At 37.3% G+C, this 144,179-nt stretch overlaps 5 protein-coding genes across 8 annotated transcripts; 2 read left to right on the forward strand and 3 right to left on the reverse strand.

Annotated features, from left to right (window-relative positions):
- Positions 1 to 419: 419 nt before the first annotated feature.
- On the reverse strand, positions 420 to 4,666 carry LOC306850500 (dnaJ homolog subfamily C member 27). The gene is made up of 7 exons (XM_079386159.1): positions 4,283 to 4,666; positions 3,867 to 3,949; positions 3,515 to 3,584; positions 3,018 to 3,182; positions 2,811 to 2,933; positions 2,557 to 2,717; positions 420 to 710 (listed from the first exon to the last, which is right to left on the reverse strand). The coding sequence occupies exons 1-7, from the start codon at positions 4,367 to 4,369 to the stop codon at positions 578 to 580; spliced, it is 822 nt and encodes a 273-aa protein (XP_079242285.1). The 5' UTR covers positions 4,370 to 4,666; the 3' UTR covers positions 420 to 577.
- A 201-nt stretch (positions 4,667 to 4,867) lies between these two features.
- On the forward strand, positions 4,868 to 27,280 carry LOC306850392 (protein EFR3 homolog B-like; the record flags this gene model as incomplete). 3 transcript variants are annotated; one of them, XM_079386011.1, is made up of 23 exons in its annotated part: positions 4,868 to 5,097; positions 5,736 to 5,810; positions 12,236 to 12,312; positions 12,826 to 12,953; positions 13,071 to 13,221; positions 15,541 to 15,662; positions 17,116 to 17,265; positions 17,738 to 17,863; positions 18,948 to 19,026; positions 19,300 to 19,435; positions 20,233 to 20,394; positions 20,653 to 20,764; positions 20,929 to 20,980; positions 21,138 to 21,310; positions 22,087 to 22,324; positions 22,568 to 22,696; positions 22,832 to 22,899; positions 23,240 to 23,367; positions 23,564 to 23,655; positions 24,061 to 24,109; positions 24,783 to 24,886; positions 24,996 to 25,045; positions 25,221 to 27,278. In XM_079386011.1, the coding sequence occupies 20 exons, from the start codon at positions 12,847 to 12,849 to the stop codon at positions 25,318 to 25,320; spliced, it is 2,328 nt and encodes a 775-aa protein (XP_079242137.1). In that variant the 3' UTR covers positions 25,321 to 27,278. The 3 variants fall into 3 exon arrangements, with proteins under 3 accessions (XP_079242137.1, XP_079242135.1, XP_079242136.1); XM_079386009.1 differs by lacking the exon at positions 4,868 to 5,097 and having other exon boundaries at positions 5,705 to 5,810; positions 24,780 to 24,886; XM_079386010.1 differs by lacking the exons at positions 4,868 to 5,097; positions 5,736 to 5,810 and adding an exon at positions 6,630 to 6,902 and having other exon boundaries at positions 25,221 to 27,280.
- A 373-nt stretch (positions 27,281 to 27,653) lies between these two features.
- LOC306850393 (pro-opiomelanocortin-1-like) lies at positions 27,654 to 29,888 on the reverse strand (the record flags this gene model as incomplete). Its single annotated transcript, XM_079386012.1, has 2 exons — positions 27,654 to 28,181; positions 29,751 to 29,888. The coding sequence occupies 2 exons, from the start codon at positions 29,886 to 29,888 to the stop codon at positions 27,654 to 27,656; spliced, it is 666 nt and encodes a 221-aa protein (XP_079242138.1).
- A 2,190-nt stretch (positions 29,889 to 32,078) lies between these two features.
- On the forward strand, positions 32,079 to 40,563 carry LOC306850396 (uncharacterized protein). Its single transcript, XM_079386017.1, has 7 exons — positions 32,079 to 32,210; positions 34,148 to 34,758; positions 37,249 to 37,497; positions 37,882 to 38,019; positions 38,114 to 38,330; positions 39,108 to 39,303; positions 39,399 to 40,563. The coding sequence occupies exons 2-3, from the start codon at positions 34,312 to 34,314 to the stop codon at positions 37,495 to 37,497; spliced, it is 696 nt and encodes a 231-aa protein (XP_079242143.1). The 5' UTR covers positions 32,079 to 32,210; positions 34,148 to 34,311; the 3' UTR covers positions 37,882 to 38,019; positions 38,114 to 38,330; positions 39,108 to 39,303; positions 39,399 to 40,563.
- Positions 37,717 to 72,778, reverse strand: LOC306850394 (sorting nexin-9-like). 2 transcript variants are annotated; one of them, XM_079386013.1, is made up of 19 exons: positions 72,423 to 72,778; positions 67,957 to 68,043; positions 67,322 to 67,396; positions 66,553 to 66,639; positions 55,064 to 55,163; positions 46,977 to 47,121; positions 46,803 to 46,890; positions 46,606 to 46,731; positions 46,382 to 46,499; positions 46,117 to 46,247; positions 45,769 to 45,872; positions 45,411 to 45,514; positions 45,203 to 45,280; positions 45,022 to 45,098; positions 44,704 to 44,793; positions 43,414 to 43,528; positions 43,195 to 43,286; positions 38,746 to 38,782; positions 37,717 to 38,288 (listed from the first exon to the last, which is right to left on the reverse strand). In XM_079386013.1, the coding sequence occupies exons 1-19, from the start codon at positions 72,432 to 72,434 to the stop codon at positions 38,080 to 38,082; spliced, it is 1,875 nt and encodes a 624-aa protein (XP_079242139.1). In that variant the 5' UTR covers positions 72,435 to 72,778; the 3' UTR covers positions 37,717 to 38,079. The 2 variants fall into 2 exon arrangements, with proteins under 2 accessions (XP_079242139.1, XP_079242140.1); XM_079386014.1 differs by lacking the exons at positions 37,717 to 38,288; positions 38,746 to 38,782 and adding an exon at positions 41,705 to 43,101 and having other exon boundaries at positions 72,423 to 72,771.
- Between the last annotated feature and the right edge of the window lie 71,401 nt (positions 72,779 to 144,179).

Here is a 144,179-nt window from a genome sequence, read left to right on the forward strand (position 1 = left end):
ATATTACATTATAAACAGGACAGCTGTGGTGACTGTGTCAAACACAGCTGTTACTAAGTCTTTGCTGGAGTCCAGAGGCTTCTCCATGTGTCTTAAGCGTAATCTTCACTGAGAAGGGAACTCTGCAAATGCGAGGTAATTCTCCAACTCCAACTAATGGCAATGTGAAGCTGATCAACTTAAAACAAGGGAACATGGTTAAGTTTCGGCCTTACAGAGTCATTTGTTGGTTTTTGATTAAATCTTGAGGTGAAAAAGAAAACACTTTTGCGGTGCTACAATGTTACTTCAAACATTCTGATAGCATATTTAAACTGCGCCCTGACAACTGTGTTTAATGCACATTTAAGAATCAAAATAATAAATAAATATATAATCAATACAAATTCAACAAACAAAACACCACAGCAAGCAATCGAAAACAAACAAAAAGAATGTTCATTTAAAATAAAAAGAAGACTAATATTCAGATGGCACAATGAAGATGAAAACAATCTGTTTTATGGCAAATCTCAGACATGATGTGGAGGGTGTGTTTGTAATGGAAACCATGCGAGATGCACTTGTGTGTGGGCTCCTACTTGATATTCTTGAGCAGGGATGTGCGAGCGTTAACCACTGCTTTAAAGGCATCTTCACTGCCTGGGGCCACACACTTGTCCGGGTGCAACAGGACAGCCAACTTCCTGTATGCCTTGTTGACTTCCTCTCTGCAAGCAGAAAATGAGAAAAACCTATTAGTCTCAGTTTACACACATCAAACAGGCCTTTAAAATGCTGATATGGCAAACCACTGTGGTCCCACTAAAGAGGGGTCACCGTGAAGAATCAGCTAATGAAGACAGGCTTGGCCCCGTACAGGGCTTGTGATTGGCTGGGAATGAGAAATGATACAATACAAGCTCATGATTGGTTTCTCAGGGTGTTGGGGAAATCTCAAAGAGGCTGATTAAGCTGGAAGGAGAGAATTTAGGGAGGTAATTGGATTGAAGGCATTCTCTAATGATCTGACCCACATGATTAAACCAGCCAAGCTAACACACCAATCAAAAATACTGACATTATATAATTCAATGAGAAAGAACGGTATCAAATGGAATCACCTATTTGTTGCTTGCTTTTAAGCATCTGGCATTCGACTAAATATTCCAGAGAACAGGGGAGTAAATACTAACTTTGGTTTTCTAAATGGTTATTGAAGCAACATAAAACAAATGATGTCACTGGTGGGCATTGTGTATGTGTTAAACAAAGATGGGAACACACTAACTTATTAACATCAATTGACTCTTATAACTTCAGAGAGGTTAAGTGGGGTTTAAGAAAACAGAGCCAATTCAACATCCTAATCCAAATACAACGCCAACAGGGCTTGCACTAGTGATATCTGATATTTTTAAATGATTGCCTGAAAACGTTTCTATATTTGGCTGATTAGTGCTGCAATCTTGATTTTTGACAGCATAAAGTCTGGAGTACACAGTTATTACAAACAACACAGCTGTTTGTGGCTGGTTAAAAAAACTATAAAGAACAAAGTCCAGTGGTCCATATAATATAGCAAATCTAATTTTTCACCATTAAATAAATTTAGAATTTTAAATTATTTTTATATTACAAAAAATAAAGATATTATACAATAAATCAGTTGTATAACATTTCCAAACCATTGGTGTCAGGCATTAACAAAAATGCATTTGATACACTGCATCAGGCAAATTCATATATACACTACATACACTACTGTTTAAAAGTTTGGGGTCAGTAAGATTAAAAAAATAAATAAATGAATACTTTTATTTAGCAAGGATGCGTTAAATCAAATGTGACAGCAGAGACATTTATAATGCTAGAAAAGATGTAAAATAAGTGCTGCTCTTCTAAACATAATATTCACCAAAGAATAAATAAGTTTCTACATAAGTATTAAGAAGCACAACTGTTTTCAACATCAAAAATAGTAAGAAATGTTTCTTGAGCTTCAAAAAAAAGCATATTGGAATAATTTCTAAAGGATTATAATGGCTGCTTTGCCAACACAGGAATTGATTACATTTTAAAACATTATACAAGAAAAAAAAGCTATATTAAATTGTAATAATATTTCTCAATATTAATGTTTTTGACTATTTTTGATTAAATAAATGCAGCCTTAAGCATAAGAAGCCTCTTTCAAAAACATTTGGTAACATTTTATTTTAAGGTGTCCTTGTTATACATTTTACATGTATTATGCAATAATGCAAATTATGCATAATTACATGCAAGTAACCCTAAACCAAACCCTAATCCTAACCCTAATCATATAGTAAGTGCATGTAGTTAATTCATATTACTCAGTATTTAAATGTATTATTACACTGTAACAAGGACACCTTAAAATAAAGTGTAACTGAACATTTTAAAACATTTTAGTTCGTTAACCTGATGCTGTGCACCAGAGCCCATTATACAGAGCAATAGGCAATATCTAAATAGCCATTCATCCAGAGTATGATATATCTCATATTAGATAGGCTCAGCAGCACTAGCAGAGATATTTAGCATACAATTTACCTTGTGGCCCCAGGTTTAACCCCCAGCATATCCCAGCTGTCTTTGCTGCTGCGGATGCGTCGGATGGTGTCAGCCTGCTCTTTAGTAAAACCTACATTGACCTCTGGAGTGGGTCTTTTCCCTCCATTTTCACACATGTCAGTTATGGATGAGAAAAAGGCCTGTGGAGGTGGACACATAATAAATAAAGAACAGTCATTCTTTAAAAAACAGAACAGCAGGGTAGATGAAAAGAGCTGTATGTGAGTACATACCTGAAACATTTCATTGATGCCTTCACCACTCTGAGCAGAAGTTTCAAAGTAATGAAATCCTCTGCTCTCGGCCCAAAGTCTCCCCTCACTCTCATCCACAACCCGCCTTTTTGTCAGGTCAACCTTTATGGGTCAGAGACCACACTTTATAACAGTCTCTCACATATAAATCGGATATCATAATAAATATTTAAACACTTGTGGTACCTTGTTGGCACACACAATGAAGATGATGTTCTCCATGTTGGCCTGTGAGCCCATTTCCTGTTTCATCTCTGTGAGCCAGCTGTCCAGAGCATCAAAACTCTCCCTCAGACCAACATCATAGACTAGAATCACCCCCTGAGAGTCCTTATAAAACTCATTGCGGACCTGTAAAACACACAGCATCAGTTCCCTCCAACAACAGATTCTCATAGCCACCACAAGCCTGTGATCAATTTCAATGGACAAATACATGACAACAAGAAAAATGTTAAATGCTGATGCCATCAGGTTCTTCAGGGAGGACATTACATGGACAGAAACTCAATACTACCACTCTGTGGTTAGATAGATGTATGCATAGAGCAATAACGAAAACAATTCTCCACTACAAATGTTGTAATAAAAAGAGACAGAAAAATGAGAGAAATAATTACACATTATTTTAATATTACTTTTAAACACACACTTAATCAAGTGCATGATAAATCAAGCAATACCTCATAAAAGAAAGGGTGTCCAGCCATATCAAAAATGTTTACTTTGATCTCCCTGTCTCGAACTTGGACCCTGGAGATGGGGGGAAAAAACTATTTCATTTACAGTTCACAGTAATTGTGCTTTAATGGGCATAAGTGCATCAAAGAGCATGCACAAGTGCAACAATAACTAACCACTAATATTTACTATTTAGCATCATTGCAAAATGGTACACATTGTATTGATGAATAAATAACAATACAACTAAATGATCATTTTTAAGCCAGTAGAACAAGACAGGATACAAATAGCTGTTTATTATTTAAGAAAACAATGACAGAAACAATTTATTTGTCAACCCACACCACTTACTTGGTTACACCATAATCTATCCCAATAGTAGCAAGATACTTGGGCACAAACCGCTTCTCACAGTATCGTTTAATAATACAGCTCTGAAACAAACAGAAATATTATGAAATACTACACATGTACTACATATGTAACCTAGTATGCTACTATACCTATGCAGGATAACGAAAACAAAATCATACTGAATGAACAGAGCTCCTAAATGAAACAAAAACAGATTACTAGCAACGAATATATCATATTAACTACATAAAAATACATGTAATTATAAGGGAAAAGCAGTTACTTCCCAGAGACAAAATTGAGTAAACATCAAACTACTTATATGTTCAAACATATACGTTTAATTAACACATTATAAGAACCACCTGATCTCTTGTTTGATGGTTGTACGTTTCAAAACAGTCCATTCTTACCTTCCCCACCTCTGCATTTCCCAGACTAATGACCTTAACCCGCAACGACTTCTTGTTTTCTCGCCTCTTCTGAACATTCGTGTCCATATTGCACTTATTCCCAAACCACGTCCAAAGGAGGAGATGAGATATATCTAGATTTCACGTACGACTATGTCCGAGTCGGTCCGTGAACACAGAGAGTAGCAGCTGGCTATGTGGCTAACAGAGAGCCAGTGTGTCACGGAATATTATGGACAACATTTTTCCATAAACCGAAAGTACATTTCACGCATGTTTTTCCGCCCACAAAAACCGCATAACTGTTATAATTTAGAAGGTAGAATTATTTAAACTCGACATGCTAACGGGCTAGCTGCCCTAGCAACGACTATTTGCTTCCACGATTAAAAACGACAGATTCAACAAAGCTTTGTGCCACACATATAAAAATATAAACACGTGGTTTTAAAACAGCATTTTAAATGACATATTTCATTAAAAAAGTTAACGGCAATTATGAGAAATAAGCATAATCTGTATAATCAAAATATCAGGGTAAATTACAGCAAACGGATGAAGGTTTCTATGGCGACCGCAACCCTCATACACAGATTCGCCAGAGGGGAATCGTGAATGAATCATTACTTTGAATAGAATGAATCAGTTGAACCGGTTCACAAAACCTGATAGAACCATTCGGTCGTAAATAGGAGTGAATGCTTCTCGACTGAATCAAAAATTCTTCTTAACATAATGTGTCGAGAAAAGATGAGTAAACTGATTACGAGAAATTGAAGAAAAATGAACCGAAAATGTGACATATGGAGCGAAAAGTAAGTTAGGCTACTTTTAAAGCTGAATTTGTGTGTTTACGAATTGATGGTATGGTCGTTTGATCAATAGGCTACGAGTTGTTTTTAATATCGCGTTTTATTAAATGGTTCAAAACATGTTAGTGTTTAATATATGTGCAAACTGGGACACATTAAACACACTTAATAAAACAAGCATTAACAAGAATATGTGGTTATATATTGTTTTAAAGTGATTCAGTGTTCTTTAAAACGATTTGTTCAGAAGAACCGATGCGCGAGTCAATTCATACTACAGTTTAAAAATATCTGTAAAATTGACAGTTGAATTAATGTCCTAAAATAAGATCTAAAGGCAACAAGAGGGACATAAAAAGCTGCTGGAACTCTATAAAAAGTTCCTGAGCCAAGTGAGTGAATAAAGGATGGAGAGAGAGAGAGAGAGCAACAAACCAATAGGCATGGAGGGAGGTAGGGAGGCAGTCATTAACATAACCTATAGTGAATGAAAGTTAACAAGTCTAAAACTAGTAGTCCGGGACTCCCATGCGTTCCAAAAAGGATTCAGATATAGAATAGGTTCGATTATTTGGAGTATATATTTTTCTCTTTTATAGTTAGCGAGAAGATGCCACTTCCAAGTTTTCCAAAATTTTCAGGTCTCCCAGATTTGCCAAGTCCAAGACGGCTACTCTTGGATTGCAGTACTCTGCTGGACCATCAGGTTGGAGGTGGTAAGCACAATCTTTTCACTTTATATTTCTGTTTTTGTTGTTTTTCCATGCTGTTGTTTTCATTTATAGCACATGAGCACTTTATTTACATTTGATGTTTTGAAATAGCCTGATTCTGAATTTGAATCATGAATTTTTGATCTAAGAAAGAATGCTCGAATAACATTTAGCAACTGCAAAAAATAGTAAATAGTTTTTGGTAATATGCTGCTATAATTCAACCACCTTTATGTTTTCATGAATAATTCACAGTTTTGTGTCTAAAGCTGGAACACAGTCAGATTAACACTGAGCCATTTCACATGCCATGGATCAGACGCTAGAGCTTCTCCCATCAGCCCAGGGTAGAAAACACACAGTATACTACATTGTAGACATAGATGTTTTTTTTAAATAAGGATTTATTAATATAATTTAATTTTGTTAAAAATAGTATAACAAAAAAGTCCAAAATTAGATGCATTAGAATTTCATTAATAGACAAAGTGGAATTTTTTTCTTGTGATGTACACAACTTTCCTTTTTCCCTTTTAAATCAAATGTAATATTAAAGTCTCTAAACAAAATTAATCTTTTATTAGACTCATAGATATCATGCATGTTTTATTCATTATAAAAACAGTGAAAAAAAGCAACAAAAAATAACAGGCGACAATCAAATACCCCTAGAGAGAGTGGATAAGGGGAGGCGGGGTTCTTGTTGATTGACGCATGGCTGCACCAATTGATTCCTTCCCTCTCTCATCCTGTGTCTGCACCCTCTCCATCGCTCTAACCCCCCCTCATTGTTGAATGGTCAGGAGGTGTGTGAATGTGTTCATCTGTGCAGGAGTGTGTGTGAGTGTGTATTCGTGTGCGTGCACCTGTGTTTTAAAGCAGCATTGTTCCTGATAGAGGGAAAGCTGTACCGCGCTGTTTGGAAAATCCAAGGTCATTGGAGCCCAGTCACATGCACCGTAGGAGAGCCTGCATGTGTGATTGAGCGTCTGCGAGAGCGCGTGTGTGTGTGTGTCTCTCTCTCTGGCTATGTGACAGAGAAAGAGGCTTCAGGCAAAGAACAGAGAATTTCATCAGGTTTTCCATCAATGTACGGTAAGGGCGATTGTGTGAGTGCATGATTATGTTTAGATATGGTAATTCCCTGCTTGTGTTTAGGAAGGAAAGATTTAAGTGCATCTCAGGAGATTATGGGCAATAACAGCAGAATGATGCTGAAGCAACAGATTGCATGCAGTATTGCAGCTTTGCTGTATTTATTGTCCATATTTCATCATCTTTCATCTTTCATTTCAGGCATCACCGATTTAGCTTCATCCACACTACTTTGCACCAAACACACACACCACTAAAACCCACAGATCTACTGCAGCATTCAGTTATTTACTCTAACTGTACATTTGCATGTGCACATATTATATTTCCTGCTGTATTCATATTATTTTCTCTGGCCAGCATGCATGGTTGAGGATGTTTCAAGCAAGCTGCAGGCAGTCAGGCTGCGACTTTGATTTCTCACAGCGTGGATAATTTCAAGATGTGCGACTGGTTTTAGTGCTTCAAAACCAGATCGATTACATTTTAACAGCCTGAGTTTTTTTCAGACAGATTTCTCCATTCATGCCAAGAAAAACAGCTTTTTGAGAGAATATAGAATTAAGTCAGTTACGTATGCTGATTGATTATGCTACGCATTTTATACTTAAAGAGGTCAAAAGATTAGTTAAGCAGCAATGACATCATGTAAATATTTTTATGGTTGACTAGAATAACAAAACCTGTTAATTTGGCTTTTTATATAATTTTTATTATATATTTTTAGATTTTTTTTATTAAAATATATTATCTGATATTTGATAAATGAACTCTTTTTTTCTGTGATTCGTGCTGCAATGGAATCCTTAAAAAAATACCTATCATGGTTTCCACAACAACTGCTTTCAACATTGCTAATAATAGGAAATGTTTCCTAAGAACCAAATCAGCATATTAGAATGATTTTTAAGGGATCATGTGACACTGAAGACTGGAGTAATGATGCTGAAAATTCAACTTTGCCATCACAGAAACAAATTACATTTTAAAATATATTAAAATGGACAACAGTTATTTAAAATTGTAATAATATTTCAGAGTATTATCTTTTTACTGTATTTGTGAGCAAATAAATGCAGCCTTAAGGTCATTGCACACAGAGTCCAAAATTTTCGCACATTAAAAAATAAATATGACCTCATGTTGTGTCAATCACATTTACACACTGCCTCTGAAACTTTCGTCCGTCATAAAAACAATTTAGATCAGGTTTGATTTTCTGCGTTTTCGCATCCGTAGCAAGCATTTTGATAGGATGACGAATAAGGGAAAAACGCATGGGAAAATCTCAGACTCAGTGTGCAAGGACCAAAAGAGATTTTAGAAACATTTAAAAAAAATCTTACCAACCCCTTAACTTTAGATGACTAGTATATACAATGTTCTGTGTATCCAAGTTTAAATTATATTTTGAATCCCAGATTTTCAATATATTTTCAGACATTTGGACCTCACTGTGTGTTATTTAGATTAACATTTTGACCACAACTGCCAACTATTTTGAGGCATAATATGTAATGTTTTAATAGCAACACTAAAACACTTTAACTATGCCTTAAAGCTCCTTCTAAAAGGCACAACATTATTCTCATACGGAGTCCTATGCAAATAATAGTTTTAGATTAACTAGATGCTGATGGAAGTAGAGCTGTGGGTGACAAGGTTAAAGAAGTAAATGAATAGATTGCATTGTTCGGCCTAGCCTGAAGTTCCCTCTCTGTATTTCTGCTTTTTCCCCTGTGACACTTCCATATGAGAGTGAGTGTCTTTGATATTGTGTCCTGTTTTGGGCAATCTGAAGGGATATGGCATCTGTGATGGCTGATGTGCTAAATATAGCTGTCATTTCAAGAAGCTCCAACAATTCAGGGGAACCGTATTTAGAATGACTGCGTCATGACGAGAGAGACAGTGTCCGGAGTCTGCGTTTTGTGTTTCGGAAAGATTGATTTTCCATACTGTAGCCGCCACAACATGGAGTTTGATTCATTCACATGCATAGGGAGTTGTGTGTTATGTAATATCTTTAGTAGCCCTTAACATAGCCCTATTAAAGCTGGATGTCTTCAGATTGGAGAATATCGTGTCAGCCATAGTAGCACATCCGAGCAAGACTAGTTCTTCATTATGATATGATCTTGTTTGTCACTGTGCCAGCTTTATCCTTTGTTTTGCAGTGCATGCAGATTTCAGATGTGCGTGTAGAGTTGTTCCTGGCAACAAAGTATGTACTTCTCTAGTGATGATGCTACACTCCTGACTTAAATGATTTAGTTGTTTGTGCTTTTTTGAACGGAACATTTTACATTTATTTATTAACATTCTCATTAAGTGTACAACATTCAGATAGTTAAAATACTAAAAGGCTAAACGCAGATATTTTGGCCCCTGGGCTCAGTCAGTGTCAGTAGATTGTGCCAGGTGAATGATAGAGGCGAGTACACAACCATCAGAGAATTATGAGGGTTGTAAACCAGAGGGAACTGTGCAGGTTATATTTACCACCCTGTCCGAGAAACAGAATGCCAAAGCGCTTGCGTGTTATAAATGTAGCTAATACAGTACTAGTAAAGCAGTTCCTGTAGCTTTTGTATGGAACTCGGATTTATGAACTTAATATTTACCTCTTGCTTTACTTCTGATTATGTTGAAGGGACTGTCAGGGTTTTTTTCTTTGGCTTCTGCTTCGGTTGCTTTAGGCATAGAGGTGCCACGCTGAGGTGTCAAAACACTAGCAGGTGGGCCAATGTGTGACTCACACTCCAGCTCTTCCCCCGTCCATCCAATCACATGTAATTGCCAATGATGAGTCAATAAACCTACGTTGACCTTGTGTTGCATCTGAGCTTTGTAGACTAATCTCACTGATAGGTAGTTTAATATCTATCCTTCTGTACACACTATTTTGCTCATGTTGGTCATATTGAGTGTGATAGATCCTTAATATTTGTTGAATAGAATGAAAAGCCTGTGTCGCTTTTGTGTGGGTGGTTGAGCGCTGCTGTCTGATCGCTCCACCTGCTCTGGTTTGTTTACTTTCCTCCATGACGAAGCTCTTTGGTTGAAGCTCACTATGGTAATGGTGTAAACAGCCTGGTCCTTCCCAGGGGTCCTGCCAAGGTGCTGCTTCTGACTCATCCACCCAGAAGGGGGTTTGTGTGCATCTGAAAAACCATGTTTGTGGAATTTTAATTAGGTAGTTGACAAGCAACATGGATATGCACCGTTTTTATTCAGCATCAGTATTTCAGGTTAAGAAAAGTGCATATTTTAGATTCAGTGACTGTTCAGTTTCAACTATTTTAAATCACACTTTATCAGGGAGCAAGGAACGAGGAGTACTTTAAAACACAGTCTTTAATAGTCCACGCACGTAGGAGACACAGGAACACATGAAAAGACGTTCAGAACTGACAAACACTAACTGAATGGACAAGACCTAAATACACAGGACAATCAGGGAGGAACGAGACACACCTGGAGTCAAATTAACACAATCAACATGAGGGAAAAACTGGGTCACAGGGAACACATGGGGAGCAAACGCACACCAAACAGTCCACAATCCTGACACCTGCAGGTTGCTTAAATAAAAAAAAAAGTAAATTTTTAAAAGAACATATATTACATATTCTTATAATAACATATATACATATGTAGCCTTGTTCAGTAAATATGAACTCATTAAAAACACGTATAGTTAAAAAAAAAAGTTATTTAAAATGGATAGAGTATATTGGAGTATATTACACTGCTATAGTTAAGGTTATCTCAGTGTTGCTGTTATTAAAACAGATAAAACTATTGAAAATCATATTCAGTCATTGAAATTAAGCTGAAATAAAATTTAAATATTAGATGAAAAACTTAAAAATGTTGCCTTGGTAATTAAATAAAATAAATAAAAATAAATTAATACTAAACATAAATAATAATAAATCAAAATGAAAAAAAAAAACATAAAATGACTAAAACTTCAATTTAAATTGAATTGTAAACTGAAAATGTAAAAAATAGAAGCTCATTCAAAATATTGTATATAGGATATATTGTATAATATTATAATAGTATAAAATAATACTAAAATAACAATGATTAAACTATATTATACTACGGGGCCGTTGAATGCTTGAATCTGATTGGCTGACGAACGTTCTGAGGTGTGCAATTATTTTCAGGGAAACGCACGGCGAACGTAGTTCCAGGCAGCTTTCTTGACTGCATTACAGTTCCATATCACTTCGCATCGTTGTCAGCGCTGCCCTGACGATTTTATCAGTTAGCCTAGTGTAGCAACTTAAAGGCTACACATGACATTTCTCACTAGCGAGGTAATAACAGCGCTGCATCTTAAAGCAGACTTACAGTTTAGAGACGGTGCTTCAGAACACTGTTGAGGGACACACAGAGGTAGCCTAATTCATACAAGCTCTCTCTCTCTCTCTCTCTCTCTGTTTCGCTTTCTCTGTGTCTCTGTCTCTCTCGCTCTCTTTCTAATAACTTCATTATTAACTGCATTAGTCTGCTATCAACGGCTCAAGCCTCCATTGCCAGCTTTAAAATTACGTTTTGGAACTAGCAAAAGAGTCGTTGGATGAGATGCGGAAGAAATAATCCTACTCACAATAGCGATTTAAGTAGAAAAACCGGACGAAAAAATAAAAAATAGAAAAAATTATTTTTCTAATAATTCAACGGCCCGTCGTCAATTATTCCTTACTTAATCAGTGCTGAAAAAACTGTTGTTCATTGATGGTTCATATTACCTAATGCAGTAATGCATATTACCAATCTTATTTTAAAATTAAAATATTATTAGTCTGAAGAAATCATCAAATTATTGACAATTGAAAAATGATCCTTTTTACCTATTTTCCCCAATGAGATTTACAATGTGTCCCTTTATATGGCTGTATAAGCCTTTTATGGGCTTTCAAGTGCTGGTTTAAAACCAAAACAATTCTAAATGCTTTCAACAGATTCTTTTCAAATCCATTTAACTGGCACACCAAGCTGCAAACGTTTGCTAAATACAGATTAATGCCTTTCCCCTGAATCGACTGTCTTCACTTACTAGATTACAGCACACAGGTCTAATTCATTTAATGTGTCGATGCAATAAATAAACCTCACGTTGAGTATAATTACAAAGACTCTTAATCAATACTGCCCTACATCCCGGAGATGAGGTAAACAAAGGAGTCTGGAGAGATAACCTTCCAAAATTCCTTTTACCTCACGTGTATTATTTCTGTCCTTGTGAGCTCAGTTATTATGTTAGAGTCTTCTTTTATATTACTGCCGCTCTATTTCACTTTCTCCTATTGTTTCAGGTGTTTGTGGATGCTGTGGGGCCCTGAGACCCCGCTATAAGAGGCTGGTGGATAACATCTTTCCTGAGGACCCTGAGGTAAGGTCAGATGAAATAAAAATTGAGCCAGAGAAAGGGATGCTTCACTATGTTTCTAGTGGTTATCAGTCATCAGTGATCGATGCAGTGATGTAGACATAGGCTTTCAATGGTGACATTCATTAGTTTTAGAGCCTGATTTAACAGAAATGTTGTCTGTTTCAGGGATTTTCATACTGGGGTTTGGAAAATATGAGAAAATAAAAATAATTTACAATAGGTTTTTTAAAATTAAGAAATATGTTTTGTTTTTTGTTTTTTTGGTTAATTTTAACGTACATATTTTCCATCTTTAGAAATTACTTCTTTATTTACGTTTAATCTTTACTTTAACTACTTGAACATATGAATTTAACTTTGAAATATATAAATATATTTATATTCTTTCTGGGTAGAGAAAAGTTTAAAATGTTTTTATGGTTCATTTTTCTTCTTATGTTCTTCTCTAATAGGCCTCTTTTTAATGTTCTCTTGCTCTCTGTCTGTCTGCCCGTCTTGTCTTTTTGTGTAAAGGATGGTTTGGTGAAAGCTAACATGGAGAAGCTTACTTTTTATGCCTTGTCTGCTCCGGAGAAACTAGACCGTATCGGTGCCTACCTGTCAGAGAGACTATCCAGAGATGTCGCCCGGCATAGATATGGGTATAAACAAAAACTGGAAGAAAATGAAGTGATTGTTTCTGTCTGGCTCTGTGATTTATACCTGCTATAATAATCTGTGATCATCACTGGGCAGTATCATGTTTGTGTGTCTCACAGGTATGTTTGTATTGCTATGGAGGCATTGGACCAGCTGCTGATGGCCTGTCACTGTCAGAGTATAAACCTTTTTGTGGAAAGTTTCCTTACTATGGTGCGCAAGCTGCTGGAGGCAGACAAACCCAATTTACAGATCCTGGGCACTAACTCTGTGAGTGAAATTTACTGCCTTTACTCTCTAGTGAAATTCACTTACAGCCCCTATTGATGTAGTTACAGATTTAGAATGCCATGTGGAAATAAATCGAGCCTGAGTTGGGCGTCTCTGCAGTACAGAGGGAGATGTAGCTGCTGCATCAACACCATGGGTTCAGGTGTCAGTCTTGCAGTGATCTTGGAGGATTAGACCAGAATTAAGAAATTTCAAAAGCTCAATCCACTTGATTATACAGAGTGCAAAGCTGTAACATTTTGGCTTCACCTCAATCAAGCACATCCAAACTATATTAAATATAAAGCCCTCCTTGCCAATCAAATGCCAATCAGAAAAAAAATAAAATAAATAAATATATATATATATATATATATATATATATATATTAATTTAAGTGTATTTTATGTATTAAATGTGTATGTAAATATATTTTATTCCTGTGATGACAAAGCTGAATTTTCAGTTTTCTCTAGTCTTAAAATAAAATGTATCGTCAGCAAGGATGCATTAAATAGAACAAAAGTGATGTTTCAAAAGATTTCTATTTAAATTAAATACTGTTATTTTGAACTTTCTATATATATTTTGATTATACATTAAACCACCAAAGTAAGCTTATATCTAATCTGACCATCGGGTAATCATTAAATTAGAAAACTATTTAAAACTGTAATTTAAAAAATATATTTATATAACATTTATATTAAAATTTGTTTAAAAATCCCTTATAAAGATTAGCCTACAGCTACACAGGCAGCACTTTTTTATCTTATCAATAATACAATAGTACTTAATACTAGAATTACGATATTTTGCATGTTTTATTAACATTTATTGTATATTTAAAATCTATCATAAACATTTTTATGTGTTTTGCTTTTTTATTAGTTCTGTATTTAAATGTTGCATGTCAGATCTTCCCATTTACCTGAATTATACAGGCCCTCTTCATTCAGTATAGACCCATTCCAGCTAATGTTATTTCATTTTACATGACAACCTTTCAAAACAAAGATGAATTTATCCTCTATAGTAATGTGAAACCTCAGCATGGTCCCTGAAAGCTTTCCACTGACTAGCCCAACTCACATGCTTATGGGAATATAGAGAGTTTTCAACTTCAAAACCGCTCACATCTGATGCTTCTGAAATATAAGAGCTTAAAGATTAAAAAGAGATTACTTTCACAGATAGAGGCCAGATGGGGCAGGGCTTAAAGCGTGGTGCCCACAAATGCTTAAAGCTGTGCGAATGTTTAGTTTTCATCTGAGTTTAACAGCGTCGGTACTCTGTAGGTTTTGTGTTAGTGTGGTATTTAGTGTGGTCAGTAGTAACACACTGGATAACCGCTGCTAATCTCAAATCCTCAGATATCCTAATCAGGAAGATCCTAATCTGTTGTACTGTAATGTACATTAACCACATAAATACAGATTAGCATACTTTACAGCAGTGGTTCTCAACTGCTTTTGCTCCAGGACTACACTGGACCTCAAGTGCTGATTCAACACAAAACATTAAACGGCATAGGCCCATCAATGTGCAAATTTGCATAATCAAGCTTCTGCCATATTGGTTGTTTGTCCTCTAAATGCCACTTGAATTCAATAGTTTCATGTTCTTAGCAGCAAATAATTCATCAAACAAAACATGTTATGGCAAAAACCATTTAGGTATTTTTGCATTGAAGCATCGTTTTGTCCCCCTCCAGACACGTGTTTGGTCACAACCCACCAGTAGAGAACCACTGACTTGCAATTTCGGTTGTTGTATTATGAAGCAAATCACCGTATTTAGTCCATAGAGGATGTGATACAATGTAAAACAAACAAACAAAAAAATATTATGTACATACTTGTTGGTGCATTGTAATTACAATACTTGCATTTAATTAACATTTGAAATTACAATTTTAACTTTACACCCAACTGTAACCCAACCCTTAGCTAACCATACCTCAAACTCTGAAGCCCATTAGCAGTAAATGTAGGAATGTTTCAGAACAACTTGTAGTTTTACAAGAAATTCATAATCTTATGGTAGTACACTGTAAGTGGTTTCAAATTAAAATAATTTGTTACCCCACTGCCTTAAAATTTTAGACACTGCCCTAAGTTTTCACTTAGTACAACTTAACATTTCAAGTTGACGAAACTTATTTGAGTTGACTAAACTTAAAAGTTTAAATCCGCCGGGTAACAAATTATTTTAAATTGACTCAACATTTTTTTTTTTTAACAGTGTACATATTAGTGAAGGCCACCTAATATAAAGTGTGATCAAACTATCTCCATTTTTCTGCTCTTTCTCTTTAAGTTTGTGAAGTTTGCGAACATAGAAGAGGACACAGCATCATACCATCGTAGCTACGATTTCTTTGTGTCACGCTTCAGTGAAATGTGCCATTCCAGTTACGAGGATCCAGATATTCGCACAAAGTGAGCACCTCTTTCCAGTATTTGAAACAGGGGACAATTTTCACACCAGTGTTGAAAATCTAGTTTCGCCTTGTTTTTTTGGATTATACAGTTTTAAGCATAATCAGTCACACTGTATTTTAATAAGGTCCGGTTCTCACTATTAACTAACAATTAACTATGTTTTTTCCTCAATAAACTCCCAATTACCGCTTATTAATAGTTAGTAAGGTAGTTGTTAGGTTTAAGTATGGGGTAGGATATGGCCATGCAGAATAAGGCATTAATATGTGCTTTATAAGTACTAATAAACAGCTCATATGTTAATGACAGGCATGCTAAGAAGCAACTAGTTCGTGATCGTGAGAACTGGTCCCTATGCTAAAGTGTTACCGGATAATCTTATACAAATTTGTCAGGTGTACATAAGATAAATGAAACGGGTAAGATTTCTGTAATAGTACTAATAAACTGAATGTTTTAATTACACAATAACCAGGTTTATATATTTATCATCAAAACATCCTATTTGTTTTAATCTCATTTGAACTAATTGAATATTACTTTCTCAACTGCAAGCCATGTTTAATCATGTGCACACTTTTAAACAAAATAAATGTAACTGTTTTTACAATGAACAGGTATATGGCAATTATAAACAATTTGAATAAATGTATTTTGAGAATATGGATGAAGTAAAATAAGATGCTATAGATAATAATAAATCATGCCATGATTTTTTTAATGCCGAAATCTTAGCTGGTTCTTAACCATTTCATGTATGCTTTACTGACAAATATATGCATCACATTAAGTTTATTAGTTTATGTTAAAAATGTGCAATCCAAATGGATGGAAAGTATATATGCAATTCAAAGACAAAAATCTTATATTTACATTTTTATGTGTCTGACTTGTCTTGAAATGTCATTGTGCTTTTTAAGACAACATATGTGCAACATTTATGTGGAAAGTTATAAAGCATTAAGAACTTTGTGGTTGTTTAATTTCTTAAACATAAAATAAATATAAGTAATAATACAAGTAAAATTTATATTACAAATAATAATAATGTTGTATATAATAATGTTCTTGTGTAATGAATTAAACAGTTTTATCCATAATTATGACTTACTGCGAACACTAAGGCTTTGTAGAAATAGAGCAAGAGTGATATTCAAAAAGGAATTGCACAAGTATGTGCACGAGTGTGTGTGTGGGGGGGATTCTAACTCAGATACTGATACAATTTAATATTTTCTGCTCAGGGATTGAGTAGAAAAAGATTAGAAATGATATATTCTGCTTTTGATATAAAAGGAAACATTTTTTCCTTTATGATTTAATAATTCATACATCAGGGGATGAACTGCACCATGCAGTGCACATTAATAAAAATAGCTATATATATATATATATATAATCCACATGTCTCATAAATGTGACTGAAGTCTCTTTGGGTTGTGTGTGTAAGGATTCGTATGGCAGGGATCAGGGGTCTTCAGGGGGTGGTGAGGAAAACTGTCAATGATGAACTGCAGGCAAATATTTGGGACCCTCAACACATGGACAAAATTGTGCCGTCACTCTTGTTCAACCTCCAACAGGAAGAAGGCATAGAGAGGTCTGAAACACACTTACACGCTCGCATACACACAGTCACACATGAAGAGACATGGACACTTTTAGTCTAATGGAAGTGTGAATTTTCCTTCAGAGAAACAGTGTATTGCTAATAGCTTTTAGCCAGTCTGTGTGATTAAGCTAATGAACTCCTAATCGAATGCTAATGAAAACTGTGTGATATAACAGTAGACTGACTACAACTGAGGTGTCAGACTCTCAAGTGTAATAAGAAAGTCATTTATTCTAGAAGCTGCTGTACTTGGCTGTAAACCTAATAAACCCAAAGCCCTGAGGGGCAGAGGCAGACGACGAAATCTGAATTGAACCGTGCGATGAACTCAGAACCATAAAACTCTTCACATCTTCACCTCCGGGGAAATAACTAACCACAAGTAACAGTACTGCCAACAATCAGCCTATTGATCAGCCCTAGTTTATGTTTGTTTTCTGTTTTTGATTAATATTGATAGGTCTCCTTCCCCAGAGACAGAGAAGGAGAAGGAGAGTCCAGTGGAGCTGACAGAGAGATGCTTTCGAGAGCTGCTAGGACGAGCGGCCTACGGCAACATCAAGAATGCTGTGAAACCAGTGCTTATGTGAGTGTTTATCAAACACAAGAGGGCAGCACAGAGACACATTTCTTTTCGGTTCATTTTATCCAAATAGTTATATGGGACATGTATATTTTAACAATTAATTAACAATTGTTGTTTTTTTAATTTTCATTATTTATTTCATTTTAATGAATAAGGGGCATACACTACCATTTCAAACGTTGGAGTCAGTAAGATTTTTAAAGAAATGAAAAAGATTTTAAATTGTAATAATATTTCTCTATATTACTTTTTTTTTTTCTTAGCAACTTCAAACGTTTGTGGAGGGTGTAAACAGAATAATGACATGGATTTAAGTCATTGTGGAATGTCAAGAAGAGGGTTTTTTATTCTCACAAATGATGCCCCTAGTAAAAAGTAATATATTTAAAATCTTATTTATTTCATACTAAGTAGAGTTAAAACCTGTTAACATATTTACTGACATATCGCTCGAAACTTACTTAAACATATATATATAATTAAACATTATTTGGAGTACTACTTGTGCACAATGCGCATTTCTTAATATTAAGTCTAAAATGTGTTTTAATGTCACTGTTGATGAGGATTGTATGATCTTTGAATAATATCTTCAAATGCAAGATATTTACAGTGTGTCAAAGGTATACTTGCAATAGTTCCACTTTAGCACAGTCAAACATACGTCAGTATAGCTTTAATTGGACTTCAACACTACTTTCGCACAATTAAAGTAAATTAAGTACAAAGTTAGTTGTTCCAATTTAGCAGACTTTAAGTATACTAAAAGTACAATTGCTGGGTATTTTTAAGTACATAAATATGTAAATGTATTTGTAGTATACTTAGCATGAAATAAATGTTTTTCAAATACATTTTAGTATATTTATTTTTCACTAGGGGCAGTATAGAAATGTAGCATTGGAAAGGGAATGAAGAAAAGAAATTAAACAAATTGTCCTCATTGTTAGCCTAAAATATCTACACAGTAAAAGGAACTAAAGTATCTGTTGCACCAGTGTATTTTTTGACGTACTTTGTCTGCTGTTTCCTGCTCTAGTTCTGTTTGCTGAAGCAAATCATTAATTCACTTGTATATTTCCAGGCACCTTGATAACCATTCACTCTGGGAGGGCAAAACATTTGCAGTGCGCTGTTTCAGAATCATTATGTACTCCATTCAGGTAGATACAAACATTTGTGCTGAAATTTGATTAAAAAAGTATCTGTTTTAGATATTTCTATTTTTGCATTATTCAAATTTGATACCTATTTTATCTAAATGATCTTATAAGCTCAACAATTACAGTTAAAAATCTCATAATGTATTCATATTTCTTATTGACTTTACATCATTACATTTCTTTGTTTTTATTGTTAAAAAGATTGAATGAAATTATAATTCGACATGCGTTTGTGTTACTGTAATATTAACTCATCCGTGGTTCCTTTGACAGTCCCAACATTCACATCTGGTGATTCAGCAGTTGTTGGGCCACTTGGATGCCAACAGCAAGAATTCAGCCCGAGTGCGTGCTGGGATAGTGGAGGTGATCTCAGAGGCAGCTGTCATAGAGGCCAGTGGATCCATAGGTACCAAACTGTCTTTATACCACTAGAGGGAGCAATAAAACCATCTCGTTAGACAAGCACTTTATAGGATTTATTTCTGAAAACACTTATTAATTTCTTATTTCAGATGAAAAGTGATATACACACTGCTTATTTCAGATGTATCAAATGTTTATATGTTTGACAAATAATTTGATTTTGTACAGTAGAACTCATACGCATCGACAATGTTCCTTAAAGGCATAGTTCACCCAAAAAACGTAACTCTGTCATTAATTACACCCTCATGTCATCAAGACATTTGTTCATCTTTGGAACAAGATATTTTTGTTGAAATCTGGGAGCTTTCTGACCCTGCATAGACAATAATTCAACCACACATTCAAGGCCCAGAAAGGTCGTAAGGACAGTCCATGTGGCATCAGCGGTTCAACTGTAATTTTATGAAGCTGCGAGAATGCTTTTTGTTGACACGGAAATGAAGAAATTGTTGAATAAAGTCATTAATTTAGTTTTCTTTGTGCACAAAATGTATTCTCATAGCTTCATAACATTATGGTTGAACCACTGATGTCACATGGACTATTTTAACAATGTCCTTAATACCTTTCTGGGCCTTGAATGTTTCAGTTGCGTTGCTGTCAATGGAGCATCAGAAAGCTCTCGGATTTCATCAAAAATATCTTAATTTGTGTTCCGAAGATGAACGAAGGTCTTGTGGGTTTGACACGAGGGTGAGCAATTAATGACAGAATTTTCATTTTTGGGGGAACTAACCCTTTAATTTTGTTTTGGCTCTGTGTTGTACCTCTTCACAGGGCCCACAGTACTGGAAGTGTTTAATACTCTACTGAAGCAGCTCAGACTCAGTGTGGACTACGAGCTTACAGGACCCAACGACTCTTTTGCAAACATGGGCTCCAAGGTCATTAAAGTACACGAGGAGAGACAACTCCAAGAAGCTGTCATCAAAACTATTGGTGGGTGAACAATGAATGTTTGTGAGTGAATCCAGCAGTCATGGCAGTGAAATATTTTTGTAAAATGACCGTGGCTAAACTGTATAATTGGCTTGGCTCAGACAAGTAAATTTCTACATAGCTGTGCTGAGTTTCATATCAACCCACATTTTCACTATTTAAAATTATAACAGAATTTTATCTCAGTATTTAAATCTTTAGATAGATAGATAGATAGAGACTGTGCATGATACCTTACTTATCTCTCTTTGTTTGCAGGCTCATTTGCAAACACACTGCCCACCTACCAACGCTCAGAAGTCATGCTGTTCATCATTGGTAAAATTCCTGTGCCAGGCATGTATCCAGCTCTGGGGTCGGCCAACACCGGGTAAGACAGGGTTACGACCTAGACTTTATCAATTAGACATGTTTACGATGTATTTTCTGCTGGCCCAAGATGAAATGCAAATTAAACGCTAGTGTTTAATAAGATAAATGCTAGCGTAGCAAGAATATTGTATTTTGTCAATAAGTGTCTGTTTCTGGTTTCAGGGTTGAGGGCAGCAGGATGATCCAGATTATGCTGCTAAAGTCTCTGCTGCAGGTGAGCTGGTTTGTGTCAGTCAGGATCTCATGCTGTGCCATGCGGGGACCATTTACTCCCCCTGTAGTTTCATGATATCCACAGTTGCTGACGCAGTCTAAACTGTCTGATGGTCTTGTGTGCCTTTAAACGTCAGTCTCTTCGTTTCTCCTTTTAGGTAACAGCAGGATTCCAGTCTACAAACATTTTGACGACACTTCCCACCTCATTCCTGGACCCGCTCTTGTCCTTCACTCTGATGGAGGATGCGGAGATCCGTCTACTTGTTCTTGACATCCTCATCAGCATCATTGATCGCCATGACAACCGGCCCAAATTCTCCCCTGTCAGGTTGGGACGCAGTGACACACTCGGAAAAACTCTAGCAATCTACAATTTAGCTTTTAATAAATGATTCATGCTATGAAATATAGAATGAACATTTTGTTCTTGTAGTGTAGTGCATCTCAAAATTATTAAAAGTTTTATTTAGCATATTTTTAAAGAAAGCTTAAGGATATGTAACCATGCATGATCAATTAGATAACTAAATACTCAATTACTTATTTATAGCTCATTTTGACCCTTACAAAATATTAATATTTTGTATAAAAACGTTATAAAAAAGTATATACTTTTTTGTTATACTGTTTAGGTGGGTTAATTTAGTCATAATAAAAAATATTTTTGACTGAATAAATGATGTTACCATATTTAACTAATTTTAAGGTTACACTGAAAAATGGTAGAAACTGATAGTAAATTTCACAGTTATAAAGAAATGCACAATAATGTTGAACATTTTGAAACCTGAAATAGTATTAATAATCTTCAAAAAATATTTTTACAGTGTACCTCACATTTACATTTACCTCTGTATTGTAATGCATGAAGTACTGGTTAAAATGTGGCCAAATGGCCCTTACAAATAGTTAATACATACCATGGTAGCTTTTGATTAGTTTGATTAGTGGATTTTTTACTCTTATTACACACTATGAATTGCTCTTATTATATATGTTTTAAAAATTGATATTATTTAATTGCACAAAGTATTTTGCTACAGTAGGTCCTAGAGATTTACCTGAAAAACATTTTACAGTGCATTTTTCTATTGTTTTCAACAGAATTATCTCAGATATCTCAGTACTGATGTTGAAAGTAGACAAGTGCTCAAGGCAGGATAACCTGTTCATGAAGAAACACAGCCAGAGGCTGTACCGCCACATTTACCTGGCCTTCAAAGAGGAGAGCAGCGTCCAGCGGCACTTTGAGTCTCTTTATACGCTGCTGGGGTTGATCTGTGTGGAGCTGGCCAATGAGGAGGTGGTGGTGGACCTGATCCGACTGGCTTTGGCATTACAGGTGTTTCTCTCACCTCTGTGATTTGTACATGACTTTGGGGCTGAATAAATATGTCAGCGTAATGTTATATGTTAATTAATATAAATTTTAAAAGCCGACATAAGTCAACTTTTACTTCAGCATCTCTTTACATTATGCCGAAGTATGTGTCTGACAGACAAGTCATAAAAGTGTCTATCAATACAATAACAGTACAATAATAGTTCTCACCCTTCATTTCCCCTGATGCGTCCTTTTTCTCAGGACCTGGCCTTGACTGAAGAGGCTCTTTCTGTATACAACCGCTGTGCCATCCACGCTCTGTCAGCTGCGTACCTGAACGTCATCAGTCAGCTGACCACTGTGCCCACCTTCTGCCAACACATCCATGAGGTGAGAGCTATCTATCTATCTATCTATCTATCTATCTATCTATCTATCTATCTATCTATCTATCTATCTATCTATCTATCTATCTATCTATCTATCTATCTATCTATCTATCTATCTATCTGTTTCTGCCCACAGGTGATTGAGTCAAGAAAGAAACTTGTTCCTTTCCTGCTGCCAGAGGATGTTTTTTTTGAGAGCTCAAAGTAAGCAACACTTCTATAGACTGTTCAAAATACCATAATGTTCTTCTCACCGTTATGAGAGACACAGCTTTTATGCCAAACAAACCAACAGAAACATGTAGTTCTCAGTTCTTACAAATGTATGTACTGAGTTGAGAACATACTGTACAGTTTTTACTCACTTCAATGTCTTTCGGTTCTCTATAAGATCATTTTCAGCTGTGATGTGCTGAGCAAATTGTTATTAAAGGCATTAAACCCACAAAACATTCAGAGATCTCTTATGCATCTGGTTTCTACTACCACAGAAAATCGCACCCACATAAAGCTGAAGAATAGCTTTAGCCTCTTTCTCTTTCAGGATCCCAGAGAAGCTGGAGAAGGTGGAGGGAGAGGTGCTGTTTGTGCAGGCTAAGATAGCAGAGATGCTGGGCGGCAGCGGATATAACACAGAGAGACTGGCCACTCCATACATCCCACAGATCACAGGTCTGAACCTCAGCCTGAGCTTTAAATACACTGAAACAGGATGTTCTGTCATATTTTTGCCTTTCTTGATACAGTGTGTGTCATCATGAGACACATATAGTGAGGGCATTTTGCATTTAAATGTTATAGTACAGCTGAGCTTTTTTCTGCAATTCTCATAAAACAGTACAGTAAAGTATTATTGTAACTAACGCAGATGAAGACAGACTGTCTAAGAGGAAGAGTATTGGAGACACCGTCTCCCTGCAGTTAGAGATGGAGTCTAGAAACAGTCCAGAGAAAGAGCAGGTAAAACATCCTCATCTTCATTACACTGTTTGTGTGTGTGTGTGTGTGTGTGTGTGTGCATGTTTATGTGGTTTATGAGGACACAAATTTGTATAATAACATGGGTATGACAGAGGTATTACAATATGAAGGTGGTTTATGAGGACACTGCCTATGTCCCCGTAATTCAAAAGGCTTAAAAAATAAAAAAAATAAATGGTGTTTTTTTGAAAATCTAAAAATGCACAAAGTCTCCTGTGAGGGCTAAGTTTAGGTGTAGGGTTGGTGTAGGGCAATAGCACACACAGTTTGTTCAGTATAAAAACATTACGCCTATGGAGAGTCCCCATAAACCACAAAAACCAACATGTGTGTGTGTGTGTGTGTGTGTGTGTGTGTTTTAACCTATGTTCTGTAACTTTACAGAGATCCACAGCAGAGCAGATAACGTTTGAAACTCTTAAACAAGCCATTGGTAAGTCTTGCAAAAATATTCTTAAAAACTCTTAGGCAGCACAACTGTTTTCAACACTGATAATAAAAAGAAATGTTTCTTGAGCAGCAAATCAGCAAATGAGAATGAGTTCTGAAGGATCATGTGACATTGAAGACTGGCGTAATGGCTGCCGGAAAAATAGATTTGCCATCACAAGAATACATTTTTAAAGTAAAAACATTTAAATATACAGTGCCCTCCAAAAGTATTTACTGTTCCAATACTTATGGAGGGCACTGTATTAAAATTGAAAGCAGTTATTGCTGTTTTTACTGTATTTTGATCAAATAAATGGATGACTATGTAAGCATGAGACGTTTAAAATCATTTAAAAAAACATCATTTTAAAACATAAAAAAAACTGCCAACCCCAAATTTACGTTAGTGTCATTTTATACATTGTTTTATATTATTATTTATATTATAGTACTGCTGCAGAACTGTTGCTCTGATTAATGATCTCTATAAAATATGATTTTAAATCATCGTTATTCAGTAATTAAAAATGGCTGGTATGGTACAAAAAATGTATTAGTTGTAATATCTCTAAATTTAATTTAAATGAAAAATTGAAAAGAGTTTTTAGACATTTTCTATGCTGGATTTTGTCAGTCAGCACAGAATCACCTGTATTTGTGTGTTTGTTCAGTAGACAGCGTGAATGTGGAGGAGCTGGAGAAAGAGCGCAGAAGGCAGGTGGTGGAGAGGTTTCAGACCGCCCCGTTTGAGGAGATAGCAGCCCACTGCGGGGCCAGGGTGAGTCCAATGCCTAGCAAGCGTACACACTCTAATTTTATCATCAAAAAACACAAACACAGCTCTTTTTAATATGTATGAACTCTTCGCCTGTACTGTTTCTCTCTAGGCTTCCCTGTTGCAGAGTAAACTCAACAAAATCTTTGAAATCACAATCAGGTACATAATATAAAACTGTTTTCTATAACATTTTATTTGTTTGTAAGCATGAATATATTATGTAACAATCCTATAAAAATACAGAGTGGGAAATCACTACAGTTGGAAAAAGGCTGCATTGTCTGTCTCATGTGACTGACACTTCCATCTCTTTTTCTCTCTCTCTGGTGGATAGGCCTCCACCGAGTCCGTCTGGCTCTGTCGGGAATGGTCACGGCCGGAGCCGCTCCATACCAGTCTATGAAATGAAGTTTCCAGACCTCTGTGTATACTGAGAGACCCTGGAGCCCTAGTCACCACATATAGCTGTTTTCATCGCACTATTACCACTACTTCTCAATGTCCAGGTGTAACTCTGTTTCTTCTAAACTGTGTTCGCTAGTGTAATATCAGACTTTAGATAAGTATTACGGCTTTTCCCTGAAGTCTATTTATGCCAACAAAGACAAACCAAGAGAATATACCATATGTTGGTTAAATATGCACTTAGTCTAGACGAAAAAGGACAGAATTTATCGACAAATGATCGTATCTTGTCTGAGAGCGTAGCATAATGAGGTTTTCACGTTTAGGCTACTGTGTAAGTGTGTACAGTCTGTTGAGATTGGTTTTCTTGTACAACTAAAGAGTAAAGCTGCCTTAAATTTTGTATCTTAAGTTTAAGAACATTTGTCCAAGAATGTCCCAAATGTGTTTTTTTTTTTTTCAATGTGTGGGTATGGACAGTTTAGCTAAATACAAGCTTTGTTTGCATGTTTAAATCGTCTCTACATGCTGCAATAACAGTTATATTTAAAGCAATAACTATTGAATTTAAAAGTAAAAACTCTTGGGTAGAAGCTGAAGAAAAAATACAGCAAATACAAGTTTCTAGTTCAACTCAATGCAGTATTCCAGTCAGAACTGATGGCTTAATGATGTTGTGAATAAGAAAGTGAATGTGTTACATTCACATAAAGTCAGACCTGTATCATTATTCATTATAGTCTTATTGATGCAGTTTCATACGTGAAGGGTTTTCATTTGCGTAATGTTTGTTTGATTGCTTAAATTGTTTTGTTTTTTCTTTCTGAACCAGAGTGAATTAATGTCATCATTAGCAAAATTTCACAGGCAGAAAAAATCTGTGTCACGATGTATAAAGCACAGTTCACACAGAAATCACTTTCAAACCAAGCAGATTTATGTGAATTTGCGTAACTAATTTGAACCCATTGCGAAATCTGCTTGGGGGAAATCTTTTGCCCTAATGTGAAATTCCAGATTGTGTGTATTCCTATTGAAATTATTGTATTTCGCTATATTCTCTTTAAAACCAAGCGTTCTGTTGGTTTTGGATTCCTGTTGAGATAACGGCATTTTGCCCACAGAATTAAAAGGTAAAAGCTAGAAATGTAAAAACCCTACCCTAAAAAGGTAAAACCCCCCCTTTAGTGTCTAAAGGGATCGGTTATATACCTTTTTTACCACAATTTGTGTTTCATTTCATACTTGTACAGTAACAAGTCCTTTGTTTTACTTAAACTTGTAAATAATTTCAGGTTTACGTCAAGATTTTGTTGTCCTGGATTTGAACGCGGCACTTTAAAGCTCACTGTGTAAATGTGGTGTATGCTGAAAAATATGCTTCATGTTGTGTGAAATTTCATCTTGATGTGTTCTTGTCTAAAATTTTATGATGTGTTATCTGTTGTCATGTCATATTGTTCCGGTTCTGCATTAAAACATGGACGTTTACCATGTTTTTCTGTCTTAAACCACATGGGCTTTCCTTTTGTTGTTTGTTTTTTTAGTTTATGGAGTAATTTTTCAAGTTGTGGTATTTTATTTTATTCGTCTTTGGTGATACCTTGAGTTTATTTGCAATCATAAAAGAAATGGGTTTTATCTTCTCTGTCAATATGGCTATGATGGAACATTTTAGACTGCTTGCATGTATGAAATATCCAAGTTTAGTCTTTCCTTGTCAGCTGCTGCATGCACTGGGTGTTTTGTCTGTGCTTTTACCATTTTTTTCATTTAAGTGAGATCATTACAAATTACAACACTGTGGACAGTAATCAGTCAACTTAGTTCCTGTTATGTGTTTAGATACTGTCACTGTAAATGGATGAGACTTCAGAACTGTGTTCTGTGAATGTTTGCCTTTGAAATCATTAAGTGATGTACATATGTGTTGTGAATAATAATAATAATAATATCAATTAAAGACTAATTTTATGAATTCAAAGTCTGACCTGTGTTTATAGCTTTATTAGCAACTGCACACACGTCTGAATGATTCTGATGTGTGCTTGTTTCTCAGAAATGAACCATTTTGTTCTTTTCTGCTTGAAACAATCGTTTTATGTCACTTTTTCAGAATTTACAGTATAATACATTTCAATAAATAATCTAAAATGCTGTTTCTTCAACCTCTAAAACAATATTTAATCACCACAGCATTTCTATGTACAGAATTTATTGTTGAATACAATGTGAATAAACTCTAAGCGTCAAGAATTAAGTGCTACTGGTAACACCACCCACCCTCTTTTTGTTGACTATGCATGATAAGTTTGCTGGGAAGAAAGTAAAGTTATATTAAAAACAATCCCCTATCCACTCCTCACTGGTCCTTCTTCTGGTGCTCTTTGTTTATGACGTTTTTAAAGAGCGTGAGAAGGGGTTTCTGACTACGCTCGTCCCAGGACTTCATGAAGCCTCCGTAGCGCTTGCTAGCAGGCGGGCCGTTCCAGCGGAAATGCTTCATTTTGTAGGAGCCGTCCTTCTTCTGCTGGTATAAAGCGCCCTCCTCTAGTGGATAGTCGGCCTCGCTGGTGGCCAGCTCGCGCCTCATCTCGGCTGGGAGAGTCTCGGCGGATTCCTCCTCCACGCCGTTTGTGTACACCTTGATAGGCCGGCGCTTGCGACCCACGGGCTTTCCCCAACGGAAATGCTCCATGGAGTAGGAGCGCTTGTGCTCGTGGCGAGGGCTGGACTCGGGGTCCATCTGCTCAGCAGGAGCTAGGGCCGCTGGGGACAGGGGTGCGAGGACATCGGTTTGCTCTGGCTCGGAGGGAGGCTGCAAGTGTCTTTCTCCGGGGTAGACGGGGGTTTCATCTGTCAGATCAGACCTGCACAGCTGTATGCAGTCCTTAGGAAGAGCAAAAGAAGAAAGAGTGTTACATTTTCTAAAAGAAAGACAATTTTTGAATTCTGAGAGGTTTTTAAATAGCTAACTTCACGAGGGAAAAAGTTTTTAAAACCAAACTGTATTTAGCTTAGCTACTACAACTTTCACGGTCATGCGTTCATCGGCAAGCGTAAAATACAAAAAGACCAATATTTAAATTGCACATATAATGTTATGATTTTTATTAACCTTTTCATTTGTGTAATATAGCTGTTTGTGCATGTAAATGATCTATAAGGTAAGTTACACAGCACAAAGTAAAATAAAATAAAAATAATAATTTCTTCAATAGAAAAGACTTAAACAAAATATTTGGTAGTCCATCCATTATTTCTGTGACTACTGCACCATAAACATTTGCATAATGCCGCATACTGGCTGCTTTGGTCTGCCTACAAAGAACAGTAAGCAAATTTTGCTATTTCGCTAATGTTTTTCTTTCTTGCTTCAAGCCAAGGGCAAAATAAATAAATGAAAATAAAAAATGTGGCATGGGATTCCAGTACAGATGGAACTGGATAAAATACTGTTTCTAGCTGCTCATGAGGAGTTACAGCTAAATGAGCTCAATTATGGTAAAGGGAGTTATATTTTTGTCGCATATCTAAACAGCTGACCAATCAGAGCAGACTGGGCTTTTTGAAAAGGGGAGCTTTAAAGAGACATTAAATTATTATTTTTTTCAGGCATCTATCTATCTATCTATCTATCTATCTATCTATCTATCTATCTATCTATCTATCTATCTATCTATCTATCTATCTATCTATCTATCTATCTATCTATCTGTCTGTCTGTCTGTCTGTCTGTCTATCTAGAAGTTATTCATAAAATGGTCACTATCAAGACATAGAACATTAAAGCAAACAAACCAACTGAAAAGAAAAACGTCTGAAAATAAGAGAATAATTACTAAAACTATTACAAGAATGTTATACATGGCCAGTTGGCCACATGCATAGGCTACATCACACTCTGCTCTGCTTCTAAATTATTGACAAAGGTAACTTAACCAAAAGGTTCAATTAAAATTTACTTTTTTAATGTCTATTTGTCTTCATAATAGCTGACGTACCAGTAACCTTTCAGGTAAACAAGATTACTTTTTTATTTTATTAGTGGCTCCTGGGGCATTGCTATATGGTTACTCGGGTGTTTTGCGTGAAAGCAAGAATCTCTGTGTTATTCTATGATGTCCCCCCTTTTAGGTATCCCCCTCAAGTCTCTCTACTGTCTAATGTAAATTCTTTTTTGCCCTCTTCTATCATTTGTTTGGCAGCAATCATTAGTCTGATCGTTTAACTGCTCACCTCTTCTCAGCAAGCCACATGAATTGAGTCCTCATTCAGGGTTGGGGTTTGTTCAAATCCCTAATCCTACAATTAGCAGTCATAATTGGGATGTTTGTCTCACGATTAAGCAATAAGATGTTTATTTCCATTTCAATTAGTGAGATAACTTGCCGATTGAGCTGAAAGAACTAACATTAGCAGCTAAGCAGTCATGTGTGCAAGGTGTATTGTAACTCACCAAGATGCTCTCGTCAGTGGTGAGGTCTCTGCAGCGGGCGTTCTCCCAACACTGAGCTCTGACTTCAGATCCACCCGCACACAGAACAGCCAGAGCCAAGAGCCAAGCAGGACACAACATCCTCACTCCCCTCACCATATCTGATACAGCACAATGATTCATGCCGATATTAATAACATAGCAATATTCACATTTATGCATACTCAAACTAGTTATGCAAAGCATTATTTCATTGCACACAAGAATTAAAAGAACATTGAAAACAGTGTGAACAGAATGCATCTGTGAAATAATGCTTTGTATAAAATAAACACAACTACATGAATTATTAGACATTGCAAAAAAACAACATGTAAAGCTGAACCTCAGTGGATGCTTTTTTTACTCACCTGTTGTGCAGAAAGAAGTTCTTCTCTCTGAGGATCTCTGATCTGTCTGGTTATGTGTGCGTTTGCTTTTCTGATGTCTGAGAACCTCATCTAGTCGTCTTTTATAAGCTACCTGTGCGTCAATTGCTCAAGGCCACCAAACTCTGTCACTTTTTAATGGGTGGTGCAGGTAGGAAATCCAGCTGCATCATCTAAGGTACGGATGAGTAATCCATCAGAGATTGTCAGTCAACAGTGAAAAGTCCGTTGTAAATGAGTGCAGGATTAGGATCTTCATTCAGGTGTCTAGCTTATCATGGTCTTTCTCATCATCATGGTTTTTTTCATTATGTTTAAGGGCATACGTGTCGGTTTACATGAGTTAGGTGATTAAAGGTTTAAATTCTCTTTACATCAATTATGTTGTTGTGTGTGTCAGGGCACATAGGTGCTAATCTTGTGTTGATATTAATTGGAAGGTGAGGGATTTGAACATCCGGGGTGGTAGAAGCAGAACAAAAGCTCATAATACAAAATGACCATGGTTTGATAAGACTGAATGCCAATAACAGATTAGAACATTATAAAACATAAAATCATGGTATTATAAAGACTTGCTGTATTGCTGTATCTTTGCCAAAAATTGCAATAAATATAAACTAAATTCTTCATGGAGAAAAAACAACAAAAAGTTCTAATTAGCAGATAATATTAAATATAAAAATCTAATATTCATATAATTTCTTTTAAAAATTAAAAAAATATTAATAATATACAGTACAGTCATAATAATGTCTCACTTTGAAAATAAGGCAAGCTAGACATTTTTTTCTATGGTAGAGAGCTACTCTGTAAAAATGTGAGCAATTTGGGGGGAAAAAAACCTTTTTTTCAGCAAAATTGATTATATATATATATATATATATATATATATATATATATATATAAATTTATATTAATTAAATATTTTATTTGCTATATTTATTTATATTTTTTCCATAATATGGCCAATAAAAATAGGGAAAGCATGGTCACTGAAAAATACACTGAAAACTGGTGGAATTATTAAAATATATTAGAAATACAGTTAAATAAAATATATTATTTATAATTGTTCCATTTCACTATGCAACGTGTAGCTTTACAGTAAATTATGATTCTATTTGAAAGGTTTTTGAGCGTTTTAGTTTAGTTTTCAGTTGTTTTTTAAATTGCAATTATTTTAACAATTCTTATTAGCTCAGTTATTATATCAACATTTTATGATTTAATGACAAAATACAGTCATCAAAATGCCACCCTGTAGCTGTCAGTTTTAGTGCAAATTTTAATCTGATCTTGTATGCCTTAAATCACAACATGTACATATTTAGTTCTTCTTTAAGGCATAAAACATTTGTTATACAAAATCAATTTTATATTTGAGATCTTAAGAATGAAACACTGACAATTGTCACAGAGCACAAGTTTCAATCACACAGGCTGAGTGATTCTGTTCATTCTACATGGGTAACTATACTGCCTGGAGCAAAACGATTCCACGGGGCATTTTCCATTAAGGGCACATCATTATATTGGAGTCGTGACCTTGCTGGCTTTTATGTTTATGTTATTGGTCTCTTTAGCAGAGTTCTCAGAGACAGAAATTCGTAGATGAGTATTCTGGTGACAAATGGGGAAAAAAAGGTTCTGGATTTAAAAGTGTGTAAGCAACTTTGCCCCTCTATTTATACATAAAATAAAAAAAGTGGTCAATGAAATTACATGTCAATGTAAATTATTTCTAGTTAATAACAAATAAACATAAATGATGTAAAGAAAGTGGTCTTTTAATTTAAGGAAAAATTAACATAGAATCAGTTAAAATGCAAAGCATATAATGTATAAGATAATTTCCTGTCTCTTTACAGGCTATTGACCCACACTGCACAGTGAATGTAATCCTATTAGAGAAGATTTAGAGGATAAGATGCCTGTCAACCCATAGCAACACTGTTAATAGCACAGCATTTCCTACCAACAATGAGTGAGTGAATGGAAGATATACTTTCTTAACACATCCAGAATGACAAGAGGATTTGCTTGCCTGCAGGTAACTTTGCTTATCTCATTTGTTTTTGCCGTTTTTTGATCATTTTTCATTTGCTGGCTTTGCAGAGGCTTTTATTTTAGCCTTTTTCATGCTTGAAGTGTGCATCTGTTAAGTTACATCTGTTTTCCTTGTTCTTTAAATACACTCGAGTTATTCTCGACAAAGATGTTGGAATGCAGTTGTATTGCTACTTTATTTGTCAAAGAAACTCAAATTCAATATAGACTTGGGGGCAGTATGAGTATTTAAATATGGAGTGAACCTTTAGATAATCGTCCATGAAAATCAAATAAGCATTCTGACATAACAAAACAGAAAGTTAATGTTAAGCAGTTAAACCAGTTCCTAAAGGCTGCTGGGCTATACAACTGCACATGGAAGTAGGCCATAACATGCAGGCCCGGTACTAAGGGTGGGCGGATCGATCCTAATATCGATAGTATCGATACCAACGTTGGTATTGGTATCGGATCGATACTAGCCTGATAAGATCGATACTTTACGTTCAGTTTCTCTCCTATACACTTAATATATTACTTAATGCAGACATGTCTGTGGCTGTACATATTGTATATAACTGTATACCTAATTTGTCCTTTTCATACAGTATCGCTGTAAGGTTTATACTGAGTTTGGCCTGACTTTCTTAATACATTAATCCACTTTAAATGTTTTCATTATAACAGTTTTCTATGAGAGTAAAATGCTTAACATGTAATTTAGCATGTTTGCGTATATATTCTGGGCTCGGCTGTTTGCCACATATGAAATGTTTTTATATTGGTTATCAATGAGAGGAAATGAAATTCAGTGTGTTGCATTCACGTTCTGAGTTCACCTGCTTACCTGTACATATACAGTATATATTTTTATAAACTATACCGAATTTGTACTTTTCATATCACTGTTTTTTTATTGCAATAAGAACAAACAAATATTACAGTATGTACAAAACTGAAAATACAGTACGTACAAAACAAACGAAAATCCTTTCAATAATAAGCGAGTAATGGTTTAATAGTTATTTTTCATATCACTGTCTTCATTCAGTAAGCCACTTACATAAAATTTGTCTTTATAAATGTTTTCTAATGGGGGAAATGCATAATGTGAAAACTTTGAGCATTGCTTTCATATTCTGGGCACATCGCCTAACTTGTATATCTTGTGTATACTGAGTTTGTCTTTTAATATTACGTACTTATTTATTAAGCCACATTATTATTTTTTTCTTTATAACTCTTTACTATGGTAGGAAAATATCTAACATGAAACTGCACATTGCTTTCATGTTCTGGGCTCCTCTTCTCGCAAAGGCCTTTTAGAAAGGCAAAGAATATCCACGTAGCTTTCAGGTGAATGTAATATTAGTCATATCAAAATTAGTTATTGTTATTTTTTTAAAGTGTAGTTGGTTATTTAAAAGTAAGTTTTTTTTAAATGGCAAGTCTCATTACATATTTTCTTTGCAGCAGGACATTTTACAATCTCAACTAACTTTGCCATAAAAAGCTAAATAATTTGATATTTTAAGAAATTACTGATATTTGCAGTTTGTTTGTTTTTTTGCATGGTCCTGTATGTTGGTTACGACACATGAGAATACACATATTACATATAAGACACATATTTATAAGCAGTTTTTAAATTAAAAAATAATTTAAAATAATTTAAAATTAATTAATTATACCAAACTACAAAATGCATTTCTTTTAAAGAGGCTTCTTTCTTCATCATACTGTAATATAAGATATTTTTTTGTAAGATACCCCCCCCCCCCCCCCCCCCACACACACACGCACAAAATGTCAAAAATTTAATTCAGAAATTGTACTGTGTATTCAAATTATTGCAAGTATGAACTACATTTTAATGTAGTGAATAAATTAATAAGCATTATGTCATTGATCCTTCTGTTCTATTATTTCTTTATGCAGAATGCTGGGTGATAACTTGTTGAGGATTTCTGGCAAATGTCCGGCCAATCAGCTTTCTCCATCTCATTTACTTGCCATCTGCCCTGGAGAGATCCAATGACAGCATTAAACCATGAGGAAATAAGCTTTACCAGTCTGAGGACCCAAACAAGCTTCAGGGTCTGATGAAGATTTCACTCTCTAGTCCTTACTTCTTCTGGAGAACTTCAGTCTATTGCAGAATGTTATCTTTGCTGTATGCTTTGTTACTCTGGGCAGCATGGGCCCAATTTCCTGTTGTCAAAACCAAAGATGCTGTTGAAGAGTCTAAAATCTCAGACTCTTTTAAAACAGACACTTCTCAGACTCATCGAGTTAGCAGCGGCCTAATGCAGTGTGGGGAATACAGCAATGAAGTGATGCCAAACGGACAGTGTCGTTTAATAGCCACGTTACCTCAGGTGGAGGAGCAGAGGTGTCCGGACATGTTCCGCTGTACAGATGAGGTTTCCTACTGGCTGCGTGAGAACGAAGAGCGCAAGCAGCAAATGCAGGACCTGAAAGAGACCATCTCAGAGCTTCAAGAGGAGCTGAGGAATCACAGGCATCGCATCAAAGTGCTGGAGCTGCAGGTAGGAGCTACAGGTTTAGCAATAAAGTGGTACAAAAGTGCTATTCTGCGAGAAGCATTCCATCATATATTTCTCATGATATCATATATTTTTAAACGAGTCATGAGACATGATTTTTTATGATTTTTCTATGTAAACATACTTTTGACGGTATACTTTTGCTCATGACATCGCATTCTAAAAATGCAGCGCTCAAGTTAAAAGAATTTTAACTGCTCTTCTGAGCAGAATCGATGCATTTTTGCAAGAAAAATATCCATATTTACAACTTTATAAACCACAATCTCTAGCTTCTGCCCAGGGCGGACTGGGGCTAAAAAGTGGCTCTGGACTTTCTGCTACAGAGCGGCCCACCACACTCGATCTGGAACACACCACACAATAAACCCACCAGCTAACATTTAACCAAAGACTATAGAATACCCAAGACATGTCATTCGTATAGCTTTGAATGGGGAAAAATACAACACTAAATATGGCTGCTCAATCGCAGGAAGCCCCGCCTTCTGAATGAAAGAGCCAATCACTAATCAGTAAAGTCAGTGCATCACTGCAGCTGCCGTTAGAAGCAGTCCCGGTTGCTATAGAAATAGCCTGAGTCCCAATGTTCATACTATCCATCCTAAATTCTATGTGATATTAGTCATTTTCAATACTATTTAGGGCACATGGGACGCAGGGTCCGTCAGCGTTCTGAGATGTGAGCTTAGGACTGGCTGATCTAGCCTGAAAAATAAGCTTTTTATAACACTATTTGAGCAAAAGAAAAAATATTTATGATACGGTTGTTGTCAGATTTCTTTGGTGATTTCAAATATGAATTTTAATCGTAAGCTTAGTGAACAGTATTGGAGAATTTGATGTTTCCCCATTCAAAGAGATAGGAGCTGCATTTGGATGCCTGAGAGGCTTTTCAAAGATGGCCGCCGAGTGACATGACTTGTCTTAAAGAGACTTTGCTATAACACAATTCAGAAATAAAAATGCTATCTATTTTTTTATTATTATTATTGAAATTTTTACCATTTATTTCGTATACAAGAGTGGCATTTCAGTGTATGACGTAGGATGTAGGTGTAGAGTAAGATCCGGTGAGAAGTGACAAACGCAAACGGCAGAGGAGAGAGCAAAACAAAACACTGGTCATGAATTTTTGAAGTAAAAAAATTAGGATTTGTAAAGAAAAATTAGGATTTTCATATAAGCCAAAAGGAGCCAAGACTTTTTCTTTGATCCATTTTATTAATTATTTTGCTTAAAAATCTCCCCATTCACTGCCATTATAAAGCTTGGAAATTTTTAATATAAGATTCTTATACACCAAGATGGTTGAGAGTGAGTAAGTCATGGGGTCATTTTAATTTTTGGGTGAAATATCCCTTTAACCTCTCTTAATCGGCAAGTGGATGGTTGAACAAATTTATGCAGTGTTTATTTAGTAAGTAAAGTCTTTATCTTTACATTACACATTAACAGGTGTGCTGCAGTTCTGCCTTACAGGAAGAGACAAATGATTCAGTAGAGCACTGTTTCTGTACTAATGCCTCCTTAACCCTGATCAATTACTGGATTAGAGCTGGAACTTGTCCCATAGACACATAGTAGCGAGCACTGTCAACAATGCTTTGCATTCATGTCCAACAAACATACATAGCCTATGAGCTGACTGTATGTATGAATGCCTTATCATTAGAAACACAAAACAATGTAGTTGTTGAAGTTGATTCAAGAAATTGATTCATTGAATCATGATTTGATTTACTTATCTTAGCTCAGTAATATCTGTGTTTGTGTGTGTGTGTACAATCACATGGTAAAGTCACAATAACCTAAGAAATTGACATTTGCTTAGATGAGTTAATTAAGAGTACTAGCATTCAGTTTAATCAGTACTTGAGTAAAGGACCCATATACTCATATGTATATTAATTTAAATCAAAAGACATGTTGATCTAAGAAATATGAGGTCTGAATGTACTTTGAAGGTCTAAATTAATTTGTAGGAAGTAAAATTAATACCTTGTGTTTGAAAGCATTCACTTTAAGCACTACTTGAGTAAAGGACCCAAAATATGCAGTAAAATAGAACAAGAATAACTACCACAGTAGCTACTTTATAAATGTTATTTCAACATTGTTGATGTAAGAATGATGAAACACAATACCCTGGAAAATAACAAACCAAAAAAGAAAACAAATACATTCCAGAAATCCAAAGAATGTCTTCTGTCTTTTCTTTATTTCTTAAGTTTAAAAAGTTGACTTTGTTTTTGGCTGCACACTTTTTGATTTTGATGCACTTTTATATTTACTTTGTATACCACTGTGAATAATATTGCTTTGTTGGGTCACTTTCAAATCCCTAAATGAACGGTGTTACTGGATTAAGCTAATCTGTGTTAGTTTTCCTGTTTGCAAACAATAGATGAGCTGTGTCCTCAAAGTGCACTGTGCTTTGAATTGCTAACTAATGCTTCCCGGTCTTGGCAGCGTGAGGAGAAGTATGGTGTGAACTCATCTTTGGAGCATCGCTTCCACATGCTGCAGGAGATCTACGAAGAGGCCAATGCATTGCTGGACATCCATGGATCACTCATATATGACATGCAAACACAGATTCGCAACCTCACTATGATAGTGGAGCGTGTGAGGCGCAATCCTGGCTGTATGATCAATATCATCCGCACAAGTCCGCTCCTCAGCGCTCAAGATACCCTTCATCCAGGTCAGCATGACTAGGTACTGAAGATCTGGTTATTTGATCATTAAAAGGATTTTTCACCCCAAATTTTAAATTGTGTCATCACTTACTCACCCTGATGTCATTCCAAACTGGTATGACTTCCTGAACAAAAAAGAAGATATTTTGAAATGTTTTTTTCAATCAAATGAAAGTCATAACAACATTGAACCCCACCGACTTTCATTATATGGTTAGGAAAAAAAGACAATTTTTTTACAATCTTTATTGGGTGAGTAAATGATATAACAGATGTGTAATTCTTGAGTGAACTTCAATATCAAAAAATAATACTACAAGTTAATTGGCATCTCAGAACTCATACTGACATATTTGGATATTTTTAACAATAGCTTGATTTGATTAAATATTTGTTTCCTCAGAGGTTCAGCATGTAAGGAACTGTCCAATTGACTGTGCATCCCTGTACTACAATGGAGTTCACAGATCTGGGATTTTTACTGTTGTCCCTTCAATGGGATCGACTCCTGTAGAAGTTTATTGTGATATGGAGACCCAAGGTTTGCATTTTTTTGTTTATATTCAGGAGGTTTGGATTAAATTAGGAGCATTAGTGGATGTTACTTGAGATTAAAGAACCATTCTTTGGACCAGGAGGAGGATGGACCATGTTTCAGCGTCGACAGGATGGAAAGGTCAACTTCAACCGCAAATGGATAGAATACAGGGATGGCTTCGGAGATCTGCATACGGAATTCTGGCTTGGAAACGATCACATTCATGATATCTCTAACCAGGGAGAGTATTGTCTTCGCATTGACCTCGAGGACTGGAATGGCAAGCACAAACACGCATTGTACCAGAACTTCTGGTAAACATTTAGAAAGATAGTCTGAATATTTCAAAGAACACTTTACACACATTTTAGCTTTCAGTATACTGTAATAAAATAATGATTTAATTACTATTACTACTAAATTTTTAGTTAAATGTAAAATATTTGAAATAATTTGAAAACAATGTTAATTTTAATATAAACCAATATTAAAATATCTGACATATTGATATAAACGATTACATATTTAATACAATACTAAATTAGCCTATATTAAATATACATATTTAAATATATATTCTTTAATTATGCAGGGTTTTTTTTTTCTGAACCTGCTCTGAAATGTTGCACCATATTGACTTCATTTCTTAAATGTTCTTACAGGAAAATCCTTAAATGGTCTAAAATTGAAGAAACAATTCTGCCAAAAATAAATTGTAAATTTACTCACCCTCAGGCCATCCAAGATAGATTACATTTTTCCCCATCTGAACAGATTTTGGAGAAAGTCTCAAACTGGTTGCTCACTAGTGGATCCTCTGCAGTGAATGGGTGCCGTCAGAATGAATGGTTTAAAGTTAAAACATCTTGTTTCTTACAAGCACTGAGCTTTTTTTACTTCAAAAGATGTTCATTGATGGATATAGTTATGCGGAATACTTACGATTATTGTAATGTTCTTATCAACTGTTTGGACGCTCATTCTGACGGCACCCATTCACTGCAGAGGATTCATTGGTGAGCAAGTGATGTATTTTCAACAAAAAAGGTGCTTTTTCTTAACCACTCAAGCAAAACTTTTTGCTTTGGCAGGATTGAGAATGAGGACAACCTCTACCGTCTCCATGTATCAGGATTCAGTGGTACAGTTGAAGACTCGTTTGGCTGGTACCATGACAAGCAAAGCTTCAGCACTCCAGACACAGGTGACATCTGTGCTGAGATATCTCACGGAGGCTGGTGGTACCATCAGTGCTTCTTTGCCAACCTCAATGGAGTGTATTATAAGGTCTTATACAAATTAAGCAAAAATGAAACCTTTCCGAGATTTAAAATATGAGCCCAGCCATCTTAACTGTGTCCTGTGTTTATCTCGACCACCAGGGGGGGCGGTACTCTGCCAAAGGGAAGAATCTTCTGGGGCCTGATGGGATTGTGTGGTACTCATGGAAGGACTCAGATTACTACTCTTTGAAGAAGGTGAGCATGATGATCCGCCCACGGACCTACAGGCCCCACATCTCTCCATAACACCGCCTTAGGGCCTGTGCAATACAATACTGCAGTGACATCATCAGGTCATTGTTGATTCCGTGGCTAAGCAATTACGTAAACTGTGGTTAAAGGGAAAGTCTCATCTGGACGTTCAAGATAAGATTTTGGTCACACGTGTCTCATAATCTCGGTCTTTGACACACTGAAGCATTCAATGTCAAGTAACTAACATATGCAAATTATAAAACATCACGCATTATTAGATTACCATGGTTAATTATTTTTTAGCACAAAAAAACTATTGTATTTGATTTGGATATTCATTATTAATTAATTAGAAATAATTCAGAACATAATATTATTTAGATACACACTTGTTTTACTTGTTTACACTTTTTTGGCTAGAAACAATCAGAGGTTTTTATTAAAATGGTGCTTTTAAAGAAGTCATGCGACCAGTTGCATTAAAGGGATAATTCACTCAAAAATGAAAATTCTGCCATCATTTACTCATCTTCCACTTTTTCCAAAACTGTATATGAGTCTCTTTCTTCTGTTAAATGCAAAAAATTAATTTTGAAGAATGTTGGTAAGCAAACAATTGACAGTAGCCATCGACTTCTTTAGTACTTCCATAATACTAGGGAAGAAAATGGCTATTGTGAACTATTTGGTTACCAACATTCTTCAAAATTTCTTCTTTTGAACAGAAGAAAGAAACTCATACAGATTTGGAGCAAGTGGAAGCTGAGTAAATGATGGCAAAATTTTCTTTTTTGTGTGAACGATCCAATTTTTTCATTCATTTTTTTTTTTCTAAAAAAAAAATAAATAAATCAATTCTTAATTGAAAAATTCTAAATAATGTTTAAAACCTATCTTGAAGGTCCACAAGCAAATGTTTGCTGTTTAAGCCTCAGTAATTCAGTGTAATTCAGACGTAACAGGTCCTCAAATAATCCCAAAATGTACAGCCTTGTAATGCCTAAATGTATGTTTCACAACATTGTTTACATTTTGTAAATAAGAATACATAAAATGTCTTTGAGTTTTTGAGAAATGTCCTGCTATATTATTTACAGCTGTATGTTTGACTTTTCTTGTTCTACCTCTCTGCTTTAAGCTTCAGACTACTTTATAACGAGATAAACATATCTGCACCATCCATAAAGACTCTTTCTGCCCATCACACACTCCAACAGGAAGGGTGGAACAGACCAGCAAATGAATGTGGCACTGAAATAAGAGGTTTTGAGGGGCATCACATGATTTGACGATTATTTGCATTACAAAGTCCCAGAAGAAAGATCAAATAAGAGACTCCTTATAGTAAAAAATTGAAAATGAGCTGCCCCATGTTTAAGGGAAGGAAATAGAATCGGGGGAGAAAGCGTTTCCTTGCTTGAGGTCACTCTTACATGAACTCACACACACTGAGGTCATCATGCTCATATCCTCATCTTCCTTTCTAAAGCCAAAGATTTGTTTCCTCTTTCAAAGAGAAAAAAACTGACCCTGAGCTAGCATAAATACCGGATATTTTTACCATCAAAAAAAAAAAAAAAAAGTGCTCTTGCTATATCTGCTAAATCAATTTTGACACTAGGCCAAAAAATGCAGAGCATTCATGACATCACAACTCTCCTCACAGACTTGGAAAGGTATACAGACTATAGGAAGATTTATTACACACTGGAGGGCTAGTTAAAAACACATTTTATACACAGAATGTGACGAAGAGACATTTTTAGTTTTGCTTTGCATAGAACATTTTACCATAGGTAAAACACAATGTCCTTATTGCTTTTATTCAATACATACCACTTCTAAATATCTGACATATTTAATTTCACATACTGTACTACAAGAAAATAAAATCATGTCAGACAATTTAAGATGTTAATAAACTCATTTGGTTTAGAAGGCTCAATCTAAGTGAACACATCCCTGAGAGACACAGAGAAAATTTAAATGTTCACAGTTCACTGATAAATGAAAATTTGCTGAAAATTGACTAACTTACTGAGAAATTTAGCCTTATATCACTTGTCCACCAATGGCTTTTCTGCAGTGAATGGGTGCCGTCAGAATAAGAGCCAAAAGAGGTGATAAAAACAACACAATCCACAAATGGACTCCAATCCATCAATTAATGTCTTGTGACATAAAAGCAAGTGATATACTGTAATGCTGAATTTCTCCAAATCAATTCTGAAGAAACAAACTCATCTACACCTTGAAAGCAAATTTTTAGAAAATTTTCATGTTTGCATGAACTATTCTTTTAACAATAGTTAAACTAGGGGTGCTGAGGGTGCTGCGCAGCACCCCCGCCGCAGGGCCAGGTCTGAGATTTTCCTTGTGACCCTCGATCATCCCCAAGATACTTAATTTTTGTGATTAATTAATTATATTTTTGTGATTAATAAAGTTTTTTGATTATTTATTAAACTGACCAGAAATACTCTTCACGCTGACAGAATTTCATGTGAAATATTCACACGATATTACTTTTACATTCCAACATGTAAAAACCATTCATGTCCTTGTGCTTTTTATGAGCCGTTTTCCGAAGCTTCCTCACATCTCAAGACGGCCACTGAAATTCACATAAGCACAGCTCTTTAATTGTGCTCTAGTCTCTGTTCAAACGCGCTCAAACCACTGTAGCTTAATGTAATTATTAGCTATGAACAACATAACATTTTTCGGCAAGTAGGCTATCCATATGACAAAATATTTTAATAAGACTGAATTTGTATTTAACCTGATCACGTTTAATAAAAATATATTTTAAGTTTAATTATAACGCTGCATGTCCACTATTATTCAAACAACAAACAAGTTATACAGTGAGCAAAGAACATTTACATTATCAAAGAATATAACTGAATTCAGTCTAGCGTGAGTGTAAGCACACTTAAAAAGCTATAAGCTAATCAGTGATGTCGGCAGTGTATGATGAATTGATCTCTTACGTCGCATGTGCTGCACTTTGTTGTTTCTGGTGAGAGAATTCGAGAGTGCACTGACCAAAACATGTATCAGAGATGTTAATATTTAGTAAAATCCCCTTAAATAATAGAAATATTAAAGAAAAAATTTTTTTGAACTAAAATCACAAAAGAACAAATATATATTGGTTTGCATATAACTATGTATTCATTTGTATGTTAATCTATAAGAGTTTAATATTAGGATTTTGTCAAAAATCCCCCACCATGGCCCCACCCTGCGACATCAAACCCTGCCCCCAGATAAAATATGTTCCCGCGGATATGTTATGGGGGAGTGTTACATTAGCTTAAGTAACAGTTAAGGTTTGTATTTCACTTGTTTCTGTGAACAAAATATTTGGTGAATGATGAATTGCACATCTAACATTGTTCCCTTATAACCTATATTTTACATAAGATACAATGCAACAATACAGAATTTTGTGTAAAAATAAGATGGTTAATTGTGAATTAGCATTAAAAATAGCAAAAGCAGCATCCTTTTTTGATGTTCCACAGTTTGATGAGTATTGCTGTTTAGAGAGTCTTCATATGGTGGTATACTGACCAAGCACTTTCTTCAGCTTTTCAGCAATCTATCCAATCAGAACACACAAGAACATTGCATACATAGTATGTTGCATATGTCATGTTTAAGTGTCCATGCAAACTAGAATCCCACCACTCACCGTTTCATAGAATTTCACCTGTTCCTCCAGGTAGAACTGCATGAGTCTGTTGTAGTCATAGATACGGTTGCTATGGAAGTGATTCATCTCCGCTAGAGAAACAGATGGCAAGTCTAAGATTACACATGTGTAACAAACACTACAATTAAGCACACAGGTGCAAGTATAAAAGACCATTGTGACAAAGGGTCTTTGATAGACAACACTTTACTAATGTACCTTGCAATGCATAAGACATGGTGCTGAGGTTCTTTTCCATAATGTGTTTATCTTGTTGGCAAATCTTATTCATCGTCACCAAATGATCAGCCTCTTTTACTTTATCAATGGCAGCCTGAGGGGAAAAAAATGTTTAAATACAGATAAAAGTATTTATTAAGCTTTCCTGTAACTCAAATAGTAGAGCATGGTGCTAGCAACGCGAAGGTCATGGGCTCGATTCCCAGGGAAAGCAAGAGCTGATAAAATGTAAAAACTGTAACTTGAATGCAATGTAAGTTGCTTTGGATAAAAGCGTCTGCTAAATGCATAAATGTAAATGTAATAAAAAATAAATAAAATAAAGTTAAGACTTTTTCTATGTACACAAAAAGCCTATTTCTCACAAATATTGTTCACAAATCTGTCTAAATCTGTGTTAGTGAGCACTTCTCCTTTGCTGAGATAATCCATCCACCTCACAGGTGTAGCATATCAAGATGCTGATTAGACAGCATGATGCACAGGTGTGCCTTAGGCTGGCCACAGTAAAAGGCCACTCTAAAATGTGCATTTTATTGATGGCATTTTGAATGCACAGAGATACCGTAACGAGATCCTGAGGCCCATTGTTGTGCCATTCATCCACAACCATCACCTCATGTTGCAGCATGATAATGCATGGCCCCATGAGGCAAGGATCTGTACACAATTCCTGGAAGCTGAAAACATACCAGTTCTTGCATGGTCAGCATAATCACTGGACATGTCAACCATTGAGCATGTTTGGGATGCTCTGGATCAGTGTATACGACAGCGTGTTCCAGTTCCTGCCAATATCCAGCAACTTCGCACAGCCATTGAAGAGTGGACCAACATTCCACAGGCCACAATCAACAACCTGATCAACTCTATGCGAATGAGATGTGTTGCACTGCCTGAGGCAAATGGTGGTCACACCAGATACTGACTGGTCTTCGGAACGCGCCCCCCTCCCCCCATACAGTAAAACTGCACATTTTAGAGTGGCCTTTTATTGTGGCCAGCCTAAGGCACACCTGTGTAATAATCATGCTGTCTAATCAGCATCTTGGTATGCTACACCTGTGAGGTGGATGGATTATGTCGGCAAAGGAGAAGTGCTCACTAACACAGATTTAGGCAGATTTGTGAACAATATTTGAGAGTGTGTGTGTGTGTGTGTGTGAGTGTATATTACTCTTTCTTTTCTTTTGAGCCAAAATGTAAATTTAAATTAAAGAAACAAGTAAAACACTAAATGTTGAAAGTCAAAAGGTGACTGGTTTATACCTTGTGAACTGCTATTGTGTCAGGGAAGCAGCCCAGTAGTCCCTTGTATTCGTTGTTTGTCTCCATCAGGAAGTGTAGATCTTTTTTTGGCTGATAAACAGATGTTATCTTATTGTAACAAATGTTTAAACTCATGGATAATGCTAAAAACAGCTATCATGGATGTTGCTATCACTGGGTAGCCTTGTGGATACAATTCTATCAACAGCACAGGATGTGAGGAAACTTGCTAATGAGGAGTAAACGACACTGGTAGAGGTTCAAGGACTGAACGGTTTGTTGAAGTATTCATGTGAGGAAATATTGTACTTCTGATACCTGTCCTGCAACGAGTTCTGCTATTTCCTCATACGTTTTTCCTGTTGCACTCAATGCATCTGTCAGAGTTGATTCCCCTTAAAATAAGGCACAAAAAACACGATTAGATAATCATTAGGTAATCAAAAATATTTGATATGTCTATGAGAGCATTTTAATAAACAAAGCTTCAGCTTCCTACTTGGGTATGCACTAGTGTTGAAAACCGATGATAGGTTCTGAAATGCTTTTCCAATCTGCCGATACTCCTTTTGTAATGCTGTCGGTTTAAAAGCAGAAGATTTTTACTATGGACAAATCACATTAAATAATCTACATATACCATTTGACTGTACTTGATTAAGAATAGAGTTACTGTGGTGATGAGGAAATATAGTATGCAAACTCACGGCCTGTACATCTCTTCCAGTGAAGATGCCCAACAGCCAGTAGTTCTTTAACACTGTTGTCCATAGATCTAGTAAATTGGCTGTACATTTCATACTTCTGCTCCCTACAATCATATCAAATAAGACCATTTTTTTAATAAAAAAAATATTACATCATAAGAAATTATAAAACAATATATAATATAATGCAACATGTAATTTTGGGTTGGTAAGACGTAATGCTTTTGAAAGAAACATGTCTGTTGTGCTCACCCAGGCTGCATTTATTTAATATATATATATATATATATATATATATATATATGAGAGAGAGAGAGAGAGAGAGAGAGAGAGAGAGAGTATTTATATATTATCTCACACTTGACCAGGATCTAACTCTGGGAGCTCTGGATCTATGGTGGAGAAAATTTTCACTCCCACTATTTCATCTTTCTCTGTTTTCCGCTTCCCTAGTTTCCACTCCTAAAATAAACAAATAAAACATGATTTACAACACTCCCACACACACACCACTGCCATGCTGAACTTACCTATTCTCTAGTCAAAGTTAATATATGATATACTTCTAAAGAATGTGATCTCAAAATCAGCAAACAGATGGTAATACTCAACAGAACAGCTCTTCAAGCTGTAATATCTGACTGTATTTAACTCAGTATATAAAACTACATGCCCATTACTATTTTACATATTTTAACAAACGCACCTTCTCATCTTTGTAGTTAAGGAAGAGCTGGAAAACCTCACTGTTTGAGATCACCGGATGCCGGCACATGCGGGACATCCAGCCCTGCAGGCGTTCCATGCGTATTTTGATAAATTCCTCTTCAAATCGGCCTAAAGAAATAACAGAAGACCGATGATAGGAAGTCTACCAGGCAAAAACACTTTTTATTGGTAACTATTAAAAAAAACAAGAAGCTTTTCTAAAGTGACCAGAGATATCACTATAACTTTTTTGCTTTGCTCACCTGTAACTTGTTTGTCAGGTAGACATGGGATTGGCAGAGCACAGGCAAACTTCTCTACGAGCCTCTCATATAACCAGTCAAAGTGTTTATATCTGTGATTGACCGGTCTGTTTGTAGTCTGAAAAAATAGTTAAACATAAAAATAAACCAAGATATGTTAGCAAAACAATTACAGTAAGTCAATATTTTTAAGCAGTTCTGAGAGGTGCTTCAAAGGAACTTACATTAGGTGTGATCTGGTATTCAATGTAGCTCTTCAGGCCGTACATTTTTGAGCCCTTCTTGGGATCAGCCACTACACAATCTAACTGAATTTGTGGATACAACCATACTGGACCCACCTCACCCATCTGCAAAATAAACATTCCGCTTTTTTCTTCAGGCACGGGATCAAATCACATGAAAAAGACAAATAACTTACATAAATTGGCAGTTTGTCATTTTCTTTAACTATGTTCTTGGTAAGCAGATACACCTCTGGATTTGGGGTCTTGGAGAACCCTGGAAACCTATGGGAAAGACGGGATGAGCATTTTTAAAGTTTATTTTATTAATGAAATATTAACATTGGCAGTTATCAAAACTAAAACATTACTTATTGAGGGATATTTTCATAGTAGAGTGACCCCCGCTCCGCTGCATGGTTCCACCCTCTTCGATCTGTGAACCTCCATAACCGACAGTCGACTTCCCATCATCCGAATCATCGTCCCATTCCTCATCAAAGGAATAGACAGAACCTACAGTCACATGACACAACAATCACCATCACGTACAGTAAATAGCAGACTGAAAAATTAAACATTGGTGTATATCAAAATACTGACAATTTGTACACAAAATGCATTTACATTTTTCAAAAGAATTACTAATAACTAACATCATTTTTCCTGCTTACAGTAATATTTCCTACTTATACTAGGAGGCCATACAAGAGAACCTTTGTGTTCCAAGATAATGATTCAGAAGATCCAGCAATGCATTTTAATCATATTCCAAAAAGAAAGTCGAAGCAATTATGAATTATGTCCATAATGCACATTTTTTTTATTAGTATGCTAAGTACTTCTTTTTCACAAGGGTATTCATAAAAGAAAAGGTTCTGCTTCCTTGTGCAAATGTGAATATACCGCTCTCGCTGTGGGAAGCACGTTTCAGAACAACTCATCTGTGTAACAGGCAATGACCACTGTAGTGATGACTATACCATAGTAATGAAAAGATCAACTTACTTCCACATACAGTACTTGGCTACCTAAAGTACATAAAGTACATTATGACTTTATCTATGGTATGCTGGAAGAGAAAGTTCCAAGTTCTCATAACAAAGCAGATAACAGAGACAACATGAATATACCACATGCTGTAGACAGTAAAGCAGCAACATTGCTGATGAGATGCTTCTGTTATGAAATGTACATGTGCCCTAATAACAAATACATCACTATACACTTTCACACAGGAGGCAGGAGCAAGTTACACTTGAGCTTGATTATATGGCAACCATTCAAAAGTTTGAGGTCGGTAAGATTTTAAGTCGTCTCTTATGCTCACCAAGGCTGCATTTATTTGGTCACAAATACAGTAAAAACTGTACTACTGTGAAAATACCAGTTTCCTATTAGAAAATATTTTATAATGTCACTTTTTCCTGTGATGGCAAAGCTGAATTTTCAGCAGGAAGCAATGGTATCCATCTATTTCACCATGTTCTCCTGACCAAAATCTTATATCACATTTTAGTCATTTTATTTCAGAATCAGAATCAGAATTAGCTTTATTTCCAGGTATGTTTACACATACGAGGAATTTGTTTTAGTGACAGTAGCTCCACAGTGCGACAGAATGACAGCAACAGGACAGGACACAGATAGTAAAAAAATAAAAAATAAAAATAAAATAATGTACAAATATACAAAAATGGACAATGTGCCAAATAGCACAAACACAATATACAAAATAGACAATTCAGTATGTACAGGTATGTTAGGTGCAAATTTGAAATGCAATAAGTAGGTGTTAGTGAGGCCAGCAGGGGGTGCTCACCCTGTGGTCTGTGTGGGTCCAAACGCCCCGGTATAGTGATGGGGACACTATACTGTCAAAAAGCACCGTCTTTCGGATGAGACGTTAAACCGAGGTCCTGACTCTCTGTGGTCATTAAAAATCCCATGGCACTTCTCGTAAAGAGTAGGGGTGTAACCCCGGTGTCCTGGATAAATTCCCTCTACTGGCCCTTGTCTATCATGGCCTCCTAATAATCCCCATACACTTGATTGGCTCAATGACTCTCTCTCCTCTCCACCTGTAGCTGGTGTGTGGTGAGCACGCTGGCGCCGTTGTAGTGTGGCTGCCGTCGCATCATCCAAGTGGATGCTGCACACTGGTGGTGGTTGAGGAGAGACACCCCCCACATGATTGTAAAGCGCTTTGGGTGTACAGCAATACACAATAAAGCGCTATATAAATGCATCATTCATTCATTCATTCATTCAAGTATGTGTGTAAAATAAAAATAAAAAGTATGATAGTGTTGTGTGTTTCATGCTTATTGTTAAGAGTTCATGAGATCGATTGCCTGAGGGAAGAAACTGTTCCTGTGTCTGGTCGTTCTGGTGCTCAGAGCTCTGTAGCGTCGACCAGACGGTAACAGTTCAAAGAGGGAGTGTGCTGGATATGAGGGGTCCAGAGTGATTTTACCAGCCCTTTTGCTCACTCTGGATAAGTAGTTCTTGGAGAGTGGGGAGGGGTGTACCAATGATTCGCTCAGCAGTCCGGACTACCCTCTGTAGTCTTCTGAGGTCAGATTTGGTAGCTGAGCTGAACCAGACATTTATTGAAGTGCAGAGGATGGATTCAATGATGGCAGATTACAACTGTTTCAGCAAGTCCTGTGGCAGGTTGAACTTCCTCAGCTGGCGAAGGAAGTACAATCTCTGCTGGGCCTTTTTCACAATAGAGTCAATGTGAATGGTCCCACCTCAGGTCCTGAGAAATTGTGGTGCCCAGGAATCTGAATGACTCCACTGCAGTCACAGTGCTGTTCATGATGGTGAGTGAGGGGAGAGCAGGGGGAGTTTCTCCTGAAGTCCACGATCATCTCCACAGTTTTGAGCGTGTTAAGCTCCAGATTGTTAAGACTGCACCAGACAGCCAGCTCCTTAACCTCCTGTCTGTAAGCAGACTCGTCACCATCCTGAATGAGGCCGATCAGTGTGGTGTCGTCTGCAAACTTCAGGAGCTTGACAGAGGGGTCATTAGATGTGCACTCGTTGGTGTAGAGCAGTAATTCTTAAAGTGTGGTCCGCCATCGCCCCCTAGTGGTCCGCGAAAAGATGACCTAAACTAGGCAAGTGTTTATAAAATCGTCACTTATTTAAGTAGAGTTTTAATGCACTTGCGAAACTGTGATAACAGTTCTTGCCATTCTGTTTTAATAATGTAAAAATGGATCGGTGGCTAAACCAAAGAGGAGTCAAAAGAAAAGATCAAGCGTCCACTGAAAGCAACAAAACTACAGCATCACAAAGGCCCACTGAAGCCGGTACCGAAGATACCGAGTCACGACCACTGGCCACCACACTCCCGCAGACCATGGAGCTAGCGCACCGTGGAAAACCATGTGAGAAAGTTAAGCGAAAATATCACAATGAGTACATAAAGTTTGGATTTTCCTGGATTGGGGATCTTGAGGATCCTAGACCTCACTGTGTTCTGTGTTATGAAATATTGGCTAATGAAGCAATGAAACCATCTAAACACAAGCGTCACTTTGAGTCTAAGCACAAAGATTGTACACATAAACCAGTGTCATTTTTTGAGAGAAAACGTGATGAGCTTGAGCGACACATGAGTAAAAACACCTCACAGTTTTTTATGCCCGGTGAAAATGCAAAGGCTACTGAGGCATCATACAAAGTGTCTCTACTCATTGCAAAAATGGGAAAACCCCATTCAATTGGACAGACTCTAGTTAAGCCTGCTGCAGAAGTTATGGCAAACGTAATGCTAAGGAAGAAAGCTAGTGATGACATGCACAAAGTACCTCTGTCCAATGACACTGTCCAGCGACGCATAACTTCAATGTCCGAAAATGTCCAAGAGCAGCTGATAACACGATTACACCACACTGAAGTGCGCTGGTTATCCTGTGGCAAGGTCCTGTCTCGTCTCTTTGAACTGCGCGATGAAGTCAAATTATTTCTGCACCAAACTGATGAACTGTATGATCGACTTCATGACTTTATGTGGCTTTCAAAACTAGCCTATCTTGCAGATATTTTCAGCACGCTCAATACGCTCAACCTTGCACAGCAAGGAAAAGCGGTCACAGTCTTCACTCACTGTACAGGACAAAATTAAAGGGGCCCGCACCTAATTAAAGCTCTGGTGCGCATGTATCGATCGCCGTGAATTTGACTGTTTCCCCACTCTAGTGGACTTTCTTCTCGAAACTGAAGAGACCCTGGGTGATGACACCGCCACAGCCATAAAGGAACATCTACAAGGCCTTCACATGCAGCTGGGAAAATACTTTCCAGAGCTAGACGTGGACTTTGAGTGGGTCAGAAATCCGTTTGGCGACATCATTGAGCAATGTACCAAGCTATCAATACAAGAAGGCAATAGTCTTGTGGACATTGCATCAGATGGAGGTCTCAAAATATCATTCAAACAACAGCCCTTAACAGACTTCTGGGCTCAGCTCCTTCCTGAACATCCAAAGCTTGCAGAATCTGCCCTCAAAGTGCTCATGCCCTTCCCAACTACATACAACTGTGAAGTTGAGTTTTCCACACTGGTTGGTTTGAAAACAAAACAGCGCAACAGACTAAATGTGGAGCCTAGTATGAGACTGAAACTCCTCTTTGGAGCCAGACATTCAGAAACTGATGTGTGATAAGCAGCACCACTCATCTCATTAACATTCACGTTAAGTTTTAGATGGAAATCTCAAAATATAAAATCCACAGATCTATTAGTTTTGTAATGTACTAGTTTTTGTTTCATGTGTAAAATCCCAGAAATTTCAGCGATATTGGACATTAAGGGCAACATTTTTTTCAGCATTTTATTGTTACCATAGTTACAACCATAGACTTCCTATACCCACCACCTCAGTTTTAAACTAATGGCTCTTTGGAATGACATTAAGTGGGACCTAGGCTGTTACAGTATGTTTAATTGCAGTTTTTTTCACATGTGCAGTTTGTTGTTCATATTAAGCTGCATCTCATTTCACATTTACTTTTTCAAATAAAATAAAATTCATATAATCATTTCTGATCATATCATTGCATTTGTGTTTGAATAATTAGTTTTTGACTTGAAACAGTTGCATATTAAACAAATTTAGCTTATCCTTCCTATTTTGTTGTTTTTTGGGGGCGTGTTAGAGTGGGATTCTGTTAGGTGGACCTCAGAAAAAAATTGGAAGATAAATTGGTCCTTGGGCTGAAAAGGTTTGAGAAACACTGGTGTAGAGGGAGAAGAGCAGTGGGGAGAGAACGCAGCCCTGAGGAGCTCCCAGTGCTGATGGTGCGGGTGCTGGATGAGAATTTTCCCAGCCTCACTAGCTGCTGCCTGTCTGTCAGGAACCTGTTGATCCACTGACAGACGGAGGTGGGGACGGAGAGAGTTAGTTTGGGCAGGAGGAGGTCTGGAAAGTGTTAAAGGCCGAGCTGAAGTACACAAACATGATCCTCACATAAGTCCCTGGTCTGTCTAGGTGTTGCAGTCCCATGTTAACGGCATCATCCACAGACCTGTTTGCTCTGTAGGCAAACTGCAGGGGGTCCAGTAAGGGTCCAGTGATGTCCTTCAGATAAGCAAAAACTAGTTTTTCAAATGACTTCATGACCAAAGACGTTAGAGCCACAGGTCTGTAGTTGTTAAGTCCTGTAATCTTGGGTTTTTTTGGGATGGGGATTATGGTGGAGCGTTTGAAGCATGAGGGGACTTCACACAGCTCCAGTGATCTGTTGAAGATCTGTGTGAAGATGGGGGCCAGCTGGTCAGCACAGGATTTCAGACAGGCTGGTGTCACACCGTCTAGGCCTGGTGCCGTCCTTCTCTTGTTCTTTTTGAAGACCTGGCGCACGTCATCTTCTCTTATCTGCAGTTCAGGTGTGGCGGAGAGGGGGGTTGCAGGAGTTGTGAATGGTGTTTTTTCAAACCTGCAATATAATTCATTAAGATCGTCTACCAGTTGTTGATTCTCCACGATGCTGGGGGATAGTGTCTTCTAATTGGTGATGTCTTTCAGACCTTTCCACACTGAAGCCGTGTCACTGGAAGAGAATTGGATCCTTAACTTATCGGAATAATTCCTCTTTGTCACTCTGATCTCCTTTTCCAGTGTGTACTTGGCCTGTTTATACAAGACTCTGTCCCCATTCCTGTAAGCATATTCTTTGGCCTGACGGAGCTGTCTGAGTTTTGCAGTGAACCACGGTTTGTCGTTGTTATAAGTTAGATGAGTCCTGGTAGGAATGCACATATCCTCACAGAAACTGATATATGATGTTACAGTCTCTGTCAGCTCGTCCAGATCATCAGTAGCTTCAAAAACACTCCAATCAGTAAGGTTGAGACAGGCTTGTAAAACCTGCTCTGTGTCATTAGTCCATCTCTTTACAGTCCTTAATACAGGTTTAACAGATTTAAGTTTCTGCCTGTAGGTTGGAATAAGATGAACCAAACAGTGATCAGAGAGTCCTAAAGCTGCTCGTGGAACAGAGTGATATGCGTCCTTTATCGCTGTGTAACAGTGATCCAATATATTACTCTCTCTGGTGGGACATGTAACATGCTGTCTGTATTTTGGCAGTTCGCGGGAGAGATTTGCTTTATTAAAGTCCCCGAGAATGATTAAAACAGAGTCTGGGTGTTGTTGTTCTGTGTCTGTGATCAGATCAGCAAGTTTCTGTAAAGCTGTGCTCACGTGCACTTGCAGTGGAATGTAGACACTCACGAGAATGAACGAGCAGAACTCCCGCGGCAAATAGAAAGGTTTACAGTTGAAAAGCGTTTCTAGATCTGAACAGCACATCTTCTTTAACACAGTTACATCTGTACACCACCTCTCATTGATGTAAAAGCATGTCCCGCAGCCGCGCGATTTCCCCGTTGATTCCGTGTCGCGATCTGCTCTGATCAGCGTGAAATTAGGCAGATGTAACGCGCCGTCTGGAATGGTGTCGTTCAGCTAGGTTTCCGTGAAACACAGAGCAGCAGAGTTTGAAAAGTCCTTGTTAAACCAGGAAAGCAGAAGGAGTTTGTCCGTTTTGTTGGGTAGAGAGCAGAGATTAGCCAGATGGATGCTAGGCAACGGCATTCGAAATCCACGCTGTCTGAGCTTCACGAGCTCAGACAGGCTTGCTTCCCCCGTCTGCACGTTCTGAAGCGTCTAAACAGCGCTGCAGCTCCGCCGACTACTTTGTTCAGCAAAACATCCGAATAATCGAAAAGTGGTTGGAGATTTTGTGGATTGTTCTGTCAAATGTTCATCAGTTCTTCCTTGGTGAAACTGATCGTGTTAGACAAACAAAAAACAGGAAAAACTAACAAAAACACTAAAACAACTGGAGAGCCAAGCACAATGGCTGCCATGCGTGGTGCCATCTTCTGTGTATTGTCATTTCACAATAACAATACAGATCACAATATAGGCCTAGATGTTTTTGCTTTAAATAAGGTCTTTATGATACTTAGTGTCAATATCACAGAAAACTAATGCTAGCCTAAATAATAATAATAAAAAACCTCAAGCTTACTGAAGACAGGTAAACAGTCAGCAATTAAAAAATAATAAGAAACTAATTACAGGCAACAGAACAAAAAAACTAGAAGAACAAATAAATAAGAAATGGTACATACATTGTATAAAGTAATCAAATGTATATTATTTACTGTGTAAACTAAATATATATTTCTTCTTATTAAATTTACAAAAGTGATTTAGTAAAGAGCAGTGAGAGATTTTCTCTCTTTTGTTGTTTGATTAACATGAATGACTGTTGTGCTTTCTTTCTCAGCTGTTTGCTTTCACTTAAATAACAGTGTTTATGAGGTTACTTGCAAAGCCTGACATTTTGACACATACAAGTGTGCGTATTTAACCGTCCAAAGCCTATAAAATGTCAAAAATAACAAATCAATACTCCAAATCAATACTCAGAGCGCGCTATGAGTCTTAATGTGCGTGCATCTCTCTAACAGCGCTCAGAAACAGCCTCTCAAACAGCACACTCCTATAGTGAAATGAGTTCTTTTGCTGCTGACTGCGTTTCAGTGGCATACAATCACTTGTTTTTAAACAGCAATGATTAAAATTACATGCAAATGATAAATTTTCATGACAACATAGCACAGCAACGTCACGTGAGCCTGTAAACACATTAGACTACCTACATTTCACTGCTGGTTATACTCTGTATAATTGTGTATGTGACAAATAAAAATCTTGAATCTACAGTCGATAGACCAAAATCTACCGGTTGACAAATTTCTGCTGGTTAGTCATGTTTACCGGTACAGTATATCGCCCACCCCTACCTGCAAGTATTAATTTCTTTGGATAAATATCTTACTGACCCCAAACTTTGGAACAGAAGTGTAGATATATAGACAGATAATCATAAATGTTTAATGGAGGTTGTACTGTAAATGTTTTCCACTTACCATTATTGCCTGCTGGTTCCTGTTCAGCGTAGTTCCAGGTGTCTGCAGGGCTGTTGTTGGACCATGTCGTGGCAGTCCAAGCCTCATTCCCGTTAACCCCCTACAGGGACATAAAATACAACATAAAATCATTATTTCTAACAAATCTATATCCATGCTGACCCCTCAAGACATTTGCTTTGCCATTTTGTAGTTATTGGGGCTGCCTAAATTATACAGGATATTTTAAAACCCCTTAACTGTCACTCACAGTTTTGAACATAGAGATTATAGAGCACTATTCAAACTTAAATGTTTATAATTCATGAACGAAAACATTTTGTAACATGATTTTTATGTACCATTTCCATGGTAATGCAATGTCTGATTTTAAAATGGGTTTCAAAAGGATGAATTTTGAGATTTTAAGTTTTCAACTATATCATTTCTTATGATTTCTAAAGCGTGATAGGGAAAAAGGCAACTAGGAAAAATGTCAGAACTCCTGTTATGATGTAGATTTTTCAGGTGCACTTTTGTCATAAATTAATCTATTAGTTTCCTACATAATTTTTTAACAAAAAAGGTGGAAAAATATCTATTTAGGAGTCTTAGACCTTTCCAATGATATATCGTTTGTATAGTTTGATTAGATTAGGATTTAATTGTAAAATAGTGAAGTAAATTTAGGTGTCCCGCAGAGGGGACGGGTGACAGTTAACAGGTTAAGTTTAAAGTGGATTCTGTCAGCTTTTTCCCACAATGCCCTACCGACAGCTGTGCTGGAACTAGTCCTTGATTGACCCATTTTAATATCAAGTGTCTGCTCAAATGATGAATAACCAAATTCACTACAGTTTAAGGAACATCAGGTTCTTCCTTCCACCCACTTCCTTTTATAGGTTCCATAAATATCAATCATATGTTGCGATTCACTTTTGCTGTGTTGGCCATATAAACAAAATGCTGCAGCTCAAATTCAAATTCTAACATAATATTTGCTTGTGTGTCTCCATTCACCCCATGACACCATGTCTGACCTATAACACACAAAACAGACAGGCCAATGTCCCATAAAACCAATGCAGTGTTGATATTTCAGTACTAAAGATATTCCTGTGAAGATATTTTCAAGATTACTAATAACACATAACATTTGCCTTAAAGCATGAAATTATTAGTTCTTGCTGGCATTTTAGTTGTTTTTCTACTGTACATGATTTTAATATGTACTCAGTATAAGCACATGTTATGGAACGAATTAGAAACATTATTTGAATTAACAGTGTAAAGCGGCAATAATGAGAATCACCCTGCTATTTTTAAGGTTACTTTACAAACCATGAATCAAACAACTACACACAGCACCAAATAACCTCTCTTTATTAAGATTCACAAAACATAGAAAATGTTTGCAGAAACCATTATTATGTTCACTCATAATGAAAAAGTCACTGACAACAATATATAAGTTTCTATTCTTGTATAAATGGCCAATGGTCACAAATTAATTGAATATACGGTATAAAAATATAGTTCTCTCAAACCTACCACAAAAAGCCTGGATGTGCTTTAAGAACTAAAAGGCCAAAGGCTCTTGAGTCCATCTCTGTCCATTAGTCTAAGACTTAATGGCCAATTCCATCAATAGACCTGACCTTGATGCTGCTAAAAACTAATTTCTAGCCACGCAAAACCATTTGTCTCGCTTCCTGGCCTCACCAATTAAGACCGTCTGTACCAATTTTCCCTGAGCACAACATTACTCATGTGTTTATCGTTATTAGTACTTTGGTGTTGTGGATCACTCTAAATATCACCGAGTCATTGAAGGCTGATGGAAACATTAAGTCGTTAGATACGTAATTTCACCATTTATACCGTTTGCTCGATTTCTTGCAAGGGCTTCATCTTATGGGAATAAACTCAGTATATGGCCATCCAAAGTGTACAGTTAAATCTACTGCCAAATGTAATTGAATGTAATCATAAAACCTAGGGGTGATGCTTCGCGTAGCTACGGGTGGGCCTGGGTGGGCCCGGGTGGGCCCGGGCCCACCCACTTTCACAGTAAAAGTCTTAGCAATAAATCCGGACAGTCTACAAATGAAACCTGACAGACCACCTGCTGTTGCTGGATTTATCGATTGGAAACTTCTGAACCAAGCGTGTTTGAAGCATCATATTAGCATAGGTACGGTGTTTGATCCACTAAAAAGGTCCTTTGTGGAAAGAAACATATAAACTTTGAGCTGGATCCTGGTCACCAAAACAAACTGCATAATTTGCAGCTGCGCAAATTTCTGTGGTCCTCCATGTGCGTGAACTGACAGAGATGTTTGATTATGAAATCATCAGCGAAGCCACACTGACTGAGGTAATGCTTTTTAATAAACTTCCTTTAGTTAACGTTAGTTAAAGCATTAACTAACATCAGCAATACATTTGTTACCGTGTTTATTCATCTTTGTTAACCAGCTCAGGCAAATGTTAACAGATACAACTTGGAATTTTAGTAATGTCCTAAATTTTTAAATGACCACGGTAACACTTTACAATAATGTGTCATTTGTTAACATTAGTTAATGCATTAACTAACATGAACAAACAATGAACAATGCATTTATTACACTATTTATTAATCTTTGTTAATGTTAGTTAATGAAAATACAGTTGTTCATTGTTTATTCATGTTAGTTCACACTGCATTAACTAATGTTAATAAACACAACTTGTGATTTTAATAATGCATTAGTAAATGCTGAAATTAACATTAAGATTAATAAATGCTGTAGAAGTATGTTCATTCTTAGTTCATGTTTACTAACGTTGTTGACTAATGTTAACTAATGAACCTTATTGTAAAGTGTTACCCAAATTACTAATGTTAATGCATGCTTTAGAACTACTGTGTAATGAATCTTGGTGCTGTATTTTTTTATTGGCAATTTGACATGGCCCACCCAGTTTTATGTAGGCCCACCCACTTTAACATTTCTGGCTACGCTAGTGCAGTCGAATATTCACGGGGTGTTAGGATCATGCCATTTTGGCAATATGGGGTGCTCAAATGTCTGACATAGAGCTACTGGTTTTCTCCCAATAAGTTAATATACAGCCTATTATTATATGATGTAAATAAGAATTTGAACAGAAAGAAGCTTTAAATAAATATTTTAACGTGCGTGAATAAATCCAACCACCCCTATAGACCCTTTTAGGGCTGACGTCACAGTTACATCACAGCGCTAGTTGGAGGCAAAAACTGGAGGCGGCCCATTCAAAACAGCGCAGTTTCGGCTACATAAGGAGCTTAAAATATCATCTTGTTGTGATGTTGGGTGCCCGAATCGATGTTGTAGATGTAGGCTCCAATTTAAAATTTTAAGGCATACCTGATGCCACTGCCAGACAAAAAAACGACGACAGCTGTGGTGAACTGCAGTTCATTGAGATTAATTGGAATGCACAATGAAGAAACATGATTTCTGAGAATTGTTAAAAACATAGTTATCTGTTTTTGCAAATGAACTCTTCATATGCAGATGTTGCACTGTAAATAGCTAATAATAAAGATATACATCACTCTGACAGAGTTAACTAAATGTCTTTTTGATTGTATCCGTCATGTTTATTTAAATTTCATAGGGGATATTAAATTAAAGCCGATCCATTTTGTTTATATAGCTATTACAAACATAGCTTATCATAAAGCTGTGGACTGATTATTTATATATATATATATATATATATATATATATATATATATATATATATATATATATATATATATATATATTTTTTTTTTTAGCCAACTGCAAACAGGACAACGCAAGCCTTAAGGAAATCTGATAAGGGAATCTGGTGTGTGTAATTTGCATTGTAGAGAAAAAGGTCAAGGGCAATCAAGTTGTTTACATTATTTTACTCATTAATTGAATACCCCCATTATAAAATATAGGAAAATCTTGAGGGAAGCAGTGGAGAATTAGTCTTTATTAGTCAGGTTTTGACGTCACAACATACATATATATATATATATATATATATATAAAATACTCTAGGAGCACAATTTGGAATTCATGACCAAAACTTTTGGCTTGTCATTAGTTGTCTTCGTTTAATAATTATTACACAAATACCATTATAAAACGGTACTTTTCACGATTATTTAATTTACTTTATAATTTACTATTAATTTATTCTTCATTATTGTCTATTCTGTATTATTCCACCCTTGATATTACACATTTTACTTGCTATTGTTATTCATTTATTTATTTATTATGGTATTACACATATAATTTGTGCTATTATAAATCTATTATATCGCTTATGTTATTGTGCTGTTGTACTCGCTTTTTATATTATTCACTTTACTACAACTTGTACTACATATACTTTTTAATATTACATATCACTTTTACTATATTTTTACTGTGCACTGTATCAGTGCATAATATTTTACCACTGTAACTGTACGTTTTACTGGATCCATAAAGGAATATCAGTTACATTTGTTATTGTTTGTTGTGGAGTTTATATCTGTATAGAGTGCTATGAAAATAAAAAGCAGACTACCAGTGTGTCACTTTTTGATTTGTATTCGCTGGTTTTATTAAATTTTCTCAATGATGGTAAATTATTAGTGCTTAAAGATGTATTATTTCGATTTGTTTCCAGTATTTCAAAAGGAACGAACTGTGTTCTGACCTGAGGCACAAGAAAAGCTAAAATGTTGGGGTTGAAGACAGAGAAAGCAATGAAACAACTTAATTTCATTAAATGTACATTAAAATTACATTACATGCATATGTCACAGTTATACTACATTAATATTAGAATTGTTAACTGAAAAAATCTACCAAATCAACACGAGTGTGAGCTTTCACAATTTCTTAAGAAAATTAATAATTTTCCAAGCCTAACCAAATAACTGGCGGCAGAGTTATTTTTAACTCCATGTAGATCACAAACCACTGAAATCGGTTGATAAAATGTAAACGTTATCGTGAGTTTAACGAGAAAAAAAACGCAGCTCCCCCGTTTACCTCCATTTGTTTTTAAGGCAGTCTTGCCCGGATAAACATGGCGGACAGTTGATGTATCGCAGCAACGGCTCAAAGCGACCAATGAGGCGTCTAGGTTTCTCCTTCAATTCGGTCACTTCTACATTGCTTTGGGAAATACATTTTCCTCGAATACTACTGAAGCCTTACTGAATCATGCCAGTGAAACTGGCCAATGGCGTTCAAGCGCGCGAAATATGAGCGGGAATCCCATTCTATATAAGGCAGTGCTTTTATGTCATCCATTCAGAATCTTTTTCTTCAGCCAACCTTCTACACGCTGCAGCGGACACGCGTTCTCTTCCCCTGCTGTGTTCCGGTGAGCTTCGGAATCAAAGATGACTTGCGATTGCCTCTCCTGCACAGAGACAATCGAACTCTCTGATGGCCACGAATCGTGCATCTTCTGCCTGGGTCGCGCCCACGTAGAGGCGGCACTTGGGGGGTCAGATTGCCCCCACTGCGGGGATATGAGTCTCCGGACTCTCAGGCTCCATGTGGCCATCGTCCAAGGTGATGAACTCGCCCAACTAACTCTGCCGTGCTCTTCTTCTGCAGCCTCTTTCGAGCCAAGGAGGAAAGTGCAGCAAGTTTCTGATGTGGATCTGTCAGGATCAGCCCTGCCAGGATCAGCCCTGGCTAGTCTTAGCCCAATCAGAGAGCCCGTGCCGGCTCAGTGCCCACGTGCTCCTCTCCCCCCTGCTGCAGGTCCCCTTCCAGTGTGCTTCATGACTGCTGATCTCCGCCCCTCCCCCGATGCTCAAGATGTGGTGTCTTTCGGTGCCATGGTGGATGCTGATGAGGAGGATGATGCCATTTCGGTGGCGCGTCTCTGCGAGAGAGGAGTGGTCCAACAGCCCGCTGGATTACACTGCACCCCACAGCAGCGACGCAGGGGACCTCCATCACAATGATGTCGAGCTCCTAAGCGTCCTGTCCAAAGCAGTGGATGAGCTCGATTTGGAGAGTGAGAAACAACGCGTCTCTCCCCTCTTCAGCACTGCACGTGATGGCGATGCTCCAGGTATATCAGGCCAAGTTGCTCAAGTCTCTGGATGAGGACGGGCCGGACCCTGAAGTGTTTAAAGAGCTCTGACGCGCCACGGACCTGGCCCTCAGAGCGAAGATGACAGCTTGAGCGATCTGCCACAATATGGGGAATCTTGTGGTGCTAGATTGTCACCTGTGGCTTACTCTGACCGAGTTAAAGAACTCAGAGAAAACAGCCTTTCTAGACGCTCCCGTGAGTCCCTCAGGTCTCTTCGGAGCGGCGGTGGAGACGTTCACGGAGTGCTTCATTGAAGCGTAGGAGCAATCGAAAGCCATTAGCCACTTCCTGTCAAAGTGCGCCAGCACGAAACCTCCTGTGCGTTCCCGACTCCTCCTCAGCGCAGCGCACGGGAAGACCGCACGCCTCTTTTGCTGCTTTTCGGCATGAACAGGAGCTGGCGGTAAGCTCAAGACAACCGTGGCTGAAGCGCCATCAGGGCTCGAAGGGCCAGCGACCCCGCCCTGACAGAAACGTCGGACCACCGGCACCGGAATCGAAGCCGTGTTCCTGATGCTGTCTCTCGGAGGAGGAAAGCTGCACCCAGCGTCGAAGACGAGCCACAGAAGAAGTCCACTCGCTCCCGCTGTGTGTGCTCATGCCCCCCTGCCTGTTGCGGGTGGCGAGAGCAATTGTCATGTTTGTGTTATGACTGTTCCACTATGCAGTGCAATAAAGTAAAAAAACATACAAAACTCACCTCAATATCAGGGCAATTTTCCTCCTCTCACAAACCTCTCCCCCATCACTCACTCTCACACTCGTGTGGTATTAAACTCCCCGTCCCCCAACGGCGAGTTATCCCTCACGGTACGCAGTCCGCCTCGCCCGCTGTCACAGTTCACAGAAGAGTGGCAGGCACTGAGTGGGTATCAGAGTGGGTTATGAAATCAATAAAGAACGGCTACACGCTTCAGTTCTTCCGCAGACTGCCCCGTTTCAACGGTGTGTTAATGTCCACTGTACGGAAGCGAAATGCCTCAGTTCTGTGAGAGGAAATACACAATCTTCTCGCAAAGCGCACTGTAGAGGCAGTGCCCCTCACAGACCGCGAGAGCGCCTTCTACAGTCGTTATTTTCTGGTGCCAAAGAAAGACGGTGGACTCCGCCCAATCTTGGACCTGAGACTGCTGAATCGCGCACTTTTGAAAGCGCTCGTTCAAAATGATTACGCGGAGACAAATCCTCTCACATATCAGAACGGGAGATTGGTTTGTCTCCGTGGATTTAAAGGATGCTTATTTTCACATTCAGGTAGCCCCCCAGCCAAAGGCTCTTCCTGAGATTCGAGGGGATAGCGTACCAATTCATGGTCCTGCCCTTCGACTTATGTCTGGCCCCTTGTACGTTTACGAAATGCATGGACGCTGCTCTCTCTCCTCTGAAGCGGAGCGGAATGCGCATCCTCGACGACTGGCTAGTCTTAGCCCAATCAGAGAGCGCGCTGCTCAGCGACAAACTCAGACTCCTCGCTCATATTCAGAGCTTAGGGCTGACTGTAAATATGCAAAAGAGCATGCTGGTACCGAACCAGAACATCTCTTTTTAGGAGTGGAACTGAACTCAATCAATATGCGAGCGCGTCTGTTGGAGGAGCGCTCACAAAAACTGATCAGCTCTCTCGCAGTCTTCATATTAGGTCGTTCTTACCCCCTAAAATGCTTTCAGAGGACACTCGGCCAGATGGCTGCTGCCTCTGGCTAAAGAGCCGGGTGCCAAAGAACGTATGGCACACGGGCACCTTGCGCATCAAAGTGACGCGCGACTGTTTGCATACGCTGATGCACAATATGACTCTGTATCGCCGGGGTGTTCGTATTGGCCAAGTGATCAGGAGAAAGAATGGCACATAAACTGTCTGGAGCTCCGTGCTGTACATCTAGCGCTCGAGTGCTTTCTCCCAGACATTCTTCAACGTCACGTTCTCATCAGGACGGACAGCATGACAGTGGTAGCATTTATAAATCACCAAGGCAGTGTGAACTCGCGGCCACTGCTGCGGCTGGCGAGAGACCTCCTTCTGTGGGCAGATTGACACCTCCTCTCCATCCGGGCAGTACATGTCCCCGGACGCCTGAACTACGGCGCAGATTTACTGTCGATGGGCGGGGTAATCCACGGGGAGTGGAGATTACACCCTCTGACAGTCAAAATGATTTGGAGTATATTAGGCAGGGCGGAGGTGGACCTCTTCGCATCAGCGGAGAACACTCACTGCCCGCTGTTTTATTCTCTGACACACTCTCCCCTGGGAGTGGATGCACTAGCTCACAGCTGGCCGAAAGTACGCAAGTATGTCTTTCCTCCAGTGAAACTTCTGCCTCGCGTGCTTTGCAAGATCAGAGAGGAACAGTAATCTGTTCTGTTAGTGGCACCGAAATGGCCCAATCAGCCGTGGTTACCAGAACTGGTGGAGATGCTGGTAGCCCCCCCGTGGACTATCCCACTGAAGAGAGACCTCCTCTCTCAAGCACAAGGAACGATATGGCACCCAAATCCGGAGTCATGGAGCCTTCATGTCTGGCCGCTCGACAGAGCTTGCCAGTAACAGATGCACTTCCTCAGCACAAGGTGAACACTATCTCTGAGGCTAGGGCTCCTTCCACGAGGTGTCTTTACACACATAAATGGAAAACTTTTTCAAGTTGGTGCATATTGCGGGGCGAAGACCCAATCAACTGCCTAATACCAATAATTCTTGCCTTCCTCCAAGAGCGGTTTGATAGTGGTCGTATGCCACCCACTTACATGCGCACGTCGAAAATCGCCCGATCGGCAGAAATGACCTTATCATAAGTTTTTTAAAAGGAGCAAAAAGGCTGAACCCTCCTCGTCCTTCTACTCTACCCACTTGGGACTTGGTGCTTGGCTCTCTCACGGGACCCCCGTTCAAGCCCATACAATCAGCGAGCTTGCGTGCACTGTCTCTCAAGACAGCGCTCCTGCTCACGCTGGCCTCTGTTAAGTGAGTTGGAGACTCGTGTATTGAATTCGGGCCAGGTGATTGCAGACTCACCTTGAAGCCTAGAAAAGGTTATGTGCCTAAAGTGCTTTTGACTCCATTTAAAGCGCAGGTCATAACACTATTTGCTTTCCGCCCCGAAACACCGACCGGGACGGAGCCACTTAATACACTCCTGCTGTGCCCTGTACGTGCGGTGCGCACTTATATAGAGCGCCCTAAACAGTCCAGACTCTCGAAGCAGCTATTTGTATGTTTTGGCTTCATGTTTAGGACTTCATGTTTAGGACTCACGTCATCCTGGGCCTGGGAAAATGGCATGTCTATTCAGGACATTTGTATGGTGGCAGGCTGGTCGTCACCCAGCACTTTCGCGAGGTTTTATAACCTAGATGTGTCGTCGCTTGCCTTGCATGTGCTGTCAGTGCAAGCAGCGCACGTGCCTACTCAGCCTCAGCTATGATCTGAGATGTGTATCAGTGGTTTCGACTAGGTTGTATCTACCCTGTATTGACGCACCACCAATGTTGTCCCTAACAGTTTATCACAATAGTTCACCACGTCTTTTAGGACTTGATCACCATCATACTCTGCTTATTGAGCACCGCTACGGCCGTGCATCATAACACGATTTCATTGAAATTAAACAATTTCAACTAATCTATATGTGAAAGCGCCGAAGCTGCCGCCATTTCACATTCTCTGTTTCACCGGAGTTAACTCCGCCCCTGGTGTGACATGACATCATCTAGTTGCTGCGCCCCCCCCTGACTTTTACATGGTTTCGACTAGGTCCTGTAGACCTGAGCTGTGTTTACTAAGAACACCAATGTCATTACCGCTCTCATTACTGCTCCGGATGTGGAACTTGACATACTTAGTCGAGCCAGGCTCCATCGCTGTGACACGGCAGGATTTTATACGTTCCCACAGCAATGTAGAAGTGACCGAATTGAAGGGGAATGCTCTCGGTTACTTACGTGACCTCGGTTCCCCGAAATGAGGTAACGAAACATTTTGCCCCTCCCCCAAACATATGATTTGACTATCAGTCGAATATCGGCAAGATTCGAAAATTCCGATTCGACTATGAAAATCCTTAGTCGGGGACACCCCTAAAAATAATTTAATAACCCTTACTAGTTATTAAATAATAGTAATATAATTACTTTTAATAATAATTATTATTATTTGTATATAATTAATTGTATAATTTAAGCATCTTTTTTTTTTAAATGATCACACAAAAACCACAGATTATAGCAAAAACTATATATACAGTATATATATATATATATATATATATATATATATATTTTTTTTTTTTTTTTTGAATCCATATACAGTACCAGTCCATCCTGGACACACCTAATTATTCTTTAATATTATTAGATGTAAACTTTTTATAATGATACAAAACAATAAAATAACACAAATGGAAGAATGGTAATATCGTGACAAGCAAAAAATGTTGAACAATTTTCTACTATTTTAACTACGTTTCCTTTACACTCCAACTAATCCCCAAGTAAAAAGAAATAAGTAACAAAACTAAAAAATAATAATAAAATAAAATAAATATATAAATATTTAAAAAAATTTAATTTTGATTTTGATTTTGTAAATAAATGTAACATGTTTATATTTGTCTACATGAGTAATATCAAGTATTTAACAAACTTTTTTTTAAAACAAAAGGCTATTAAGATCATGAGGAACTTACAAATGTGTCCACATTTTTACTGGTAGTGACTATTTCATTGGTTAAAAAACTAATTATTAGGCATTGTTCTGAATTTCGTTTTGCTAAAATTCTGCCAAAAATGTCTACAGATGGCGAGCCTGTTTAATGGTTTAGTTTCATGTTTAATGGTGAGATGGATCTCACTTCTTATCTATATGCAAACTGCTAAACATGGCTAAGCATTTAAACACTATTGCATGCACAATGATGATGTGCACAACACAAAGTGTGAACATCTGACAGCCTACTAGAGAAACAGCCGCAGAGAGAACAAGAGAGAGAAAGAAAGACAGTTTCTCATGCCTAATGTTCCGAGCTATAATGAGGCCCATTTACTCTCATTCTCCTGCTTTCACAGGAAATGGATTTCAACTGCAGATGACACATAGGGCCTTTGTGCATGTTATGCTCACCAGAACTCTCCTTAAATGAGTGTGGATTTCTAGTAAATGTTGGCTGTGAAAATGAGGAAGCAAAACTGCTATTTGAATAGTGGGATTTTTGCTGGTTGTGGCTACTTATTTTTACTGGGACCTGCTTTACATTTCATTTGAGGAACTGAGGCGCATGCAAATACTCATATTTTAAGATTTCAGACATTTGAGCTACTTTATACAGGACATGCTCACCGCAACTTCTCCAAATGTGAGATTACGAACAAAGATTATGTGGTAGTTGATGTGGTACCTGAGTGTTTGCTGAACTGCTGTTGTAACCTTGATTCTGAGCATCAATGTACTGTGTCGCTGATGCTTGTGTGGAACCAGGGTTGATCTGCAAAACATAATAATAGGCACATAAATATATCCATGAAAAAACAGCCTGATAGGGAAAAAAAAAAAAAAAATGAAATAATGTATATTTCTGTCATATCCAGTCCATGGCTTTTGCTGTCCATGCATAACTCAAACTTTCCCTCCATATGAATCAATGCCAAAAAAAAATAAAATAAATCATTCAAATGTCATTACGCCTTAGGAAGGCTGACTGTGTATCTACAGGAAGGCCACAGTGGGAATATGTTAAACATCTTGGTAATTATGGTATAAAGATAGACGTACTGCACAGAACATGTGGGAATATTCTCCGTCTGGAGTAAAAGTATGCCAAATACCTATTTAAACCTTTAATCAGTTACATTTTTATCTTCTAATTAGGATACAACTCAGGAAACCCACACACATTCAATTATTCCCTTGATTTCAATGATGTGAAACTACAGGAAAAATACAAATAAATAAAAAACACTGGACAAGTTTTAGTATATCAGCTCAGCAAGCAGAATAACACTATGCTCACTGATGTGGTCTTGATAATCACACATTTGCTTTCATTTTGTCCTTCCTCTCTCTAGAGTTCTAAAAATAATCACATAGAATGTTCTAATTTCATCTAATGCTCTGTATAAAGATGTGAAATTGAAAACGAAGCTGATGATTAGGGTATTTTGTTTTACCTGAATATAGTCCTCAGGCACCAGGCCTACATTTCCTCTGGAATTCCGAGCCTCTACCCAGCCACCGCCTACATTCTACATAAAATACAGCAAAACAGAGGGGGGAAATTATATATATATATATATATATAATTTAAAAGTTTGGGATCTGTAAGATTTTTTAATTACATTACAAATAACAACAGTAACAGTAAAAACAGTAATATTGTCGAATACTTCTACCTTTTAAAATAATTATTTTCTTTTTAAATATATTTTACAATTGAATTTGTTTCTGTGATGGCAAAGCTGAATTTTCAGCATCATTACTGCAATCTTCAGTGTCACATGTTTCTTCAGAAATCATTCTAATATGCTGATTTGCTGCTCAGGAAACCTTTATTAATCAATGTTAAAAACAGTCATGCAGCTTCCACAATGTTTTGTGGAAACCGTGATACAGCAGTCTTTACTGTCACTTTTGATCAATTTAATACACTGTAGCTTAATAAATGTATCAATTTATTTTAAAAATCTAAATTTTTTAAATCGTATCACATTTTTTTGTTTAATGGTACTTCATATATAACATTGTCTTTATATTGTCTATAGCCAAGTGCCTGTCTTGAAACATTAGTTCTGATGCTAAAGCTCACCTGGTTAGTGACCGTGAGTATTTCTCCTTCTTGAACAGACAGCTCATTGTTGCCAGGCTCAGCGGTGAAGTCATATAATACCTGGGCCTGAACACAGCAAACATATGGGTAACATAGAACAGTAAGTGCATGAATATTTCAGTGTGGTATGGCTAAAACTTTCACCTCTGTGTTCTGAAACTGAAAAAGACTAACAATTCTCTATGTACATGTTACACGTGTAACATTATACTGCATGACATTTAGTCCTGGTGTGCAAAATTTGAGGTGAAATGTTCACTATTTCATAAAAGCATGAAATTTGGTACACTTGTATAGTTTGCGACCCTAAACATTTTCAGAAATGGAGCCATCGCAAAATCTCCTCGTGGTTGCCATGGCGACCATTTTACTTTCCGCCATAACCAAATGATGTATTTTGTGTCATACCTCCTGAACCAAACATGATAACACAGAAAAGGTGATGTCTACCCCTGTGTTTTGATGGTCAAGTATTACAATGATACCATATACAACAACATAAACTGTTCAAGTGAAGCGTTAATGGTGAAATCAGCAATGTAAGAAGGCAATAACAGTATCTGTGCATTACAGTATCACAGCATTTACAATAGTCCATATTATGGCTATACATTTTTTTTTTCTTTCATTGATAATTAACTAATATTTTATTCAATAGTACAATAAAAGGATGTTTTAATTAGTTAATTATTAATTCGTTACATTTAGCGCTTTTCTGGGTACTCAAAGCGCTTTACATGGAAGGGGGAATCTCAATCTCAACTGTGCAGCATCCACCTGGATGATGCGACAGCAGCCATATTGCACCAGAACGCCCACCACACACCAGCTAAATAAGGTTTTATTCAATAGTACAATAAAAGATTGTTTTCAAGAATACAATAATTTATTTCAGAGATATAAAAAAATATATATATAATCTCAAGTAAGTGTATTTTAATTACCTCTCAGGTAGAGTAAGGTAGTATGTTTCCAATACATTCTTGTTCTCGCTCAACATCACAAGCAAATGGCAATGCAAGCTTGCTAAACTGTGACCTATCTGTTTGCAATGAGTACGAGCAGATATATATTCTCTTCGGGTGAGAGCAGTTCTCAGTGCCGCTGACTTATTTCTTTGGCCAAATATAGGTTTGTTTCATTAAATCTATAAAAATGTAAACCATTTTATTTTATGCAAAGCCAAGTCACCTAAACGAGCCGCATCTGTCTTTTTGCAACTATGAAATGTTTTATTTTTACGTCTAAAATGCTTGTTAGACGAGTTTAAATGTAAGTTGTATAGCCTAAACGGTAAAATATGTTGTATTAAGAACTGTAGGCATATTTGACGAAAATAAAGGCATTTAGGCAAGAAAGAAAGAATTAAAAAAAAAATCTAAATAAATGAAAAACAAACAAAATGAAACCAACAGCAACTATAGATTGATCAAAAATAATCATTTTCTGATCAATCTCAGCATGCTTTAATTTTGTGTCGCTAGTCAATAAACTTAAATTAAAATGTTTTTGGTCTGCGCTCTGGAACTGTTTTGTTAATTCTGCTAAACTTTAATTACTAAAACTAAAATTAAAACGGAAACTAAATTGTATAAAAACTATAGACTAGAAAACTGTTTACAAAATAAAAACTAAACTAAAATGAACCAAATTTTTTAAATAAATAAAAAACGAAACTGAAATTTATAGCGAAAACCTAAAGCAACAATATTTTAAAAAATGAATTTAAAAATGCAAAACTATAATAACCCTGACACAAACATCTTTCATTGGAGGAAGGGGATCCGCCAAATGAGATGATCGGAATTCGGAGGTGTTCCGAATTCTGCACCCCTGCCAGATTATGCACCCCTTCGTTGAAACGTCAACGTCATTGCGTATTACGTGACGTCACGAACGCGCATCACAGAACAGAGCAAGGCGAGCATTTGTGCTAATAAAACTTAAACTTTTTTATTTATTTTTGAAATGACCGATCGTTTCGCTAGATAAGACCCTTATTCATCGTCTGGTATCGTTTAAAGCCCTTTGAAGCTGCACTGAAACTGTCATTTGGACCTTGAACCGTTTGGGTCCCAATGAAGTCCATTATATGGAGAAATGTTTTCATCAAAAGCCTTAATTTCTTTTCGACTGAAGAAAGAAAGACATGGACATCTTGGATGACATGGGGGTGAGTAAATTATCAGCAAAAGTTTTTTTTAAAGTGAACTAATCCTTTAAGCCCCGAGTACTAATAGCTGTGCACACACCAGCTGTTTTGCGCTGCTCACCGGGTATTCTCCCAAATCTTCCCATGGCCACTTCAGGCTTGTACACTTAATTTGCGTTTGCAGCTATACTAGTGATTATTTATTTATTATATTTGTTTAACGTTGTAGTAGGGGAAAAAAAATGAATAATCAGAAAACATGCCTGTGTCTGCTTTTATTTTAATAATAAACAAATTATCCAGTCTTTCACATGCATCTTTAAAATGGTATTTAATTATGAGAGTGAAGTGGGGGCGTGCCGGTGTTGTGCCGAAAAAAGCACTCTGCCAAATTATGCACCCCCTAGTATTGGTAGGTTTCGGAGTAGGTGTGGGGGAGGGGTTAGGATTAGGGGTGGGGTTGCGATTAGGCAATCAGGCAGCGATTTCAATGAAGGGGTGCATAATCTGGCAGGGGTGCAGAATTCGGCACAACACCGGCAGTGTTTTGCCTAGAGCGGCAGTTGAGCTTGCCCTGCTCAGAACCTGCATATAATGTCCATGAATACTACTAATGCAGCTCACTAGGTTTTGAGATTCAGCAAGTTTTAAGTGATGATTTTTCAAAACTCTTCTCAGTAATAATACATTTTTAGTACTAATCCCCAACAGATAATAGTAACATACACACAAACTTTAAGAAGCAGCCTTTCATAATACAATTAGCAATACTTTTCATTTGCATCTGCTTTCTCTCTGTCTCTTTTTAAATAAATGTAACAAATTTAACCATTTTAATCATTTAATCTAACTGATCTTTATGGTTATTGTCAAATCATCCCCCCCCCCCCATAATGCAATTTTATCTCATACTCTAACCACCGAGTGTCTACAATATAGGCTACTTTCAAAATGTGTGTGTTTCAATTTGCAAAGTCTACACAGAGCAGGAAAGACTGCAAGTGAGAAGTACCAATCAATGACTTTGTGCACAAGAACCAATCAGAAATGCCTAGGAATGTGGGCATGGGCCCCATAAAAAATGTGGACATCAGGAGGAAAATTGATGCGTCAAATTAAGTCTTATATGAATAAATGACAAATAAAATCTTTTTACATTATACTCTGTGATAAACAAAATTAAATTACTCTAACCTCAATCTGAAAAGGTCAACTACAATATCAACTCATTCATGAAGAAAAACAGCTATGCACCACAGTACAGTAGTAAACAATAGAACCGCTCAATGAACTAGTGCTCTTTTCAAAACGTTTACAGTATCATTTACAGTTTCTGATTGGACATGTTCTTATGAAGTCACTATATATATATATATATATATTTATAGGGTGGAAACATACACCACATAAACAAGAATAGCAGGTTTTGAAAGAATGACTAACTGTGTGTTCAGTTTGAAATTTTGAAAATGCTCTATACTTAATTTAAATAATCTCTCTATATAATAAAACATCTGCAATTCCTGTACATTGTGACGTAATTAACTAAACACGTGTTCCCTGGCACCCTGGTGTTGTATACATGCTGTAAAATAAATAAATAAAATACATAAAAGTTCCAAAAAAATGAAAACTTTATCATAATTCTAGTTTCGTTTGTCCCAGTTTAGTTCAGAGCTTAATTCATTTAGAACCTAAGTAGAATTTGGATTAACATTAAACAGTTATTCTAATCTATTTACTGTTGCCTAAAACATTTTTGCACATTTATTAAAACGCTATTTTGTGTTTATAAACTTGCCACACACTTATGTTGTAGGCTACTTTACATATTTACCAGTACATATTTCTGAATCTGAAGTAGCTTTTTCTCTCCATTAATCAAATCCTCGGAGCGTGTCAATGTTTTGTTGACTCGAGAACCAGTCAGTCATTGAATGAATTGACCAAACCAGTTCAAATGATTCATTGATAAGGCCTGACTCAATAGAATTCGTTTAGGAATAGTTTTGCAAACAGTGTACGATACTAGTTCAATTCAATTCACAAGATCAGTGAAATTACATGTGACTCTTGCTAAACTAATAGAATTCGTTTAATAGAAATACAACTCTTGTTGTAATACAACCTATTTCATCGGTGGTAATTTTACTTAAATATACAGTCCATTAATAAAGTACACTTAGTCTACAACGTGCAAGATGAATTATCGTTTGGCTGTAGTTTGTATGAGGCAAATACGCCTCAGTCATTTGATTAGCAGTGTTTATCCCAGTGTTGTGCCAAAACTTACCTTCACTGCCATCGTGGTATCAATAATTTAATCACCATTAACATGCGATATGAGCTCTTAAAATAAACAAGACTTAGTAAAAACAAACCTTTCTGTCCCTAAATGAGGCGGAAATTACGCGTTTGTTTTTGTTATGCAGCAGTGACCGCTCTCGATTAGCAAAACATAACTCGACAAAATCCAGTTATCTGACCAATATAACCAGATATGGGCGTTGAAAATGTAAACGTTTCGCCCTCTTTCCCTAACTCAGACCCGGAAAACTTCAGCACATTGGCTTCGAAATGACTTATTGAGCTGTCAGAGCAGCTCTTCCACCAACTCACTCACCGCCCAGTAAAGCTCAAGTAAACAACAGGGACATTATGCAATGAAACATTGGATTTCAGGAGTTATTTAAATGTTGTAAAACCTATTAGACATTGAAATTATCATTATTAGTTTTTTATTAGTTATTAAACTATTTTAATTTAACACAAGCATTTTATTTGAAACGCTTATATTTTTGTAGCAATGAAAGATTGTGACTGAGCTGAGGTGTCAGAGAATGTTTACTGAAGGAACGGCTTCTTCAGGGAAGGACTTCACTGCCACTCTTTACAGGTAGAGTAAGAATGGTGGTGAGAATATATATAACTAAGGAGCTGCACCAAATATGTGTACACCCATAATGAGGTAAGATTGCCATCTACTGGTCTTTAAAGGTAAAGTCATCTCTAAGCTTGTGTTTTCATCCAGTATCCATGCCATTGAATTCCTTTTCGACTTCAATATTGTTTTTTACTGATATTTTATTTATGTTGTGTGCATAGAGTACAAACATATGCTTATTTATATATATTTGAGTACAATATTTAAAGTCACTCATAATTTGTTTGTTCACAAATGTTGCTCTTATCTCCTATAAAGAAATATATAATGTGAGAAATTTATATTTTTAGTCAAAATAGATTGTTTTTTTTCACTATTGCATATGATACTGTGTTTGGTATATTATTTTCGAGGAAGCTGTCTCCTGACTTCTGCTTGACTCTGCGACAATAGCGAAAGAAAGAAAGAAAGAAAGAAAGAAAGAAAGAAAGAAAGAAAGAAAGAAAGAAAGAAAGATGATAGTAGTGTGAAAAAAATAAATAAAAATCACACACACAAACAACCAAAACTGGTTGACAACCAAAAATTGAACTTTAGGTGTACTTTTTTTTATTTTGAAACTCGAATTGCACCCAAATTTTGTCCATGTAAATATAAATAAAATAAATGTAAATAATAAATAATAAAATATAAACATATAAACCAATCACACACACACACACACACACACACCCATAGCACACATACATCTCAGAGACGTTTATTTGATGTACTTGTCTACATCTGGAAGACATATTTTTAGAGTGACACCCTCTTTAACATCTATCTATCTATCTATCTATCTATCTATCTATCTATCTATCTATCTATCTATCTATCTATCTATCTATCTATCTATCTATCTATCTATCTATCTATCTATCTATCTATCTATCTATCTATCTATCTATCTATCTATCTGGGTAAAGTTGAGCACAGAGACTGCAAGCACATTTGAAAGACTTGAAGTAGGTGAATGTGTGTGCATGTAAGCTCATGACACCGATGATTTACTGGAATACAGTCCCACCGGAGCAGAACTCCCTGAGTTGCCTAGGGAGATTCCCAGTTTGGTGAAGGTTATGTGGTCATTTTCAAGGCTTTGTGTGTGTGTCTGAGTGAGGAAGTGGGAGACAGAGGGGTTGGGTGGGTTGGGGGTCAGGATGCCAGCAGCTGCTCAGTACTGATTGTGTTCCACTTTTGTTCACTGTCCTCCACATCAGCCCGAGGAGAGACAGAAGGGAGAACACCCAAACAGAGAAGCTCTCTTGTGTGGGAATACTGATGAGTGAGGGGAGATGAGAGTCAATGAGAGATAGATGCAGGTGCTGGAAGATCTTCCAGGACGTCTGGGCTGCTGCTAATTTAATACACCCTTTGCATTCTGTGATCTTTGTTTGTTGCTCTCGGGGTTAATGTGAGTTCTCAGTCTGTAACTTTGCCCAACAGAAAAAGATGATGAAATATCACTCACATCGGCACCTATATTTAACGGAATCACTTGACGATGTTCGACTTCTACACAAATAATGTACTTGTTTCTGACCAATTTAAGGCTTAAATCAAGTTAAACAGCATTTTTTGTTTTTATTTGTATTTTCTATCAATTATAGCTTCACCATTGCATTCTAATGATAATATGAATTTTACAGTTCATTTTCACAGTTATCTCTTCAATTTAAACTATGAAAATGAACTATAAAATTCATATTATCATTAAAATGCATTAGAAAGCAATTATCTCTTTAATAGATTTTGAAATATATATAAAAATCATATATATATATATATATATATATATATATATATATATATATATATATACAGTATATATATACATTTTATATATATATATATATATTTTATATTTCAAAATCTATTAAAAAGATAAAGAATAATAACAAATGATAACAAAGCATACAATACATATAAAGCATTTTAATATTTATTATGTGACAATGATTTAGTATTTATAATATATATATATATATATATATATATATATATATATATATATACACTCCCCTCCAAAAGTATTGGGACAGTGAGGCCAAGTCCTTTATTTTCAATTCCTCAGCTTCACAATTGCTTGTTTTTCACCCATAGACAGCTGTCTGGTTTTCATGTTGGTTACACCTCTTAACTAAATGCAGTTTGAACAGGCAAAACCCAAATCTGAAACCGAGTGTAGACATTCAGTGCTAATTATTGTTTGAATAATCATTGTGATAGGACACACCTAATACACCTGTCAGTCACATGCTCCAAAACTTTTGATCACATGAAAATGGGTGGGTTCAAACATAGGTGATATCGTCTAAGTTGTGTGTCAGATCCAGATGTAAATACCTGGAAATAAATCTCTTGTCTGATATTCATCTTTTGATGTCAAACCCAAATGTTTTCAGACTACAGCAAAAATAAAGGAATTGGCCTCACTGTCCCAATACTTTTGGAGGGGAGTGTATATATATATCTGCTAAATAACTAAATGTGTATATATATACAAGAAAAGAAAAGAAAAAACGCAAATAAATAAATATATAGTAAATAAATAAAGAGAGAGAGAGGGAAAAAGAGAGAGAAATCACAAATTCTCCTGTGATGCATATAAATAAACAGTGAAAAGTGTGTTAGAAGATACCTAACATTTTCTGAAAAATCCACAAAATTTCGACAAGAATCATTGCTGCTTGTAGTTTTTATTTTTACAAGTAAAATTGTATCTACAAGTAAAAATGAACCTCATGAACCTGAAGTGAAATGAAATTGCTTTTCCATGCATAGAACAGTAGAGGTCTCTCTAACACAGTCTTTTTCAGTCTCTGGTTTCTGTGGTTGTGAGCATGAGTTGCATGTACTATGTATTATTTATGAGGTGTTAATAGCTTACAAAAACAGATGAAGTATGCACTTTAATTTGATTTAATGAACTGCTTCTAGTTTTTAATGTGTCGGTAACTATCTGCATATTGTTGATTAATAAAACATTGAGTGTGTCGCTTAACCTCTGTTATCACAATAAATGATCCCAAATAAAGGGTGGACAGTCAGTTTATTAAAGTGTTCTTCAGCTAAAATGGCTTTATATATATTTATATACAACCTGAATTCACTGACTCAGAAATGTTGCTCTTTGATTATTTGCCCCTGCTCCTTCAGAGGTATTGTATCCTGAAAGGGCTAAGAATAAATCAAGATCCGCACCTGCAAATTACCCCAGGCATATTAATTATCAATGCTCTCGTGTTGCCAAGGAAAATTCAGTGTTCAGAGGTCATGAATTACTTTTGGTGAATTGAGTGTGCCAGAAAGTTCATTGTGTTCAGTTTCAGAGCACTTGTATCAATGGGATATCTTTGAGAGCATCGCAGGTGTATTCTCTTCCTTTAGCGTTAAAAAGGCTAATGCAACATCAAATAAATCAACACTCATTTAGATTAGAAAAGATTTTCATTAAATGGTTAATGGATGCAGTTTGCTGGTGTAACATCAGTAATTAGTAACAAGGCCATGATTTTGCTCGTTTTCATCGCATGTCCAGATAAACCCTATTTTATACTATTTATTCTATCTTGAATATGTTGTTTACAAACCAAACTCTAATATTCTAAATTACAACTGACCGGATTTTACACAATATACATTACAGAGTTGCAATTTGCTCTGTTTAGCTTGTTTGCAAGGTGAAGCAGACAGAAGAAAAGAAAAACTATGCAATATTGTGTCTCATTAACTATTACCCTTTAACTTACATTCAGAATTTCAGCAAATACATCATACCTCATCCAGCTGTATGTTTAAGTGGTTCCCATAATGCGGAAATGACATTAAAGTCACACAATTAAAAAAAAAAAAAACCCTCTTGCAGAAAACAAAAAAACTTTTCAACCCACGTCATGTTTAAAAGCAAAGTTTTCATATTGATCATAAATCTCAATAAACAAACCCCTCCCTTCTTTCATTGGATTTCCTCGCCGCTTTTGAATACTGCAGTAATGATGTAGACTAATTATGGTTTCATTTACTTTAGTTTTTGTTTAGCAAGAGACGTTTATTGTGCAGGAGCCTACAGTAGTTCAGAACATTGATCAGCAATCCTGGTGACCGATCAATACATTCAGAATAATGCTGGTATGAATGTAAACTTATAACAGTAATATATTCACAGCCAGTCATGCCATGCACCCTTGCAAATGATAAGTAAGACAATAAAGCAAAGATTTTGTATCATTTTTTTATACATTTAGAAAGTTTTGTTTTGAGGTCACCTAAAATTTCTTAGACTATTAAGAGGCAGTGAATTTATCTGTACTTGTGTGTGCTTTTGTGCATCTGTGAATGTATTTGTATGCATATGTGATTGTTGCTTGTTTTCTGGAGCAGCAGTGAGCTTGAAAAGGTTCTTGTATTCAAATCTCCCTTTGCATTGAACTCTGATGACATGGAGAATGATCCAGTGGCACTGCCCTTATGAAACAAAAATTGGAAGTATACTTGAAAATATAATGCAATATTGAATACATTTCCATATATGGGGAACAGGTGCTTATATTTTTCAGTATACTACAATACATGCATGGACAATGTATGGCTATAGAGACATGTCAAAATACAATCTATGGGCTTTACTAAAATAAAGTAATGAAAAACATTATTATGTGTAGCAGCTTTATTGAAACACTCATGACTCATGGGTTTACATAAAGCTGAACATATATTCATAAATTCGACTTTATTGTTTGCATAATTGTTTGCAATTAATTGTTTACAGAAAACATATATTAAAACTTTAGGATTGTGGTACAGTTGGATTGTCTTGTTTAAGTCATGGCAACCTGGTATATATGTGTGTGTAATTGTGTGTAATATATATATGTGTAATTGTATGTATTGCACATGAATGTTCCCAAATGAATATGAACATACAATATGTATTATTTATATGCTCAAATATATTTATACAGACACACAGTACCACATTTTATCTGCATCTATATATTATGAAGGGTATTATTGAATATAAAATCAGTTATGTATTATTCAATTTATTGTAAAATATTAACACAATATATTATTCAGTATATTTTCAATATACATCAAATAAATATATTTATCATTAGTATATAAGGAAATTATAGTACTTTTGTGTAAGGGTGTTACAATATCATATACTGTAAAATAGTAGACTGTTTATAAAATTAATTTATGATTTTATTTTATTTGCTGTGTAAGTATTACATTTTATGTTGTAAGCATTCCTGGACATGAATTAAATATATTTAAATGATTTCTCTTTTTCAGTGCAAGAATAATCATTGTGTTTTGTACTGTTTTGATATTTAAAATCACACATGTGAATCTGTTAACATGCTAAACTATAGTTTGAATGATAAAACCTCACCTCTCAATTCACTGTGATTCATAATGAAAACAAGGTGCTTTTAAATATACATAATTCATTGATGTCTTCAGTAAATATGACACAATCAAATTTAGTTGTGAAGGTGTTGTGAATAATTCATTTTCTAATCAAAAAAATGCAAGCTAATTAAAAATGCCATGTGTTGCTTTTGCATTGTATATTTTAAGTATGTGGTGTATTTTAATAAAAAATTCACTCTTCCATGCATTATACCTCCATGTTACTCCAGTTCAACACTGCACGTCTAGCTTTATTGACTCCGTTATACAACAGACCAGAGGAGTCCATTAATATATAAAGGCCCTCCCTCGAGGTTGACCTCCTCTTTAATTGGCTAACACGTGTAGGTTGTGTTTCATTAATTTGCCTGTGACCTCAGTATTTGGGTATTTGATGCAGAACGGATCATTAGTTGACAGGCATCAGAGTGAACAGTGTATTATATCAGTAAACACAGCTCGACGTTACTTCATATTTAGCACAATTTGTGATTCCTGATGTGTAGACATCAGTCCAGTTGAGAATATTATGTCAATTTAAAGCCATTTTAAAGCAATATCATTTTGATGATATTGAAATAAAAAGGGTTCAACAGTAATCTTCATCTCATATCTTATTTATAGATTTAATTTTAGAATTGTTTTTACATGCAGGTTTGCACTGTTGTGTGACTCGCTTGCATCTCTGTAATCTAATTGGTTTAATAAATACTTTGCAGATTATGTGGCCACTTATAGAAATAATAGAGATCTATGCTGGGAATCATACCACAGTAATACTAGCATTGTAACATCACTAAAGCTCATCTGAAGAGTGAATCTGTAAAGAGATGTTGTCATTGTCCAGTCCTTTTACACTTGTTTATTAGATTCAAAATGTTGACTATTGGCCACTATCCACTGTTTATATATATATATCTATATATATATATATATATATATATATATATATATATATATATATATATATATATATATATATTTAATTTATCGCTTAATTAAAGAGGTTGAGTCAGCATATTAATTACAATGAACTGAATATCATATCATTATAGTATCATTATAGTATCATATCATTATCATTATATCATTATAGGAGGCACTAATAAGATAATTTATGAAATCCATATTTTTGGAACAACTATTTTTGTTATATTTTGCCAACATTTCTTTTCATTTTTGTAAACATAAATGCATTTATTTATTGTACTATAGAAACTATTTTTAAAAATATGTGCATGCACGATTAAACAAAATGGTAAATTATATATTAATCTATTATTAATTAATTCCTACTTTTAATTTACTTATTAATTTAATTAATTAATTTAAAAAAATATAACCTAAATGCATTCATTTATACTATGAAAAAAAAAAATGTTGTTCCAAAACTGTATGGATTTCTTTTACAAAAATGCCCAAATACACAAAATGTATACAAAGCTGAATACATTTCCATACTGCTCACACAGGTTTGGAACAACATAAGGGTGATTAAACGATGACATAATTTTCATTTTTGGGTGAACTATCCCTTTAACGTAACAACGGTCAAATTAAGATACTTTCTGAATCCTCTAATGAAGAGTAATAAATAAGAATATAGTCTGAAAATGATGAATATGCTATAAGATGATTCTTAAAACACACAAATAAGGCAATGTCCGTCCAACAAGCTCATTACACGAACCTCAAGCTGTCTAACACTGATCCAAGCTCCCAGTTGTAGGTGAGAAATGACAGAATTGATTATGTATTTGCAGCCACCTGTAGTTGGAGATGAGGCACCTGGCATCAGACTGCTCCCTGCTGTCCTATTGGCTGATGGTGAGTCTTCTGTCCAATAGAAGTGGCCTCCCCCTGTCTCGCCCCCAGCTCTGGAGACGTGCTGTGCGGCAGGGGCAGCAGGAGCTGCTTTTTACCCCAGGAGGGGCTCACTCCTGCTGGTCCGCTGGCTCGCTCGGCTCCTGTCCTGCTGACCGGGTGAAAAGGAGCCACTCGCCGGGGACCTGCCCGCCTCAGATTCCTGCACACATTGAATGCCTCTCACACCTGGAGATGTGAATGTGTACTCTGTCTGAACTCTATTATTTGTGCGATATGAGAAGCAATTGGCATTTTTGATGTAGAGAAAATCTGAGGTTTTTATAAACAATGTTGTGTGGTGTTTAATAATGCAGGGAGCACACGACTCAAACTTGAATCAAGCTGATGATGCTTTGTTATTACAGTAAGTACAGTTTGTGGAGTTTTACGTATTAGTTTATACACTAAAGATATTTATATTTATTTTAAAAACGTAAAAAGACAGCATTTATAATTTGACAAAATATCTATTTGGAATAAATGCTGTTCTTTTAACCTTTATATTTATCAAAGAATCCTGAAAAACGTATCATGGTTTCCAAAAAATATTAAGCTGCACAACATTGATAATAATAATAATAAAAAAGCAGCATATTAGGATCATGTGACGTTGTAGACTGGAGTAATGGGTGCTGAAAATATAACTTTGCCATCACAGAAATAAAAGACATTTTACAATTACAATAAAAAACTGTTATTGTAAATTGTAATAATATTTCACAATATTAGTGTTTGTACTTTTGATCCAAATAAATGAAGATTTAGTGATAATAAGGGACTTCTTGAATATGTCATGGTTATTATAGTTAAGTAAAGTATATAGTTTTTATAGCTATTAGTTAACTATTTCAGCTGGTGTCTAAAGCTAACTAAAATGAGTAAAAATAAATAAAGAACTAAATAGAAATATATAATAAAAAACACTACTAATTAAAACTAAAATTAAAATGAAAAATATTAAAACAAAGACAGATTCCAGTTTTTAATGTACTGTAGTAGTATTGAGATACTATGATACTTTTGTATTAATATTTTGAATCTGTTTTATTTTTATATTTTCCATTTTCATTGTAATTTTTGTTAAAGTATTAGCAATGTTGTTGTGCTTTTGTTGTCATGTTTAGTAGTTTATACAATATATATTCATCTATGTAGTTTTATACATTTTTATTGCAGTTTTAGTTTTAGTTTTACTAAATTTTATTTTATTTCACTTTTTTTCAAGAAGAGGCGATATACAAATACATATATAAACATATCTAAAACAAAACAAATCAACCACAATGACAACACGTATTTCAGTTAACGTTTATTTTATTTCAGGTAATTCAAGTAATTTTTTTATTGATTTCAATTTTAGTGAACTATAATAATGCCGACTGATTAATTAAACAGTATCTCAAAGATGAATAAAATAGTACCTTGTGGTTACACATTAAGATTTTTTCCCCAGACGAATTCAGAAATCTTTAAAAAACATGTCTTTGTACCTTCAAATACTATAATTAATATATATATATATATATATATATATATATATTATTCAAATTGTTACAATGAAAATTCACTTGTGAGAAAAATGGCTAAAAAGCGCCTGCATTGGTCGGTTGCTTTTATCTTCCTCAAACAAAAAGAACTGTAGCACAAACTCTCTGATGGGTGGCCAGACTGACCACTGAGCACAGGTTTAGAGATGGACACTCTGTATTTTCTGCTCGGCGAACCATCAAGGTGGAGGTGGCTAACACATTTGAGCGCACACACTCCATGAATAAGTGCTTCCATGTGACGCCAGGCATTATCAAACAAGTAATCATTTCAGAGGGGTGGAAGGTGTATGTGGGAAGAGAGAAACTGAGAGAGAGAGAGAGAGAGAGAGAAATGTGTTATAATTACAACCAGTGAAGCATAGTCTTCATATAAAATGCATTAGTTTGACTTGACACATTAATTATCTGTTTTTGCAGATGTTTTGCAGCATTGTTGTGCAAACAATTTTAGGGGGAGGAATTGGGAAAGTGGGAAATGGGAAAGTGAGCTGAAAATAAAATAAGTGGGAGGTTTCTTGCAGATTTACCTTCATTCATGCAGAGAGAGCGAAGCGATGCAGCTGGAGAAAATGGAACCGAAGCGAAAGGATCATCCCAACAAGGTTATCATTACACCCTGCTCCTCGCCCTAACCCCTTCAATTTCTCTACCCACGTGGATTTCAATGCACTCTCCGTTTTTGGCGGTTTGTTGTAGTGGTGAGAAAGGGGGAGGTTGTAAGGCTTCCCATTCAAGCATCACAAAGTACCATAATCAGGAAGATAAAGAAATTACACATTATAGATTTCAAAAGGAGATAATGGACTATTTGTTTGTTTTTATGCTTATTTGTGCAAATCGTAGGTGCTTGGTGATGCCTCACAGTTGAAGGATTGTTGTTTTACATTGCTGATTTTCTTTTAAAAGATCTTAATTGCAATGCAGGCAAACAGCGTTTTGTTTTTCCCATGGCGAAGTGGATGGCCGACACAGCTTTGTTTTAACACCGATCTTAACAAAGGGAAACAGATTGTGCCTTTTAGCCTTCCAGACGTCCTCACGGAGGATGGGAGCATGCATTTTGGCTCAATGTGAAAGTTGTTGTTAAAACAACAACAGCATGAAAAAAGATAGATTTTTTTTTTCAGATTCATCATTATAAGAAAGAGCACAGGTGTCTTTCTTGAATAAACAGCTGCATTATAAAACATCATGCAGTGTTTTAAATAAAGCTAGCACTTATAAAGTCAAATATTTCATATTAATAATTGTGGTAGGTTTTAAAAGATGTTTTTGGAAGTTAAAAAGAGCAAGTCAAATGATTATTTACAGTTAAAAAAAACATACATTGACATAATTTTTATATATTAGTATATCCCTCAGCTTGTGGAAACATTACTTGTGCCTAATTTTGATTTTGATTTTGATGTGGCTTTCTCTTTATCACCAGGTGTAAAACAGATTTTAGCCTTGCAAAAAAGGACTGTTGGATTGCACCATAATACTGTATTCCTATAAGAATTCATGTAATCAGAGAAATTCATGTGAGGGCGAAATATTTCCCCACACAGATTTTGATCAAGTCATCTGAAATCCCAACAGAAAGCTGCTTAATATGAAAGTGACTTATGTGTGAGCTGTGCTTCACTACGCTACTGACAATGGACAATGGATATTTTTTTTGCACACAAAATTTTGCTGAAATGTATCCACTTCCATGCGGAAGAATGGCTCTGGGCAAGACTTCCTGTTCATTAGCTGCTATAGGGAAATAAAGAGTAGAATAATGTGCAGTAAACGGTAAAACTGTTTGTACTACAAAAGATAATACCTTAAAATAATACGGTAAGACACACCAATTTTCAATATCAAGCAGCAAAACAAACTGTTTTGTACAGCTAAAAATAGCTGGACGTGGATGAGACAGGAAGCTAGACCCACAGAATTTACAAAACACCCATTTTTACAGGAAGAAAAAGGTGGAAAGCTAATGTCACTGTACTTTAAGCCGTTGATATTGGGACACACACACACACACACACACACTCATTTAATGGTTGTCTTTTTGTAGTAGAAAGCTAATATTGCTACTCTCTCATGCCTATTGTGAATGGCAGCCATGTTGGCAGAGGTAGCAGGCAGCCAGAGGAGCGAGGAGAGAAAGATACTGTTGGCACTGCTTGGATTTTACATCTCTGGATTATGGACATGTAGTCCTTTCAACAAATTTATGATCTGGGTTTAGTGGGTAGCGAACATTATCTTAAAGACACTTGCTGTCACATTATATTTGCACAGACACAATGAACACCAAAGTATAGACAATGAAATTTGGGCAACTGAACTCAGAATGCCAGTAAGGGTGTTATGTATTCAGGTTAAAAATTAAACTGTCGTAGTAAAGTTCTTCGGCAATGAGCCACCAACCTATATTTCAGCCAAAACTAATTTTACATATTGCTACTCTAGAATAATTTTTGGTCACGATGAAGTATGTCCACAGTCCACACAGCTGCAATGTTTATCTGTTGTAACTTGTCCACATAGTGCGCAAAATGCGCCATTGGAGAAGTGCTAAATAAATTTCAATGTTTCCACCCTCCAAAACCATTTCATCCATTTTTTTTAACTATTTTTAGCTGCGGAAATTTCAGTTCCCAGTGAAGACTTTCCATTGACTTCTATTTTTTTTTTTTTTTTATGTAGACCCCAAAATAGAACTTTTCCTGCAATTTCAGACATTATTTAGTATTTTTATGAGGCCATTTTCCTTGTAGGCCAAACCTGCCCCATGACACACACTGACGACAATTGAAATGTCACAATTAATGAGGAAGATTCAATTTCAGTGTGTAGAACTATGCTCTGCTCTCATTGGCTGGAAGTTTGGGCATGGTATCAGAAGCGCAGCTTTATCTCGGCATCACAAGAGAGATACTGAAAAAGAGGCCTGATCGTAATATCTGTTTTCCCTCTCTCCGCCTGCTGTGTTTCGCTAAGCTTTATCAAACAGCCGTGTGTTTGTTTGCAAATGCAGGATTTCACGGGTCATCCTTTATCAGCTCGCTCTCCCGTCACCTCCAGACTTCCCAGCATATTGTGCCATGTTTTGTCCGTTGGCTCCAAAAAAGGGCGCTCATCCTGGCCAGTGCAGGCTGGCTAGTGTGTCTGTGTGTGTGGCGGTGTGAAGGGAGCCATCTCCTCTCGCAAACACATGGCCCGCTCACTTGCCCGGCCTCCACCCCTCCTTCGCTCAATCATGAGCTGCTTTTGAGGAGCAGTGTTGAGAGCATTCAGCCGATCTGCAAATTTGGAGCAATGGTTTTACTGACACATTCAGACCGGCTAACAATGTTATCACGACAGCAGCAGACTATGTAAAAGATTCGTTGTGAGGCGCTCTCAGAGAAACCCTCCGACACCCCTGAAGGTGTTAGCAATCGGCTAATCAGTGTATTTCTGTGGTGATCCTCCTGCACCCTCCAAAGGATTGTGGGGAGGTGCAGCGACCGGCCAAGCAGATCGTCCGGCCCTTCCGGTTTAAATAGGACACAAGGCTGCGGAAACAAAAGAAGCCATATTAATGAGAAAACGCTGTCAGATAAAACATTCTCCGCTACAAGCTTCCAAGTCAGGTAAAAAGGTACATTGCTAATCCATAATGCCAGATCTGCGCTTTGTTCATTCGCCTAAATGCAAAAAAAGGAAGTAAGCAGGGTGACCCAGAAGGCAGGAGCAGAATAGCGCAGAGGATCATAATCAGATGCCCCTGATCCTTTAGTAGCTTTCCAAATGCTTGGACAGACTCCTTTAGCTGCTGCTTGGGGACAACTTTCAGATAAACTAGGCCGTCACAAAAGACTGAGAGGATTGCCTTTTCAGGACAGAACAGTTGCCTGTTTTCTCCAGAAGATGCAATCCATGTTTAGAATCACTTATTGACTGGTTTTCTTTGTTTTATTTTCTTTTATTTTTATGTGACAGATGTTGTTGCTTGGTTCTTGTGTAAGCATTTAAGTATTCAAATGTTAAATGTCTGCTAAGATCCTTCTATTATTTATTGAATCCCACAATAATATTTAAAATGTTAAGTAAGCTTAATATATATTAAATCATAATTTATTAGGTGCTTTCAGTTGGGAGGTGGCTGTCCTGAACCCCCTAAATTTCTACTTATGAAAATGACATTGAAATAACTGCAGTATTTTTTCATTGTTGTTTTTAAAAGTATCTTTTTTGATTCTTTTAAAAAGTGAAGTAAAAAAAAAAAAATATGTTTTCTTTTTAAATTATGAAACTTTATGTAACAAAAATGTCTCACATTTTTTGCCACTAAAAGTGTATGTTTTAGTTCATTGGCTGAGACTGATTTTAACTACACCCCTAAATTTATGATCAGGAAATATTCCTGTGTCCCCCTGTCTCATAGCCACATATATGATATATATCACAAGATATGTGATATATCATATCACATATCTTCTCATAGGTGTGAGAAGATAGGTCCTATCATTTTGAGGTAAATGTGTTTAAAAGTCTGAAAAATCTGTGTTTTACTTAAAGTAATGTCACTACTGAACACGCAATTAAGCATACTTTCTTAAAGCACAACATTTGGTGGAGTTTCGGTGGTGACATCTTTGTTTCTTTGGGTGTTATCCCATAAAATTGTCCCTACCGAAACAGCCACGACCGAAAAATGTCATCATTTTGGTAGCGACAAAAGGGAACACATAATCCTCATATTTGGGGGACATAAATACAATTTTAGTACAGTTATGCATTTTTTTTTGTATTTTAGTATGTTTTAGTATGCAAGTTAAAATTCTGTTATGAGATGTGGTCGCTATCAAAGCATTACACTGTCACTACTATTTATAGCAATATTCTCAGTATTTCTCAGAGGGCAGGCTTTCAGCATAACTCGTTTGAAGTTATGGTGCTGCATATAACCTTATCTAGAGAAACACGTGTTATTGACCCTATTACACCACCTATGATGTTTGTACTGACTACTGTATACAGGTGAGCAGGGTACCATACAGACTTTATCAAATAATTTGCTGATTTTCTATCTGAGTTAGTACTGGCTGCAGATAAAGTCTTAATTGTTGGTGATTTTAATATCCTGCTAGATATGATTACTTTTCGTCTCTTCCAGAAGAAAACAAACATAACCCCTGGTATTTATTCAGTACAGTCACTAAATTAACGAAAAATAAAGTATCAACAGGTGTTGGCATTTCCCAAGAGCACAGCAGTAATAATTTTATGACCTACTTTACTTCCAAGATCGATACTATCAGAGATAAAATTGTAACCATGCAGCCGTCAGCTACAGTATCGCATCAGATAGTGCACTATAGATCCCCTGAGGAACAATTCCACACATTCTCTACTATAGGAGAGGAAGAATTGTATAAATTTGTTAAATCATCTAAACCAACAACATGTATGTTAGACCCTATTCCATCTAAACTACTAAAAGAGCTGCTTCCAGAAGTCATAGATCCTCTTTTGGCTATTATTAATTCATCAATGTCATTAGGATATGTCCCCAAAACCTTCAAATTGGCTGTTATTAAGCCTCTCATTAAAAAACCACAACTTTACCCCAAGGATCTAGTTAATTACAGACCTATCTCAAATCTCCCTTTCTGTCAAATATACTAGAAAAGGTAATATCCTCACAATTATATTCCTTCTTAGAGAAAAATGGTATCTGTGAGGAATTCCAGTCAGGATTTAGACTGTATCATAGTACTGAGACTGCTCTCATTAGAGTTACAAATGACCTGCTTCTATCATCTGATCGTGGTTGTATCTCTTTATTAGTTCTACTGGATCTTAGCGCTGCGTTCGACACTATCGACCACAACATTCTTTTAAATTGACTAGAACACTTTGTTGGCATTAGTGGAAGTGCCTTAGCATGGTGGAAATCATACTTATCTGTCCGCCATCAGTTCGTAGCAGTGAATGAAGAGGTATCATATCGATCACAAGTGCAGTATGGAGTACCTCAAGGCTCAGTACTAGGGCCGTTACTTTTCACACTTTACATGTTACCTTTGGGAGATATTATCAGTAGACATGGTGTTAGCTGTCACTGTTATGCTGATGGTAATCAGCTCTATATTTCTTCACGGCCTGGTGAAACACACCAAATTGAGAAACTAATGGAATACATAGTCGATATAAAAAACTGGATGACGAGTAACTTCTTACTGCTACATTCTGAAAAAACAGAGGTGTTAATTATCTTTCATTTGAAAGTTTTTCCATCTCAAAAACATATCTAAATCAATATCAATCTAAACATATCATATGCTCTCAATGTCAAATGCAGAAATGCTAATTCATGCATTTATGACCTCAAGGTTAGACTATTGTAATGCTTTACTGGGGGGTTGTTCTGCACGCTTGATCAACAAACTACAGTTGAGCTAGAGTCCTTACTAGAACCAGGACGTATGACCATATTAGCCTGGTTCTGTCAACACTGCACTGGCTTCCTATCAAACATCATATAGATTTTAAAATCTTGTTAACTACTTATAAAGCCCTGAATGGCTTAGCTCCTCAGTACTTGAGCGAGCTCTTATCACATTATAGTCCTCCACGTCCGCTGCGTTTTCAAAACTCTGGTCATTTGATAATACCTAGAATTTCAAAATCGACTGCGGGCGGCAGACACACTCTGTCAGTTTAAATCTAGATTAAAGACACATTTCTTTAACTTGGCTTACACATAACACACTACTACACTTCTATTATTCAAATCCGTTAAAGGATTGTTAGGCTGCATTAATTAGATCAACCGGAACCAGGAACACTCCTCATAACACACAATGTACTCGTTACATCGTAAGAAGAATGGCATCTACGCTAATATTTGTTTTTCTGTTTCTCAGTCCGTGTCCGGATCAGATGGTGGATTGGCGCCGGGAGATGATGTCTGTGGCTTTGATCGTCGGCGGAGGCCGGACAGCCCCGTGGACAAATCCCCAGTGAAGACCTCAACTAAAAATACAATAAAAAATTAATAATTTAAATTATAATAATTTTTAAAATAAAACAAAATAACTAAAAATATAATAAAATACCTAACTACATAATAGTATTATTGTTAGAAATCGCAACAATATAAAAAGAGAAATATAATACATTTATACATTTAAAATTTTAATTAAATCAATAATTAAACCATAATATCCTGGCTGGAATTAATAATTAAACCACAATAACTGGCCCCCCGACTGAGTCTGGTTTCTCCCAAGGTTTTTTTCTCCATTCTGTCACAGAGGGAGTTTTGGTTCCTTGCCACTGTCGCCTCTGGCTTGCTCAGTTGGAGACACTTGATTTATAGCGATTATCATCAATTTGATTTCTCAGATACTATTTAAACTAAACTGAGCTAGACAATGAGATCACTGAATTCAATAATGAAATGCCTTTAACTGAAAATTTTGTGTTTAATCTTATTATTATACATTACTGACACTCTGTCCTCCAATTTGATACTGTTAAGTGAAGTGTGAAGTGAAGTGAAGTGACATACTGCCAAGTATGGTGACCCATACTTGGAATTCCCATACTCGGAGTGCTCTGCATTTAACCCATCCATCGTGCACACACACAGCAGTGAACACACACACACCGTGAACATACACCCGGAGCAGTGGGCAGCCATTTATGCTGCGGCGCCCGGGGAGCAGTTGGGGGTTCGGTGCCTTGCTCAAGGCCACCTCAGTCGTGGTATTGAGGGTGGAGAGAGCGCTGGACATTTACTCCCCCACCTACAATCCCTGCCGGCCCGAGACTCGAACCCACAACCTTTGGATTACGAGTCCGACTCTCTAACCATTAGGCCACGACTTCCCCAAAGTGCTTTGACACAAATTGTACCGTATTGTTAAAAGCGCTATATAAATAAAGGTGACTTGACTTTATCAAGTAAGATGTTATGATAGTTTGTGGTTCAATGTATATAAAAAATAATGTATCCTTAGCTAAAATCAATATGATTTTAGCTAAGGATTCATTAATATGATCAATATGATCAATATGATCAACTTTTTGCATTTTACAAAGAAAAATTGGATTCAAAATACAACAAATCTCATCATCCGTTGAGTACTCTGCTGTCAATAAACACCACTGTTTTGAAATAATCCTTTGTGTGAAGTCTGCTTCCAGTAACAAATATCCAATATTAGACAATTTATACAATTTGCATAGATACACATTTTTTGAAAATGTTTTTTTCAAGCCATTTCCAACTCTGACTTAGGACCAATTCTGAATGGCCTTCATATATATATACGCACATTGATAAAAAATAATCATGGCTCTGTAAACTACATTGGAATTTTCATGGTATAAGATATGACTCAACAGCCAACATGTGCATATGTATAAATATCAGTGAAAAAATAATGCAGATGGAACTCATGTTGTGCAAAATGGACAGTCAGCCAGTGACATTTGTGTATTCCTGCATTTTCATCTGTCGCATACATCTTAAATTATTGTATATGTGGTAATTCTGATTGCATCATGTAATTAATTTGATTTTGATTTGTTTGGGCTGGTAAGACTATTTTTCTTTTTAAAAAGTCTTATTTTTTTATTAGTTTTTTAAAGTTATTTAATTGTTCATATATATTATATTAAGCTGCTTTTGAGCAGTCACTACTTCAGTCTTCAGTGTCACATGATCCTTCAGAAATCACTCTATATGCTCATTTGATGTAGATTTTTTTTCTGGATATTCTGGTGCAGGATAAAGTTATATATAAAAGTTCTTTTGTAAAATTATAAATGTTTTACTGTGACATTTGTTGAATTTAATGTATCCTTGCTGAGTAAAATTGCTCAATGTCATAAAATAACAGGAAAGTGCGTCCAGCTGAATTGAAACGATCATTTGTTAGATTGGTATAATAAAGGTTATTATACCGCGGCAGCGGTCGCGGCAGTCGTCGTGTGAAGCCCTCCTAGTGTGAAGACCAAGAGTGTAAAGACCATCGACTCTACCGTGCGACTCCACCGGGCAGGGACACCGGCAAGGGATAGTAGTAGCTTTTTATTTAATTTTTTCATTGATATGTTTATTATTGAAATGTTGTTGTTATATGCATGTGTTAATTTTATTTAATTTCTTTATTTTCTTAAATATGTGGGTAGATAGTATTTATAGAGTTGTAACTTTTTAGTTTTAGTTACTTTTTCTTATTTGTAAGTCGCTTTGGACAAAAGCGTCTGCTAAATGACAAAAGTAAAAGTAAGTAAGTAAAAATAAAATTGGTAAAAATGCTGAGAAAAAACATTTCCTTGGTATGTTAAATAATTAATCATTAACATCTGACATAACGCAAGCAGTATGTTGACCTGAACGCCTGTTTTAGTAAGTGACGTTTCTGTGTTATGATTCTGACTTGGGTGTTTCAAAAGAAGAACACCTCCTCTCTTTTCGATTCCCGGTGAGATTTCTGGCGTCATATTTTCTAATGTGGCCTTTTCTCCAGCTCTGTTGCGCATCCTTCAAGTGGCTCCCATTGATGTTTCATCTTTGATCCTTTACAGGGCCCCTGGGTGCCACGGGGCTTAGGGGGCCCCCTGAAGCAGACGGAGGGGCCCCCGGCGTGGAGCTGAAGGTCTTCAGGGTCCTGATAGTGTTGATGGAGGTGATTCTTGAGTGGCCTCTCGCGGCGTTCAGTGGTGGCCACAGTGAGCCACGGCTTTTGAAGTGATAGATCTTAAGGATATGAAACAAAAGTAGGGATGGATTGAACTTCATCTGCCTACAGGGGAGGGAAGGCAGTGAAGTCAGACGGGAGATAGGTAGGGTGGTGAGGGGCGGAGGTGCTGGGTCACCAGTGAGCCAGAAGAAAGAGCCTTTAATCTGAGCATGTCTTGTAAGGTCAGGAAAAGTTCGCAGGATGAAAAAAGGTCAAGCCAAAGGTTGTGCTGATTTATTTAGTGCCACATAGGGCAAGCGTTTCACCTGTACCCCTCTGGCACTGTACAAATAAAAAATGAAAAGTCACTGTTTGATTTTGCAAAGATGGTGCTACAGAATAGAAAGGTACTGAATGTGATGAACATGATTTGATGTTGAGAAAATACATTAGACAAAAGTTATATAAAAAAACTACATATTCAAAGGATGTATTTGACCTGATTATGCTTTGTGGGCATATTTAGACTATAATAATGCACAATATTTTTGTAAAATATTCATTGTATCCCTGGGATTTATAAAAACAGTTAAACACAGGCAGGTGTTAGCTGATCTGCTCTTTTAGCTGCATCTGAAGCTGCATCTGTATATACCAAAAAAACAAAACAAAGCTGCAGAAAAAGAAAAGCTGAATCCTTAGAGGGATAGTTTACCCAAAAATGAACATCATTTTTTGTCATCATTTACTCACCCTCATGTTGTGAAATGAATGTATGAATTTCTTCATTCTGTTCAACACAGAAGAAGATATTTTGAATGATGTTAGTAACCAAACAGCTGCTAGTAGCCATAAACTTCCACAGTATCTTTTCCAACTGTTTGGTTACCAACATTCTTCAAAATATCTTTTATGTTGAAAAGAAGAGGGTGAGTAAAAATGACAAAATATTAATTTTTGTGTGGAGTATTTCCACAGACTACATAACTGTAGAACTAATGTTGTAAATATTAAATAATAAATAAAAAAGATAAATCAATAAAGAACAGAGAGGCCTTATTAATAATTAATAAAACATAAAGACATCTTAAACACAAATGATCTTAAAAGACACAACATGACGTATTTTTCCTTTATGATACAAAAGCGGTTTTGCTTCTATCATATTAATTGTTGTCAAAGTCTCATACAAGCATTAATTGGCAAAATAGTTGTATTTGTTTCCAGCAAAATTATTTAAAAAAGCTCACAATGGTATAAAGACAGTCTATCTTTACATAAAGAAAGCTTTCGAAAGCTGTGGATGCATTCTTTTACATAATTAACACAATTCACATGAATAAATTAATAGCTGTACTAAAGCTACACAATGCTGTGTTTCATTTTGATCCTCAATGATGAGAATTTTTATATTTATTTGTCTTTTTATTCATTTATTTAATATTATCGGCTGTCACACTGATTTAGTGTATAACTTAATCTTGACTGCTGAACCTGTAATACTAGCTCAATCTTGACACATAAGCATGGGCGAGTGAGCACTGAAAACACTAATTAAAAAGCAGGTGGATCAGCCCTGTGGACTGGCTATTAACCCTTAAGTCAGGAAGGACTGCCCACAGCCCTGCCACCCACAAACCCCCATCTGTCTCCGGAGGAGACGCTCCAATACCATTTTACCCTCTCCAAAGAGAGAGAAAATCTGTCAGGATATATATGACACGTTGAAACTGGGCTGTTTTATACAGTAGTATACTGTCATTTTTCCACAAACACACTTAAATGCGTATGTTGTTTTTAACTACTTTTAGATACTGCAATTATTATATCTTAATTCACTGTTTTATGGAATTTAACTCAAGAACCAGGACTGTGTTTACCAAAAGCACTGTGTAAGGCTCGATGATCCAGTTAACAGTGACTCACTGGACAGCAATTGGTGAATAAAATATACTGTAACCCTATAAAGCCATATGTATCATATTTAAAATTACATGAATATACTTTTTATAAATGCAACTTTTTAATTATTACTCAAATCTCTTTATTTTCACTACAGTCATTTATAATACAAACATTCACCACAGAACCAGTCATAAGTAGCACGGGTATATTTGTAGCAATAGCCAACAATACACTGTATGGGTCAAAATTATCAAATTTTCTTTTATGCCAAAAATCATTAGGGTAAAGATCATGTTCCACGAAGAGCTTCCTACCGTAAGTATATCAAAACTTAATGTTTGATTAGTAAAAAGCATTGCTAAGAACTTCAGTTGGACAGCTCTAAAGGCAATTTTCTCAATATTTAGATATTTTTTTTTTGCACCCTCAGATTCCAGATTTTCAAATAGGTTTATCTTGGCGAAATAAACCATACATCAATGGAAAGCTTATTTATTCATCTTTCAGATGTTTTATAATCTCATATACATATATATCTCAATATATATAAAATATATATAAAATATAATATATATTTTGTAAGACTTGAAGCCCTTATGCATAATGCACTTTAAATGTATTCACAATGAACATCACAATACATTATATTTTCATAAAGAATTGTAACCAAAGTTAAAATGCATAAATTATAATGTTTGCCAATTCCTTGTTACATCTGAAATTGGTTGGCATGTGTTTTAATGCATTTTACTATCTAAAGGTGTTCAATGAATAGATATGTATTATGATGTATTATAACATTGGTTACAATTATTCATGAGACCATACAATGCATTATATAGGGCACATTACAAAGTATAATTAATGCATTATTAACATATAAAATATGTTTAAAATGCATTATATATATGTAACCGAGTGGTAAAAAGTATAAATGTTTGTTTCTCCCTTTGCAATGTTAAACTTAGTTTATTTTTATTTGCTGTTTTCTGTAAATAATCTAGTCAAAAAGAAGCAGTGAATACCTGCATTTTCCTCGAGTCGTCAGTAGGTGGTGTTGTGAGCATGTCGCATGGGAAATGCGCATGTGCTGTTGTCCTCAGACATTTTGGGTGATGCGCAGCGAGCAGTGCGAGGGAGACGCGCACTCTCCATAATCGGTGACAGGTTTAAGACCATCCAATGGTAAATATAGTATTTCCTACTAATCTTTCTGTTAAATATCATTCCTGGATATATATTTTGTGCAGTTTCTAAGAGATGTCATATTTATAAAGTTATATCGTGTACGAGGTACGATGGTATGATGTCACACCATGCGGTGTAGGCCTGTTCAACTGTGGTTTTACATTCTTTTTTTTTTACATTTTGCAAATGTTTCATGTGTTTTCATGTGATTTGATACTTACCTGATTATTTACAATGTGTACAGCATTATGTTGGGGATTTCAGCCCTCATAACGTGAACGTGAGGTGTGTAATAGGAGCTCATCGTTGAGTGAGTGTTATTTCCTTCTATTTCTCACAAGTGAAGTGCAAGTGGGTAATATTACCATGTACTGATGTTTTATTTCTTTTTTTATAGTATTCCCACTGCCGTATTGTGCCGTATAGTACCGTCTAATACCGCATGCATTTTTGTGTGGTAGTTTTTCTGTAGTGTATCACAAACCTTTCGATGTTGAAGTATTTTCTTTTTGTTTTTGTTTGACGGCTGTGTTTTTGTAGTGCCGTGTTTTGATGATTAAGAGTTTTGTTTTTTGCGTCCACGCAACCGGACTGCGGAACTAAATTGTGTAGTACATCAGGGATAATCATACACTAAAAATATATAGAGCTGTGAGATTTATATTGCATCCCCAGCTCTGTGCATCCTTCTCTGTTCTGTTTATTTTTTTCAAAAGAAATCTGTTACTTTTTCCTCCCTTTCCGGTCTATTTTGTGAAAGCTGTGAGCCGGAACTGTTTTTGTACATCTTTGGAAACCTTTTCAGAACAAATAACAATAAACTACAAGTAAGTGAACCCGCTAAATGTGTTCCTGGTGGTAAATCAAAATCCCCGGTCACACATTTTTGGTACCAGGAGTGGGGTAGTTTATTCAGTCTGATTTGTTTGCGACGAGCGACGTGTTTGATTTGGGCAATACGGCAGTGGTGAATATTTTGCAGAGGCGGTGGATGTCCAGGGCGTGGAGGATCACTGTTGCGGACGTGGTGGTTGACGTGGGACTGATCCGGTTTACAGTGTGCCAGGCATGACGGCTGCTCAGAAGACTGGTCCAGGTTGATGTGATCCCTTCTGTCAACGTGCAGCATAGCTCCCAGGATTCCACAGATGCATCCAAGAACTGTGTATTAGCACGAGGGTGTCTGAGGTACTGGAAAGGACTGAGACGTTTGGACGAGTTTGCACCAAGGACATTTATATTGGACTGAGTTATTCATTCTGAGTTATTTCAATTTTGACCTAATTGTTTAAAGTATGTTGGACTCTGATGAACTGCCTGCAGGGGGAGTAGACGTTCCTGTTGACGGGGCTGTGGGTGATGATGTTATAGAGCAACTGAGGGGTCAAATTCAGGAGTTAAGAGATCGGAGGGATGATACTCTGGCCAATAGGGCGGTTGGTGGGGGTAATTCAACTCGCTCTTACATTTATGTTCCTCGTGAACGTCAGATTCAACCCTTTTGTGGGGAGTACAACAAAGATGGGAGGTCTGTAGAAGAGTTTATCGAGGAGGTGGAAAGGGTTCTACGGGCCAGAGACCAGACCCGGGAAGAACAGTTGGACTTTATTATTTCACTTCTGAGGGGGCCTGCACTGGAAGAGGTGCGTTTATGTGTGGGAAACCAGTCCAGACAGGCCAGTGATTTGTTTACTTTCCTGCAAGAAGCGTTTGGGGAACGGCGTAGCGGGACTCAGTTGTTGCAGATGTTTTACAACCGCAAACAATTAGAGGGGGAAGACCTTCGAAATTACTCTCATGCTCTCTCTCGTCTACTAAGCTCTGTCATAAAACAGACCCCAGGTGGTCTGGCTAATGTGCAGGGAATTTTACGTGATCAGTTTGTGGAGGGTGTGCGAGACGCTGCATTAAGGCGAGAGCTGCGTAAAACAATCAGAGAAAAGCCTCACTTGACCCTGCTTGAGATTCGTAATGAAGCCATCCTTTGGTCAATGGAAGAGAGCAGGCCGACTAGAGTTGCAAATAGTCGACCTGTCCATTCAGAAGTGCTAAGGGAAACTAAGGATAATGCTGCTGGGTCTGAAACTCAAACCTCCACTGTGTTAAATGATATTTTACAAGTGATTACCCGGCAGGATAAGCGAATAAGTGAACAAGAACAAACTATTTCAGAGCTCACTAAGGCGGTCAAGGAGTTGACTGCACAGCGGTCAGTGTCAGTTCCGCAGAATTGTGTGCCCTTGTCAAAGTCTCCTCCCAGGTTTACAGAGGAGGGAGAACCTATCTGTTTCCGATGCAATGAGGTTGGGCATATTGCTAGGCGCTGCACTCTGAGACGGGGTGGGAGACAGAAGAGTGCTGCCAGGACTGATGAAAGGCAAGAGAACCAAGGTCCTTCCATGGCGCTGAGTCAGGCAACACAAGGGGTAGTGTCTGGTTCACCACCTGAGGGAACTAATCGGGACAGGTTTCTTGAACGGGCAGTTGGAACGTGCCCAATGGTGGACTTGAAAATCAGGGGTGTGCTAGTGTCCTGTCTGCTCGACACTGGTAGTCAGGTCAGTACGATCACAGAGGGGTTCTTCCGAGAGCATCTATTTGGGAATGAGAGTGATGTGTTGTCTACTTCAGGTTGGCTGAAGATCACAGCAGCCAACGGTTTAGACATTCCCTATTTGGGTTACATGGAGCTAGACGTGGAGGTTATGGGGATGACTTTGCCTGAATGTGGTTTCTTGATTGTTAAAGAAACTCCTAGTCCATTGTCTATGGCTGTGCTCATCGGAATGAACATTATCAGTAAGTGCCGGCAGATCGTTCACGCTGAATTTGACACCACACTAGGTGGGAGGCTTGACTCCAACTGGAGGGTAGCCTTCCAGCAGGCCCAGTCAGTTGAGTTAATGGAGCGAGTCTCATTTGCTCGTGTCGCAGGTAAGACTCCTGCCCATGTGCCCGCTTGGTCGGCAGCCACTGTCCTGATCAATGGAATGAAACCTGAAAAAAAAAGAGAGGAGGGTTCTGCATGGTTGGTAGAACCAATAAACGCACCCTTACCAGGAGGTTTGGTTGTAGTACCTACCTTGGTCACGTCAGATTTACCTGTGTGTCCAGTGAGAGTACTGAACCTGTCTCAGGAAGACCTTTGGCTTCAGCCCAGAGCCCGTTTGGGTATGTTGTCCCCTATAGACGGTAGCAATGCGGGTTCGTCCTGCGAAGTGAAGTTTCAGCGAATCTCCGCAGACACAGAACGGGTCACTGTTGGTGTCAGTCAGAGTTCTGAACCCCCTGTCCAAACAGTCTTGGATCTCGTTGACATGGGAGGCACGCCTGAACAGCAGGTTAAGTTAAAAGCAGTGCTTGAGAAATATTTAAGTGTATTTGCTTTAGACGATGATGATCTGGGCTATACAGATAAGGTTCAACACGAGATACACTTGACTGACGATGTACCAGTGAATCAGCCTTACCGACGCATTCCACCCAATCAGTACCAAGAGGTCCGAGAGCATATCACAAAGTTGCTGAAGAAGGGTGTCATTCAAGAGAGCGTGAGTGCGTATGCCTCGCCGGTGGTATTGGTGCGCAAAACAGATGGGTCACTACGTTTGTGCGTAGATTATAGAAAGCTCAATGCTAAGACGAGGCGTGATGCATTTCCGCTACCTAGAATTGACGAGAGCTTTGATGCCCTTGGGGGAGCAAAGTTTTTCTCAACTGTGGACTTGGCCTCTGGTTATCATCAGATTGCAGTGAGTGACAGGGATAGAGCCAAGACGGCGTTCACGACACCCTTTGGTTTATTTGAGTACCGGAGGATGCCGTTTGGGGTCTGCAATGGACCGTCAACCTTTCAGCGGCTAATGCATGCTGTTATGAGCGATCTGATCTTTCAGGTGTTGATAGTGTACTTGGATGACATTTTGTTGTTTTCGCAAACATTTGAAGGACATCTGGAAAGATTAGAGATGGTGCTGAAGCGGTTGGCAGAGACCGGTTTAAAGGTAAAGCTGGGGAAATGTTGTTTCCTCCAAGACTCTGTGCGTTTCCTTGGTCATCAGGTGTCAGCACAGGGGATTTCTCCTGACCCTGGCAAGGTTGCTGCAGTTAGCAATTGGAAGATCCCGGAAACTGTCAAGGAATTGAGGTCATTTCTAGGGTTTTGCAGCTATTATAGGAAGTTTATCGAGGGATTTTCAAAGATAGCTGGACCCTTACATGACCTGGTGAATGTGTGTCTAAGAGAAGGCAGGTGTGCAAAGAGTGGTCGTCGCTTTAGTACTCTGTGGTCTGATGAATGTGTTCGTGCATTCAATCAGTTAAAGGAGACACTGACAACAGCCCCTGTACTTGGTTTTGCAGATTTCAGTTGTCCTTTCATCCTCGAAACTGACGCAAGCCAGAATGGTTTAGGTGCAATCCTGTATCAGAAACAAGGTAATGAAAAGCGGGTTATTGCGTACGCCAGCAGAAGGTTGCGTAACGCAGAGAAAAATGATCGCAATTACAGTAGCATGAAGCTCGAGCTACTGGCCCTTAAGTGGGCAGTAGTCGAGAAGTTTCGTGGCTACTTACTTGGGTCCTGGTTTGAGGTGATCACGGATAATAATCCGCTCTGCCACTTGCAAACCGCCAAGCTAGGAGCGATCGAGCAGAGGTGGGTAGCCCAGCTTTCTATCTTTAACTTCGATGTGAAGTACAGACCGGGCAAGAGTAACGCTGCAGCCGATGCTCTGTCTAGGCAGGAGTTTGCAGGGGAGCCTGAATCTGATCCTGACGCTGACTGGAATGAGTGTGTAGCGATTTGCAGTGCGATTAGTCGGGGTACAGCCTTGGGACCAGCACTTGCATTGAAGGGCGTTGAGTGCGCCAGATTGAGGCAGATCCGTGCATTTGAGGCTGGAGAAAAAGCTGTTACTAGTCTCCAAGGCAACACTCACACACTTCCCGGCTACACTAGGGAACAGCTGTTTGAGTTTCAGAAAAGCGACCCTGTTCTGAGAGAATTTAGAAGGTTCTGGGACAAGAAAAAGAGACCAGTGCACCCAGAAAGGAAATCTCTGTCCAAGTCAGTGAAGTGTCTTCTAAAGCAGTGGAGTTTTATTAGAGAACGTAAAGGGTTGCTGTATCGTGTAGTAGATCATTCTTCAGAGGAGAGCTGTTGGCAACTGTTGTTGCCGGTGTGTTTGAAAGAACGAGTGTTGCAGAGCGTGCACGACGATATGGGGCACCAGGGCATTGAGCGGACTGTGGGGTTGTTGAAGCAGAGATGTTTTTGGTCTGGTATGCACGAAGATGTGGAAGAATGGGTAAAGAAGTGTCAACGGTGCATCCTCACAAAGATGCCGCAGCCCAAAGTGCGTGCCCCTGTGAGAGCATTTTTGGCTTCCAGGCCCCTTGAAGTGATCGCAGTGGACTTTACTGTCCTAGAGCCTGCTTCTGATGGGCGTGAAAATGTTCTCGTTGTTACAGACGTTTTCACAAAGTTTACGCAGGCGTTTCCCACCAAAGATCAAAAGGCCGATACCACAGCAAAGATCTTGTTGAAGGAGTGGTTTATGAAGTACGGCGTCCCAGAGAGGTTGCACTCCGATCAAGGTCGCAATTTCGAGAGTGAAGTCATCGCCGAGCTGTGCAGACTCTATGGGGTGAAAAAGACCCGTACAACCCCTTACAGGCCTCAAGGAAATGCCCAATGTGAACGATACAATCGAACGCTTCACAACCTGTTACGTACACTACCCCCAGAACGAAAACGGCGTTGGCCTGAGTACTTGCCAGAGTTAGTCCATGCGTATAATGTGACTCCGCATTCTACTACTGGTTTTTCCCCTTATTATCTTCTTTTTGGGGTACAGCCGCATCTGCCCATTGATGCATTGCTGGGTGGTGAGGAAGTCTCAGAGGGGAAACAAGACTGGTTATCTGTTCATCAAGAGAGGCTGCGTTACGCCCATGAGAAAGCTAGGGAGTACTCAGAGGAAAAAGCTCTAGAGAGAGTGACTCGGTTGAATGAGAAGGCATTTTGTCCCCAGGTCTGTGTGGGTGAGTTGGTGTATTTGCGTCAGCGGTTTCCAGGCAGGAACAAGATTCAAGATGCCTGGAGTCCGATCGTGTACAAAGTAGTGGAAATAATAGGCACGACTTACACTGTGGAACCTTTAGAGGGCGGGCCCTTAAAAAGGGTTCACCGATCGGAGTTGCGTCCAGGTGCTGTGCCCACTCCTAGGCCTAGGATTATGGACAAACCTCAGCCAGATGCACAGCATGTCACCATGGATGGGAATGACAGTTCTGAGCCAGATTTTGTGGTAGTAGCGGAGGTGGTGCAACCCTCTTTAAGAGGGGTCACCGATACTTCACCTGACTCAGAGGCACTTGGTACTTTGGAGTTGGGAGGTAACAGCTCTCAAGGTAACCAGGTACCAATATCAGCTGACACTGTTGGAGACTCTGCAGAATATGATGGTGAGGTCTGGAGTGCAGAGACTGCAGATGAGACTGTCCAGTCTCAGGAGTTTGAAACTGGTAAAATGTGTGACAGAGTTCAGAGAGAAGTACCAGTTCCATCTGTGCGTAGAAGTAAGCGTGCAACTGCGGGTGTTCACACAAATCCTTTCCATGCACCCAGGTCTGCTTGTAATGCAGTAAGCGTAAGCACAGAAATGGTGTCTCAAGTGCTGACCAGTATTGGCACTGCATTGTTTGAGAAGGCATTACGAGGTGCCATGAATACTGAATTTGTTACTGAGTGAGTCATCGAGGACGCTGACTTATTGCAGGGGAGAATGTAACCGAGTGGTAAAAAGTATAAATGTTTGTTTCTCCCTTTGCAATGTTAAACTTAGTTTATTTTTATTTGCTGTTTTCTGTAAATAATCTAGTCAAAAAGAAGCAGTGAATACCTGCATTTTCCTCGAGTCGTCAGTAGGTGGTGTTGTGAGCATGTCGCATGGGAAATGCGCATGTGCTGTTGTCCTCAGACATTTTGGGTGATGCGCAGCGAGCAGTGCGAGGGAGACGCGCACTCTCCATAATCGGTGACAGGTTTAAGACCATCCAATGGTAAATATAGTATTTCCTACTAATCTTTCTGTTAAATATCATTCCTGGATATATATTTTGTGCAGTTTCTAAGAGATGTCATATTTATAAAGTTATATCGTGTACGAGGTACGATGGTATGATGTCACACCATGCGGTGTAGGCCTGTTCAACTGTGGTTTTACATTCTTTTTTTTTTACATTTTGCAAATGTTTCATGTGTTTTCATGTGATTTGATACTTACCTGATTATTTACAATGTGTACAGCATTATGTTGGGGATTTCAGCCCTCATAACGTGAACGTGAGGTGTGTAATAGGAGCTCATCGTTGAGTGAGTGTTATTTCCTTCTATTTCTCACAAGTGAAGTGCAAGTGGGTAATATTACCATGTACTGATGTTTTATTTCTTTTTTTATAGTATTCCCACTGCCGTATTGTGCCGTATAGTACCGTCTAATACCGCATGCATTTTTGTGTGGTAGTTTTTCTGTAGTGTATCACAAACCTTTCGATGTTGAAGTATTTTCTTTTTGTTTTTGTTTGACGGCTGTGTTTTTGTAGTGCCGTGTTTTGATGATTAAGAGTTTTGTTTTTTGCGTCCACGCAACCGGACTGCGGAACTAAATTGTGTAGTACATCAGGGATAATCATACACTAAAAATATATAGAGCTGTGAGATTTATATTGCATCCCCAGCTCTGTGCATCCTTCTCTGTTCTGTTTATTTTTTTCAAAAGAAATCTGTTACTTTTTCCTCCCTTTCCGGTCTATTTTGTGAAAGCTGTGAGCCGGAACTGTTTTTGTACATCTTTGGAAACCTTTTCAGAACAAATAACAATAAACTACAAGTAAGTGAACCCGCTAAATGTGTTCCTGGTGGTAAATCAAAATCCCCGGTCACATATAATATTGCATTACATAGTATATTTTAATTTTAACTTTATCCAAAAGTTTAATAGACAGTTTTATTTGTAATTTTTTATTTTATTTTAGACTTTAAAAGGATTTATTTCAGTCTTACTTCAGAAAACTTGGAATATAGTTTAAAGTCGTATGGAGCACTTTTGGGGTGTTTTTTGGTCGTTTTTGGGGGTGATAGATGTGGTCATGATCTATCGCTGTATGGAAAATATCTGTCTGAATATTTGACAGAATTTCTCTTTTGTGTACCACGAGAAATAAAATAAAAAAACAACATATAGGATTGGAACAGCATGAGGATGAGTAAATAATGACCAAATTAAAATTTTTGGGCGAACTATCCCTTTAACAACAAATAACAGAATCCCTTTGTAATTTAAACAAATCGGCCCACTGCTGTCATGGCATGCCCAGTACCTCCTCCTACATTCTGTTAGCAGGAGAAAGAGAAAGAGAGATAAAAGAGTAGCAGTGTTTTTCCCCTCTGTGAGCTTTTTGTTAAGGAGAACGCCTGAGGCCCTGACAGACACAGAGAGGGACAGAGCGAGAGAGCAATCGCTGCCAAGCTCTCTTCCTCCTTTGCTGGTGGGCCCTCACCGGCATGCTGTCCTCCTGACCTTGGTGGGCCTTACTAGAGAAAAGAGATGGCAAAGATGGCCGTCAGCTCCTCTTCTGCCGAGCCGCCTGGTTTCGTTCCTCAGCCCTGGGGCGGGACTTCTGCTGGCTTTCTGCGGGACTCCTTCAGTCCACTCACCCAGGGCTTTGATGCATATGTTCTGAAGGTGGCCGCCGCCGCGACTCAGGCATGGTGGCAGATGGCAGACCTTCAGGCCTCCGCTGGTCAGACTGGTGTTCATTTCCCAACTTTTTTCTGCCTGAGTGTTTCAGAGGAAGACTCAGCAGTGCAGAAGAGCTTCTTCTGGTGTGAGAAATAAACAGAGGGTGAGACAAAATCGAAATAGATATTAAAATGCCTTCAGAAGACCAAAGTGCTGTTTTGCTGGTTAGTAGATAAATCTTCTTTTATGCAACACTTAATGCAACAACACAAAATATCTCCTGTTTTTTTTTTTGAAGAAAAGAAAACAAAAATGTTTAAACCAGCTTAGACAATGTTGTTTACCAGTACAGTCTTTTCCTGGTTTTATGCAGATCTGTTGCACACAGTGTAGCCATGTTAGAACCAATATGAAAATGCAAAAAAATATACCTAAATTCTGATTGGATGAGTCACATTACATGCTATTGTAAAATCATTATCTATTATTGCAAATTATGTATTAATGCACCAAGTGGCCATGTTGCTTGGCAAACCATAAATAGTACACTTAGTTTACATATTACTTGAAATATAACATTCAGTATATAATTTGTCAGAAAAACTGTTTATTCTGATTATTATTATTATTAACTGTTTATTTGACAGTTCTGGCTTGAATCATATTGCTGCTGCTGTCATTTTATAAAAATATAAACACAGCAAAAATGTGTGTTTTTGATTTTCTTGCCATTTGGTTTTTAAAGTAAAAATGGTGTCATATGCATGTTTAGATTTTGAAATAATTTACTATAAAATAAGACAAAAATACTGATTAATTAATTCGTTTTTTTTTCACCAAATTAGCCAGTTCAGGTTTCACAATACATTATTTTTTATTTTATTTTACCACTGGTTATGGGTGTTTTTAAGGACAACTTAAAGTAGCTAAAATTTGGTCTAATTGGTCTAGCTAATGTCCCAACCTGGCAAAGCTAGCGAGTGTCCAAAACCTCACTTAAACGGGCAAACTAGACCAGCATGGGAGACCAGATAAGGCAAAAGGGCTTGTGTAAACTGGTCTCCCACTGAACCAGCCTACTTGATCTAGGCTTTTATTTTCAATTTCATTTTGAACATTATTTTATCACTGGCCTGTTTTTATTGCCCTTATCCAAACAATTAAGTGAGTAAATCTTTGTAATTGGCTTGATGGGTTTGAATTATATTCCCTCATGTTGTGAAAGTGACTTACGAAGCCAAGCACTTTTGGGAAACAGGGCCCAAAATAAGTTTTTGACAGAGTGTAATTTAATGCAGGCAAGGTGAGGTTGAGATGAGGGAGGAAAGCGAGGGATAAACGGAAGGTGAGCTAGAGAGATGAGCGCTGTGTGTCCTTGAGACAGATCTCCTCCTCATCCCTTAGGAACCTGCCATCTCCTTGCCCATCCTCTGGAAACGCTCCGCTCACACACACATTCACGTACACGTGCTCACTCTCACGAACACACTCTTCCAGACAATTACCATCCTTTCTCAAGATGCTTGCAGGTATAGGCCAGCTGCCACGTCTCACAAATCGAGCGTGCTGTTCAATGCCTTGGCAGAGGGCGACAGGGGACGGGCGCTCATCTTTTTTCTCCATCCCTTCATCCGTTTTTCCTTAAAGTTGCATGGCGGAGGACAAAATGGACAGATGGGGAGGCCTCACTGTCCTGATGTTTGGGTTCTAATTATATTAGCCCAGGCCCTGCATGGATCCACGATGAATGTTTACTCTGCCACCAATTTATAATCATTTAGCGAACACCTGTTTAGAAGAGTCAAAAAAAGAGAGACAGAATGGGTCAGGGGCCAGATGCGGAGAGCGGAGAAAGTCGCATATGCTGTAAGCAGCCCGACGGCTGGGTGAAAGACTGGGACGGGCCAAGGATGGAGACAGTTGGGTGGTGTTACAGTCATGCCTTCAGCAAGAATGAAAGAAAGCCTTGATTATGCTGCAGCAGCCCACTCTGTCAATGAAGATACCTCCTGAGAAAAACCAAGAAAATACTGAGCAATTTGAATGCTAGTTTCTCTGTAAAAAATTGAGTCATATGTTGATTCAAGTTGGTCTGAAACATTTTTGTATACAACATCCATAAATAAATTGACTCCTTTAAAACTTTAATTATTTCAAATCAAATGGTGTCTGCTAAATGCATAAAAGTAAATGCAAATGTTAAACATCTGCCAAAACAATTGATTGTGAGAGTTCCAATCCCGTTCTTTGTATGTCACTTACAGTAATACATGTGAGATAAACTGACATATGCTAGATCTTCTTAATGTGATAATTCTTCTCAGTTCAGTTGTACATGCAGACATGATTAGAGCATCAATTTAAATTGTATGAATCCATGATCAGCAATGAAGCGATTGGTTGTCAACAAAACAGCAGTGTTATAGCTTATATAAGAAATTTATGCATATAAATAAAAAAATACAGATTTAAAACTTTTAAAATAAATACATAAATATGCATATACATTATATATATAAGATATTTATGTTATTTGTCAAGCTAAATAAATGTAAATATTTAATCATACTTAAAACTCTTGATATTACTGAGAGCAATCAAAAGTTTTTAGGAAGCTACAACAAAATTTCTACAAAAAAGAAAATAAAGACAAAATAAGGAGAAAGAGCTTTAAATGTTATTGTTACATTGTTCTTAATTACATAATTTCATTATCTCAAAATCTTGAACGTATAATTTAATGCTCCTTGGGATGCTTTTCTAATGGCATCTAATCCTGTTCACACAAAAAAATTGAGTTACAAAAAGAAAAAAAAAAACTAACAGACTAACAGACCTGTCGCTATGAAAACATCTGTTTTGAACAGAACAATCCAGGAATTCATAAAAGCTTCAACAGTTAAATGCACAATAAAACTTGCATATGGCATGATGTAATGCAAACAATTAATTGGACATGCCTTACTAGATCCGTATACTGCTTGCAGCGGTAGCATTTTTCACCTTTCAGACAAAATATGTCTTGTAGTGTTGACTCTGTAGATCAGGCACTTCTAAATTTATTTTCTTTCGAAATTGCCATTATCAGCGCCTCAGGGAAGAATGTAAAGTTCTCATGTTGAGTTATTGACAAATTTTGTCACTGCTGTGAAATCTCATATGGTGTTAACCTCCTTTCTCACTTTCGTCCATCCTCGCTCCCTCTCTCTACATATCAGCCCATCTTTCACAACTTCCTGTGCTCCCTTTTTGCTTTCGCTCATTCCCTCTCAAAGGTCAGGGCTCTGAGTGGGTCTGTTTGAAGCATGGCCTTCTGCAGAGCACAGGAGGGGTGATCTCCACAGGGAAAGGGAACGCTCCTGCACCCCCGGCTGTTGGCCCTGATGACTTTGAAAGACCCGAACAGGGCCATTTATTTACCTCCTTGACCTCATCCCACTACCCTCTATTTGGGTGTCCAGTTTGAGCCACACAAGATCACAGCATGCATGTACCAAATGTTTCAAATTGTACCTGTTTGCTAGAATTAAAGTGTATGATTTTGGTAAGAAATTCCAATGGAATCATGTCATCAATCTTTAGGCCAGCTCTGAAGACTAATTCAAAATCAGTTCCTTCAGGAATGTCCAATGGGTTTTAGAATATATATATATATTAAAATTTATTTATTAGCTAAATTAGTGCTTTATTTTTTAAGAGTCATTCTTATTTTGAGATTTTAACACAGTCATAATTCAAATGGGATTTTTGAAGCCTCTAAGTTTGAAAAGCACAAAGACGCTAACAAGTTAGCATAAGAACTACAGCAGTTCTCCAAAAAACACACTTTTAAAAACACTTTTTAAAACATAAAACATCTCCAATATTCACTTGACTTAAATTATCTTGTAGAACAAAATGTGAAAGCCTCTTCAGGTAATGCTAGACCTTATTTTACTCATGAGCTGAAAAAAGCTAATTTTAGCGAAAATGCTAATTCTCTCCCAGACTACAAAATGAGCAACTCTACAATGGGCTGAAAGGAAATGAATAACAGAACAATTATATCACATCGGTGTGGAAGAACATGTCTAGTTGATCTTTTTGTGAATCGCACTGTATACACACATAAGAGAAAAATAATTGCGGTTTGAATCCAGGCGCTGGTAGCGGCGTTACCTGTCCCTGCTCAACAGAAGTACTTCAGGGACAGAATCATAAGAGAGACAGACCACAATAGTCCATGAGTGTTCTTTTGGTCAAAGCGCCTCTTTGGATTCACACCTACCAGGCATGTATGTGTGTGCTTCTGTGAATGTGTCTAGAACAATAGGAAGGTGATCGCAAACCCTCTTGAAACTCCACAACGAGTAATTGGCTTTCAACATCCGTATGTGAAAAAGAAGAAAAAACTGTTGTTGCTATAATAACAGTAAAATGTTTAATTCAAGGCCCCGCTGCTGCTCTGATATCACGGTGTGTGCGGTTTGTTTAATGGTGTTTGATGTACCATATTTTACCTGAAGGTGGAGGTTAAAAACAACAACAGTTGTTTACAAGTTCGGAATATCATCCACCAATGCGCAAGGGCAGCAACAGGGATAATCATATTCTGTCATCCTCAAGGAGGGATGATATCTTTAAGACACAAGCTCTAGTCCAGACTTGCTAATGACATCGGCACGCACTGCTTTATAGTCATAGCATCACATAGGCAACAACAAAAGAAAAAAATGCCACAACCTTCGATGGCCTCAGATCCTCCTCCTGCCTCCACTTTAGCGAGTCTTTAGCGGTGGGTACAGAAAGGTCGTGGGGTGAGGAGGGGGCTTTGGCGATGGGGGAAACAGCAGTCGCGTTGCCATCCTGATGACTTAGTTTGAGTAGAAATCCTCTAATAAAAACATTGACCCATGTAATTGATTTTAATGGCAGCTCCGTGCCATCTTTCCCCGCGCTGGCTGGACGCCGGCCAGATGCCATCAGCGCCGCCCCTGGGGGACCGGTGGAGGCTGGGGCGGAGGGAGGGCGCAGATGAGTGCCTGCCTCTGAAGTGGAGAGTAACAAGAATAGATTAGCGTGCTTGATAAACACGGCGCGCAGCGTGCTCCAAAGGCAGCCGAGGGTACAACTGACCTTTTTGTTCTCTGTCAGGGGCAGAGGAAGCAGCGGAGAGGGGGTGGCGGGGACAAAAAAGACCAACCTCCCCAACCGCGAGACCCGACAACGTTTAGCCGGCGCACGGCAACATCGTCTCCGAGGACCTTGCGATTAGCCGCGCCGGTTTCACCGTATTAAACAGCCGCTGTTTTTCGCTTCTGCACGTCTTGTTTGTTCACAAAGCACTTTATGTGGCATCATGGTCTCGGCTGCTGTTGGGTTTCCACCTCTATTATACTTGGAGAGAGCTGACACAGTATGATCCAAGCTGCAGGCTTCAGGGGGTGGCTTTTATTTACACCACTTTCTCCTGGTACTTCCAGTGTCCTGGCAGCTTTTAGCCAAAGGGGAAGTAGCGCACGCCTGGAAAGGAGCGCTTGTTTTAAGTGCTTCACACTGTTTGTGTCTTTTGTTGACTGCTATCGCTTTCCATAGCTCTTGGCGGGGTGAAAAAGACACACTTAAATACACACTGAGCAAATGAAGGTTAAGGCTAGCATGAGCCTGACTGTGGGATAGTTTACATCTGCTAAGTACCCAGGGAGTGGCGGCCAACGATATCGACTCGATCGGGGAAAAAAAGGCTCAGATGCTGTCATTCCTCATTGATTGGGTTGCGCGTCTTGCAAAGCACTGTAGACAAAGTTCCCGTGGCCAGATTTGCACGCCGATACCGCAACGTTGCCCTCAACTGTCAAATAGCTTAGTGAGCGACTTCAAATGTGGCGCGAGAAGGTCAAGGTGAAAATTCTTTCTGTAATGACGGCTTGTTCGCCTCACCGGTGGACAATTTCGCATGAGGCGAAGCGTGAGGGTTTTGCTAAGTTTGCGAGTGCAACTTTGCTGTTTAATTTACCTTGCTTGATGTCTGCCAGATGTACCCGAACGTAGATAAATTAGTGAGGACTTAATGCTCATCTTACAAATGAACGCATCTGTGTCACATTGAAAACGAACGGCTGGCCTCCTCAGCTAACCTTATCCCCCATTCTCTCTCGCTTGCTCTCTCCTCGTAAAACACATGAGCTTGGGGGATTGAGGTTTCAGTGAGCACACACTCAGAACAATACCCACGTGGGCCTGGAGAAAAACTGTGCTTAATTGTATTAATTTACTGCATGGACTAACGAGGAGGCAACAAGGGGAATGGCACATCAATGGCAGCGCTATCTGACAGAAGGGGTTCTTGCCCGGGCCTGCGCACGGCTAAGAGGGAACCCTCTTTCTCCTTATTCCGCTCTGGTGCTCTCTTCTCCAGGCGCCTTGGGCTCAGCCAGATGTTGTCAAGAGAAGGCGTTGTAACACAGGGCTATTGCTCCCTACAGCAGGTGGCACCGCAGGTCGTTATTAGCACACACGCACATACACACAAATCTCGCTTACATGCATGTGGGCCTTGTTGAGCGTTTCTGCTTGGTGAGTGAGCGCAGATGAGCTGTCTAATTGGATGGAGAGTAACAGCCTGACAAGATTTCTTGCAAGAATACATACATCAGTGGACGAGATAATGAGTGAGCTGAAGATGCTTGCCAGGCAGCGCAAGTAAAGCGTGGCGGACTGGTGGGACTCACTGGGACTGTAGCTGCCTTTAGGGCATCCGCCACATGCCTAAACCTGCAGGCCCTAACTGCAGGCCCTGAGTGAAAATAGAACCCTCTGCATTTCACTCGCACTGGCATGGTGAATATGAAAGAGATGTGAAGGAATGTATGGTTGGCTAGGAGCAATTTGTGGAAGTGTAGCTCTTTAAACATTGTCCCAGTAAGCCTATGCATCGGGCCCTACAGAAGGGGACCCATCAATAAAAAAATGCATTTTGGACCACATGAATTCAAACAACTACCCTGTTTTAAGAGTATGAGCACCACTAGTGGTACCAAACACAAACCGCCAAAAGAATATCTTTTGAAATCATGTTCAAAATTTTAAAAAGCTGTCAGCAACTGCCGAAAAAACAGGTAGCACCATAATGTAATGCACTGTTCTTTTAAAATTTCTATTAATCAAAGAATCCTTATTAAATGTATCATGGTTTCCACAGAAATGTTGAGTTAATATTAAGTAACTGTTTTCATCATTATAAAGGACAGTTACACTGAAGACTGAAGTAATGACTGCTGAAAATTCAGCTTTTTATCACAAGATAAATTATTTTTTAAATACACTGAAATAGAAAATAGTTCTATTAAATTGTAATAATATTTCACAATATTACTCCTTTTACTATTATTTTTGATCAAATAATGCAGCCTTGGTGAGAGACTTCTTTCTGTTGCAAAATTATTTATTTAGAATAAAATTACTAATACTACAATTTACTGAGAGTTTAAACAAACTCAAGGGGAAAAAAGAAAAGCAAAATAAGTGTTTTGCTACATTTAATGGCAATGCAAATGCAACAGGGACTGGAATTTGTAGCAAAGGGAGCTGGAATCAAACTCTATGCAAGTAAATGAACTAAGTAAGTGCTGGACCGACCCAGGGTGACATTTGGAATGCAGCATTCCCTAACTTATTAGACTACCGTGCAGTCATTATCATAGCAGTGCTGGGCCAATTCATTTTCAAAGTGCACCAGATGTGCTCCTGCAATTATTCCAGCAAGGACCGAGGTTCAGATGTGTGCTCACACTCCCGGTCTTGTTGGAACTGCAAATGTCTTCCATTTGAATTCCTGGCTGACCTTCTCTCATTTTGTTTTTTTACATTCCATTTCACATGCCATGTTTTGCATCGGTCTGGGGCGAGTTTGGAACAGTGCTAACTATTTTTATTTATTGCGGATTTCTTGCTCACAAATTTGCCTTTTGAAGCACTGAATGCAAGAAATCGATATGATTATGAGTTATTCCGATTGCCCTCAATCACAAAGAGCTGAACAATTAAACAGAAATGGATATTTTATGAAAACTGACTACCCAAATGTATTCAAATGCTTAATTTTAAGCAGGTTATCTATTGTTTATTACAGTAACTTGGGTAATATGGGGCATTACATTAACAGTAATCTTTGAGGCTGTCGACTGTAAGGACATTCTTGAGTATTTGACAGAAGCAAAAAATAAATTTTAAGTAGAACACTGATGGCCGCTGGCATGTGTCACCGCTCTCTTGAGTGACACAGAAGAAGAAAGGAGGCAGAGCAGGTGAGGTTAGGAGCTCTCTGTCTTGGGCAGTGACAATTGCTTGAAGCGTCTGACACCTTAAAGAGGCTGGGACACAGATGGGGATTGAAGACCTGTCATTGGTTTTTGGAGATATTGTCACAGGAACAGGTCCTTCTGGATGACAAAAATATGCACAGATGAAATACAGACAGAATTAGAGCTCTTTACAGTGCAGAGCTTGTCTAGTATTTTAAATTGCAAGAAATTTTTGGTTTTACCTAAAAAAAAAACCTAATTTAATAAAATATAATTGCTAATAAAAAATACATTATTTAAAAAAATATGCTTCATTTAATTTTTCAATTAATAAATTTGAATTAAAATGCAAATCCTTATAAAGTCTTTGAAAGCTATACATGTATGCTATTTACAAAAAAAACTAAAAAAACTTCTTGAGGTATGTCTAATGAATTGTAAATAAGCTAGGCTAGTTGCTAATATGCGACCCTGGACCACAAAACTGGTCTTAAATTGCTGGGGTATATTTATAGCAATAGCCAAAAATACATTGTATGGGTCAAAATTATTGATTTTTATTTTATGCCAAAAATCATTAGGATATTAAGTAAAGATTATGTTCCATGATGATGTTTTGTAAATTTCCTACTGTAAATATATCAAAGCTTAATTTTCGATTAGTAATATGCATTGCTAAGAACTTAATTTGGACAACTTTAAAGGCAATTTTCTCAATATTTTTTTTTTTTTTTGCACCCTCAGATTCCAGATTTTCAAATAGTCTCAGCCAAATATTGTCCTATCCTGACCATACATCAATGCAAAGCTTATTTATTCAGCTTTCAGATGATGTATAAATCTCAGTTTTGAAATATTTACTCTTATGAGTGGTTTTGTGCTCCAGGGTCACATATAATGCCCAAATAGCTATTTGGCAATTGTATATTACATTAACTTAATCCAATAACATATGGCAGCCTAACGTTACCTGTCAATTTAGATTTTATGCCTCGATCACATTTAATGCGATTTTTTACTATGTGTAAGTGATAAGACAATCTTATTGTTCAGTGCCATTTTAAAAGCATAACATGAGGTCGTCACCCTGTGATGCTGCGATGCAGAGCTGAATCATGGGCTGTGATCTGTACTGTACCATTACTCCATGCTAGAAAAGGTCAAGAACTTATCTTGCACAGTTTTTTTCTCTTTCTGTGCAAATGCTTTTCTTTTCACTTCGCTCTTTGCTTCCAATTAACTGAGTAGGCGTTTTATCCCATAATTAGTATCTTCATTTCCTGTCTGAAGCCTCATTATCAATGCAGCAAATTCACCCACAGTAATAGCTTCTAGTACTTAATGATGCCATTATTCTTAATGATACTGTTTTTAGCTACAAAGGAATAATTACAGTTCACTTCTACTGGGTATGCATGGAGAAAACGGTGTATATTTTTCCTGTGTGTGTGTGTGTGTGTGTGTGTTTGCATGTGTGTTTTGATTTGTTTTAAGATGGACACTTGCCTGTGATCATATTTTTGTACTATAACAGGAAGTGTGTATTGGAGAAAAACACGGTGAAATGGAACGGTGGAAAGTGAGAAATCAAAAGCTACTCGCACCTTTTTTTCCCCATCACAGTGGAGCACATTACGCATTCACAAACATTTGTTAGATGATGTCACCTAGGTTTTCATTCAATGACTGCGGTCTAAATATTTAAATGTGCATTATGTGAGAGAGCTTGTTTACCACTTGCTTTTACTCATACAAAATATCCCTATTTAAACACCGGGTATGAACAAATTCAGTGACTCACAAATACAGGTGGATACCCACAATTTACTTAAATTTAAATTGTTTTATTATGTTTTATAATATATCCAAGAGCTCTAAAATGAAACAGGACATTTAGCATTTATATTTCAGCAGTAAATATATAACTTTAGCTAAATTCAATTTTAAATATATATTTTTTCTATAAACTAAAAAAGAGGGGCAATACTTTTTATGTGTATTTTGACAATGCTAAATGTAGTGCTGTGATGAATTATGGTATATCTTACTCTGTCATACTATTCTTAAATGTGACTCATTTCCTTCAAACTAATGCTTGTTGTCCAGGGATGACACATCTGAAACAATGCACAATAATACTGATAATATCATGTATCTTCTAAATAATAATTACATAGCCGATAACTAATATGGCACAAGAAAAATAAAAAATAAATAAATAAATAAATATATATATATATATATATATATATATATATTATCTATAATATTTAATTTATATACAGTATATATATATATATATATATATATATATATATATATAATTCAAATAAAGAAAACATTTAAATACACGCAGTGTGCAGGAGATATAGTGTTTATAGGTCACACAAAAAAGGATCAAGTTGCTGCATTCAAAGTCTTGTTCTCATGCCAGTTCAATTTCCTCTAATTTCACCAACTTCTGACTGTTGGTACTTGACAAAGCAGGCCATATTAGAGTGAAGTCAGCCATTTTAACCCTCCTATTAAGCCTCTCTGAGTACTCATTTGACTTTGGATAGAAGTCTAGGTGTCCTGCTTCTGCGGTCCAGCCTCGCTCTCAAATGTCCCACTGACCAGATGTCCAAGTGTACACCGCAGAACGGCGCAACATCCAGTCCATCTTTCTGCTGTTTGAGGTTTCAATGGCTCATTCTACTGCAACAGAAAGAGTTTCAGAAGCTATTAAAACGGAGGACGTACCCTACGCCACAGGCGATTTTAATGGGGCTTTGAGAGCCAGCATGTTACAATTGCTAATTGGTAGTGTGAAATAGCTTGTTGTGTTTTGCCACGTACACTGGGCCTGCCTTTACATTGCACAACCCTGGAGGCAAAAAGATTGTTTTAGAGTAAAAAGCGTGACATCGTTCTTCTGATACGACTGCGTATTTGTACGCGCTTACAAGCGGCGCATTCAAATCTTCACATTAGCCAGAACGGCTGATGTGCATGCTTGTGCGTAAGAGCTGTTCAGACATCAGGCATGAGAGTCCTTTGTTGAGAAGAAGGACTTTTGTTGCGTGTTTAATTGAAAAGATGCTCGAGACTGCCTAAGGTAGTCCTCCTCTTTACTCGCAACATGAAACAGCATTTTAAAAATGTAATGCTAATCCGAACAGGACCAGAAGTTTGCATGCAAATGAGCGAATGAATATGCATGGCCGTCATCTTATGGTTTGCGAAAAACATGGGATTCTAAAGCAACTAAACAAAGGTCTTTGTTGCAGCTTCTGTCTGATACCTTGCCAGGGTAATTTCCATCTGTCTGCTCATGCTGAACTCCCCTCTCTCTCTCCATCTATCTCTTTTACTCCCTCTCTCTCTCACACTCCTGCACCCCACTCAGTTCTGGCATTAGAACCACAGGAAACAGTGTCCGTTCCTTTACACGATGCGACAGTCTGTTCACCTACCCAGTGCTAACACGGCGTGATGTGCTTGTTGGCTGATCAGAGAGCCGCTGAGCTGAAACTCCTGACTCGCACCTGAGACACTCACCCCTCCACCCGCATCTCTCCTCCTGTCCTGTGAACACACGCTCGCTCCTCCAGCCCGCAAACTCCTTCTGTCCTACTAAATAATGCACCTCCCCGACCTCACAGCCGCCCGGCTCCTGCTGAACTCAGGTTCTGTCCTCTGTGCTCTGCTTTCCAGAGGAAAATGTTGTTGCTCAGAGGTTACTTTCATAGTCCTCAGTCATGTTTTATAGAAGTATCAACTTTGCTGCAGATGTTTCTGCTGAAATCCCTGGGGAGAAATGAAAAAATCGACACAAATGAGACAACTTATGACATGCGATAAGAATGCAGAACTATAAAATTAAATATAGCTGCGAGCAGCGATGACGGGCCCAAGCCGTCAGCATACGCCATCCCGGTGGCATCGATAAAACGGTGCCCAGCGAGCACACACATTACAGTAACCCTCTGGCAGTTTGGTTTTAAGGGATACGGCAATTAAAGGGTTATTCCAAACCATCAACTCTGTGAAACACACACACACAGAACAACATATAAAACTTTAAATTCTGTGAAAATATATTTTTCATTGGTAGTTGATGTTAGTTAATGCATTTACTAATGCTAACAAATGAGAAATTATTATAGTTACCAAAGGTTTTAATGATTTATAAGCATTTTTTAATGATTTATTTTTCCATTAACTAACATGAATAATTTATTCTAACACAAATGAATAAAGTAAAACATATATTGTTAATATTTAATGTTATTTGTGAATTAACCAATGTTAAAAACAACATTATTTAACTGTTGTTAATTTACATCATTAATAAATATATACCATTTAATGTTTATCAAAATCAATTCCAAAATGTGTTAATATATTATTACATTTTAAAGTTTTATCTTTTGAACATGACTATTTTTCTAATATTAAAAATATTTTGTTCATTGTAAGTTCATACTATCAATGAAGAATTAACATGCTGTAAAATATATATTTTTCATTGTTAGTTCATGTTAATTAATGCATTCCCTACTGTTAACAAAAGAGACTTAATTATAAAGTGTTATCAAAACCTTTAATGCTTTATAAGCATTTTTTAAGGATTTTATTGAGAAGTTTAAACAGACCCTCTCTCTCTCTCTCTCCCCCTCCACACTCACTGAACTCACACAGTCAGTCACCCACCCAGTCACCCACCCAGTCACCTACCGCAAACATTAGAAGCACAGAGACAGGAGAACTCTGATAGTTTTAATTTTCTGCTCTCCATAGTGTATTGTAAATTCATGAAATTAATCACATATCTCAGACTGTCTTGTTCTGTGTATGTAATTTTTTATGAAGTGTTTGGAAGCTGCTCTTTAAAGATAAAAAAAAAAAGTGTTCTTTTTTACTGTAACTTTAATAAATTGCCATTAAATCACCGTTCAAGATATCCTAAATCAGTCCGCAATGTAGCATCTTCAGTATCTTGGAAGCATGTGAAAAAATGTTTGGTGTGAATTTTTGGTTTCTGCTTGAAGGAGTATGAATTTGTTTACAGCCCGTTTAAAAAAAAAAAAAACACATAAAAAAAAAAAATAGCCGATTTCCTGTTGGTCGTAGCTAATGACTGTAAATTAGAAAGTTGTCCGGATTAATAAGAACAATTTATGTACCGAGTTTGGTGTCTGTAGCTATCATTATATATATATATATATATATATATATATATATATATAATCATTAATAATTATATACCATTTAATGTTGATCAATATTAATTCCAAAATGTGTTTATATATTATTACATTTTAAAGTTTATCTTTTGAACATGACTAATTTTCTAACATTAAAAAGATTAATAAATGCTTTAAAAAAATTGTTCTTTGTTAGTTCATACTATCATGGAAAAATTAACATGCTGTAAAAATATATTTTTCATTGTTAGTTCACGTTAATTAATGCATTTCCTAATGTTAAGAATTGAGACCTTATTATAAAGTGTTATCAAAATCTTTAATGATTTATAAGCATTTTTTAAAGATTTAAAAAAACAGACCCTCTCTCTCTCTTTCTCTCTCTCACCCACTGGCTCAATCCACACAGTCACTCACACAGTCACTCACACCCCACCCCCACCCCCACCCCTCACTCAGCTGCAGGCTGACAGGGATCTCTCACTCAGAAGCAGTCTAAGTCTAACTCTCTGATAGTTTTCAAATTTTCTCCTCTGCATAGTGTATTGTAAATTCATAAAATTAATCACATATCCTCAGACTGTATTGTTCTGTGTATGTAATTTTTTATGAAGTGTTTGGAAGCTGCTCTTAAAAGATAAAAAAAAAAAAGAAATGATCTTTTTTACTGTAACTTTAATAAATTGCCATTAAATCATCGTTCAAGATATCCTAAATCCGTCCGCAATTTAGCATCTTCAGTATTTTGGCATCATGATAAAAAATGTTTGGTGTGATTTCTGTGTTTCTGCTTGGAGGAGTATTAATTTGTTTACAGCCCGTTTTTAAAAAAAACCCACATTAAAATAAATATAGCCGACTTCCTGTTGGTCGTAGCTAATGACTGTAAATTAGAAAGTTGTCCGGATTAATTAGAACAATTTATGTACCGAGTTTGGGGTCTGTAGCTAAAACTAACCCCCTCATTTTTGACAAAAGGTGGCGCTATAGAGTGCCTCTTCCACGCCCGTATATGAGCTTTTTCCAGTGTCTAACTATCATTAATACTCATATGTGTGTTGAGTTTCATGACATTCTAAACATGTTATCTGCCTCAAAATCACCAGAAACGAATTTTCAACTTTGACACGTTGCCATGGCAACATAATTTTAGATATCAATCTTCCCTTCACAGTTTTACATCGGCCGTGTTTTGACATTATTCTGGTGAAGTTTGAAGCAAATCGAGTAAAAATAAGATGCTGAATTCAAAGCATTTTGAAAACGACACACTTCCTGCAGCCAGTTGGTGGCGCTATAACTTTCAGTCATAATAGTCACATCTATCCGATCGGCATCATACAACGAACAAATCTCTGAAGTTTGATCTACATCATACAATGTATGTGGACGTTATTAGGCATTTCCTGGGTCTCATTTTTCGCCATAACTTCATCGCCTCGCCACGGGCAAACCGTTCGACATATCAAAAATATCTTCGCAATTTAGCGTCCCCAATGTCCTGAGATCATGTTCACCGAGTTTGGTGGCAATCGTATGGAAATCCTCAGAGGAGTATATCAAATTCCAGAGCATGCGCTTTTTAAACAGCCCTGAATAGCCGACTTCCTGTTGGGCGGAGCCTAAGACATGCTGCGTGAAAGTTGTTCAGCTCAATGAGTTCTATATGTGTACCGAGTTTCATATGAATACGTGCAAGTATGTGTGAGCTATACATCAAGTTTTCTGACAATTTTCCAGGGGGCGCCGTAGAGCCCCTGTGCCACGCCCGGGTCCCAGCCTCAGCGGCGTCCTAATGGCCGCAGGTTCCAATGTGCGTGCCAATTTTCGAGAGTTTTCGGGCACGTTAAGGCCCCCAAAAGTGCCCGGATGATTGAAATAAAAAAAAAAAAAAAAAAAAAAAAAAAAAAAAAAAAAAAAAAAAAAAATAAATATAGCTGCGAGCAGCGATGACGGGCCCAAGCCGTCAGCATACGCCACCCCGGTGGCATCCATAAAACGGTGCCCAGCAAGCACAAGCATCACAGTAACCCTCTGGCAGTTTGGTTTTAAGGGATACGGCAATTAAAGGGTTAATCCAAACCATCAACTCAGTGAAACACACACACACAGAACAACATATAAAACTTTAAATTCTGTGAAAATATATTTTTCATTGGTAGTTGATGTTAGTTAATGCATTTACTAATGCTAACAAATGAGAAATTATTATAGTTACCAAAGGTTTTAATGATTTATAAGCATTTTTTAATGATTTATTTTTCCATTAACTAAAATGAATAATTTTTTCTAACACAAATGAATAAAGTAAAAAATATATTGTTAATATTTAATGTTATTTGTGAATTAACCAATGTTAAAAAACAACATTATTTAACTGTTGTTAATTTACATCATTAATAAATATATACCATTTAATGTTGAAATCAATGTTTTAATGTTTAAAATCAATTCCAAAATGTGTTAATATATTAAATTTTAAAGTTTTATCTTTTGAACATGACTATTTTTCTAATATTAAAAATATTTTGTTCATTGTTAGTTCATTGTAAGTTCATACTATCAATGACGAATTAACATGCTTTAAAAAATATATTTTTCATTGTTAGTTCATGTTAATTAATGCATTCCCTACTGTTAACAAATGAGACTCAATTATAAAGTGTTATCAAAACCTTTAATGCTTTATAAGCATTTTTTAAGGATTTTATTGAGAAGTTTAAACAGACTCTCTCTCTCTCTCTGTCTCCCTCTCTCTCTCTCTCTCTCTCCCCCCCCCTCCCTCCCCCTCCACACTCACTGAACTCACAGTCAGTCACCCACCCAGTCACCCACCGCACACATTAAAAGCACAGTGACAGGATATCTCTGATAAGTTTAAAAATTTTCTTCTCGCCATAGTGTACTGTAAATTCATGGAATTAATCACATATCCTCAGACTGTCTTGTTCTGTGTTTGGTGTGAATTTGTGGTTTCTGCTTGGAGGTGTATGAATTTGTTTACAGCCCGTTTTGAAAAAAAAAACCACATAAAAAAAAAAAAGCCGACTTCCTGTTGGTCGTAGCTAATGTCTGTAAATTAGAAAGTTGTCCGGCTTAATGTGAACAATTTATGTACCAAGTTTGGTGTCTGTAGCTATCATTATATATATATAATCATTAATAATTATATTCCATTTAATGTTGATCAATATTAATTCCAAAATGTGTTAATATATTATTAAATTTTAAAGTTTCTCTTTTGAACATGACTATTTTTCTAACATTAAAAATATTTTGTTCATTGTTAGTTCATTGTTAGTTCATACTATCAATGAAGAATTAACATGCTGTAAAAAATTATATTTTTCATTGTTAGTTCATGTTAATTAATGCATTCCCTACTGTTAACAAATGAGACTTAATTATAAAGTGTTATGAAAACCTTTAATGCTTTATAAGCATTTTTTAAAGATTTTAAAAAAACAGACCCTCTCTCTCTTTCTCTCTCTCACCCAGCTCCTCAATCCACACAGTCACTCACACAGTCACTCACACCCCACCCCACCCCCACCCCCTCACTCAGCTGCAGGCTGACAGGGAACTCTCACTCATAGAAGCATTGTAACAACTGTCTGATAGTTTTTAAATTTTCTCCTCTGCATAGTGTATTGTAAATTCATGAAATTAATCACATATCCTCAGACTGTATTGTTCTGTGTATGTAATTTTTTATGAAGTGTTTGGAAGCTGCTCTTAAAAGATAAAAAAAAAAAAAAAATCTCTTTTTTACTGTAACTTTAATCAATTGCCATTAAATCATCGTTCAAGATATCCTAAATCCGTCCGCAATTTAGCATCTTCAGTATTTTGGCATCATGAGAAAAAATGTTTGGTGTGATTTCCGTGTTTCTGTTTGGAGGAGTATGAATTTGTTTACAGCCCGTTTTAAAAAAAAACCCACATTAAAATAAATATAGCCGACGTCCTGTTGGTCGTAGCTAATGACTGTAAATTAGAAAGTTGTCCGGATTAATAAGAACAATTTATGTACTGAGTTTGGTGTCTGTAGCTAAAACTAACCCCCCCATTTTTGACAAAAGGTGGCGCTATAGAGTGCCTCTTCCACGCCCGTTTATGAGCTTTTTCCAGTGTCTAACTATCATTAAAATGGATATGTTTGTTGAGTTTCATGACATTCTAAACATGTTATCTGCCTCAAAATCACCAGAAACGAATTTTCAACTTTGACACGTTGCCATGGCAACATAATTTTAGATATCAATATTCCCTTCACAGTTTTACATCGGCCGTGTTTTGACATTATTCTGGTGAAGTTTGAAGCAAATCGAGTAAAAATAAGATGCTGAATTCAAAGCATTTTGAAAACGACACACTTCCTGCAGCCAGTTGGTGGCGCTATAACTTTCAGTCATAATAGTCACATCTATCCGATCGGCATCATACAACGAACAAATCACTGAAGTTTGATCTACATCATACAATGTATGTGGACGTTATTAGGCATTTCCTGGGTCTCATTTTTCACCATAACTTCATCGCCTCGCCACGGGCAAACCGTTCGACATATCAAAAATATCTTCGCAATTTAGCGTCCCCAATGTCTTGAGATCATGTTCACCGAGTTTGGTGGCAATCGTATGGAAATCCTCAGAGGAGTATATCAAATTCCAGAGCATGCGCTTTTTAAACAGCCCTGAATAGCCGACTTCCTGTTGGGCGGAGCCTAAGACATGCTGTGCGGAAGTTGTTCGGCTCAATGAGTTCTATATGTGTACCGAGTTTCATATGAATACGTGCAAGTATGTGTGAGCTATACATCGTGTTTTCTGACAATTTTCCAGGGGGCGCCGTAGAGCCCCTGTGCCACGCCCGGGTCCCAGCCTCAGTGGCGTCCTAATGGCCGCAGGTTCCAATGTGTGTGCCAATTTTCGAGAGTTTTCGGGCACGTTAAGGCCCCCAAAAGTGCCCGGATGATTGAAATAAAAAAAAAAAAAAAAAAAAAAAAAAAAAAAAAAAATAATAATCCTTAGAAGAACAATAGGGCCCTGCGCCTTACTGGCTTGGGCCCTAATAATCCTTAGAAGAACAATAGGGCCCTGCGCCTTACTGGCTTGGGCCCTAATAAAATGTGGATAGAACAGCACAGATCATTTGTTTTTGGAGGAATTTAATGAGAAATGTTTGAGATCACAATGAATACAAAGTTACACAAGGTAGAAAAGTAACAATTAGGCCTACAATTACAAAATATCCATACTGCGATTTATAGTCGAAATTGCGACATACATTGTGAATTAAAAAAGTGTCAAATGTTAGTTATAAAGTTGCTAATAAGAGAAACGAAGTTGCAAATGTGAGACATTGCAAGATATAAAATAATATTGTTAGATATCGTGAGTTATAAAGTTGCAAATGTGAGTTAAAAAGTTGCAATCATTAGTTGCAATTGAAAAAGTTTCAGTTGTGAGTTATAAAGTTACAGTTATGAGAAACAAAGTTGCAATTGTGAGATTCAAAGTAAAAATTAAAATGACATATTGTGGGTTATAAAGTCACAATTATTAGAAACATAATAGCAGCTGTGAGTTTTAAAGTGACAGTTATTGGAAATAAAGTTGAACATATGAGATATAAATAAATATTGTAAGATTTAGTGAGTTATATAGTTGCCACTATGAGAAACAGAGTTGCAATTATGTGATTTAGTCACATGGCGAGATATAAAGTATTATTGTAAGATATTGTGAGCTACAAAGTCGCAGTTATGAGGAACAAAGGCATAACTCCGAGATTCAAATTTACTTGCGAGATATAAAGTAATATTCTAAGTTATAAAGTCATAATTGAAAATCATTAGGTCAAAAGTAAAGCCATAATCATGAAATACAATATTGTTGTCTTTTTATTTTTAATTTTTTACTCTGAGATCCAACAGGCTTTCAAACATATGATATTACCAGTATCTTTTTCTCAGAAGAAGAATCTGAGAAGCAGAAAACTTCAGCAAAAGACTCTATATTCTCTACTATTAAGAACATTTTATTTGTGATTTTTCATTCTTTGGAAACTTCCTCTCACACCTCTGCTTTAAACTTCCTTAAACCTGCATAACACACTTTCCCCAGTGATTTTCCTGCCAGTCTCTTTTGGTTAAGATGCTCATCCTGATTCCAGCAGAGATTACACTTTGTCTACTTTATCTAAATCGAGCTAGGTATTCGCCGATCATCTCGGCAAATTAATATTGTCACTCAGATTTTTCAAATCCTCCGCCTGTGCTTTTTCTTTGATCAAATTTCTCAGTAAAATGAAGAAGAATCTAAGCGTGAGGGCAAGTCTACATTGTCCTAATTTCACTAAAACTAGTTTAATCATGAGACATGGAGACAATAGATTTTCCAATCATCTAAAAGAAGCACTTTTGTGATTGCTTGCAGTGATGAAATGACTTTGTTTCAGTGGTCAGAGACGCTTACAAAAATCTTCAAGTCGAGCTAAGGAGATTGCAGTGACGCTGAACGTATGTCATTTTATTAAGTTGAAAGCACGATTTAAAAAATATGCCTGGCCTTAAGCTGTAAAGCATGTTGAAATTGTGTGAGCATTTAATAAAGACACTCAGACATATGGCAGAGTCTTACTAAGACATCTGAGGTCAAGGGGGAAAAGTACTACAAGGCTGAAACAGCAGTTAGAGCACTAATCTCCCACATAACCCAGGAAATGACAAGCTATTGCATCTCGAATGAAGAGAATTCAATCATTCACTGCATTATGGAGAACTTTCTAACAAATATATGCAGTATTAACACCATTGCATGATGCCAGCATGAAAGCATATCAGACATACATTGATTTCTTCTTTTTTAATTCCTCTAATAATGAACATATATTTTAAATGCTTCATTTCAGTGCCTTTATTCTGGGTCACACCAAACATGTTAGACAAGATATAAGATGGATCTCATCGAACCGGTCCTTTAAACCAGATTTATAAGACTTTAAAATGCCTCTGGGATGGGATTTGAAAATGGCATGGAAAAAAATCTAGAAATTGAATCCTCAGAATCTATCAGGGATTCTGATGCAGAGAATGCAACCTAACAAACTGCTTTGCGTTATATCTAGTCTGTCAAAAGAAGACTTGATATTAGGGCAAAAAACATCTTTCAAATCAGTTCGTCTAGAATTATTATATTGATTTTAATGTTTTGGACTATATAGTCTATAGACTTTAGGGTAACGCTATATAACATTTTTTACAGGTACAAAGCGAGGCTGTAAGGTATACAGTAAACTACTGTGAGTTCAATGTTGTACTGTTGTTTAACAACATTGTTCATCTGATGAAACATCTTTCCTAAAGACTCTGTCCCACTTTATATTAAGTAGCCTTAACTACTATGTACTTACATTTAAATTAATCATTTGATGCAATGTACTTATTGTGTACATACATGTTTTTACATTGCACATATTTTAAAAATACCTGCATGTAATTACATCCGTTTTTAATTTCTGTAGTTACATTTATAATTACACTTTTGACTCATCCCTTCCACATTAACCCACTCTTAAACCTACTTATACCACCAAACCTGCCCCTAACCTTACCCGTGTCCCACCTCAATAGCAGTAAAAGTGTTTTGCAATACAATATGAACACAAGTGCATTGTACTTATTTTTTGATGTAAGTACCTAGTACTTAAGGCCACCTAATATAAAGTGGGACCAAAAACTTCATAAAATAGTTTTTAAGTTGTGAAAATGTAGTACTTTTATACAGTGCATGCCATTGAAATGCATGCCACCTTATTTTGCAACATGGAAATAAGCTATTTTCTGTGAATGTGCAAGACTTCTGATTATTTTGCCGCTTCATTACAAGAACAACAATGTGCAGTAAGCAGTAAAACTACTTGTGCTACAAACCAATGTGTTAATTAAAATAATAAAGGACTGGAAGCGGAAAGTGGATGACACCAGAAGTGCATTCAAGTTACAAATGGCTGCATCCGTCTTGCATTATGAATATGGTGGATATTAATAAACTTTGCATGTAATTGTAAATATTGTGATTGCTTTCAATATTTTACTTGCCATTCTCCTCAATGGCATGCCTTGACCAGCAGGGGGAGACATGTGCTGTGTGTGTTGAACCGAACACCCACACACAAAAATCTATTCTCACCTCTCCCCCTTCTGCTCTCCTCTCTCATCCCCTCTTTTCTTTTAGAAATGAAGGCCTGTGGAGAGAGAAGGATACCACCCTCATAAAGCGTTTGTGCTGTGCGTAAGGGAAAGGGTGGGGTGGAATGTCACATCAGATAGGTCAAGTGCTAATTTTGCTCCTATCTGTCAAAACAAGACACAGTTTAGAAGCGCCACTAAATGCCAAAGTCAGACAGAGAGCACGGGTTCTTACCTGCTTTCACCTTCAACTTTTTCACCTGCCCTACCACTAATACAGACCAGCAGAAGAATGTCAGTGTTATTCGTAAGAAACAGATCATTGGGGATTCCCCCCCCCCCCCCCCCCCCCTTTAGTGGCACAGATCTGCTCGAGGGTAAGGGTCACACAACTTTGACAGTTTGAGACAGACTTTGGAGTTTGGCAGTGTGGAGTGATGGTTCTGACTGTGTGTGTACATGTCTGATTATCTCTCTGTGTTTGAAGTGCTGATTCACACACACTGATCCACTCTATCGAATAAGCAAACAGTGGCGTAGGGGGCATTATCACTCTCTGCAGCAGGACACATTTTGGCAAGAAGACAACAAGATGGGTTATGATGTTTCAACATGTAAAACAAAGTCTTTAAAAATACATCTGATAACGCTGATTAAAAATTGAATTTGAGTTGTTAACCTGCAGTGTGGCGTGATGCACTTCATTTAAAACTATTTTTAAAATACTTGTATAATTATACATGCTGTTTTTATGACCTCATATTAACTGAGTGGTTACATTAAATATTAGGACTATTAATATTCATTTGTCACACTGCAGGACAATTTAAGTCAAAAACCTGAAAGGTTTTAAAAAAGAAAATGAACAAAAAGCAACTAAAAAATTAACTTGATGTATACAAAAAATGGATAGTAAGGAACTGCTGTTTGTGTGGACTTTAGCGACACTTCTCATACAGTTCACTGCTTAAATATCAATAATAATATATCATACACACACCATTATTTCATATATAATTACGCACTTCTTAAAACTTGTATAGTATGTCACTTTGATACATTATCTGACAATAAAATAAACACACTAACTTTCAGAGCTTTTGGGTAAGATGTTTTAGTAATATTTTTAATGTTTTTAACTTTAATGCATTTATGCGATCAAAATACAGTAAAATCAGTTATATTATGAAATATTATTACAATTTAAATGAATTGTTTTCCATTTGACTTTTTTCAGCAGTCATTATCTAGTTTTCATTATCCTTCAGAAATAATTCTAATATGCTGATGTAATGCTAAAAGTAATATTCTTTATTATAATCGTGTTGAAAAAAGATGTGCTGCTCAACGTTTTTGAAGAAACATGACTTTTTTTTATGTACTTTTGACCAATTAAATGTACCCTTGCCTGTACCTTACCCTACACTTCTGGACGATAGTGAATATATCTATTATAATATATTATTTTAAAAATTACATTAAATATAAATCTATTTATTAATTTATTTATTTTCTTGTTTAACGCTAAAGTGACATACTAGAAGCATTTTGATAAAAGCACACACAAGGGAAAGTATGTCTGCTGATGACATGAGCAGTGTGTGTGTGGGCACGCACATATGTGTGTGTGGGAGGTGGATAATGTAAATACAATATGTGTGTATCCCTCCCTAGAGGACGCAAGCATTTATAAGAGGGAGCTGCTTTCAGTGTCTCATTGAGAAGCAGATTTTGCATTAATTAAATCTTCATTTAATTTCCAGGTTTTTGATTTCCATTATAGGCTGTAGGTTGTATTCAGATCTCCTGCCCTTTAGTCGAGGGTTATGGGGTCATCAGCCTCTATTTCATCAGGCTGACCCTTCCCCGGCCCAACCCAACCCTCAGGGGTGCAGTTAGCAGATTTACCCCCACCTGCCTACCCCCCAACTGGGGCTCTTATCACCCCATCAACTATTCCTCATTTTGGACATTCGCGTGTTTTTCAGAGCATGAGTTCATGCCAAAAACAAGCCCCCCTTTTGTCCTGAGTCCTTAAATAACATCCAGTGACAACAACATGGTTCAATCAAAAAAACAAACAACTTTTGAGAGACCCCCAGGACAGCCGGGTCGCTGTCTTTCTCTCGGCTGTCCGTGCGCTCTTTTGTGCTTCCATGATGGACGGCCGTGTGTGTCTCACATCCGTGACTTGTCTTTTGTGTGAATATGTATTCAGAATTCATGTCGCTTTTTGTTTGACTGACTGTCCATTTATCTGCACGTGGCGACCTGGGAGAGGGGTTGCAAACCAGAGCAATCGTGAAAAAGGTGCTATTGTGAGCGAATGCATCATGGGGACTTAATTTATGGTGGTTTGTGCCTTAAGTGTGTGGGTGATGCTCACATGACTTAGACACGCTCACATATCTGAGTATAATGATGGAAAGCAGAAAAACGTGCAAGCAGAGATGAATTGGCTTCAAGTTTCAAAGAGAGTGTGTAATGAAGGTTGCGTGCATGAGGAAGCAGCAGCGCTGGGCATATTTGACCACACCTGAGCCCCTGTTGAAGGATGCAGTGACATCCCCCAGTCACGCTCTCTCTCTCTCTAACAAGACATAGAGGTTACTCACATCCAGTCCCTGATCCTTCACATCACAAGTGTCATGCTAATTCAAACATGTCTCTGCAGATTAAATGCAACTTTCAAAAAATATAATTTGCATCTAGTTTATTACAAAAAAATAAAAAAACACCTTTATGTTAGGTTTGCCACCTTTCATGCTAAGCAGTTCACTCTCCCTCTTGTTGTTCCAAACCTGTAAGGCTTTCGTCTGTAGAACACAAAATAAAATAATGTGAAGAGTTTTGGTAAAAACATTTTCAGTTCCCATTGTCTGTATGGACAAAAAATACAATGGAAGTCAATGGGAACTGAAACATCAAAATAATTTATTTTGTGTTCAGCAGAAGAAACTAATTCGTACAGGTTTGAAATAATACAAGGATGTGTAAATGATGTCAGAATGTTCATTTCTGTGAGTAGAATGACCATTTAATAGTATATTTTTAATTTAATAATAATATTTATTTTATTTCAGCTATAAGGTCCGAAATATGAAAATCTAAAATCACAATTTACATATAAATATAAAGACACAATTATGAGAAAAAAGTTGTAATTACAAGAAATTACATCATTAGAGCAATATATAGTCAACTTGTGAGATAAAGTTGTAATTATGAGAAATAAAGCCCCAATTATGAGAAATTTACAATTACACAATATAATTCTCATTATATGATTTAGTTACAATTATAATACAATTTCAATGACAAGAAACAAGATATAAAGTCACACTGTGACATATTAAGTCACAGTTGCTTTTTACATCACAATTGCAAAATTTCGATTGCACAATTATTAGAAATAAAGTAGCAAGCAATTATTATAAATAAAGTCATAATTACAAAAAATCATGTTGTAATTGGAAGATATACAGTAAAATTATGATATACAAAGATTTAAAGTCTTACTGTAAGATTAATTGCAATTACGAATCACAATACAGTATATAGATTCATTTATGAGGAATAAAATCGCAATTTCATGAAACAATGTCATAACTGCAAGGTATAAAGTCACATGATAAGCTATAAAGTTACAATTTTGAGAATTGGTTGGAAATGGGAATCCATACATCAAGGGGAAGAAGTGAGCAATGACACCCATTGCTGTCCCCTCAAAAAAAAAAAAAGAAAAAGAAAAGAAAAAAAGCTTTACATGGTATGTTGTCAGTGTTTCATATGGGTTTAAGACACTCAAAATGGAGCAACATATTTTACTTTTGAACAATGCAAATGTGCGGTTCCAGATGTGGCACACAGGCAGACGTGAATTTGTATAGGTGTGTACATATGTGATCAATCTCATGAGAGACATGATCTGTCTCTTTGAGTGTAAAGTGACCATGTCTTTTATGACGGTTGTCCCTTGCGGTTGTCATGCACTGCTGTGCGTCTAATTGTCGAGCGACGTTAATCCCTGGAGAAACGTTCAAAATGTCATGAATGGAAAATTTACAGTATCATTTGCCTAATTAACATTAATATGTTCAATAGCAACACCAGTTTCACGTTTAATTACTTTATGACCCATGAAAATATGTTTTTTTTTCTTCTGCATTTTCCTCATCACACTTAAAGGGATAGTTTATAACAATTTAAATTCTGTGATCACTTACTCACCCTCATGTTATTACAAACCCATATGACTTTCATTCTTCTGTGGAACACACAAAAACTACATACTTTTTCAAGAACGTTTCAACTGATTTGGCAAATGGGATCTAAAACAACACTGGACCATATTTGTTTTATTTGCATATTTGTATGTCTGTACTGTTTTACAGATATATTTTTAAATAACAGAGGCATGCAAGATGTTTCATCCTCTGCACTCTTTGTTCTCATCAGAAAAAAGTACATTCTACCTGCTTCACTAATGCGAGCAGTTCGAGGTTACGTTAAGTAATAGCTTGAGGGTAACTTTTGGAGAAGTGTATATCAAACTGATAATACTTCTCAGAGAAGTGCACCCGTTCTTATTCCTCTCCACAATCTTAAAAGAGCAAAGGGGAACTCCTTCATGCATGAAAGGAGAAGAACTGAACAATCATGACAAAAGCACTTCACGGACACTTCTTGAATTTTCCTTTTTCAATTACCTAGAACTTCCTTTAAAATGCAACGCCACAGTGTGTTGCTCCTGACAAAGGGAAACGACTTTCTCCATGTCCTGAGTGTAATTGCCTGGGGGTCTGAGGTATGTTCAAAGTTCCAGTGATGTCTTACTTAAGTTTTTATGGCCTCTTATCATCTTTAAAATAAAAACACACACTTCAAACCTGACAGACACACTTTTGTGTCAGCATATAAACAACAGGTTTAAACGTGCTCCAGGCAGTATTATTTGTAGACGCTGTTATATTCGATGTTTGTTATTTTATGGTTTAACAGCGTCAGCAGATGTCACTTTGGGAGAAAGACGCACCCAGCAGTTTCCTGGGAAGTGAATGCACCTGTCTTCTGCTATCAGATGGTGTAAAAACTACTCACGACTATTATAAATAATTATTATGTGCAATGCATGGAAAGTATAAAATAAGTAAATACAAATAAATCACATACACTCTGTTGAATAAAAAAGCAATACATTTCACTCTGATTTTGAGCTGAAAGCTCAAAGAGCAGATACTGAAGGAATAGCTGACTGAAAAAAAATAAATGAATGAAAATTTCATTTATCATCATCATTTACTCACTCCAATGTAATTTCAATCCTTTATGACTTTCTTTCTTCTTTGGAACACAAAAGAAGATATTTTAAAAATATGTCAAGTTTTTTTTTTTCATACAGTGAAAGACAATGGGGTCCAATGTTGTTTGGATCACACTGACTTTCACTGCATCGACCAAACCAATCAAAAAATTGTTCAAAATATATTTTTTCACAGAAAAAAAGGTCACACAGGTATGGAAATATATGAAGGTGAGTGAATGATGACAGAATTTTTTTATTATTTTTTTTGGAGGACTATCCCTTTAAATATATAATTAAAATAGCAAGTTAAGGACAAGTTACCCTTGAATGTTGCAGGGTACGCCAGGTCGTTACTTTCTCTTTGGGTTAAACAGCGCAATGGCTGGATGGGTCTTTAGTAACCTTGGCTGGAAGAGAGCTGTTAGTCCCTCCCTGAGGTAAAGGGGATTTAGACCCAACATCCAGAGCTCTGCGTTGGCCTTCTCCCTGCCAGGAGCTCTAACTCACTCACTCCAGGCCATTGTGTTCTCAGCACATTCCCCTAGAAAAAAAAAAAAAAAAAAAAAAACGAAGCAAAGGAAAAACAATGATGGACAAAAAAGCCTACACCAAGGGCCATCTGCTCTCCCCAGAAGCCGTGGAACTGACCTCCTTGTCACTCTCACTGTCCGTCCCATCTCCCTAAACGGTTCTGCGAGATGGGAGAACCCACCGGCACCGGGCCAGGGGAGGCATGTCCTCTCACCTTGAGAGAGTCGGACGAGACCTGACAGACTCCAGGACTCAATTTCACCTCTGCGAAATAAAATGCAGGGAGAAGAGGTGAGGAAAAGAGAGACTGAGAAAAACAGAGTGAGACACAAAAGAGGGTGGCGGTGCGGAGGAGTGGAGTGAGGGGGCAGGGTAGCGGGAAAAAAGCCTTGTGTCGTTTTGCTTTGTAGGAAGGCTACTTCTGTTTTGCCACATTAGAGCAGTTATTTTATAACAAAGAAGAAGAGGAACTTATTAGGAATTCTTTAGAGGAGCAGTTTCTTTTCTTTTCACCAGTCAGTCATGTGGGAATTAATTTGCAGTACAATAGGTCACGCAGATGGTGGCAACAAATCTATCACCCTTATGATTGACACTTAAAAAAAAGAAGCTAAGTTTGAACAACTTGAATATACTGTAGATAATTAACCCTCATGTTCTGTTGCACTTTTTTGAGTTACATGTTTAAAAATTATGAAAAAATAAATAAATAAACGAATCTTCATTTTCCTTTTAATTTCTTTTCAAATCTGTCTCTGTCTAATTCAAAGCCCATTAATTCGTGGTAGTTTCATACCTGGGGTCTTTGGAGCCATAAATGTATGTAACATTACATTTTGAGTTATTTAATTATTTTGAGTGCTTTTAAAACAGAACATGAGAAAAACTGACAAAAAAAGCAATGCTTAATAAAACAAAACTAAAAACAAAAAAAAAAAGCACAATAATACAAAACACAAACAAACAACAAAAAAAGCAATGCTAAACAAAACAAAAAACACACACAACAACAAAACAAGCAAAACAAAATAAAACAAAAACAACTTTGTTTTTGTTCCCTCTTGTTTACAAACAAGTAAAATATCTTGGCGCAAGATATTAAGCCCAGGTATAGGGGCAGAGAAAGATAAAGAGATAAAGAGAATGTGTGAGCTGAATTCCCATCAATCTGCTTTGTCTGTGTTTATTTGAAAGGAAAAAACCAGGCTACAACAACACACTGTGTCATTACAGCGTTTCCTGTTGCCTCATGGAACGATATGAAGCGCTCTAGCAAACACATCTGTTCTCTCACTGAGCAGATAACAGTGCTACAGATCTTGTTTTCAGGTGCTGGAAGAATATCGGAGGGTGGGAAAACTGTATTTCATGAGAACCAGTTGTAATACTGTTCATATTGTTCTTCAGCATATCTGAGGGCAATTCATTTCAGTTGTATTTGTTCCTCATGTTTCCCATAGTGTAGTTCCAATCAATATTATTGTAACATTTTTTCTAACGTTTCTTTCCTATGTTTTCCTTTTTTTATTGTTGTGATGGTTTACATCTGAGAATTTGAACTGGAAAAAGTAAACAGATTTAAAATGGCGAATTAAAAACTAAACCTGTATCACGAGGGAAAATGAAATTTAATCATGTTGCAATCAATGATTCAATCAAGTAATCATGAGTGCAAAATTCATTAATTAATGAATATTTTTTACATTTATTACAATTCTTAATGCTTTCTAATTTTGACACTATCATGCATTGGATATTAAATGAATCTTTGTTTAGAAAAATCGTATTTCTCAAAATTATCATTATTATTGCTGTGCACTAATGAGCTCCCTTGACAAGATGTGGAATTATATAGCATATTGCAAACTGATATACTTTATTACATGAATATCATCCAAAAATTAACCACCTCATTATTGCAACTATGCAATACATACTTGTGCATGTGTTAAAAAGCTTCACCAATATTTGTTTTGTCAATATCCACAATCAACCATCTTACTCTTAACTTTGATGGCCATTTATCCAATTATTGTGTCCATAATGGCTTTTCATCGGCTCATCTCTCCTTCCCAGCGATGTGCCTTAGCCATTTACCTTTCCTGGAAATGTCAGGTTGTGTCAGAGTTGTTGCCAAATGTTGCTGCAATTATCTTGACTACTCAGATTCCTTAGCTGATTGCTGCTAATTTGCCCGTGTGAGTGCGGTAGGCCTTACCGTAGACCAGTAAGGAGAAGATGGGACGGCAAAGAGCGAAGAATAATCCTTTTAATCTCGACTCTAAAAGAACGCCACTGTTTTATTTAGTAACAATTATTTCACTTAAGCCCTACAGATTTTGTTTACCCCACAACAAAGCTTCCAAAAAGTCCATTTCTGTCCAACTGAAAAGAATATAAACAAATAAAAACTCTTGAGTTTCTTCAGAAACCTTCAGAGAAACTTCATTGAAAGCTCGCCATCAACTGGCCCCCCTTAGCGCTGTATTTACTTGGCCTTCTGCATTTAACGCTTGGACACAATCTAGCGATTTAGATTGAAGTTTGGGCACCGTTTCTCCGTCTGAACGCATCTCAGAGAAGGTGGACTTACTGTAGCTGAGGTTAAGGTGTTTAAAACAATACCTCTTTCCAAGTTGCTCCTGTCCACTTAGCTGCTGCTTGAAGGCAGCACCAGGTTTCTCTGCTTTTCACTGGCACTCCTCCTCTTGAACTGAACCAAAAGAGAAAAAAAAAAAAATTAAGGAAAACCCGACAGCCACTCAACCTTCACAACCCCCTCCTCCAGAACCACCCCCCAACCCCAGGCAAAATGTATCCATCTGATTCTCGCCGCTTCTTCCTTCACATGAGGAAGAAGTGCCAAGTGCAGCTAATGTGCTGCTGGAAGCGTGGAGCGTTTGTGACACTCCTCAGCGCAAACGTACAGCTGGCATGCTCACAGACAGGTGGCCTGGCAAGAAGCTCCTTCCAAAGGAGCCGGCACGGTCTGAAAAAAAACAAAAAACTCTCTTCTGTCTGTCGTTTCCTCGCTTTCTTTCTTTCTTTCTTGTGGGGCTAGTTTTGTTATAAAGTAGAGCTTCGTTTCAGAGGGAGTTGCTTTGTGATTGCTGAGCATATGTGTTACATATGTTCAAAAACAGTTGAAGGATTGAAAAACAATAATGAGTCAACTGAGACATGCTAATTAGTTAATTGGGCACTGTGAGTGCTTTTCGCATGACATACAGTACACACATTAAACTAAACATCTTACTGATTATTTGACGTCCACAATGTAAAAATGTGAAGAAAGATTTCATAAACATCTAAAGAAACATTCTGGATTCAGTACAAGTTGAGCTCAATCAACAGCATTTGTGGCATAATTTCCACATGAAAATGATTTAGACTTGCTCTTTTGTGGTTATGGTGAGGTACTTACAATGGAAGTGAATAGGGGTCAAATATTTACATATTTAAAAGCAGAAACGTGAAGCTTATAATTTTATAAAAGCACTAACAGTAATTCTTCTTTTACAACTTAAAGCTGTAAAGCTGTAAATCATAATTTTAGTCATTTTATAGTTTTAGGCATTATGGCAGTGACATTGCAAAATTACTGTTGAAGGAGTTGACCCCATTCACTTTCACTGTAAGCGCCTCACTTATACGAAAAAATGAAGGATGAGTCAAAATTCATTTTTGTGCAATCAACATTATGCCACAAGTGCTTGATTTAGCATAACTTGTACTGAACCCAGAATATTCCTTATATCTGTTATATCTGCATTACCTAATTATTTTAGCTTTCTGCTATTATCATTCATGGTTTTGGTTTTAATAAACAAATTATTAAAGAAGAAAAACGACAGATCTTCTGTTAGGGATTTCATTTCATTTAATTTTTATCTTTAACTAAAACTGACTAACTTGAGAGAAAATACAGTTGCCCGTTGGGTGTGGGGAGACTGTGTTTATGAAGACAGACAAAGGATACACATCTTGGCTTTCTGCTTTGCTTTGGCACTTTCCAGTGGTGCCAAAATGGGCAGTGCCAGCACTTTGTGCCCACTCTGCCTTCTCCTCCATCTGCTGGGGCAAGAGGCCTGAGAGGGTCAGTGCCCGCTACTCTGTTCTCCTCTTGTCTCAGCCTGGAGCTACTGTGGACACACTTAATGCAGCCTGCAAAAGGCTAACGCTCATGTTCCATATGTTCTTCATTTATCTTCTAACCAATCCCCAAGTAGTTACACATTTAAAATGGAGTTCATAGCAATAAACTGTTCTATGTGTTTGATTTGCTGTAATAGCTTCAAGGAGCTTCCATCTCCCCGCAGACACTGCCAGTCGAACAAACATTTACAGAGTCGTGTTTCCATCTCCTTAAGATGAGTCTAAACTAGCCTAAAGCGTTCTTAACTACCTCTGGGAATCACTCAATACCCGCCGCACAGCGTGTGTAACAGCCTAGAAAATCACTTAGGAGATTTCCCCACTCCTCAGCACTGTTTTTGTCGCTTCTTTTTTACCTTCATTCAGCTGTGAGGGTCTTTGTTTTCAGTTCTAGTCCTTGATTCTACTCGTATGTTGGTAATAGCCACTACTGCCATAATAATAACAATGAAAAAAGACTGAATATTTTAAAATGAAATAAAATGATGGATTCAGAAAGCTTTGTATCATTTGAGAGAGATCTGATTTTAAAGGAATAGTTTAACCAAAAGTTAAAAATCTGTCATTATTTAGCCATCCTGATGCTGTTTCCATATGAATTCTGTGGATTACAAAAGGATTATATTTTGAATAATGTAATGGATGCACTTTTCTGTACAATTAAAATTGTAATTGGGGACTAAAGCTTTTAAAGGAAGCTTCTAAACGAATTTGTTGAGAATTTACTCACCCTCAGGCCATTCACGATGTTGATGAGTTTGTTTCTTCACTGGAACAAATTTAGAGCAATTTAGCATTACATCACTGGCTCACCAATAGATCCTCTAAAGTGAATGGGTGCCGTCAGAATGAGAGTCCAAAGAGCTGGTTAAAACCACTTAACTTTAAACCATTGCTTTTGACCAAAATATGACTCCGTAATCCATAATAATACTTCCTCTTAGTGACAAGCGTGTCCTCCTCTAACATCAAAATGCACCAACATATTTGTTTGTAGTGCTTAATCTGTACATATTTCTCTCCTGAATCAATCAAGGTGACATTTTCCATGGGAGAAAAAAAAAATATTATGGTTTGACATTAAATCTGGCTTAATGGATTTGTATATTACAACATGCAGCTCATACATTACTTTCAGTGCTTGTATTATTGTAATATGTTTCATCATCTGTTTGAACTCTCCTTCTGATGGCACCCATTCACTGCAGAGGATCCATTGGTTGATTGAAATTAAGACAATATTGAATTTTTGAAGCCATATGTGAGAGCTGTGTTACAAACAAATTTTCCTCATTATTCACTATAATGCGTAAGTTAAACTGACCAGTCTGATTTGTAAAGTTATCACTCAGACTGGTTTTGTGGATCAACCGATTAATTGAAAAGATCTGATTCAAAAGATCTGGGATTACACCACTTTTATGATATATGTTTTTTTTGTGTGTTTTTTTTTTGTTGTTGTTGATATTTTAAAGCTAGACAGTTCCAGACTTCAATTCACTTTGATTATAATTAAAAGAGTAGCCAGGATATTTTCTAAGTTATGTATTTGTGTGTGTGGGGTGGGGGGGTGGGGTGGGGGGGGGGGTGGGGGGGTGGTGGGGGGGGGGGGTAGAAATGCCTAAAATATTAATTTCTGGGTGAACTCCACCTTCTTATGGTTTTACAGTAGTAACAATACCAAATAACAAAAGAATATGGTAAATGTTTTGAAGTAACTGTCCTTTCCTGGGGCATAAGTCATACTGTTATTTAACATTTTCTCTTACTGAGTTTGGTTGTGGTGTAGCGTGTAGCTGCTGTGGATTTCTTACACAGAACAAGAGGTCTCAGAGGTGCCACGGGCTACAAGAGTAACGAGCAGGGCAGATTAGAGTCTTTCTCCAGCTCCGCTCCAGGCTGCCCAGTCAACTGTCACCACGCTAACACGACCTGTCGCTGCTCTCAGCGCCTCTGTGCACTTCCTTTCCTGTCAGACACTGTTTAATACAAACAATTAGCATCGGGAGCTAACGGCTAAGAGTAATTTTCCAGCCGGTGCCTGGAGTCACTGCACTACTTGTCAGAGGATCTCACCACAAGCTAGTGCTACTCCTGGCTGAGCATGATATGTCTGTTGTGTTGCTAGCAAAGTAATTGTTACCACACAACAGCATTTATGTGGTATCAATACTGTATGATTCAGTGTATGCAGGCTAATATATTTACTACAAGTTTGAATATATTCTGTAGTAACATATTCAGCTCAAATTGTGAAAACACTTTTTCAAAGACAACATGTGGTCTAATTTTAAATGTGCGCTCTTCATTTATATATATTTAACCACTAAGCACAGCCTTGAAAAGCTTCTCTCTGAAATTAATTTTTGAGAAGTTGAATTCCTCGAAAACTGCAAGAATGAAAACAAAGCAAATGAAGCTTGCCAGAGAATATTCCAAGCATGCTTCTCAAAGCGGTCAGAATTATGAACGGCCTCTTGGTAATTAAAATCTTGCGTCCTCCAAGGAGCAGGCATTTAACTAATGAAAGCTGTGTTCAAATGAAAGTGGGACTCTCTCATTAACAAGCATTAGAATGCTCTCAAAAGAGCCATGTGTAGGGTGAAAGCACGTCATCAAAACAGTCTTTGCTTGAAAGAGTCTGGAAAAATATTGTAATAAAGCCAAGATCCTTGCCTAAACAAGTTTCAAGGCCGGTACAACACAATTATAATGATTGCTTGGAGGGGGAGTCATCTTAATACATAAAATCTTAATTAAAAGGCTTAATAGGAGGGGTAAAACAAAAGTTTTTTTTTTCCTTCTCCCCCCTCCCAAATATTTTAAACTTCACTGCAGGGTGTCATGCTGATATCCATTTGAAAGACTGACATTTTGTGGACGTGTGGAAAACGCCTTTGAATGTACCCAGAATGACACTTATTTTAATATGCACTTAAGCAGGCAAATCCATGGGGCAACCATGTCTTCCCAGTTGCCCAACTGATTTGTGAATGTGACTACAAGGTGAATGAGATGAAAACAAGCCAACCAGTTTTTGGGGATAAGATATTTGATGTCATCATTTACATACCGTACATTCAATTCTTTATGAACTTATTAAATCCTTTTTATATCACAGTCTATTTCATACATGCAAACTATGTCAAACCTCTTAATTACATCATTATATGCAGACCATAATCATTTAAAACTCCATTCTAATTATTGCATTGTAGTATTGTGTTGTATTGCTTTTAATTGCAAAATTATACTGTAAATTGTTTTATATAGCCTAAGCTCATTATTTAAACACTGTATAAAAGGCTATACTGCAAATACACAGCGTATCCACAATTCTGATCACATTGATGTTTTGAATTTAAAATATTATAATTATAGGCTATTAATATCTTAATAAATGTCTATTTTTAATTATTAATAACACTTTATTTTAATACATGTTTTATTACATTTATTAAAACTAGCTAAATCATTGTACAGCAAACCAGGCTGCCATCTACAAAAAAAATATTTTTTTTCATGTTGAAGTATATCCAATAAAAAAATTGTAATAAATAATTGATGGTTGAGTCAAATCTTGAGTTAATACAAATTATTATAATCGCATTTTCGATCATCAGATTCATCTGCATCAGATTCATCTGATTTGCAGTGAAAAAAGAATAAGAATAAGAATATAAAATATTAAGGCAAGATGGCTGCTTGCAGCTCTACAACTCCACTGAACTTGCCTTGTATAGTGCTCTCTCATTGGCTGTAGGTTGTCGTTGTCATTTCCAATCAAAACCCATTTCACACTGCAGGACTGTAAGTCGCTGGCAGGGCCAGATATTTAGCATGCCAAATATCTCACGGGCATCGCAATGCATTGACACTTCTTCTAAGATTGCATCTTTGATAGCACACTACGAGATTGTCACTCACGTGAACGAGCACCGATTTCCCTCTGATTTTAGGCTTTTGTCTGCAATTTCTGAAAAACTGTTGGCGAGTGAAAATCAGGGCTAAAAATTAATCTGAAAGGTTTTTTTTATAATGTATCAATTGAATGAATGATTCAATGACTCATTCGTCATGACAATACATTCTTTCATTCTTAAACGAATCATTATTTTGAAGGAATCGTTTTTCTTAAACTCGTTTAGAAACACTTGTCTTGTTTCTGGCGTAACGGCATAACCTGCAGAAAATATTATTTTAATGTGTTTGTATGTAGGATTGACAGTCTAAATTCAAAATATTGGAGAGGGTTTTTTCACCCGGCCCCTCCTCCTCAGACTTGTCGCACAGATTGCCAGATTGATGACACCAACAGGAAATGACCCCTTTCATTTGGCAGCTTCCATGACTGAAATGAAATACACTGTGTTTTCAGCCAACTGGCAACCCGGCAGTTTGCGGGTTACACAGACCAAAACAGAGACAGATATTCTGACACAGAACGCACATTTTCAAAGGAGAATAACTGACTGTAGCATTGTTTTTCAGGTAAACAAGTATGTTAACTTAGCATGTTTCTTAAATATCTGCAAAAATATTATGGTATTTTTATGCTTTAGTAGAGTCAAAAAACGTACATGCAGCACCTTTAACACAAACTCAGTTTTTATCACACATGAATTATGCAGATGTAGGGGTCACTTTATGAGTTTCCTCTTAGGTTCAAGCTGTCTTCTCTCAGATCAAGGAAATTGTTAATCAGATCTATATTTCTTAAACCTATATGGGTGCTGTTGTATTTTGACAGGTTTGTTGAACCAGCTGTAGGGATGATGTTTCAGTGTGTCAGCTTTAATTAAGTTGATGCCTGTGACCTTAGGGAGACGCTGAGGGATAACAATGGCCTTAGAGCCTTGAGTAAATACTCAATGACTGTCTTACTGTCATGTCACCCAACACATGAGAAAACAAACTCTCCTGTTCTTTATGAGTAGTGTTGACATCTGCTTGGTATCATAATGAATGTGATGAGTGTTAACAGGTCAGGTTACAAGGTACATTAAGATTTTGTTTCAAGTTTTAAGTCGGTCTTGCAGGGTAAAGGTTTATGGCAGTAATGGGACAATATTAGTGCATTGGGTTAGTTTAGCAGATGCATATGGTCTTTGATAAATTCATGTGTCAGAATTAACACTATGCTTTGATTTGTTTAAACGAGTCTAATTTTTGGCTTGGATTGTGACCACTCGGATGCTCTGTTCTTTCAACAAGTGCACTTTAATAGTATCATCTCCTCTTGTTTCACTGTGGTTGAGCAGAGCACTTGGCTTGGGCAGTTGCTGTTGCCACAAGCAAGCAATCTTCACACATATTCTCTCCAGTCCCCTTAATGGATGCCTACACCTGTGACATGAGCCTCAGTAATGGTTTATTTATGGTGACCTGAGTGTGTTCTGGATGTCTGCTTCATTATATTAATTGAGCCCCTCTTTGATTTACACAGGTTATTTATTTGTGTGCACCTTGATGTGATTTAGACTTTCATATTGGTTCCTTTGGGACTACCATAGCCAAGAAAACAGACAACCAAATCTGTGAAGAAACAACTAAATATGCAGTTTATTATGATTTACTTATACATTTACTTGTACGGATGTAAAGACTTATTTTCTAGTGTACCAATATCTCCAATAAGAGAGTGAGAGAAAAAAAAAACATAAAAAAAATATAGCCTGATAGAAGATTCTGCTTTCCAAGCTGTCAAGTGCCACTCCTTGAGACGTTTTTTTGTCTTATTGGAAACCTATTAGACATTAGACATTTTATGGCCCAAATGGAAACCACACATCTTCACTTTTTTGAACGCATAGCTTTGGTAATCAATAAATGCAGTGCCCATTTGGATAGATCGATTTTTATACCTTCACTGTTCACATCAACTCATGATTTAAGACTTCACCCAACCAAAGTGAAATTCCTCTTTCCACTTTAGGCACTCTTTAGAAAACTGTATTCATCCCAGAGGTCACATATCTCCAGCCATCCTATTTTAGATATCTTAATGGTCTCTTGAATAGCTTTGAGTTCTGGAGGCAAAATGAGATTTGTACAGTAATGTCAGATTTTAAGATACCTTCAGAAAAGCAAAAAGAGCGGGAAAAGGGTCATTTATCTCTTGAGGGGTTGGAGGTCGACACAACATAAGTGTATCGGCAACATAAACACAATAAAAATCCATATTAACGGACGTTTTTGAGTCATAAAATCATTGATCACCAACCCATTTCTTTACTTCAGATGCCTTTAAGGCATGTCCGCTTTGATGCTTGAGGTTTTAAGTAACTTGGTACATTCTTGTGTCTCGTCTAAACACGAGCAGTTCGCACTGGGTGGAGGTCACACTCGCGCACCCACGCACACATATGGAAGCCGGCCCGTTCTCACAAAACACCTGCATTGAAGGAGCACCTGTCAAGGAGACGGGAGGGAGGGGGGCCGGGCCGTACCTCGTCTTGTCTCCACGTATTGTCCTGCAGCGGAGCACGAGAGGGGAAAAAAGAACGAAGAGGGGCCACCTGTCTCCCTTCATCGCTCCCACTCCTTCATCTTTCCTCGGAGCGATTACACCAGGTCTCCGACACTAATCTAATTATACTGCTAAAAAGAAAGAGAGACACCGAAGAGGAGCCTTAGTGTGTTCTAATTAAGGCACTGCCAGAGGTTGGAGACAATGCGAGCCGTGTTTTTTTCACATGCGATTGCGAGAGAGTCATAAAGAGTTTTTGCTCTCACTTAAGGCAAGGCTATTGTGATATGTAGGACATCCGAGGGGTGGGGGGAAAGTATAACTATCAGCAATCTGATGTAAAGGTCATGCAATGAGAGAAAGAGAGTGAGAAATGGATGGAGGGAAAGAGTGCACTAGGGCTATATGAATCATAAGTTTTGTCAAAGAGGTAGTGGCAGGGACCGGTCTATACGAGCAAGGTCGCAGTTCAGCGTCGCGCCTCAGGACCCGCTGCTCTTAAGCAGCCGCAGCTGCATTGTTCTCGCTCCGCCGGTGGAGACTCACTGTGTCCATCCGATTAGCCACTCCGTGACCGTCCTTCACTACAGTATCACATACTGTTTACTGCGAGGGAGACCTTTAGTGAGGAGACAGATTGTTCACTTTGAAAGAGTCCTCTAGCCGGCCTGAAGCGCCGTTTGTGCATGAGAGTCCTCCAGTCCTTCAGGAAACTCCCACACACGCTACTTTCCACCATTATGCAGCAACAAGAGGCTTTAGCCAAACAATATAACATGCCGTTATTTTGCTGGCCATTGTTCTGTGGCTGTAATTGATGAAGTGATGGAACAAATGCATCATTTTGTCTTTGTCTTAAAATGTTAAGCTTTTGCGGAGTGCCGTGAAAATAGTAAGGTACTTTTCTAAGGGGCCGTTCACATAAATGTTTTTGAAAAACTGTTAATCTATGTTCATATAGGTCAGTTGTGTCACATCTCACTGTTTTTTTCTGCATCTCGCATCATGAGTATCGCTTTTTAAGACGTCATTCCAAGCAGCTCAATTTTCTGTCTCACTGTTTTAAAGGTGTAAAGCAGATTTAAATGTACACTCAGAATGCATGTACAATACAAACTGTGTTTATAAAAAGTAGAAACAGACTTTGTTTTAAGATCGAAGGTGTTGGATTTTGATAGTTTCAGCATTAACCAGGATGAGAACTCCTGATTGTTACACTCAGATGGGATGATGAATCAAAAAGCCTTTATTCCTTTCAGAGTTCATTTTTGATCTTCACCAACTGATTGAACTGAAGTACCACTACTTTACAAAAGACTGAAGATAAGAATCAGTCTCAGATATTCAGCTACGTTTTCAAGACTTTTTTCAAGACTTTCTACAGTGGTTTCTTTTTTTAGCTTCTACTATATTTCTTAGACTTCATCCTACAAGACTACATCCTGGTGACGGAAGACTGTATTAAATGCTGTGCAAGCACTTCCCTGGATTTCTTCCTGTCCCTAAAGGATGTGACCCTTTTAACGCTGTTCATCAGATTCAAACTCTTTGATGGGCTATTCAAAACACCATTCGAACGCCTTACACTGGGATTTCTGTCTGCAAATTTCAATACTTTTCACATCTTTTTATAACGAAAACAATTAGGCTAGAGTCTGTAACTATACTACTTTTCATAAGTTCGACGTGTATACATTATTATTTTAACATTCTTACACTTTAATGCAAGACAAGCTGGTATACTAGCCCACCCAGTACTTTCACATTTAGCAACATGGCCATTAAGCCCCAGGCATTATTGCATGTTTAACAGTATTATGATTGATGTATTTATTTCATTTTTATTTAATTAATTATTGTTATTTACTTATTTTTGACTTTTTATTTACCTTTTATTTATTGTTTTTTTTTTCCTTTTGAGAAGAGTCTTTCTTGAGGAGCGAGTAAACTTTTACTAGTTTGTCTCAATATTAATTGATGACGTTGAGCTGTTCCTTACATTATTACTGTTTCAGATTTACATGCATGCATATATACTTCACACACTCCCACCCACCCACACACGTTTAAGTAAATGTATATGTCGTGCACATTGATATTTGACCTTTCTGTTGGGAAACAGTAATGAAGGTTAATTATTTTATCCATGGCAGTCATCAAGGTGAATCTTGATTTGGTGTTCCAAGTCGGCATCGAAATGTTATGCTTTTAATATCAAAGTTGCTATTAATGCTTGTGAGTCATGAAACAGCATGATCTATCTTCTTCCATGTGCTGCAATAAATGCTTCCCTTATAAAAGCTCATGCTTGTTCCACGATTGTCCAGACCGGCTCACAGACGCAGCCAAGATATCAGCAGTCAGGAATAATTTTTTCTCCAACCCCTCCAAACCTCCCTCAGTGTCACATGCTGGGTTTGACTTTGAGGCACAGTCCTTCGTTCCAGCGCCATTATATCACATCTTCTTCTGTTGCCCAAGCCTGAGGTGCCTCGGGCGTCTAATGCCTTTTAAGAGCCATCACTGAAAAATGCAGGATCCAACAGTGTCCTTTGAGGCTGGCTGTTTTGGCATGGAGGCAGCATGGTAACAGCTTGCTGGAGTAAGGTGACATTTCTGTGTATGCAAAGTAATAGGAAGGGAGGGAGGGGAGGTGGGGG

Source organism: Barbus barbus, assembly GCF_936440315.1.
Source record: "Barbus barbus genome assembly, chromosome: 30".
NCBI lineage: Eukaryota > Metazoa > Chordata > Actinopteri > Cypriniformes > Cyprinidae > Barbus > Barbus barbus.

Bases quoted from the DNA above. Each gene is read 5' to 3' on its own strand.
- LOC306850396 (XM_079386017.1), top strand. From the start codon at position 34,312: ATGAAGATTTCACTCTCTAGTCCTTACTTCTTCTGGAGAACTTCAGTC. The intron at 34,759-37,248 runs GTAGGAGCTACA...CGGTCTTGGCAG, and splicing joins TCAAAGTGCTGGAGCTGCAG to CGTGAGGAGAAGTATGGTGT.
- LOC306850394 (XM_079386013.1), bottom strand. The intron at 45,099-45,202 runs GTAGGAAGCTGA...CCTTATTTTAAG, and splicing joins CAACACTAGTGCATACCCAA to GGGAATCAACTCTGACAGAT. The intron at 38,783-43,194 runs GTGAGTGGTGGG...AAATCTGTTCAG, and splicing joins AGGTGAAATTCTATGAAACG to ATGGGGAAAAATGTAATCTA.
- LOC306850500 (XM_079386159.1), bottom strand. From the start codon at position 4,369: ATGGACACGAATGTTCAGAAGAGGCGAGAAAACAAGAAGTCGTTGCGG. The intron at 3,183-3,514 runs GTATTGCTTGAT...TGTGTTTTACAG, and splicing joins GACACCCTTTCTTTTATGAG to GTCCGCAATGAGTTTTATAA. The intron at 2,718-2,810 runs GTATGTACTCAC...CCACCTCCACAG, and splicing joins GCATCAATGAAATGTTTCAG to GCCTTTTTCTCATCCATAAC.